The sequence below is a fragment of the Salmo salar genome, chromosome 09 (assembly GCF_965601325.2).
Source record: "Salmo salar chromosome 09, fSalSal1, whole genome shotgun sequence".
In the NCBI taxonomy this organism is placed as follows: Eukaryota; Metazoa; Chordata; class Actinopteri; order Salmoniformes; family Salmonidae; genus Salmo; species Salmo salar.
Genome location: NC_138299.1, coordinates 50814490 through 50958668, shown reverse-complemented (window position 1 = coordinate 50958668; position 144179 = coordinate 50814490). Strand labels below are relative to the sequence as shown.

The 144179-nt window shown below is 44.2% G+C and overlaps 2 protein-coding genes across 2 annotated transcripts; one reads left to right on the top strand and one right to left on the bottom strand.

Moving 5' to 3' along the window:
- Nucleotides 1-91380: 91380 nt before the first annotated feature.
- On the bottom strand, nt 91381-103746 carry LOC106611428 (enhancer of rudimentary homolog). The gene is made up of 4 exons (XM_014211624.3): nt 103662-103746; nt 92579-92666; nt 92275-92395; nt 91381-91882 (listed from the first exon to the last, which is right to left on the bottom strand). The coding sequence occupies exons 1-4, from the start codon at nt 103662-103664 to the stop codon at nt 91780-91782; spliced, it is 315 nt and encodes a 104-aa protein (XP_014067099.1). The 5' UTR covers nt 103665-103746; the 3' UTR covers nt 91381-91779.
- An 11649-nt stretch (nt 103747-115395) lies between these two features.
- Nucleotides 115396-143203, top strand: psen1 (presenilin 1). Its single transcript, XM_082955501.1, has 12 exons — nt 115396-115431; nt 115516-115549; nt 120067-120304; nt 123932-124073; nt 127822-127889; nt 128298-128518; nt 136689-136787; nt 137055-137090; nt 137226-137247; nt 138907-139109; nt 141032-141150; nt 142174-143203. The coding sequence occupies exons 1-12, from the start codon at nt 115396-115398 to the stop codon at nt 142318-142320; spliced, it is 1365 nt and encodes a 454-aa protein (XP_082811627.1). The 3' UTR covers nt 142321-143203.
- The last annotated feature ends 976 nt before the right edge of the window (nt 143204-144179 follow it).

Genomic DNA, 144179 nt, shown 5'->3' with positions numbered 1-144179 from the left:
AATAAAAGTATCAGCATCAAATAGCCACTGACTGACAGGCCTTCCCCCATAATAAACAGATATGCATCAAATAGCCACTGACTAACAGGCCTTCCCCCATAATAAACCTATCAGCATCAAATAGCCACTGACTGACAGGCCTTCCCCCATAATAAACCTATCAGCATCAAATAGCCGCTGACTGACAGGCCTTTCCCCATAATAAACCTAGCAGCATCAAATAGACACTGACTGACAGGCCTTCCCACATAATAAAAAAATCAGCATCCAATAGCCACTGACTGACAGGCCTTCCCCCATAATAAACAGATACGCATCAAATAGCCACTGACTGACAGGCCTTCCCCCATAATAAACAGATACGCAGCAAATAGCCACTGACTGACAGGCCTTCCCCCATAATAAACAGGTACGCATCAAATAGCCACTGACTAACAGGCCTTCCCCCATAATAAACCTATCAGCATCAAATAGCCACTGACTGACATGCCTTCCCCATAATAAACCTATCGGCATCAAATAGCCACTGACTGACAGTCCTTTCCCCATAACAAACCTAGCAGCCTCAAGTAGCCACTGACTGACAGGCCTTCCCCCATAATAAAAAATCAGCCTCCAATAGCCACTGACTGACAGGCCTTCCCCCATAATAAACAGATACGCATCAAATAGCCACTGACTGACAGGCCTTCGCCCAAAATAAACCTATCAGCATCAAATAGCCACTGACTGACAGGCCTTCACCCATAACAAACCTATCAGCATCAAATAGCCACTGACTGACAGACCTTCCCCCATAATAAACATAACAGCATCAAATAGCCACTGACTGACAGGCCTTCCCCCATAATAAACAGATACGCATCAAATAACCACTGACTGACAGGCCTTCCCCCATAATAAACCTATCAGCATCAAAAAGCCACTGACTGACTTGCCTTCCCCCATAATAAACCTATCAGCATCAAATAGCCACTGACTGACAGGCCTTCCCCCATAATAAACAGGTACGCATCAAATAGCCACTTACTAACAGGCCTTCCCACATAATAAACAGATACGCATCAAATAGCCACTGACTGACAGGACTTCCCCCATAATAAACCTCAGCATCAAATAGCCACTGACTGACAGGCCTTCACCCATAACAAACCTATCAGCATCAAATAGCCACTGACTGACAGACCTTCCCCCATAATAAACATATCAGCATCAAATAGAAACTGACTGACAGGCCTTCCCCCATAATAAACCTAGCAGCATCAAATAGCTACTGACTGACAGGCCTTCCCCCATAATAAACCTAGCAGCATCAAATAGCCACTGACTGACAGGCCATCCCCCATAATAAACCTATCAGCATCAAATAGCCACTGACTGAAAGGACTTCCACCATAATACACCTATCAGCATCAAATAGCCACTGACTGACAGGCCTTCCCCCATAATAAACCTATCAGCATCAAATAGCCACTGACTGACAGGCCTTCCCCCATAATAAACAGGTACGCATCAAATAGCCACTGACTGACAGGCCTTCCCCCATAATAAACAGAAACGCATCAAATAGCCACTGACTGACAGGCCTTCCCCCATAATAAACAGATACACATCAAATAGCCACTGACTGACAGGCCTTCCCCCATAATAAACCTATCAGCATCAAATAGCCACTGACTGACAGTCCTTCCTCCATAATAAATAGATACGCATCAAATAACCACTGACTGACAGGCCTTCCCCCATAATAAACCTATAAGCATCAAATAGCCACTGACTGACTTAACTTCCCCCATAATAAACCTATCAGCATCAAATAGCCACTGACTGACAGGCCTTTCCCCATAATAAACCTAGCAGCATCAAATAGCCACTGACTGACAGGCCTTCCCCCATAATAAAAAAATCAGCATCCAATAGCCACTGACTGACAGGCCTTCCCCCATAATAAACCTATCAGCATCAAATAGCCACTGACTGACAGGCCTTCCCCCATAATAAACAGATACGCATCAAATAGCCACTGACTGACAGGCCTTCCCCCATAATAAACAGATACGCATAAAATAGCCACTGACTGACAGGCCTTCCCCCATAATAAAAAATCAACAACCAATAGCCACTGACTGACAGGCCTTCCCCATAATAAAGTTTCACCATCAAAAAACCACTGACTGACAGGCCTTCCCCCATAATAAACCTATCAGCATCAAATAGCCACTGACTGACAGGCCTTCCCCCATAATAAACCTATCAGCATCAAATAGCCACTGACTGAAAGGACTTCCCCCATAATACACCTATCAGCATCAAATAGCCACTGACTGACAGGCCTTCCCCCATAATAAACAGGTACGCATCAAATAGCCACTGACTAACAGGCCTTCCCCCATAATAAACCTATCAGCATCAAATAGCCACTGACTGACATGCCTTCCCAATAATAAACCTATCAGCATCAAATAGCCACTGACTGACAGGCCTTCCCCCATAATAAACAGATACGCAGCAAATAGCCACTGACTGACAGGCCTTCCCCCATAATAAACAGATACGCATCAAAAAGCCACTGACTGACAGGCCTTCCCCCAAAATAAACCTATCAGCATCAAATAGCCACTGACTGACAGGCATTCCCCCATAATAAACCTATCAGCATCAAATAGCCACTCACTGACAGGCCTTCCCCCATAATAAACAGATACGCATCAAATAGCCACTGACTGACAGGCCTTCCCCCAAATAAACCTATCAGCATCAAATAGCCACTGACTGACAGGCCTTCCCCCATAATAAACCTAACAGCATCAAATAGCCACTCACTGACAGGCCTTCCCCCATAATAAACAGGTACGCATCAAATAGCCACTGACTAACAGGCCTTCCCCCATAATAAACCTATCAGCATCAAATAGCCACTGACTGACAGGCCTTCCCCCATAATAAACAGATACGCATAAAATAGCCACTGACTGACAGGCCTTCCCCATAATAAAAAATCAGCAACCAATAGCCACTGACTGACAGGCCTTCCCCATAATAAACCTATCACCATCAAAAAACCACTGACTGACAGGCCTTCCCCCATAATAAACCTATCAGCATCAAATAGCCACTGACTGACAGGCCTTCCCCCATAATAAACCTATCAGCATCAAATAGCCACTGACTGACAGGCCTTCCCCCATAATAAACCTATCAGCATCAAATAGCCACTGACTGAAAGGACTTCCCCCATAATACACCTATCAGCATCAAATAGCCACTGACTGACAGGCCTTCCCCCATAATAAACAGGTACGCATCAAATAGCCACTGACTAACAGGCCTTCCCCCATAATAAACCTATCAGCATCAAATAGCCACTGACTGACATGCCTTCCCAATAATAAACCTATCAGCATCAAATAGCCACTGACTGACAGGCCTTCCCCCATAATAAACAGATACGCAGCAAATAGCCACTGACTGACAGGCCTTCCCCCATAATAAACAGGTACGCATCAAATAGACACTGACTAACAGGCCTTCCCCCATAATAAACCTATCAGCATCAAATAGCCACTGACTGACATGCCTTCCCCATAATAAACCTATCGGCATCAAATAGCCACTGACTGACAGTCCTTTCCCCATAACAAACCTAGCACCCTCAAATAGCCACTGACTGACAGGCCTTCCCCCATAATAAAAAATCAGCCTCCAATAGCCACTGACTGACAGGCCTTCCCCCATAATAAACAGAAACGCATAAAATAGCCACTGACTGACAGGCCTTCCCCCATAATAATCAGATACACATCAAATAGCCACTGACTGACAGGCCTTCCCCCATAATAAACCTATCAGCATCAAATAGCCACTGACTGACAGTCCTTCCTCCATAATAAACAGATACGCATCAAATAACCACTGACTGACAGGCCTTCCCCCATAGTAAACCTATCAGCATCAAATAGCCACTGACTGACTTGCCTTCCCCCATAATAAACCTATCAGCATCAAATAGCCACTGACTGACAGGCGTTTCCCCATAATAAACCTAGCAGCATCAAATAGCCACTGACTGACAGGCCTTCCCCCATAATAAAAAAATCAGCATCCAATAGCCACTGACTGACAGGCCTTCCCCCATAATAAAAGTATCAGCATCAAATAGCCACTGACTGACAGGCCTTCCCCCATAATAAACAGATACGCATCAAATAGCCACTGACTAACAGGCCTTCCCCCATAATAAACCTATCAGCATCAAATAGCCACTGACTGACAGGCCTTCCCCCATAATAAACCTATCAGCATCAAATAGCCGCTGACTGACAGGCCTTTCCCCATAATAAACCTAGCAGCATCAAATAGACACTGACTGACAGGCCTTCCCACATAATAAAGAAATCAGCATCCAATAGCCACTGACTGACAGGCCTTCCCCCATAATAAACAGATACGCATCAAATAGCCACTGACTGACAGGCCTTCCCCCATAATAAACAGATACGCAGCAAATAGCCACTGACTGACAGGCCTTCCCCCATAATAAACAGGTACGCATCAAATAGCCACTGACTAACAGGCCTTCCCCCATAATAAACCTATCAGCATCAAATAGCCACTGACTGACATGCCTTCCCCATAATAAACCTATCGGCATCAAATAGCCACTGACTGACAGTCCTTTCCCCATAACAAACCTAGCAGCCTCAAATAGCCACTGACTGACAGGCCTTCCCCCATAATAAAAAAATCAGCATCCAATAGCCACTGACTGACAGGCCTTCCCCCATAATAAAAGTATCAGCATCAAATAGCCACTGACTGACAGGCCTTCCCCCATAATAAACAGATATGCATCAAATAGCCACTGACTAACAGGCCTTCCCCCATAATAAACCTATCAGCATCAAATAGCCACTGACTGACAGGCCTTCCCCCATAATAAACCTATCAGCATCAAATAGCCGCTGACTGACAGGCCTTTCCCCATAATAAACCTAGCAGCATCAAATAGACACTGACTGACAGGCCTTCCCACATAATAAAAAAATCAGCATCCAATAGCCACTGACTGACAGGCCTTCCCCCATAATAAACAGATACGCATCAAATAGCCACTGACTGACAGGCCTTCCCCCATAATAAACAGATACGCAGCAAATAGCCACTGACTGACAGGCCTTCCCCCATAATAAACAGGTACGCATCAAATAGCCACTGACTAACAGGCCTTCCCCCATAATAAACCTATCAGCATCAAATAGCCACTGACTGACATGCCTTCCCCATAATAAACCTATCGGCATCAAATAGCCACTGACTGACAGTCCTTTCCCCATAACAAACCTAGCAGCCTCAAGTAGCCACTGACTGACAGGCCTTCCCCCATAATAAAAAATCAGCCTCCAATAGCCACTGACTGACAGGCCTTCCCCCATAATAAACAGATACGCATCAAATAGCCACTGACTGACAGGCCTTCGCCCAAAATAAACCTATCAGCATCAAATAGCCACTGACTGACAGGCCTTCACCCATAACAAACCTATCAGCATCAAATAGCCACTGACTGACAGGCCTTCCCCCATAATAAACAGATACGCATCAAATAGCCACTGACTGACAGGCCTTCCCCCATAATAAACCTATCAGCATCAAAAAGCCACTGACTGACTTGCCTTCCCCCATAATAAACCTATCAGCATCAAATAGCCACTGACTGACAGGCCTTCCCCCATAATAAACAGGTACGCATCAAATAGCCACTTACTAACAGGCCTTCCCACATAATAAACAGATACGCATCAAATAGCCACTGACTGACAGGACTTCCCCCATAATAAACCTCAGCATCAAATAGCCACTGACTGACAGGCCTTCACCCATAACAAACCTATCAGCATCAAATAGCCACTGACTGACAGACCTTCCCCCATAATAAACATATCAGCATCAAATAGAAACTGACTGACAGGCCTTCCCCCATAATAAACCTATCAGCATCAAATAGCTACTGACTGACAGGCCTTCCCCCATAATAAACCTAGCAGCATCAAATAGCCACTGACTGACAGGCCATCCCCCATAATAAACCTATCAGCATCAAATAGCCACTGACTGAAAGGACTTCCACCATAATACACCTATCAGCATCAAATAGCCACTGACTGACAGGCCTTCCCCCATAATAAACCTATCAGCATCAAATAGCCACTGACTGACAGGCCTTCCCCCATAATAAACAGGTACGCATCAAATAGCCACTGACTGACAGGCCTTCCCCCATAATAAACAGAAACGCATCAAATAGCCACTGACTGACAGGCCTTCCCCCATAATAAACAGATACACATCAAATAGCCACTGACTGACAGGCCTTCCCCCATAATAAACCTATCAGCATCAAATAGCCACTGACTGACAGTCCTTCCTCCATAATAAATAGATACGCATCAAATAACCACTGACTGACAGGCCTTCCCCCATAATAAACCTATAAGCATCAAATAGCCACTGACTGACTTAACTTCCCCCATAATAAACCTATCAGCATCAAATAGCCACTGACTGACAGGCCTTTCCCCATAATAAACCTAGCAGCATCAAATAGCCACTGACTGACAGGCCTTCCCCCATAATAAAAAAATCAGCATCCAATAGCCACTGACTGACAGGCCTTCCCCCATAATAAACCTATCAGCATCAAATAGCCACTGACTGACAGGCCTTCCCCCATAATAAACAGATACGCATCAAATAGCCACTGACTGACAGGCCTTCCCCCATAATAAACAGATACGCATAAAATAGCCACTGACTGACAGGCCTTCCCCCATAATAAAAAATCAACAACCAATAGCCACTGACTGACAGGCCTTCCCCATAATAAAGTTTCACCATCAAAAAACCACTGACTGACAGGCCTTCCCCCATAATAAACCTATCAGCATCAAATAGCCACTGACTGACAGGCCTTCCCCCATAATAAACCTATCAGCATCAAATAGCCACTGACTGAAAGGACTTCCCCCATAATACACCTATCAGCATCAAATAGCCACTGACTGACAGGCCTTCCCCCATAATAAACAGGTACGCATCAAATAGCCACTGACTAACAGGCCTTCCCCCATAATAAACCTATCAGCATCAAATAGCCACTGACTGACATGCCTTCCCAATAATAAACCTATCAGCATCAAATAGCCACTGACTGACAGGCCTTCCCCCATAATAAACAGATACGCAGCAAATAGCCACTGACTGACAGGCCTTCCCCCATAATAAACAGATACGCATCAAATAGCCACTGACTGACAGGCCTTCCCCCAAAATAAACCTATCAGCATCAAATAGCCACTGACTGACAGGCATTCCCCCATAATAAACCTATCAGCATCAAATAGCCACTCACTGACAGGCCTTCCCCCATAATAAACAGATACGCATCAAATAGCCACTGACTGACAGGCCTTCCCCCAAATAAACCTATCAGCATCAAATAGCCACTGACTGACAGGCCTTCCCCCATAATAAACCTATCAGCATCAAATAGCCACTCACTGACAGGCCTTCCCCCATAATAAACAGGTACGCATCAAATAGCCACTGACTAACAGGCCTTCCCCCATAATAAACCTATCAGCATCAAATAGCCACTGACTGAAAGGCCTTCCCCCATAATAAACAGATACGCATAAAATAGCCACTGACTGACAGGCCTTCCCCATAATAAAAAATCAGCAACCAATAGCCACTGACTGACAGGCCTTCCTTATAATAAACCTATCACCATCAAAAAACCACTGACTGACAGGCCTTCCCCCATAATAAACCTATCAGCATCAAATAGCCACTGACTGACAGGCCTTCCCCCATAATAAACCTATCAGCATCAAATAGCCACTGACTGAAAGGACTTCCCCCATAATACACCTATCAGCATCAAATAGCCACTGACTGACAGGCCTTCCCCCATAATAAACAGGTACGCATCAAATAGCCACTGACTAACAGGCCTTCCCCCATAATAAACCTATCAGCATCAAATAGCCACTGACTGACATGCCTTCCCAATAATAAACCTATCAGCATCAAATAGCCACTGACTGACAGGCCTTCCCCCATAATAAACAGATACGCAGCAAATAGCCACTGACTGACAGGCCTTCCCCCATAATAAACAGGTACGCATCAAATAGACACTGACTAACAGGCCTTCCCCCATAATAAACCTATCAGCATCAAATAGCCACTGACTGACATGCCTTCCCCATAATAAACCTATCGGCATCAAATAGCCACTGACTGACAGTCCTTTCCCCATAACAAACCTAGCAGCCTCAAATAGCCACTGACTGACAGGCCTTCCCCCATAATAAAAAATCAGCCTCCAATAGCCACTGACTGACAGGCCTTCCCCCATAATAAACAGAAACGCATAAAATAGCCACTGACTGACAGGCCTTCCCCCATAATAATCAGATACACATCAAATAGCCACTGACTGACAGGCCTTCCCCCATAATAAACCTATCAGCATCAAATAGCCACTGACTGACAGTCCTTCCTCCATAATAAACAGATACGCATCAAATAACCACTGACTGACAGGCCTTCCCCCATAGTAAACCTATCAGCATCAAATAGCCACTGACTGACTTGCCTTCCCCCATAATAAACCTATCAGCATCAAATAGCCGCTGACTGACAGGCCTTCCACATTATAAAAAAATCAGCATCCAATAGCCACTGACTGACAGGCCTTCCCCCATAATAAAAAATCAGCCTCCAATAGCCACTGACTGACAGGTCTTCCCCCATAATAATCAGAAACTCATCAAATAGCCACTGACTGACAGGCCTTCCCCCATAATAAACAGATACACATCAAATAGCCACTGACTGACAGGCCTTCCCCCATAATAAACAGATACGCATCAAACAGCCACTGACTGACAGGCCTTCCCCCAAAATAAACCTATCAGCATCAAATAGCCACTGACTGACAGGCCTTCCCCCATAATAAACCTATCAGCATCAAATAGCCACTCACTGACAGGCCTTCCCCCATAATAAACAGGTACGCACCAAATAGCCACTGACTAACAGGCCTTCCCCCATAATAAACCTATCAGCATCAAATAGCCACTGACTGACAGGCCTTCCTCCATAATAAACAGATACGCATCAAATAGCCACTGACTGACAGGACTTCCCCCATAATAAACCTATCAGCATCAAATAGCCACTGACTGACAGGCCTTCACCCATAACAAACCTATCAGCATCAAATAGCCACTGACTGACAGACCTTCCCCCATAATAAACATAACAGCATCAAATAGCCACTGACTGACAGGCCTTCCCTCATAATAAACCTATCAGCATCAAATAGCTACTGACTGACAGGCCTTCCCCCATAATAAACAGATACGCATCAAATAGCCACTGACTGACAGGCCTTCCCCCATAATAAACCTATCAGCATCAAATAGCCACTGACTGAAAGTACTTCCACCATAATACACCTATTAGCATCAAATAGCCACTGACTGACAGGCCTTCCCCCATAATAAACCTATCAGCATCAAATAGCCACTGACTGACAGGCCTTCCCCCATAATAAAAAATCAGCATCCAATAGCCACTGACTGACAGGCCTTCCCCATAATAAACCTATCACCATCAAAAACAACTGACTGACAGGCCTTCCCCCATAATAAACCTATCAGCATCAAATAGCCACTGACTGACAGGCCTTCCCCCATAATAAACCTATCAGCATCAAATAGCCACTGACTGAAAGGACTTCCCCCATAATACACCTATCAGCATCAAATAGCCACTGATTGACAGGCCTTCCCCCATAATAAACCTATCAGCATCAAATAGCCACTGACTGACAGGCCTTCCCCCATAATAAAAAATCAGCATCCAATAGCCACTGACTGACAGGCCTTCCCCCATAATAAACAGAAACGCATCAAATAGCCACTGACTGACAGGCCTTCCCCCATAATAAACAGATACGCATCAAATAGCCACTGACTGACAGGCCTTCCCCCATAATAAACCTATCAGCATCAAATAGCCACTGACTGACAGTCCTTCCCCCATAATAAACCTATCAGCATCAAATAGCCACTGACTGACAGGCCTTCCCCCATAATAAACCTATCAGCATCAAATAGCCACTGACTGACAGGCCTTCCCCCATAATAAACAGATACGCATCAAATAGCCACTGACTGACAGGCCTTCCTCCATAATAAACATATCAGCATCAAATAGCCACTGACTGACAGACCTTCCCCCAAAATAAACAGATACGCATCAAATAGCCACTGACTAACAGGCCTTCCCCCATAATAAAAAATCAGCCTCCAATAGCCACTGGCTGACAGGTCTTCCCCCATAATAAACAGAAACTCATCAAATAGCCACTGACTGACAGGCCTTCCCCCATAATAAACAGATACACATCAAATAGCCACTGACTGACAGGCCTTCCCCCATAATAAACCTATCAGCATCAAATAGCCACTGACTGACAGTCCTTCCTCCATAATAAACAGATACGCATAAAATAACCACTGACTGACAGGCCTTCCCCCATAATAAACCTATCAGCATCAAATAGCCACTGACTGACTTGCCTTCCCCCATAATAAACCTATCAGCATCAAATAGCCACTGACTGACAGGCCTTTCCCCATAATAAACCTAGCAGCATCAAATAGCCACTGACTGACAGGCCTTCCCCCATAATTTAAAAAATCAGCATCCAATAGTCACTGACTGACAGGCCTTCCCCCATAATAAACAGATACGCATGAAATAGCCACTGACTGACAGGCCTTCCCCCATAATAAACCTATCAGCATCAAATAGCCACTGACTGACAGGCCTTCCCCCATAATAAACAGATACGCATCAAATAGCCACTGACTAACAGGCCTTCCCCCATAATAAAAAATCAGCCTCCAATAGCCACTGACTGACAGGTCTTCCCCCATAATAAACAGATACGCATCAAACAGCCACTGACTGACAGGCCTTCCCCCATAATAAACAGATACGCATCAAATAGCCACTGACTAACAGGCCTTCCCCCATAATAAACCTATCAGCATCAAATAGCCGCTGACTGACAGGCCTTTCCCCATAATAAACCTAGCAGCATCAAATAGACACTGACTGACAGGCCTTCCCACATAATAAAAAAATCAGCATCCAATAGCCACTGACTGACAGGCCTTCCCCCATAATAAACAGATACGCATCAAATAGCCACTGACTGACAGGCCTTCCCCCATAATAAACAGATACGCAGCAAATAGCCACTGACTGACAGGCCTTCCCCCATAATAAACAGGTACGCATCAAATAGCCACTGACTAACAGGCCTTCCCCCATAATAAACCTATCAGCATCAAATAGCCACTGACTGACATGCCTTCCCCATAATAAACCTATCGGCATCAAATAGCCACTGACTGACAGTCCTTTCCCCATAACAAACCTAGCAGCCTCAAATAGCCACTGACTGACAGTCCTTTCCCCATAACAAACCTAGCAGCCTCAAATAGCCACTGACTGACAGGCCTTCCCCCATAATAAACCTATCAGCATCAAATAGCCACTGACTGACAGTCCTTCCCCCATAATAAACCTATCAGCATCAAATAGCCACTGACTGACAGGCCTTCCCCCATAATAAACCTATCAGCATCAAATAGCCACTGACTGACAGGCCTTCCCCCATAATAAACAGATACGCATCAAATAGCCACTGACTGACAGGCCTTCCTCCATAATAAACATATCAGCATCAAATAGCCACTGACTGACAGACCTTCCCCCATAATAAACAGATACGCATCAAATAGCCACTGACTAACAGGCCTTCCCCCATAATAAAAAATCAGCCTCCAATAGCCACTGACTGACAGGTCTTCCCCCATAATAAACAGAAACTCATCAAATAGCCACTGACTGACAGGCCTTCCCCCATAATAAACAGATACACATCAAATAGCCACTGACTGACAGGCCTTCCCCCATAATAAACCTATCAGCATCAAATAGCCACTGACTGACAATCCTTCCTCCATAATAAACAGATACGCATCAAATAACCACTGACTGACAGGCCTTCCCCCATAATAAACCTATCAGCATCAAATAGCCACTGACTGACTTGCCTTCCCCCATAATAAACCTATCAGCATCAAATAGCCACTGACTGACAGGCCTTTCCCCATAATAAACCTAGCAGCATCAAATAGCCACTGACTGACAGGCCTTCCCCCATAATTGAAAAAATCAGCATCCAATAGCCACTGACTGACAGGCCTTCCCCCATAATAAACAGATACGCATGAAATAGCCACTGACTGACAGGCCTTCCCCCATAATAAACCTATCAGCATCAAATAGCCACTGACTGACAGGCCTTCCCCCATAATAAACAGATACGCATCAAATAGCCACTGACTAACAGGCCTTCCCCCATAATAAAAAATCAGCCTCCAATAGCCACTGACTGACAGGTCTTCCCCCATAATAAACAGATACGCATCAAACAGCCACTGACTGACAGGCCTTCCCCCATAATAAACAGATACGCATCAAATAGCCACTGACTAACAGGCCTTCCCCCATAATAAACCTATCAGCATCAAATAGCCCCTGACTGACAGGCCTTCCCCCATAATAAACCTATCAGCATCAAATAGCCGCTGACTGACAGGCCTTTCCCCATAATAAACCTAGCAGCATCAAATAGACACTGACTGAAAGGCCTTCCCACATAATAAAAAAATCAGCATCCAATAGCCACTGACTGACAGGCCTTCCCCCATAATAAACCTATCAGCATCAAATAGCCACTGACTGACAGTCCTTCCCCCATAATAAACCTATCAGCATCAAATAGCCACTGACTGACAGGCCTTCCCCCATAATAAACCTATCAGCATCAAATAGCCACTGACTGACAGGCCTTCCCCCATAATAAACAGATACGCATCAAATAGCCACTGACTGACAGGCCTTCCTCCATAATAAACATATCAGCATCAAATAGCCACTGACTGACAGACCTTCCCCCATAATAAACAGATACGCATCAAATAGCCACTGACTAACAGGCCTTCCCCCATAATAAAAAATCAGCCTCCAATAGCCACTGACTGACAGGTCTTCCCCCATAATAAACAGAAACTCATCAAATAGCCACTGACTGACAGGCCTTCCCCCATAATAAACAGATACACATCAAATAGCCACTGACTGACAGGCCTTCCCCCATAATAAACAGAAAGGCATCAAATAGCCACTGACTGACAGGCCTTCCCCCATAATAAACCTATCAGCATCAAATAGCCGCTGACTGACAGTCCTTCCCCCATAATAAACCTATCAGCATCAAATAGCCACTGACTGACAGGCCTTCCCCCATAATAAACCTATCAGCATCAAATAGCCACTGACTGACAGGCCTTCCCCCATAATAAACAGATACGCATCAAATAGCCACTGACTGACAGGCCTTCCTCCATAATAAATATATCAGCATCAAATAGCCACTGACTGACAGACCTTCCCCCATAATAAACAGATACGCATCAAATAGCCACTGACTAACAGGCCTTCCCCCATAATAAAAAATCAGCCTCCAATAGCCACTGACTGACAGGTCTTCCCCCATAATAAACAGAAACTCATCAAATAGCCACTGACTGACAGGCCTTCCCCCATAATAAACAGATACACATCAAATAGCCACTGACTGACAGGCCTTCCCCCATAATAAACCTATCAGCATCAAATAGCCACTGACTGACAGTCCTTCCTCCATAATAAACAGATACGCATCAAATAACCACTGACTGACAGGCCTTCCCCCATAATAAACCTATCAGCATCAAATAGCCACTGACTGACTTGCCTTCCCCCATAATAAACCTATCAGCATCAAATAGCCACTGACTGACAGGCCTATCCCCATAATAAACCTAGCAGCATCAAATAGCCACTGACTGACAGGCCTTCCCCCATAATTGAAAAAATCAGCATCCAATAGCCACTAACTGACAGGCCTTCCCCCATAATAAACAGATACGCATGAAATAGCCACTGACTGACAGGCCTTCCCCCATAATAAACAGATACGCATCAAATAGCCACTGACTAACAGGCCTTCCCCCATAATAAACCTATCAGCATCAAATAGCCACTGACTGACAGGCCTTCCCCCATAATAAACCTATCAGCATCAAATAGCCGCTGACTGACAGGCCTTTCCCCATAATAAACCTAGCAGCATCAAATAGACACTGACTGACAGGCCTTCCCACATAATAAAAAAATCAGCATCCAATAGCCACTGACTGACAGGCCTTCCCCCATAATAAACAGATACGCATCAAATAGCCACTGACTGACAGGCCTTCCCCCATAATAAACAGATACGCAGCAAATAGCCACTGACTGACAGGCCTTCCCCCATAATAAACAGGTACGCATCAAATAGCCACTGACTAACAGGCCTTCCCCCATAATAAACCTATCAGCATCAAATAGCCACTGACTGACATGCCTTCCCCATAATAAACCTATCGGCATCAAATAGCCACTGACTGACAGTCCTTTCCCCATAACAAACCTAGCAGCCTCAAATAGCCACTGACTGACAGTCCTTTCCCCATAACAAACCTAGCAGCCTCAAATAGCCACTGACTGACAGGCCTTCCCCCATAATAAACCTATCAGCATCAAATAGCCACTGACTGACAGTCCTTCCCCCATAATAAACCTATCAGCATCAAATAGCCACTGACTGACAGGCCTTCCCCCATAATAAACCTATCAGCATCAAATAGCCACTGACTGACAGGCCTTCCCCCATAATAAACAGATACGCATCAAATAGCCACTGACTGACAGGCCTTCCTCCATAATAAACATATCAGCATCAAATAGCCACTGACTGACAGACCTTCCCCCATAATAAACAGATACGCATCAAATAGCCACTGACTAACAGGCCTTCCCCCATAATAAAAAATCAGCCTCCAATAGCCACTGACTGACAGGTCTTCCCCCATAATAAACAGAAACTCATCAAATAGCCACTGACTGACAGGCCTTCCCCCATAATAAACAGATACACATCAATTAGCCACTGACTGACAGGCCTTCCCCCATAATAAACCTATCAGCATCAAATAGCCACTGACTGACAGTCCTTCCTCCATAATAAACAGATACGCATCAAATAACCACTGACTGACAGGCCTTCCCCCATAATAAACCTATCAGCATCAAATAGCCACTGACTGACTTGCCTTCCCCCATAATAAACCTATCAGCATCAAATAGCCACTGACTGACAGGCCTTGCCCCATAATAAACCTAGCAGCATCAAATAGCCACTGACTGACAGGCCTTCCCCCATAATTGAAAAAATCAGCATCCAATAGCCACTGACTGACAGGCCTTCCCCCATAATAAACAGATACGCATGAAATAGCCACTGACTGACAGGCCTTCCCCCATAATAAACCTATCAGCATCAAATAGCCACTGACTGACAGGCCTTCCCCCATAATAAACAGACACGCATCAAACAGCCACTGACTAACAGGCCTTCCCCCATAATAAAAAATCAGCCTCCAATAGCCACTGACTGACAGGTCTTCCCCCATAATAAACAGATACGCATCAAACAGCCACTGACTGACAGGCCTTCCCCCATAATAAACAGATACGCATCAAATAGCCACTGACTAACAGGCCTTCCCCCATAATAAACCTATCAGCATCAAATAGCCCCTGACTGACAGGCCTTCCCCCATAATAAACCTATCAGCATCAAATAGCCGCTGACTGACAGGCCTTTCCCCATAATAAACCTAGCAGCATCAAATAGACACTGACTGACAGGCCTTCCCACATAATAAAAAAATCAGCATCCAATAGCCACTGACTGACAGGCCTTCCCCCATAATAAACCTATCAGCATCAAATAGCCACTGACTGACAGTCCTTCCCCCATAATAAACCTATCAGCATCAAATAGCCACTGACTGACAGGCCTTCCCCCATAATAAACCTATCAGCATCAAATAGCCACTGACTGACAGGCCTTCCCCCATAATAAACAGATACGCATCAAATAGCCACTGACTGACAGGCCTTCCTCCATAATAAACATATCAGCATCAAATAGCCACTGACTGACAGACCTTCCCCCATAATAAACAGATACGCATCAAATAGCCACTGACTAACAGGCCTTCCCCCATAATAAAAAATCAGCCTCCAATAGCCACTGACTGACAGCTCTTCCCCCATAATAAACAGAAACTCATCAAATAGCCACTGACTGACAGGCCTTCCCCCATAATAAACAGATACACATCAAATAGCCACTGACTGACAGGCCTTCCCCCATAATAAACAGAAACGCATCAAATAGCCACTGACTGACAGGCCTTCCCCCATAATAAATCTATCAGCATCAAATAGCCCCTGACTGACAGGCCTTCCCCCATAATAAACCTATCAGCATCAAATAGCCGCTGACTGACAGGCCTTCCCCCATAATAAACCTATCAGCATCAAATAGCCACTGACTGACAGGCCTTCCCCCATAATAAACAGATACGCATCAAATAGCCACTGACTGACAGGCCTTCCTCCATAATAAACATATCAGCATCAAATAGCCACTGACTGACAGACCTTCCCCCATAATAAACAGATACGCATCAAATAGCCACTGACTAACAGGCCTTCCCCCATAATAAAAAATCAGCCTCCAATAGCCACTGACTGACAGGTCTTCCCCCATAATAAACAGAAACTCATCAAATAGCCACTGACTGACAGGCCTTCCCCCATAATAAACAGATACACATCAAATAGCCACTGACTGACAGGCCTTCCCCCATAATAAACAGATACGCATCAAATAGCCACTGACTGACAGGCCTTCCTCCATAATAAACATATCAGCATCAAATAGCCACTGACTGACAGACCTTCCCCCATAATAAACAGATACGCATCAAATAGCCACTGACTAACAGGCCTTCCCCCATAATAAAAAATCAGCCTCCAATAGCCACTGACTGACAGGTCTTCCCCCATAATAAACAGAAACTCATCAAATAGCCACTGACTGACAGGCCTTCCCCCATAATAAACAGATACACATCAAATAGCCACTGACTGACAGGCCTTCCCCCATAATAAACCTATCAGCATCAAATAGCCACTGACTGACAGTCCTTCCTCCATAATAAACAGATACGCATCAAATAACCACTGACTGACAGGCCTTTCCCCATAATAAACCTAGCAGCATCAAATAGACACTGACTGACAGGCCTTCCCACATAATAAAAAAATCAGCATCCAATAGCCACTGACTGACAGGCCTTCCCCCATAATAAACCTATCAGCATCAAATAGCCACTGACTGACAGTCCTTCCCCCATAATAAACCTATCAGCATCAAATAGCCACTGACTGACAGGCCTTCCCCCATAATAAACCTATCAGCATCAAATAGCCACTGACTGACAGGCCTTCCCCCATAATAAACAGATACGCATCAAATAGCCACTGACTGACAGGCCTTCCTCCATAATAAACATATCAGCATCAAATAGCCACTGACTGACAGACCTTCCCCCATAATAAACAGATACGCATCAAATAGCCACTGACTAACAGGCCTTCCCCCATAATAAAAAATCAGCCTCCAATAGCCACTGACTGACAGGTCTTCCCCCATAATAAACAGAAACTCATCAAATAGCCACTGACTGACAGGCCTTCCCCCATAATAAACCTATCAGCATCAAATAGCCACTGACTGACAGACCTTCCCCCATAATAAACAGAAACGCATCAAATAGCCACTGACTGACAGGCCTTCCCCCATAATAAACCTATCAGCATCAAATAGCCACTGACTGACAGTCCTTCCCCCATAATAAACCTATCAGCATCAAATAGCCACTGACTGACAGGCCTTCCCCCATAATAAACCTATCAGCATCAAATAGCCACTGACTGACAGGCCTTCCCCCATAATAAACAGATACGCATCAAATAGCCACTGACTGACAGGCCTTCCTCCATAATAAACATATCAGCATCAAATAGCCACTGACTGACAGACCTTCCCCCATAATAAACAGATACGCATCAAATAGCCACTGACTAACAGGCCTTCCCCCATAATAAAAAATCAGCCTCCAATAGCCACTGACTGACAGGTCTTCCCCCATAATAAACAGAAACTCATCAAATAGCCACTGACTGACAGGCCTTCCCCCATAATAAACCTATCAGCATCAAATAGCCACTGACTGACAGTCCTTCCTCCATAATAAACAGATACGCATCAAATAACCACTGACTGACAGGCCTTCCCCCATAATAAACCTATCAGCATCAAATAGCCACTGACTGACTTGCCTTCCCCCATAATAAACCTATCAGCATCAAATAGCCACTGACTGACAGGCCTTTCCCCATAATAAACCTAGCAGCATCAAATAGCCACTGACTGACAGGCCTTCCCCCATAATTGAAAAAATCAGCATCCAATAGCCACTGACTGACAGGCCTTCCCCCATAATAAACAGATACGCATGAAATAGCCACTGACTGACAGGCCTTCCCCCATAATAAACCTATCAGCATCAAATAGCCACTGACTGACAGGCCTTCCCCCATAATAAACAGATACGCATCAAATAGCCACTGACTAACAGGCCTTCCCCCATAATAAAAAATCAGCCTCCAATAGCCACTGACTGACAGGTCTTCCCCCATAATAAACAGATACGCATCAAACAGCCACTGACTGACAGGCCTTCCCCCATAATAAACAGATACGCATCAAATAGCCACTGACTAACAGGCCTTCCCCCATAATAAACCTATCAGCATCAAATAGCCACTGACCGACAGGCCTTCCCCCATAATAAACCTATCAGCATCAAATAGCCACTGACTGACAGGCCTTCCCCCATAATAAACCTATCAGCATCAAATAGCCACTGACTGACAGGCCTTCCCCCATAATAAACAGATACGCATCAAATAGCCACTGACTGACAGGCCTTCCTCCATAATAAACATATCAGCATCAAATAGCCACTGACTGACAGACCTTCCCCCATAATAAACAGATACGCATCAAATAGCCACTGACTAACAGGCCTTCCCCCATAATAAAAAATCTGCCTCCAATAGCCACTGACTGACAGGTCTTCCCCCATAATAAACAGAAACTCATCAAATAGCCACTGACTGACAGGCCTTCCCCCATAATAAACCTATCAGCATCAAATAGCCACTGACTGACAGACCTTCCCCCATAATAAACAGAAACGCATCAAATAGCCACTGACTGACAGGCCTTCCCCCATAATAAACCTATCAGCATCAAATAGCCACTGACTGACAGTCCTTCCCCCATAATAAACCTATCAGCATCAAATAGCCACTGACTGACAGGCCTTCCCCCATAATAAACCTATCAGCATCAAATAGCCACTGACTGACAGGCCTTCCCCCATAATAAACAGATACGCATCAAATAGCCACTGACTGACAGGCCTTCCTCCATAATAAACATATCAGCATCAAATAGCCACTGACTGACAGACCTTCCCCCATAATAAACAGATACGCATCAAATAGCCACTGACTAACAGGCCTTCCCCCATAATAAAAAATCAGCCTCCAATAGCCACTGACTGACAGGTCTTCCCCCATAATAAACAGAAACTCATCAAATAGCCACTGACTGACAGGCCTTCCCCCATAATAAACAGATACACATCAAATAGCCACTGACTGACAGGCCTTCCCCCATAATAAACAGATACGCATCAAATAGCCACTGACTAACAGGCCTTCCCCCATAATAAACCTATCAGCATCAAATAGCCACTGACCGACAGGCCTTCCCCCATAATAAACCTATCAGCATCAAATAGCCGCTGACTGACAGGCCTTTCCCCATAATAAACCTAGCAGCATCAAATAGACACTGACTGACAGGCCTTCCCACATAATAAAAAAATCAGCATCCAATAGCCACTGACTGACAGGCCTTCCCCCATAATAAACAGATACGCATCAAATAGCCACTGACTGACAGGCCTTCCCCCATAATAAACAGATACGCAGCAAATAGCCACTGACTGACAGGCCTTCCCCCATAATAAACAGGTACGCATCAAATAGCCACTGACTAACAGGCCTTCCCCCATAATAAACCTATCAGCATCAAATAGCCACTGACTGACATGCCTTCCCCATAATAAACCTATCGGCATCAAATAGCCACTGACTGACAGTCCTTTCCCCATAACAAACCTAGCAGCCTCAAATAGCCACTGACTGACAGGCCTTCCCCCATAATAAACCTATCAGCATCAAATAGCCACTGACTGACTTGCCTTCCCCCATAATAAACCTATCAGCATCAAATAGCCACTGACTGACAGGCCTTTCCCCATAATAAACCTAGCAGCATCAAATAGCCACTGACTGACAGGCCTTCCCCCATAATTGAAAAAATCAGCATCCAATAGCCACTGACTGACAGGCCTTCCCCCATAATAAACAGATACGCATGAAATAGCCACTGACTGACAGGCCTTCCCCCATAATAAACCTATCAGCATCAAATAGCCACTGACTGACAGGCCTTCCCCCATAATAAACAGATACGCATCAAATAGCCACTGACTAACAGGCCTTCCCCCATAATAAAAAATCAGCCTCCAATAGCCACTGACTGACAGGTCTTCCCCCATAATAAACAGATACGCATCAAACAGCCACTGACTGACAGGCCTTCCCCCATAATAAACAGATACGCATCAAATAGCCACTGACTAACAGGCCTTCCCCCATAATAAACCTATCAGCATCAAATAGCCACTGACTGACAGGCCTTCCCCCATAATAAACCTATCAGCATCAAATAGCCGCTGACTGACAGGCCTTTCACCATAATAAACCTAGCAGCATCAAATAGACACTGACTGACAGGCCTTCCCACATAATAAAAAAATCAGCATCCAATAGCGAATGACTGACAGGCCTTCCCCCATAATAAACAGATACGCATCAAATAGCCACTGACTGACAGGCCTTCCCAAATAATAAACAGATACGCAGCAAATAGCCACTGACTGACAGGCCTTCCCCCATAATAAACAGGTACGCATCAAATAGCCACTGACTAACAGGCCTTCCCCCATAATAAACCTATCAGCATCAAATAGCCACTGACTGACATGCCTTCCCCATAATAAACCTATCGGCATCAAATAGCCACTGACTGACAGTCCTTTCCCCATAACAAACCTAGCAGCCTCAAATAGCCACTGACTGACAGGCCTTCCCCCATAATAAACCTATCAGCATCAAATAGCCACTGACTGACAGTCCTTCCCCCATAATAAACCTATCAGCATCAAATAGCCACTGACTGACAGGCCTTCCCCCATAATAAACCTATCAGCATCAAATAGCCACTGACTGACAGGCCTTCCCCCATAATAAACAGATACGCATCAAATAGCCACTGACTGACAGGCCTTCCTCCATAATAAACATATCAGCATCAAATAGCCACTGACTGACAGACCTTCCCCCATAATAAACAGATACGCATCAAATAGCCACTGACTAACAGGCCTTCCCCCATAATAAAAAATCAGCCTCCAATAGCCACTGACTGACAGGTCTTCCCCCATAATAAACAGAAACTCATCAAATAGCCACTGACTGACAGGCCTTCCCCCATAATAAACAGATACACATCAAATAGCCACTGACTGACAGGCCTTCCCCCATAATAAACCTATCAGCATCAAATAGCCACTGACTGACAGTCCTTCCTCCATAATAAACAGATACGCATCAAATAACCACTGACTGACAGGCCTTCCCCCATAATAAACCTATCAGCATCAAATAGCCACTGACTGACTTGCCTTCCCCCATAATAAACCTATCAGCATCAAATAGCCACTGACTGACAGGCCTTTCCCCATAATAAACCTAGCAGCATCAAATAGCCACTGACTGACAGGCCTTCCCCCATAATTGAAAAAATCAGCATCCAATAGCCACTGACTGACAGGCCTTCCCCCATAATAAACAGATACGCATGAAATAGCCACTGACTGACAGGCCTTCCCCCATAATAAACCTATCAGCATCAAATAGCCACTGACTGACAGGCCTTCCCCCATAATAAACAGATACGCATCAAATAGCCACTGACTAACAGGCCTTCCCCCATAATAAAAAATCAGCCTCCAATAGCCACTGACTGACAGGTCTTCCCCCATAATAAACAGATACGCATCAAACAGCCACTGACTGACAGGCCTTCCCCCATAATAAACAGATACGCATCAAATAGCCACTGACTAACAGGCCTTCCCCCATAATAAACCTATCAGCATCAAATAGCCACTGACTGACAGGCCTTCCCCCATAATAAACCTATCAGCATCAAATAGCCGCTGACTGACAGGCCTTTCCCCATAATAAACCTAGCAGCATCAAATAGACACTGACTGACAGGCCTTCCCACATAATAAAAAAATCAGCATCCAATAGCCACTGACTGACAGACCTTCCCCCATAATAAACAGATACACATCAAATAGCCACTGACTGACAGGCCTTCCCCCATAATAAACAGATACGCAGCAAATAGCCACTGACTGACAGGCCTTCCCCCATAATAAACAGGTACGCATCAAATAGCCACTGACTAACAGGCCTTCCCCCATAATAAACCTATCAGCATCAAATAGCCACTGACTGACATGCCTTCCCCATAATAAACCTATCGGCATCAAATAGCCACTGACTGACAGTCCTTTCCCCATAACAAACCTAGCAGCCTCAAATAGCCACTGACTGACAGGCCTTCCCCCATAATAAAAAATCAGCCTCCAATAGCCACTGACTGACAGGCCTTCCCCCATAATAAACAGATACGCATCAAATAGCCACTGACTGACAGGCCTTCGCCCAAAATAAACCTATCAGCATCAAATAGCCACTGACTGACAGGCCTTCAACCATAACAAACCTATCAGCATCAAATAGCCACTGACTGACAGACCTTCCCCCATAATAAACATAACAGCATCAAATAGCCACTGACTGACAGGCCTTCCCTCATAATAAACCTATCAGCATCAAATAGCTACTGACTGACAGGCCTTCCCCCATAATAAACAGATACGCATCAAATAACCACTGACTGACAGGCCTTCCCCCATAATAAACCTATCAGCATCAAAAAGCCACTGACTGACTTGCCATCCCCCATAATAAACCTATCAGCATCAAATAGCCACTGACTGACAGGCCTTCCCCCATAATAAACAGGTACGCATCAAATAGCCACTTACTAACAGGCCTTCCCACATAATAAACAGATACGCATCAAATAGCCACTGACTGACAGGACTTCCCCCATAATAAACCTCAGCATCAAATAGCCACTGACTGACAGGCCTTCACCCATAACAAACCTATCAGCATCAAATAGCCACTGACTGACAGACCTTCCCCCATAATAAACATATCAGCATCAAATAGAAACTGACTGACAGGCCTTCCCCCATAATAAACCTATCAGCATCAAATAGCTACTGACTGACAGGCCTTCCCCCATAATAAACCTAGCAGCATCAAATAGCCACTGACTGACAGGCCATCCCCCATAATAAACCTATCAGCATCAAATAGCCACTGACTGAAAGGACTTCCACCATAATACACCTATCAGCATCAAATAGCCACTGACTGACAGGCCTTCCCCCATAATAAACCTATCAGCATCAAATAGCCACTGACTGACAGGCCTTCCCCGATAATAAACAGGTACGCATCAAATAGCCACTGACTGACAGGCCTTCCCCCATAATAAACAGAAACGCATCAAATAGCCACTGACTGTCAGGCCTTCCCCCATAATAAACAGATACACATCAAATAGCCACTGACTGACAGGCCTTCCCCCATAATAAACCTATCAGCATCAAATAGCCACTGACTGACAGTCCTTCCTCCATAATAAACAGATACGCATCAAATAACCACTGACTGACAGGCCTTCCCCCATAATAAACCTATAAGCATCAAATAGCCACTGACTGACTTAACTTCCCCCATAATAAACCTATCAGCATCAAATAGCCACTGACTGACAGGCCTTTCCCCATAATAAACCTAGCAGCATCAAATAGCCACTGACTGACAGGCCTTCCCCCATAATAAAAAAATCAGCATCCAATAGCCACTGACTGACAGGCCTTCCCCCATAATAAACCTATCAGCATCAAATAGCCACTGACTGACAGGCCTTCCCCCATAATAAACAGATACGCATCAAATAGCCACTGACTAACAGGCCTTCCCCCATAATAAACCTATCAGCATCAAATAGCCACTGACTGACAGGCCTTCCCCCATAATAAACAGATACGCATAAAATAGCCACTGACTGACAGGCCTTCCCCCATAATAAAAAATCAGCAACCAATAGCCACTGACTGACAGGCCTTCCCCATAATAAACCTATCACCATCAAAAAACCACTGACTGACAGGCCTTCCCCCATAATAAACCTATCAGCATCAAATAGCCACTGACTGACAGGCCTTCCCCCATAATAAACCTATCAGCATCAAATAGCCACTGACTGACATGCCTTCCCAATAATAAACCTATCAGCATCAAATAGCCACTGACTGACAGGCCTTCCCCCATAATAAACAGATACGCAGCAAATAGCCACTGACTGACAGGCCTTCCCCCATAATAAACAGGTACGCATCAAATAGCCACTGACTAACAGGCCTTCCCCCATAATAAACCTATCAGCATCAAATAGCCACTGACTGACATGCCTTCCCCATAATAAACCTATCGGCATCAAATAGCCACTGACTGACAGTCCTTTCCCCATAACAAACCTAGCAGCCTCAAATAGCCACTGACTGACAGGCCTTCCCCCATAATAAAAAATCAGCCTCCAATAGCCACTGACTGACAGGCCTTCCCCCATAATAAACAGAAACGCATCAAATAGCCACTGACTGACAGGCCTTCCCCCATAATAATCAGATACACATCAAATAGCCACTGACTGACAGGCCTTCCCCCATAATAAACCTATCAGCATCAAATAGCCACTGACTGACAGTCCTTCCTCCATAATAAACAGATACGCATCAAATAACCACTGACTGACAGGCCTTCCCCCATAATAAACCTATCAGCATCAAATAGCCACTGACTGACTTGCCTTCCCCCATAATAAACCTATCAGCATCAAATAGCCGCTGACTGACAGGCCTTTCCCCATAATAAACCTAGCAGCATCAAATAGACACTGACTGACAGGCCTTCCCACATAATAAAAAAATCAGCATCCAATAGCCACTGACTGACAGGCCTTCCCCCATAATAAACAGATACGCATCAAATAGCCACTGACTGACAGGCCTTCCCCCATAATAAACAGATACGCTGCAAATAGCCACTGACTGACAGGCCTTCCCCCATAATAAACAGGTACGCATCAAATAGCCACTGACTAACAGGCCTTCCCCCATAATAAACCTATCAGCATCAAATAGCCACTGACTGACATGCCTTCCCCATAATAAACCTATCGGCATCAAATAGCCACTGACTGACAGTCCTTTCCCCATAACAAACCTAGCAGCCTCAAATAGCCACTGACTGACAGGCCTTCCCCCATAATAAACCTATCAGCATCAAATAGCCACTGACTGACAGTCCTTCCCCCATAATAAACCTATCAGCATCAAATAGCCACTGACTGACAGGCCTTCCCCCATAATAAACCTATCAGCATCAAATAGCCACTGACTGACAGGCCTTCCCCCATAATAAACAGATACGCATCAAATAGCCACTGACTGACAGGCCTTCCTCCATAATAAACATATCAGCATCAAATAGCCACTGACTGACAGACCTTCCCCCATAATAAACAGATACGCATCAAATAGCCACTGACTAACAGCCCTTCCCCCATAATAAAAAATCAGCCTATAATAGCCACTGACTGACAGGTCTTCCCCCATAATAAACAGAAACTCATCAAATAGCCACTGACTGACAGGCCTTCCCCCATAATAAACAGATACACATCAAATAGCCACTGACTGACAGGCCTTCCCCCATAATAAACCTATCAGCATCAAACAGCCACTGACTGACAGTCCTTCCTCCATAATAAACAGATACGCATCAAATAACCACTGACTGACAGGCCTTCCCCCATAAAAAACCTATCAGCATCAAATAGCCACTGACTGACTTGCCTTCCCCCATAATAAACCTATCAGCATCAAATAGCCACTGACTGACAGGCCTTCCCCCATAATAAACAGATACGCATCAAATAGCCACTGACTGACAGGCCTTCCCCCATAATAAACAGATACGCTGCAAATAGCCACTGACTGACAGGCCTTCCCCCATAACAAACCTAGCAGCCTCAAATAGCCACTGACTGACAGGCCTTCCCCCATAATAAAAAATCAGCCTCCAATAGCCACTGACTGACAGGCCTTCCCCCATAATAAACCTATCAGCATCAAATAGCCACTGACTGACAGTCCTTCCTCCATAATAAACAGATACGCATCAAATAACCACTGACTGACAGGCCTTCCCCCATAATAAACCTATCAGCATCAAATAGCCACTGACTGACTTGCCTTCCCCCATAATAAACCTATCAGCATCAAATAGCCGCTGACTGACAGGCCTTTCCCCATAATAAACCTAGCAGCATCAAATAGACACTGACTGACAGGCCTTCCCACATAATAAAAAAATCAGCATCCAATAGCCACTGACTGACAGGCCTTCCCCCATAATAAACAGATACGCATCAAATAGCCACTGACTGACAGGCCTTCCCCCATAATAAACAGATACGCTGCAAATAGCCACTGACTGACAGGCCTTCCCCCATAATAAACAGGTACGCATCAAATAGCCACTGACTAACAGGCCTTCCCCCATAATAAACCTATCAGCATCAAATAGCCACTGACTGACATGCCTTCCCCATAATAAACCTATCGGCATCAAATAGCCACTGACTGACAGTCCTTTCCCCATAACAAACCTAGCAGCCTCAAATAGCCACTGACTGACAGGCCTTCCCCCATAATAAACCTATCAGCATCAAATAGCCACTGACTGACAGTCCTTCCCCCATAATAAACCTATCAGCATCAAATAGCCACTGACTGACAGGCCTTCCCCCATAATAAACCTATCAGCATCAAATAGCCACTGACTGACAGGCCTTCCCCCATAATAAACAGATACGCATCAAATAGCCACTGACTGACAGGCCTTCCTCCATAATAAACATATCAGCATCAAATAGCCACTGACTGACAGACCTTCCCCCATAATAAACAGATACGCATCAAATAGCCACTGACTAACAGGCCTTCCGCCATAATAAAAAATCAGCCTATAATAGCCACTGACTGACAGGTCTTCCCCCATAATAAACAGAAACTCATCAAATAGCCACTGACTGACAGGCCTTCCCCCATAATAAACAGATACACATCAAATAGCCACTGACTGACAGGCCTTCCCCCATAATAAACCTATCAGCATCAAACAGCCACTGACTGACAGTCCTTCCTCCATAATAAACAGATACGCATCAAATAACCACTGACTGACAGGCCTTCCCCCATAAAAAACCTATCAGCATCAAATAGCCACTGACTGACTTGCCTTCCCCCATAATAAACCTATCAGCATCAAATAGCCACTGACTGACAGGCCTTTCCCCATAATAAACCTAGCAGCATCAAATAGCCACTGACTGACAGGCCTTCCCCCATAATTGAAAAAATCAGCATCCAATAGCCACTGACTGACAGGCCTTCCCCCATAATAAACAGATACACATGAAATAGCCACTGACTGACAGGCCTTCCCCCATAATAAACCTATCAGCATCAAATAGCCACTGACTGACAGGCCTTCCCCCATAATAAACAGATACGCATCAAATAGCCACTGACTAACAGGCCTTCCCCCATAATAAAAAATCAGCCTCCAATAGCCACTGACTGACAGGTCTTCCCCCATAATAAACAGATACGCATCAAACAGCCACTGACTGACAGGCCTTCCCCCATAATAAACAGATACGCATCAAATAGCCACTGACTAACAGGCCTTCCCCCATAATAAACCTATCAGCATCAAATAGCCACTGACTGACAGGCCTTCCCCCATAATAAACCTATCAGCATCAAATAGCCGCTGACTGACAGGCCTTTCCCCATAATAAACCTAGCAGCATCAAATAGACACTGACTGACAGGCCTTCCCACATAATAAAAAAATCAGCATCCAATAGCCACTGACTGACAGGCCTTCCCCCATAATAAACAGATACGCATCAAATAGCCACTGACTGACAGGCCTTCCCCCATAATAAACAGATACGCATCAAATAGCCACTGACTAACAGGCCTTCCCCCATAATAAACCTATCAGCATCAAATAGCCACTGACTGACAGGCCTTCCCCCATAATAAACAGATACGCATCAAATAGCCACTGACTGACAGGCCTTCCCCCAAAATAAACCTATCAGCATCAAATAGCCACTGACTGACAGGCCTTCCCCCATAATAAACCTATCAGCATCAAATAGCCACTCACTGACAGGCCTTCCCCCATAATAAACAGGTACGCATCAAATAGCCACTGACTAACAGGCCTTCCCCCATAATAAACCTATCAGCATCAAATAGCCACTGACTGACAGGCCTTCCCCCATAATAAACAGATACGCATAAAATAGCCACTGACTGACAGGCCTTCCCCTATAATAAAAAATCAGCAACCAATAGCCACTGACTGAAAGGCCTTCCCCATAATAAACCTATCACCATCAAAAAACCACTGACTGACAGGCCTTCCCCCATAATAAACCTATCAGCATCAAATAGCCACTGACTGACAGGCCTTCCCCCATAATAAACCTATCAGCATCAAATAGCCACTGACTGACAGGCCTTCCCCCATAATAAACAGGTACGCATCAAATAGCCACTGACTAACAGGCCTTCCCCCATAATAAACCTATCAGCATCAAATAGCCACTGACTGACATGCCTTCCCAATAATAAACCTATCAGCATCAAATAGCCACTGACTGACAGGCCTTCCCCCATAATAAACAGAAACGCATCAAATAGCCACTGACTGTCAGGCCTTCCCCCATAATAAACAGATACACATCAAATAGCCACTGACTGACAGGCCTTCCCCCATAATAAACCTATCAGCATCAAATAGCCACTGACTGACAGTCCTTCCTCCATAATAAACAGATACGCATCAAATAACCACTGACTGACAGGCCTTCCCCCATAATAAACCTATAAGCATCAAATAGCCACTGACTGACTTAACTTCCCCCATAATAAACCTATCAGCATCAAATAGCCACTGACTGACAGGCCTTTCCCCATAATAAACCTAGCAGCATCAAATAGCCACTGACTGACAGGCCTTCCCCCATAATAAAAAAATCAGCATCCAATAGCCACTGACTGACAGGCCTTCCCCCATAATAAACCTATCAGCATCAAATAGCCACTGACTGACAGGCCTTCCCCCATAATAAACAGATACGCATCAAATAGCCACTGACTAACAGGCCTTCCCCCATAATAAACCTATCAGCATCAAATAGCCACTGACTGACAGGCCTTCCCCCATAATAAACAGATACGCATAAAATAGCCACTGACTGACAGGCCTTCCCCCATAATAAAAAATCAGCAACCAATAGCCACTGACTGACAGGCCTTCCCCATAATAAACCTATCACCATCAAAAAACCACTGACTGACAGGCCTTCCCCCATAATAAACCTATCAGCATCAAATAGCCACTGACTGACAGGCCTTCCCCCATAATAAACCTATCAGCATCAAATAGCCACTGACTGACATGCCTTCCCAATAATAAACCTATCAGCATCAAATAGCCACTGACTGACAGGCCTTCCCCCATAATAAACAGATACGCAGCAAATAGCCACTGACTGACAGGCCTTCCCCCATAATAAACAGGTACGCATCAAATAGCCACTGACTAACAGGCCTTCCCCCATAATAAACCTATCAGCATCAAATAGCCACTGACTGACATGCCTTCCCCATAATAAACCTATCGGCATCAAATAGCCACTGACTGACAGTCCTTTCCCCATAACAAACCTAGCAGCCTCAAATAGCCACTGACTGACAGGCCTTCCCCCATAATAAAAAATCAGCCTCCAATAGCCACTGACTGACAGGCCTTCCCCCATAATAAACAGAAACGCATCAAATAGCCACTGACTGACAGGCCTTCCCCCATAATAATCAGATACACATCAAATAGCCACTGACTGACAGGCCTTCCCCCATAATAAACCTATCAGCATCAAATAGCCACTGACTGACAGTCCTTCCTCCATAATAAACAGATACGCATCAAATAACCACTGACTGACAGGCCTTCCCCCATAATAAACCTATCAGCATCAAATAGCCACTGACTGACTTGCCTTCCCCCATAATAAACCTATCAGCATCAAATAGCCGCTGACTGACAGGCCTTTCCCCATAATAAACCTAGCAGCATCAAATAGACACTGACTGACAGGCCTTCCCACATAATAAAAAAATCAGCATCCAATAGCCACTGACTGACAGGCCTTCCCCCATAATAAACAGATACGCATCAAATAGCCACTGACTGACAGCCCTTCCCCCATAATAAACAGATACGCATCAAATAGCCACTGACTGACAGGCCTTCCCCCATAATAAACAGATACGCTGCAAATAGCCACTGACTGACAGGCCTTCCCCCATAATAAACAGGTACGCATCAAATAGCCACTGACTAACAGGCCTTCCCCCATAATAAACCTATCAGCATCAAATAGCCACTGACTGACATGCCTTCCCCATAATAAACCTATCGGCATCAAATAGCCACTGACTGACAGTCCTTTCCCCATAACAAACCTAGCAGCCTCAAATAGCCACTGACTGACAGGCCTTCCCCCATAATAAACCTATCAGCATCAAATAGCCACTGACTGACAGTCCTTCCCCCATAATAAACCTATCAGCATCAAATAGCCACTGACTGACAGGCCTTCCCCCATAATAAACCTATCAGCATCAAATAGCCACTGACTGACAGGCCTTCCCCCATAATAAACAGATACGCATCAAATAGCCACTGACTGACAGGCCTTCCTCCATAATAAACATATCAGCATCAAATAGCCACTGACTGACAGACCTTCCCCCATAATAAACAGATACGCATCAAATAGCCACTGACTAACAGGCCTTCCCCCATAATAAAAAATCAGCCTATAATAGCCACTGACTGACAGGTCTTCCCCCATAATAAACAGAAACTCATCAAATAGCCACTGACTGACAGGCCTTCCCCCATAATAAACAGATACACATCAAATAGCCACTGACTGACAGGCCTTCCCCCATAATAAACCTATCAGCATCAAACAGCCACTGACTGACAGTCCTTCCTCCATAATAAACAGATACGCATCAAATAACCACTGACTGACAGGCCTTCCCCCATAATAAACCTATCAGCATCAAATAGCCACTGACTGACTTGCCTTCCCCCATAATAAACCTATCAGCATCAAATAGCCACTGACTGACAGGCCTTTCCCCATAATAAACCTAGCAGCATCAAATAGCCACTGACTGACAGGCCTTCCCCCATAATTGAAAAAATCAGCATCCAATAGCCACTGACTGACAGGCCTTCCCCCATAATAAACAGATACGCATGAAATAGCCACTGACTGACAGGCCTTCCCCCATAATAAACCTATCAGCATCAAATAGCCACTGACTGACAGGCCTTCCCCCATAATAAACAGATACGCATCAAATAGCCACTGACTAACAGGCCTTCCCCCATAATAAAAAATCAGCCTCCAATAGCCACTGACTGACAGGTCTTCCCCCATAATAAACAGATACGCATCAAACAGCCACTGACTGACAGGCCTTCCCCCATAATAAACAGATACGCATCAAATAGCCACTGACTAACAGGCCTTCCCCCATAATAAACCTATCAGCATCAAATAGCCACTGACTGACTTGCCTTCCCCCATAATAAACCTATCAGCATCAAATAGCCGCTGACTGACAGGCCTTTCCCCATAATAAACCTAGCAGCATCAAATAGACACTGACTGACAGGCCTTCCCACATAATAAAAAAATCAGCATCCAATAGCCACTGACTGACAGGCCTTCCCCCATAATAAACAGATACGCATCAAATAGCCACTGACTGACAGGCCTTCCCCCATAATAAACAGATACGCATCAAATAGCCACTGACTAACAGGCCTTCCCCCATAATAAACCTATCAGCATCAAATAGCCACTGACTGACAGGCCTTCCCCCATAATAAACAGATACGCATCAAATAGCCACTGACTGACAGGCCTTCCCCCAAAATAAACCTATCAGCATCAAATAGCCACTGACTGACAGGCCTTCCCCCATAATAAACCTATCAGCATCAAATAGCCACTCACTGACAGGCCTTCCCCCATAATAAACAGGTACGCATCAAATAGCCACTGACTAACAGGCCTTCCCCCATAATAAACCTATCAGCATCAAATAGCCACTGACTGACAGGCCTTCCCCCATAATAAACAGATACGCATAAAATAGCCACTGACTGACAGGCCTTCCCCTATAATAAAAAATCAGCAACCAATAGCCACTGACTGAAAGGCCTTCCCCATAATAAACCTATCACCATCAAAAAACCACTGACTGACAGGCCTTCCCCCATAATAAACCTATCAGCATCAAATAGCCACTGACTGACAGGCCTTCCCCCATAATAAACCTATCAGCATCAAATAGCCACTGACTGAAAGGACTTCCCCCATAATACACCTATCACCATCAAATAGCCACTGACTGACAGGCCTTCCCCCATAATAAACAGGTACGCATCAAATAGCCACTGACTAACAGGCCTTCCCCCATAATAAACCTATCAGCATCAAATAGCCACTGACTGACATGCCTTCCCAATAATAAACCTATCAGCATCAAATAGCCACTGACTGACAGGCCTTCCCCCATAATAAACAGATACGCAGCAAATAGCCACTGACTGACAGGCCTTCCCCCATAATAAACAGGTACGCATCAAATAGCCACTGACTAACAGGCCTTCCCCCATAATAAACCTATCAGCATCAAATAGCCACTGACTGACAGGCCTTCCCCCATAATAAACAGATACGCATAAAATAGCCACTGACTGACAGGCCTTCCCCCATAATAAAAAATCAGCAACCAATAGCCACTGACTGACAGGCCTTCCCCATAATAAACCTATCACCATCAAAAAACCACTGACTGACAGGCCTTCCCCCATAATAAACCTATCAGCATCAAATAGCCACTGACTGACAGGCCTTCCCCCATAATAAACCTATCAGCATCAAATAGCCACTGACTGAAAGGACTTCCCCCATAATACACCTATCAGCATCAAATAGCCACTGACTGACAGGCCTTCCCCCATAATAAACAGGTACGCATCAAATAGCCACTGACTAACAGGCCTTCCCCCATAATAAACCTATCAGCATCAAATAGCCACTGACTGACATGCCTTCCCCATAATAAACCTATCGGCATCGAATAGCCACTGACTGACAGTCCTTTCCCCATAACAAACCTAGCAGCCTCAAATAGCCACTGACTGACAGGCCTTCCCCCATAATAAAAAATCAGCCTCCAATAGCCACTGACTGACAGGCCTTCCCCCATAATAAACAGAAACGCATCAAATAGCCACTGACTGACAGGCCTTCCCCCATAATAATCAGATACACATCAAATAGCCACTGACTGACAGGCCTTCCCCCATAATAAACCTATCAGCATCAAATAGCCACTGACTGACAGTCTTTCCTCAAAAATAAACAGATACGCATCAAATAACCACTGACTGACAGGCCTTCCCCCATAGTAAACCTATCAGCATCAAATAGCCACTGACTGACTTGCCTTCCCCCATAATAAACCTATCAGCATCAAATAGCCGCTGACTGACAGGCCTTTCCCCATAATAAACCTAGCAGCATCAAATAGACACTGACTGACAGGCCTTCCCACATAATAAAAAAATCAGCATCCAATAGCCACTGACTGACAGGCCTTCCCCCATAATAAACAGATACGCATCAAATAGCCACTGACTGACAGGCCTTACCCCATAATAAACAGATACGCATCAAATAGCCACTGACTAACAGGCCTTCCCCCATAATAAACCTATCAGCATCAAATAGCCACTGACTGACAGGCCTTCCCCCATAATAAACAGATAAGCATCAAATAGCCACTGACTGACAGGCCTTCCCCCAAAATAAACCTATCAGCATCAAATAGCCACTGACTGACAGGCCTTCCCCCATAATAAACCTATCAGCATCAAATAGCCACTCACTGACAGGCCTTCCCCCATAATAAACAGGTACGCATCAAATAGCCACTGACTAACTGAACTTCCCCCATAATAAACCTATCAGCATCAAATAGCCACTGACTGACAGGCCTTCCTCCATAATAAACAGATACGCATCAAATAGCCACTGACTGACAGGACTTCCCCCATAATAAACCTATCAGCATCAAATAGCCACTGACTGACAGGCCTTCACCCATAACAAACCTATCAGCATCAAATAGCCACTGACTGACAGACCTTCCTCCATAATAAACATAACAGCATCAAATAGCCACTGACTGACAGGCCTTCCCTCATAATAAACCTATCAGCATCAAATAGCTACTGACTGACAGGTCTTCCCCCATAATGAACAGATACGCATCAAATAGCCACTGACTGACAGGCCTTCCCCCATAATAAACCTATCAGCATCAAATAGCTACTGACTGAAAGGACTTCCACCATAATACACCTATTAGCATCAAATAGCCACTGACTGACAGGCCTTCCCCCATAATAAACCTATCAGCATCAAATAGCCACTGACTGACAGGCCTTCCCCCATAATAAAAAATCAGCAACCAATAGCCACTGACTGACAGGCCTTCCCCATAATAAACCTATCACCATCAAAAAACCACTGACTGACAGGTCTTCCCCCATAATAAACCTATCAGCATCAAATAGCCACTGACTGAAAGGACTTCCCCCATAATACACCTATCAGCATCAAATAGCCACTGATTGACAGGCCTTCCCCCATAATAAACCTATCAGCATCAAATAGCCACTGGCTGACAGGCCTTCCCCCATAATAAAAAATCAGCATCCAATAGCCACTGACTGACAGGCCTTCCCCCATAATAAACAGAAACGCATCAAATAGCCACTGACTGACAGGCCTTCCCCCATAATAAACAGATACGCATCAAATAGCCACTGACTGACAGGCCTTCCCCCATAATAAACCTATCAGCATCAAATAGCCACTCACTGACAGGCCTTCCCCCATAATAAACAGGTACGCATCAAATAGCCACTGACTAACAGGCCTTCCCCCATAATAAACCTATCAGCATCAAATAGCCACTGACTGACAGGCCTTCCCCCATAATAAACAGATACGCATAAAATAGCCACTGACTGACAGGCCTTCCCCTATAATAAAAAATCAGCAACCAATAGCCACTGACTGAAAGGCCTTCCCCATAATAAACCTATCACCATCAAAAAACCACTGACTGACAGGCCTTCCCCCATAATAAACCTATCAGCATCAAATAGCCACTGACTGACAGGCCTTCCCCCATAATAAACCTATCAGCATCAAATAGCCACTGACTGAAAGGACTTCCCCCATAATACACCTATCACCATCAAATAGCCACTGACTGACAGGCCTTCCCCCATAATAAACAGGTACGCATCAAATAGCCACTGACTAACAGGCCTTCCCCCATAATAAACCTATCAGCATCAAATAGCCACTGACTGACATGCCTTCCCAATAATAAACCTATCAGCATCAAATAGCCACTGACTGACAGGCCTTCCCCCATAATAAACAGATACGCAGCAAATAGCCACTGACTGACAGGCCTTCCCCCATAATAAACAGGTACGCATCAAATAGCCACTGACTAACAGGCCTTCCCCCATAATAAACCTATCAGCATCAAATAGCCACTGACTGACAGGCCTTCCCCCATAATAAACAGATACGCATAAAATAGCCACTGACTGACAGGCCTTCCCCCATAATAAAAAATCAGCAACCAATAGCCACTGACTGACAGGCCTTCCCCATAATAAACCTATCACCATCAAAAAACCACTGACTGACAGGCCTTCCCCCATAATAAACCTATCAGCATCAAATAGCCACTGACTGACAGGCCTTCCCCCATAATAAACCTATCAGCATCAAATAGCCACTGACTGAAAGGACTTCCCCCATAATACACCTATCAGCATCAAATAGCCACTGACTGACAGGCCTTCCCCCATAATAAACAGGTACGCATCAAATAGCCACTGACTAACAGGCCTTCCCCCATAATAAACCTATCAGCATCAAATAGCCACTGACTGACATGCCTTCCCCATAATAAACCTATCGGCATCGAATAGCCACTGACTGACAGTCCTTTCCCCATAACAAACCTAGCAGCCTCAAATAGCCACTGACTGACAGGCCTTCCCCCATAATAAAAAATCAGCCTCCAATAGCCACTGACTGACAGGCCTTCCCCCATAATAAACAGAAACGCATCAAATAGCCACTGACTGACAGGCCTTCCCCCATAATAATCAGATACACATCAAATAGCCACTGACTGACAGGCCTTCCCCCATAATAAACCTATCAGCATCAAATAGCCACTGACTGACAGTCTTTCCTCAAAAATAAACAGATACGCATCAAATAACCACTGACTGACAGGCCTTCCCCCATAGTAAACCTATCAGCATCAAATAGCCACTGACTGACTTGCCTTCCCCCATAATAAACCTATCAGCATCAAATAGCCGCTGACTGACAGGCCTTTCCCCATAATAAACCTAGCAGCATCAAATAGACACTGACTGACAGGCCTTCCCACATAATAAAAAAATCAGCATCCAATAGCCACTGACTGACAGGCCTTCCCCCATAATAAACAGATACGCATCAAATAGCCACTGACTGACAGGCCTTACCCCATAATAAACAGATACGCATCAAATAGCCACTGACTAACAGGCCTTCCCCCATAATAAACCTATCAGCATCAAATAGCCACTGACTGACAGGCCTTCCCCCATAATAAACAGATAAGCATCAAATAGCCACTGACTGACAGGCCTTCCCCCAAAATAAACCTATCAGCATCAAATAGCCACTGACTGACAGGCCTTCCCCCATAATAAACCTATCAGCATCAAATAGCCACTCACTGACAGGCCTTCCCCCATAATAAACAGGTACGCATCAAATAGCCACTGACTAACTGAACTTCCCCCATAATAAACCTATCAGCATCAAATAGCCACTGACTGACAGGCCTTCCTCCATAATAAACAGATACGCATCAAATAGCCACTGACTGACAGGACTTCCCCCATAATAAACCTATCAGCATCAAATAGCCACTGACTGACAGGCCTTCACCCATAACAAACCTATCAGCATCAAATAGCCACTGACTGACAGACCTTCCTCCATAATAAACATAACAGCATCAAATAGCCACTGACTGACAGGCCTTCCCTCATAATAAACCTATCAGCATCAAATAGCTACTGACTGACAGGTCTTCCCCCATAATGAACAGATACGCATCAAATAGCCACTGACTGACAGGCCTTCCCCCATAATAAACCTATCAGCATCAAATAGCTACTGACTGAAAGGACTTCCACCATAATACACCTATTAGCATCAAATAGCCACTGACTGACAGGCCTTCCCCCATAATAAACCTATCAGCATCAAATAGCCACTGACTGACAGGCCTTCCCCCATAATAAAAAATCAGCAACCAATAGCCACTGACTGACAGGCCTTCCCCATAATAAACCTATCACCATCAAAAAACCACTGACTGACAGGCCTTCCCCCATAATAAACCTATCAGCATCAAATAGCCACTGACTGACAGGCCTTCCCCCATAATAAACCTATCAGCATCAAATAGCCACTGACTGAAAGGACTTCCCCCATAATACACCTATCAGCATCAAATAGCCACTGACTGACAGGCCTTCCCCCATAATAAACAGGTACGCATCAAATAGCCACTGACTAACAGGCCTTCCCCCATAATAAACCTATCAGCATCAAATAGCCACTGACTGACATGCCTTCCCCATAATAAACCTATCGGCATCGAATAGCCACTGACTGACAGTCCTTTCCCCATAACAAACCTAGCAGCCTCAAATAGCCACTGACTGACAGGCCTTCCCCCATAATAAAAAATCAGCCTCCAATAGCCACTGACTGACAGGCCTTCCCCCATAATAAACAGAAACGCATCAAATAGCCACTGACTGACAGGCCTTCCCCCATAATAATCAGATACACATCAAATAGCCACTGACTGACAGGCCTTCCCCCATAATAAACCTATCAGCATCAAATAGCCACTGACTGACAGTCTTTCCTCAAAAATAAACAGATACGCATCAAATAACCACTGACTGACAGGCCTTCCCCCATAGTAAACCTATCAGCATCAAATAGCCACTGACTGACTTGCCTTCCCCCATAATAAACCTATCAGCATCAAATAGCCGCTGACTGACAGGCCTTTCCCCATAATAAACCTAGCAGCATCAAATAGACACTGACTGACAGGCCTTCCCACATAATAAAAAAATCAGCATCCAATAGCCACTGACTGACAGGCCTTCCCCCATAATAAACAGATACGCATCAAATAGCCACTGACTGACAGGCCTTACCCCATAATAAACAGATACGCATCAAATAGCCACTGACTAACAGGCCTTCCCCCATAATAAACCTATCAGCATCAAATAGCCACTGACTGACAGGCCTTCCCCCATAATAAACAGATAAGCATCAAATAGCCACTGACTGACAGGCCTTCCCCCAAAATAAACCTATCAGCATCAAATAGCCACTGACTGACAGGCCTTCCCCCATAATAAACCTATCAGCATCAAATAGCCACTCACTGACAGGCCTTCCCCCATAATAAACAGGTACGCATCAAATAGCCACTGACTAACTGAACTTCCCCCATAATAAACCTATCAGCATCAAATAGCCACTGACTGACAGGCCTTCCTCCATAATAAACAGATACGCATCAAATAGCCACTGACTGACAGGACTTCCCCCATAATAAACCTATCAGCATCAAATAGCCACTGACTGACAGGCCTTCACCCATAACAAACCTATCAGCATCAAATAGCCACTGACTGACAGACCTTCCTCCATAATAAACATAACAGCATCAAATAGCCACTGACTGACAGGCCTTCCCTCATAATAAACCTATCAGCATCAAATAGCTACTGACTGACAGGTCTTCCCCCATAATGAACAGATACGCATCAAATAGCCACTGACTGACAGGCCTTCCCCCATAATAAACCTATCAGCATCAAATAGCTACTGACTGAAAGGACTTCCACCATAATACACCTATTAGCATCAAATAGCCACTGACTGACAGGCCTTCCCCCATAATAAACCTATCAGCATCAAATAGCCACTGACTGACAGGCCTTCCCCCATAATAAAAAATCAGCAACCAATAGCCACTGACTGACAGGCCTTCCCCATAATAAACCTATCACCATCAAAAAACCACTGACTGACAGGTCTTCCCCCATAATAAACCTATCAGCATCAAATAGCCACTGACTGAAAGGACTTCCCCCATAATACACCTATCAGCATCAAATAGCCACTGATTGACAGGCCTTCCCCCATAATAAACCTATCAGCATCAAATAGCCACTGGCTGACAGGCCTTCCCCCATAATAAAAAATCAGCATCCAATAGCCACTGACTGACAGGCCTTCCCCCATAATAAACAGAAACGCATCAAATAGCCACTGACTGACAGGCCTTCCCCCATAATAAACAGATACGCATCAAATAGCCACTGACTGACAGGCCTTCCCCCATAATAAACCTATCAGCATCAAATAGCCACTCACTGACAGGCCTTCCCCCATAATAAACAGGTACGCATCAAATAGCCACTGACTAACAGGCCTTCCCCCATAATAAACCTATCAGCATCAAATAGCCACTGACTGACAGGCCTTCCCCCATAATAAACAGATACGCATAAAATAGCCACTGACTGACAGGCCTTCCCCTATAATAAAAAATCAGCAACCAATAGCCACTGACTGAAAGGCCTTCCCCATAATAAACCTATCACCATCAAAAAACCACTGACTGACAGGCCTTCCCCCATAATAAACCTATCAGCATCAAATAGCCACTGACTGACAGGCCTTCCCCCATAATAAACCTATCAGCATCAAATAGCCACTGACTGAAAGGACTTCCCCCATAATACACCTATCACCATCAAATAGCCACTGACTGACAGGCCTTCCCCCATAATAAACAGGTACGCATCAAATAGCCACTGACTAACAGGCCTTCCCCCATAATAAACCTATCAGCATCAAATAGCCACTGACTGACATGCCTTCCCAATAATAAACCTATCAGCATCAAATAGCCACTGACTGACAGGCCTTCCCCCATAATAAACAGATACGCAGCAAATAGCCACTGACTGACAGGCCTTCCCCCATAATAAACAGGTACGCATCAAATAGCCACTGACTAACAGGCCTTCCCCCATAATAAACCTATCAGCATCAAATAGCCACTGACTGACAGGCCTTCCCCCATAATAAACAGATACGCATAAAATAGCCACTGACTGACAGGCCTTCCCCCATAATAAAAAATCAGCAACCAATAGCCACTGACTGACAGGCCTTCCCCATAATAAACCTATCACCATCAAAAAACCACTGACTGACAGGCCTTCCCCCATAATAAACCTATCAGCATCAAATAGCCACTGACTGACAGGCCTTCCCCCATAATAAACCTATCAGCATCAAATAGCCACTGACTGAAAGGACTTCCCCCATAATACACCTATCAGCATCAAATAGCCACTGACTGACAGGCCTTCCCCCATAATAAACAGGTACGCATCAAATAGCCACTGACTAACAGGCCTTCCCCCATAATAAACCTATCAGCATCAAATAGCCACTGACTGACATGCCTTCCCCATAATAAACCTATCGGCATCGAATAGCCACTGACTGACAGTCCTTTCCCCATAACAAACCTAGCAGCCTCAAATAGCCACTGACTGACAGGCCTTCCCCCATAATAAAAAATCAGCCTCCAATAGCCACTGACTGACAGGCCTTCCCCCATAATAAACAGAAACGCATCAAATAGCCACTGACTGACAGGCCTTCCCCCATAATAATCAGATACACATCAAATAGCCACTGACTGACAGGCCTTCCCCCATAATAAACCTATCAGCATCAAATAGCCACTGACTGACAGTCTTTCCTCAAAAATAAACAGATACGCATCAAATAACCACTGACTGACAGGCCTTCCCCCATAGTAAACCTATCAGCATCAAATAGCCACTGACTGACTTGCCTTCCCCCATAATAAACCTATCAGCATCAAATAGCCGCTGACTGACAGGCCTTTCCCCATAATAAACCTAGCAGCATCAAATAGACACTGACTGACAGGCCTTCCCACATAATAAAAAAATCAGCATCCAATAGCCACTGACTGACAGGCCTTCCCCCATAATAAACAGATACGCATCAAATAGCCACTGACTGACAGGCCTTACCCCATAATAAACAGATACGCATCAAATAGCCACTGACTAACAGGCCTTCCCCCATAATAAACCTATCAGCATCAAATAGCCACTGACTGACAGGCCTTCCCCCATAATAAACAGATAAGCATCAAATAGCCACTGACTGACAGGCCTTCCCCCAAAATAAACCTATCAGCATCAAATAGCCACTGACTGACAGGCCTTCCCCCATAATAAACCTATCAGCATCAAATAGCCACTCACTGACAGGCCTTCCCCCATAATAAACAGGTACGCATCAAATAGCCACTGACTAACTGAACTTCCCCCATAATAAACCTATCAGCATCAAATAGCCACTGACTGACAGGCCTTCCTCCATAATAAACAGATACGCATCAAATAGCCACTGACTGACAGGACTTCCCCCATAATAAACCTATCAGCATCAAATAGCCACTGACTGACAGGCCTTCACCCATAACAAACCTATCAGCATCAAATAGCCACTGACTGACAGACCTTCCTCCATAATAAACATAACAGCATCAAATAGCCACTGACTGACAGGCCTTCCCTCATAATAAACCTATCAGCATCAAATAGCTACTGACTGACAGGTCTTCCCCCATAATGAACAGATACGCATCAAATAGCCACTGACTGACAGGCCTTCCCCCATAATAAACCTATCAGCATCAAATAGCTACTGACTGAAAGGACTTCCACCATAATACACCTATTAGCATCAAATAGCCACTGACTGACAGGCCTTCCCCCATAATAAACCTATCAGCATCAAATAGCCACTGACTGACAGGCCTTCCCCCATAATAAAAAATCAGCAACCAATAGCCACTGACTGACAGGCCTTCCCCATAATAAACCTATCACCATCAAAAAACCACTGACTGACAGGTCTTCCCCCATAATAAACCTATCAGCATCAAATAGCCACTGACTGAAAGGACTTCCCCCATAATACACCTATCAGCATCAAATAGCCACTGATTGACAGGCCTTCCCCCATAATAAACCTATCAGCATCAAATAGCCACTGGCTGACAGGCCTTCCCCCATAATAAAAAATCAGCATCCAATAGCCACTGACTGACAGGCCTTCCCCCATAATAAACAGAAACGCATCAAATAGCCACTGACTGACAGGCCTTCCCCCATAATAAACAGATACGCATCAAATAGCCACTGACTGACAGGCCTTCCCCCATAATAAACCTATCAGCATCAAATAGCCACTGACTGACAGTCCTTCCCCCATAATAAACCTATCAGCATCAAATAGCCACTGACTGACTTGCCTTCCCCCATAATAAACCTATCAGCATCAAATAGCCACTGACTGACAGGCCTTCCCCCATAATAAACAGATAAGCATCAAATAGCCACTGACTGACAGGCCTTCCTCCATAATAAACATATCAGCATCAAATAGCCACTGACTGACAGACCTTCCCCCATAATAAACAGATACGCATCAAATAGCCACTGACTAACAGGCCTTCCCCCATAATAAAAAATCAGCCTCCAATAGCCACTGACTGACAGGTCTTCCCCCATAATAAACAGAAACTCATCAAATAGCCACTGACTGACAGGCCTTCCCCCATAATAAACAGATGCACATCAAATAGCCACTGACTGACAGGCCTTCCCCCATAATAAACAGATACGCATCAAACAGCCACTGACTGACAGGCCTTCCCCCAAAATAAACCTATCAGCATCAAATAGCCACTGACTGACAGGCCTTCCCCCATAATAAACCTATCAGCATCAAATAGCCACTCACTGACAGGCCTTCCCCCATAATAAACAGGTACGCACCAAATAGCCACTGACTAACAGGCCTTCCCCCATAATAAACCTATCAGCATCAAATAGCCACTGACTGACAGGCCTTCCTCCATAATAAACAGATACGCATCAAATAGCCACTGACTCACAGGACTTCCCCCATAATAAACCTATCAGCATCAAATAGCCACTGACTGACAGGCCTTCACCCATAACAAACCTATCAGCATCAAATAGCCACTGACTGACAGACCTTCCCCCATAATAAACATAACAGCATCAAATAGCCACTGACTGACAGGCCTTCCCTCATAATAAACCTATCAGCATCAAATAGCCACTGACTGACAGGCCTTCCCCCATAATAAACCTATCAGCATCAAATAGCCACTGACTGAAAGGACTTCCACCATAATACACCTATTAGCATCAAATAGCCACTGACTGACAGGCCTTCCCCCATATTAAACCTATCAGCATCAAATAGCCACTGACTGAAAGGCCTTCCCCCATAATAAAAAATCAGCAACCAATAGCCACTGACTGACAGGCCTTCCCCATAATAAACCTATCACCATCAAAAAACCACTGACTGACAGGCCTTCCCCCATAATAAACCTATCAGCATCAAATAGCCACTGACTGACTGGCCTTCCCCCATAATAAACCTATCAGCATCAAATAGCCACTGACTGAAAGGACTTCCCCCATAATACACCTATCAGCATCAAATAGCCACTGATTGACAGGCCTTCCCCCATAATAAACCTATCAGCATCAAATAGCCACTGACTGACAGGCCTTCCCCCATAATAAAAAATCAGCATCCAATAGCCACTGACTGACAGGCCTTCCCCCATAATAAACAGAAACGCATCAAATAGCCACTGACTGACAGGCCTTCCCCCATAATAAACAGATACGCATCAAATAGCCACTGACTGACAGGCCTTCCCCCATAATAAACATATCAGCATCAAATAGCCACTGACTGACAGTCCTTCCCCCATAATAAACCTATCAGCATCAAATAGCCACTGACTGACAGGCCTTCCCCCATAATAAACCTATCAGCATCAAATAGCCACTGACTGACAGGCCTTCCCCCATAATAAACAGATACGCATCAAAAATCCACTGACTGACAGGCCTTCCTCCATAATAAACATATCAGCATCAAATAGCCACTGACTGACAGACCTTCCCCCATAATAAACAGATACGCATCAAATAGCCACTGACTAACAGGCCTTCCCCCATAATAAAAAATCAGCCTCCAATAGCCACTGACTGACAGGTCTTCCCCCATAATAAACAGAAACTCATCAAATAGCCACTGACTGACAGGCCTTCCCCCATAATAAACAGATACACATCAAATAGCCACTGACTGACAGGCCTTCCCCCATAATAAACCTATCAGCATCAAATAGCCACTGACTGACAGTCCTTCCTCCATAATAAACAGATACGCATCAAATAACCACTGACTGACCGGCCTTCCCCCATAATAAACCTATCAGCATCAAATAGCCACTGACTGACTTGCCTTCCCCCATAATAAACCTATCAGCATCAAATAGCCACTGACTGACAGGCCTTTCCCCATAATAAACCTAGCAGCATCAAATAGCCACTGACTGACAGGCCTTCCCCCATAATAAACAGATACGCATGAAATAGCCACTGACTGACAGGCCTTCCCCCATAATAAACCTATCAGCATCAAATAGCCACTGACTGACAGGCCTTCCCCCATAATAAACAGATACGCATCAAATAGCCACTGACTAACAGGCCTTCCCCCATAATAAAAAATCAGCCTCCAATAGCCACTGACTGACAGGTCTTCCCCCATAATAAACAGATACGCATCAAACAGCCACTGACTGACAGGCCTTCCCCCAAAATAAACCTATCAGCATCAAATAGCCACTGACTGACAGGCCTTCCCCCATAATAAACCTATCAGCATCAAATAGCCACTCACTGACAGGCCTTCCCCCATAATAAACAGGTACGCATCAAATAGCCACTGACTAACAGGCCTTCCCCCATAATAAACCTATCAGCATCAAATAGCCACTGACTGACAGGCCTTCCTCCATAATAAACAGATACGCATCAAATAGCCACTGACTGACAGGACTTCCCCCATAATAAACCTATCAGCATCAAATAGCCACTGACTGACAGGCCTTCACCCATAACAAACCTATCAGCATCAAATAGCCACTGACTGACAGACCTTCCCCCATAATAAACATAACAGCATCAAATAGCCACTGACTGACAGGCCTTCCCTCATAATAAACCTATCAGCATCAAATAGCTACTGACTGACAGGCCTTCCCCCATAATAAACAGATACGCATCAAATAGCCACTGACTGACAGGCCTTCCCCCATAATAAACCTATCAGCATCAAATAGCCACTGACTGAAAGGACTTCCACCATAATACACCTATTAGCATCAAATAGCCACTCACTGACAGGCCTTCCCCCATAATAAACAGGTACGCATCAAATAGCCACTGACTAACAGGCCTTCCCCCATAATAAACCTATCAGCATCAAATAGCCACTGACTGACAGGCCTTCCTCCATAATAAACAGATACGCATCAAATAGCCACTGACTGACAGGCCTTCCCCCATAATAAACCTATCAGCATCAAATAGCCACTGACTGACAGGCCTTCCCCCATAATAAAAAATCAGCAACCAATAGCCACTGACTGACAGGCCTTCCCCATAATAAACCTATCACCATCAAAAAACCACTGACTGACAGGCCTTCCCCCATAATAAACCTATGAGCATCAAATAGCCACTGACTGACAGGCCTTCCCCCATAATAAACCTATCAGCATCAAATAGCCACTGACTGAAAGGACTTCCCCCATAATACACCTATCAGCATCAAATAGCCACTGATTGGCAGGCCTTCCCCCATAATAAACCTATCAGCATCAAATAGCCACTGACTGACAGGCCTTCCCCCATAATAAACAGGTACGCATCAAATAGCCACTGACTGACAGGCCTTCCCCCATAATAAACAGAAACGCATCAAATAGCCACTGACTGACAGGCCTTCCCCCATAATAAACAGATACACATCAAATAGCCACTGACTGACAGGCCTTCCCCCATAATAAACCTATCAGCATCAAATAGCCACTGACTGACAGTCCTTCCTCCATAATAAACAGATACGCATCAAATAACCACTGACTGACAGGCCTGCCCCCATAATAAACCTATAAGCATCAAATAGCCACTGACTGACTTGCCTTCCCCCATAATAAACCTATCAGCATCAAATAGCCACTGACTGACAGGCCTTTCCCCATAATAAACCTAGCAGCATCAAATAGCCACTGACTGACAGGCCTTCCCCCATAATAAAAAAATCAGCATCCAATAGCCACTGACTGACAGGCCTTCCCCCATAATAAACAGATACGCATAAAATAGCCACTGACTGACAGGCCTTCCCCCATAATAAACCTATCAGCATGAAATAGCCACTGACTGACAGGCCTTCCCCATAATAAACAGATACCCATCAAACAGCCACTGACTGACAGGCCTTCCCCCAAAATAAACCTATCAGCATCAAATAGCCACTGACTGACAGGCCTTCCCCCATAATAAACCTATCAGCATCAAATAGCCACTCACTGACAGGCCTTCCCCCATAATAAACAGGTACGCATCAAATAGCCACTGACTAACAGGCCTTCCCCCATAATAAACCTATCAGCATCAAATAGCCACTGACTGACAGGCCTTCCTCCATAATAAACAGATACGCATCAAATAGCCACTGACTGACAGGACTTCCCCCATAATAAACCTATCAGCATCAAATAGCCACTGACTGACAGGCCTTCACCCATAACAAACCTATCAGCATCAAATAGCCACTGACTGACAGACCTTCCCCCATAATAAACATAACAGCATCAAATAGCCACTGACTGACAGGCCTTCCCCCATAATAAACCTATCAGCATCAAATAGCCACTGACTGAAAGGACTTCCACCATAATACACCTATTAGCATCAAATAGCCACTGACTGACAGGCCTTCCCCCATAATAAACCTATCAGCATCAAATAGCCACTGACTGACAGGCCTTCCCCCATAATAAAACATCAGCAACCAATAGCCACTGACTGACAGGCCTTCCCCATAATAAACCTATCACCATCAAAAAACCACTGACTGACAGGCCTTCCCCCATAATAAACCTATCAGCATCAAATAGCCACTGACTGACAGGCCTTCCCCCATAATAAACCTATCAGCATCAAATAGCTACTGACTGACAGGCCTTCCCCCATAATAAACAGATACGCATCAAATAGCAACTGACTGACAGGGCATCCCCCATAATAAACCTATCAGCATCAAATAGCCACTGATTGAAAGGACTTCCACCATAATACACCTATCAGCATCAAATAGCCACTGACTGACAGGCCTTCCCCCATAATAAACCTATCAGCATCAAATAGCCACTGACTGACAGGCCTTCCCCCATAATAAAAAATCAGCAACCAATAGCCACTGACTGACAGGCCTTCCCCATAATAAACCTATCACCATCAAAAAACCACTGACTGACAGGTCTTCCCCCATAATAAACCTATGAGCATCAAATAGCCACTGACTGACAGGCCTTCCCCCATAATAAACCTATCAGCATCAAATAGCCACTGACTGAAAGGACTTCCCCCATAATACACCTATCAGCATCAAATAGCCACTGATTGACAGGCCTTCCCCCATAATAAACCTATCAGCATCAAATAGCCACTGACTGACAGGCCTTCCCCCATAATAAACAGGTACGCATCAAATAGCCACTGACTGACAGGCCTTCCCCCATAATAAACAGAAACGCATCAAATAGCCACTGACTGACAGTTCTTCCCCAATAATAAACAGATACACATCAAATAGCCACTGACTGACAGGCCTTCCCCCATAATAAACCTATCAGCATCAAATAGCCACTGACTGACAGTCCTTCCTCCATAATAAACAGATACGCATCAAATAACCACTGACTGACAGGCCTGCCCCCATAATAAACCTATAAGCATCAAATAGCCACTGACTGACTTGCCTTCCCCCATAATAAACCTATCAGCATCAAATAGCCACTGACTGACAGGCCTTTCCCCATAATAAACCTAGCAGCATCAAATAGCCACTGACTGACAGGCCTTCCCCCATAATTGAAAAAATCAGCATCCAATAGCCACTGACTGACAGGCCTTCCCCCATAATAAACAGATACGCATGAAATAGCCACTGACTGACAGGCCTTCCCCCATAATAAACCTATCAGCATGAAATAGCCACTGACTGACAGGCCTTCCCCATAATAAACAGATACGCATCAAACAGCCACTGACTGACAGGCCTTCCCCCAAAATAAACCTATCAGCATCAAATAGCCACTGACTGACAGGCCTTCCCCCATAATAAACCTATCAGCATCAAATAGCCACTCACTGACAGGCCTTCCCCCATAATAAAAAATCAGCAACCAATAGCCACTGACTGACAGGCCTTCCCCATAATAAACCTATCACCATCAAAAAACCACTGACTGACAGGCCTTCCCCCATAATAAACCTATGAGCATCAAATAGCCACTGACTGACAGGCCTTCCCCCATAATAAACCTATCAGCATCAAATAGCCACTGACTGAAAGGACTTCCCCCATAATACACCTATCAGCATCAAATAGCCACTGATTGACAGGCCTTCCCCCATAATAAACCTATCAGCATCAAATAGCCACTGACAGGCCTTCCCCCATAATAAACAGATACGCATCAAATAGCAACTGACTGACAGGCCATCCCCCATAATAAACCTATCAGCATCAAATAGCCACTGATTGAAAGGACTTCCACCATAATACACCTATCAGCATCAAATAGCCACTGACTGACAGGCCTTCCCCCATAATAAACCTATCAGCATCAAATAGCCACTGACTGACAGGCCTTCCCCCATAATAAAAAATCAGCAACCAATAGCCACTGACTGACAGGCCTTCCCCATAATAAACCTATCACCATCAAAAAACCACTGACTGACAGGCCTTCCCCCATAATAAACCTATGAGCATCAAATAGCCACTGACTGACAGGCCTTCCCCCATAATAAACCTATCAGCATCAAATAGCCACTGACTGAAAGGACTTCCCCCATAATACACCTATCAGCATCAAATAGCCACTGATTGACAGGCCTTCCCCCATAATAAACCTATCAGCATCAAATAGCCACTGACTGACAGGCCTTCCCCCATAATAAACAGGTACGCATCAAATAGCCACTGACTGACAGGCCTTCCCCCATAATAAACAGAAACGCATCAAATAGCCACTGACTGACAGGCCTTCCCCCATAATAAACAGATACACATCAAATAGCCACTGACTGACAGGCCTTCCCCCATAATAAACCTATCAGCATCAAATAGCCACTGACTGACAGTCCTTCCTCCATAATAAACAGATACGCATCAAATAACCACTGACTGACAGGCCTGCCCCCATAATAAACCTATAAGCATCAAATAGCCACTGACTGACTTGCCTTCCCCCATAATAAACCTATCAGCATCAAATAGCCACTGACTGACAGGCCTTTCCCCATAATAAACCTAGCAGCATCAAATAGCCACTGACTGACAGGCCTTCCCCCATAATAAAAAAATCAGCATCCAATAGCCACTGACTGACAGGCCTTCCCCCATAATAAACAGATACGCATAAAATAGCCACTGACTGACAGGCCTTCCCCCATAATAAACCTATCAGCATGAAATAGCCACTGACTGACAGGCCTTCCCCATAATAAACAGATACGCATCAAACAGCCACTGACTGACAGGCCTTCCCCCAAAATAAACCTATCAGCATCAAATAGCCACTGACTGACAGGCCTTCCCCCATAATAAACCTATCAGCATCAAATAGCCACTCACTGACAGGCCTTCCCCCATAATAAACAGGTACGCATCAAATAGCCACTGACTAACAGGCCTTCCCCCATAATAAACCTATCAGCATCAAATAGCCACTGACTGACAGGCCTTCCTCCATAATAAACAGATACGCATCAAATAGCCACTGACTGACAGGACTTCCCCCATAATAAACCTATCAGCATCAAATAGCCACTGACTGACAGGCCTTCACCCATAACAAACCTATCAGCATCAAATAGCCACTGACTGACAGACCTTCCCCCATAATAAACATAACAGCATCAAATAGCCACTGACTGACAGGCCTTCCCCCATAATAAACCTATCAGCATCAAATAGCCACTGACTGAAAGGACTTCCACCATAATACACCTATTAGCATCAAATAGCCACTGACTGACAGGCCTTCCCCCATAATAAACCTATCAGCATCAAACAGCCACTGACTGACAGGCCTTCCCCCATAATAAAAAATCAGCAACCAATAGCCACTGACTGACAGGCCTTCCCCATAATAAACCTATCACCATCAAAAAACCACTGACTGACAGGCCTTCCCCCATAATAAACCTATCAGCATCAAATAGCCACTGACTGACAGGCCTTCCCCCATAATAAACCTATCAGCATCAAATAGCCACTGACTGAAAGGACTTCCCCCATAATACACCTATCAGCATCAAATAGCCACTGATTGACAGGCCTTCCCCCATAATAAACCTATCAGCATCAAATAGCCACTGACTGACAGGCCTTCCCCCATAATAAAAAATCAGCATCCAATAGCCACTGACTGACAGGCCTTCCCCCATAATAAACAGAAACGCATCAAATAGCCACTGACTGACAGGCCTTCCCCCATAATAAACAGATACGCATCAAATAGCCACTGACTGACAGGCCTTACCCCATAATAAACCTATCAGCATCAAATAGCCACTGACTGACAGTCCTTCCCCCATAATAAACCTATCAGCATCAAATAGCCACTGACTGACTTGCCTTCCCCCATAACAAACCTATCAGCATCAAATAGCCACTGACTGACAGGCCTTCCCCCATAATAAACAGATACGCATCAAATAGCCACTGACTGACAGGCCTTCCTCCATAATAAACATATCAGCATCAAATAGCCACTGACTGACAGACCTTCCCCCATAATAAAAAATCAGCCTCCAATAGCCACTGACTGACAGGTCTTCCCCCATAATAAACAGAAACTCATCAAATAGCCACTGACTGACAGGCCTTCCCCCATAATATACAGATACACATCAAATAGCCACTGACTGACAGGCCTTCCCCCATAATAAACCTGTCAGCATCAAATAGCCACTGACTGACAGTCCTTCCTCCATAATAAACAGATACGCATCAAATAGCCACTGACTGACAGGCCTTCCCCCATAATAAACCTATCAGCATCAAATAGCTACTGACTGACAGGCCTTCCCCCATAATAAACAGATACGCATCAAATAGCAACTGACTGACAGGCCATCCCCCATAATAAACCTATCAGCATCAAATAGCCACTGATTGAAAGGACTTCCACCATAATACACCTATCAGCATCAAATAGCCACTGACTGACAGGCCTTCCCCTATAATAAACCTATCAGCATCAAATAGCCACTGACTGACAGGCCTTCCCCCATAATAAAAAATCAGCAACCAATAGCCACTGACTGACAGGCCTTCCCCATAATAAACCTATCACCATCAAAAAACCACTGACTGACAGGTCTTCCCCCATAATAAACCTATGAGCATCAAATAGCCACTGACTGACAGGCCTTCCCCCATAATAAACCTATCAGCATCAAATAGCCACTGACTGAAAGGACTTCCCCCATAATACACCTATCAGCATCAAATAGCCACTGATTGACAGGCCTTCCCCCATAATAAACCTATCAGCATCAAATAGCCACTGACTGACAGGCCTTCCCCCATAATAAACAGGTACGCATCAAATAGCCACTGACTGACAGGCCTTCCCCCATAATAAACAGAAACGCATCAAATAGCCACTGACTGACAGGCCTTCCCCCATAATAAACAGATACACATCAAATAGCCACTGACTGACAGGCCTTCCCCCATAATAAACCTATCAGCATCAAATAGCCACTGACTGACAGTCCTTCCTCCATAATAAACAGATACGCATCAAATAACCACTGACTGACAGGCCTGCCCCCATAATAAACCTATAAGCATCAAATAGCCACTGACTGACTTGCCTTCCCCCATAATAAACCTATCAGCATCAAATAGCCACTGACTGACAGGCCTTTCCCCATAATAAACCTAGCAGCATCAAATAGCCACTGACTGACAGGCCTTCCCCCATAATAAACAAATCAGCATCCAATAGCCACTGACTGACAGGCCTTCCCCCATAATAAACAGATACGCATAAAATAGCCACTGACTGACAGGCCTTTCCCCATAATAAACCTATCAGCATGAAATAGCCACTGACTGACAGGCCTTCCCCATAATAAACAGATACGCATCAAACAGCCACTGACTGACAGGCCTTCCCCCAAAATAAACCTATCAGCATCAAATAGCCACTGACTGACAGGCGTTCCCCCATAATAAACCTATCAGCATCAAATAGCCACTCACTGACAGGCCTTCCCCCATAATAAACAGGTACGCATCAAATAGCCACTGACTAACAGGCCTTCCCCCATAATAAACCTATCAGCATCAAATAGCCACTGACTGACAGGCCTTCCTCCATAATAAACAGATACGCATCAAATAGCCACTGACTGACAGGACTTCCCCCATAATAAACCTATCAGCATCAAATAGCCACTGACTGACAGGCCATCACCCATAACAAACCTATCAGCATCAAATAGCCACTGACTGACAGACCTTCCCCCATAATAAACAGAAACGCATCAAATAGCCACTGACTGACAGGCCTTCCCCCATAATAAACCTATCAGCATCAAATAGCCACTGACTGACAGACCTTCCCCCATAATAAACATATCAGCATCAAATAGCCACTGACTGACAGGCCTTCCCCCATAATAAACCTATCAGCATCAAATAGCTACTGACTGACAGGCCTTCCCCCATAATAAACAGATACGCATCAAATAGCAACTGACTGACAGGCCATCCCCCATAATAAACCTATCAGCATCAAATAGCCACTGATTGAAAGGACTTCCACCATAATACACCTATCAGCATCAAATAGCCACTGACTGACAGGCCTTCCCCCATAATAAACCTATCAGCATCAAATAGCCACTGACTGACAGGCCTTCCCCCATAATAAAAAATCAGCAACCAATAGCCACTGACTGACAGGCCTTCCCCATAATAAACCTATCACCATCAAAAAACCACTGACTGACAGGCCTTCCCCCATAATAAACCTATGAGCATCAAATAGCCACTGACTGACAGGCCTTCCCCCATAATAAACCTATCAGCATCAAATAGCCACTGACTGAAAGGACTTCCCCCATAATACACCTATCAGCATCAAATAGCCACTGATTGACAGGCCTTCCCCCATAATAAACCTATCAGCATCAAATAGCCACTGACTGACAGGCCTTCCCCCATAATAAACAGGTACGCATCAAATAGCCACTGACTGACAGGCCTTCCCCCATAATAAACAGAAACGCATCAAATAGCCACTGACTGACAGGCCTTCCCCCATAATAAACAGATACACATCAAATAGCCACTGACTGACAGGCCTTCCCCCATAATAAACCTATCAGCATCAAATAGCCACTGACTGACAGTCCTTCCTCCATAATAAACAGATACGCATCAAATAACCACTGACTGACAGGCCTGCCCCCATAATAAACCTATAAGCATCAAATAGCCACTGACTGACTTGCCTTCCCCCATAATAAACCTATCAGCATCAAATAGCCACTGACTGACAGGCCTTTCCCCATAATAAACCTAGCAGCATCAAATAGCCACTGACTGACAGGCCTTCCCCCATAATAAAAAAATCAGCATCCAATAGCCACTGACTGACAGGCCTTCCCCCATAATAAACAGATACGCATAAAATAGCCACTGACTGACAGGCCTTCCCCCATAATAAACCTATCAGCATGAAATAGCCACTGACTGACAGGCCTTCCCCATAATAAACAGATACGCATCAAACAGCCACTGACTGACAGGCCTTCCCCCAAAATAAACCTATCAGCATCAAATAGCCACTGACTGACAGGCCTTCCCCCATAATAAACCTATCAGCATCAAATAGCCACTCACTGACAGGCCTTCCCCCATAATAAACAGGTACGCATCAAATAGCCACTGACTAACAGGCCTTCCCCCATAATAAACCTATCAGCATCAAATAGCCACTGACTGACAGGCCTTCCTCCATAATAAACAGATACGCATCAAATAGCCACTGACTGACAGGACTTCCCCCATAATAAACCTATCAGCATCAAATAGCCACTGACTGACAGGCCTTCACCCATAACAAACCTATCAGCATCAAATAGCCACTGACTGACAGACCTTCCCCCATAATAAACATAACAGCATCAAATAGCCACTGACTGACAGGCCTTCCCCCATAATAAACCTATCAGCATCAAATAGCCACTGACTGAAAGGACTTCCACCATAATACACCTATTAGCATCAAATAGCCACTGACTGACAGGCCTTCCCCCATAATAAACCTATCAGCATCAAACAGCCACTGACTGACAGGCCTTCCCCCATAATAAAAAATCAGCAACCAATAGCCACTGACTGACAGGCCTTCCCCATAATAAACCTATCACCATCAAAAAACCACTGACTGACAGGCCTTCCCCCATAATAAACCTATCAGCATCAAATAGCCACTGACTGACAGGCCTTCCCCCATAATAAACCTATCAGCATCAAATAGCCACTGACTGAAAGGACTTCCCCCATAATACACCTATCAGCATCAAATAGCCACTGATTGACAGGCCTTCCCCCATAATAAACCTATCAGCATCAAATAGCCACTGACTGACAGGCCTTCCCCCATAATAAAAAATCAGCATCCAATAGCCACTGACTGACAGGCCTTCCCCCATAATAAACAGAAACGCATCAAATAGCCACTGACTGACAGGCCTTCCCCCATAATAAACAGATACGCATCAAATAGCCACTGACTGACAGGCCTTACCCCATAATAAACCTATCAGCATCAAATAGCCACTGACTGACAGTCCTTCCCCCATAATAAACCTATCAGCATCAAATAGCCACTGACTGACTTGCCTTCCCCCATAACAAACCTATCAGCATCAAATAGCCACTGACTGACAGGCCTTCCCCCATAATAAACAGATACGCATCAAATAGCCACTGACTGACAGGCCTTCCTCCATAATAAACATATCAGCATCAAATAGCCACTGACTGACAGACCTTCCCCCATAATAAAAAATCAGCCTCCAATAGCCACTGACTGACAGGTCTTCCCCCATAATAAACAGAAACTCATCAAATAGCCACTGACTGACAGGCCTTCCCCCATAATATACAGATACACATCAAATAGCCACTGACTGACAGGCCTTCCCCCATAATAAACCTGTCAGCATCAAATAGCCACTGACTGACAGTCCTTCCTCCATAATAAACAGATACGCATCAAATAGCCACTGACTGACAGGCCTTCCCCCATAATAAACCTATCAGCATCAAATAGCTACTGACTGACAGGCCTTCCCCCATAATAAACAGATACGCATCAAATAGCAACTGACTGACAGGCCATCCCCCATAATAAACCTATCAGCATCAAATAGCCACTGATTGAAAGGACTTCCACCATAATACACCTATCAGCATCAAATAGCCACTGACTGACAGGCCTTCCCCTATAATAAACCTATCAGCATCAAATAGCCACTGACTGACAGGCCTTCCCCCATAATAAAAAATCAGCAACCAATAGCCACTGACTGACAGGCCTTCCCCATAATAAACCTATCACCATCAAAAAACCACTGACTGACAGGTCTTCCCCCATAATAAACCTATGAGCATCAAATAGCCACTGACTGACAGGCCTTCCCCCATAATAAACCTATCAGCATCAAATAGCCACTGACTGAAAGGACTTCCCCCATAATACACCTATCAGCATCAAATAGCCACTGATTGACAGGCCTTCCCCCATAATAAACCTATCAGCATCAAATAGCCACTGACTGACAGGCCTTCCCCCATAATAAACAGGTACGCATCAAATAGCCACTGACTGACAGGCCTTCCCCCATAATAAACAGAAACGCATCAAATAGCCACTGACTGACAGGCCTTCCCCCATAATAAACAGATACACATCAAATAGCCACTGACTGACAGGCCTTCCCCCATAATAAACCTATCAGCATCAAATAGCCACTGACTGTCAGTCCTTCCTCCATAATAAACAGATACGCATCAAATAACCACTGACTGACAGGCCTGCCCCCATAATAAACCTATAAGCATCAAATAGCCACTGACTGACTTGCCTTCCCCCATAATAAACCTATCAGCATCAAATAGCCACTGACTGACAGGCCTTTCCCCATAATAAACCTAGCAGCATCAAATAGCCACTGACTGACAGGCCTTCCCCCATAATAAACAAATCAGCATCCAATAGCCACTGACTGACAGGCCTTCCCCCATAATAAACAGATACGCATAAAATAGCCACTGACTGACAGGCCTTTCCCAATAATAAACCTATCAGCATGAAATAGCCACTGACTGACAGGCCTTCCCCATAATAAACAGATACGCATCAAACAGCCACTGACTGACAGGCCTTCCCCCAAAATAAACCTATCAGCATCAAATAGCCACTGACTGACAGGCGTTCCCCCATAATAAACCTATCAGCATCAAATAGCCACTCACTGACAGGCCTTCCCCCATAATAAACAGGTACGCATCAAATAGCCACTGACTAACAGGCCTTCCCCCATAATAAACCTATCAGCATCAAATAGCCACTGACTGACAGGCCTTCCTCCATAATAAACAGATACGCATCAAATAGCCACTGACTGACAGGACTTCCCCCATAATAAACCTATCAGCATCAAATAGCCACTGACTGACAGGCCATCACCCATAACAAACCTATCAGCATCAAATAGCCACTGACTGACAGACCTTCCCCCATAATAAACATAACAGCATCAAATAGCCACTGACTGACAGGCCTTCCCCCATAATAAACCTATCAGCATCAAATAGCCACTGACTGAAAGGACTTCCACCATAATACACCTATTAGCATCAAATAGCCACTGACTGACAGGCCTTCCCCCATAATAAACCTATCAGCATCAAATAGCCACTGACTGACAGGCCTTCCCCCATAATAAAAAATCAGCAACCAATAGCCACTGACTGACAGGCCTTCCCCATAATAAACCTATCACCATCAAAACACCACTGACTGACAGGCCTTCCCCCATAATAAACCTATCAGCATCAAATAGCCACTGACTGACAGGCCTTCCCCCATAATAAACCTATCAGCATCAAATAGCCACTGACTGAAAGGACATCCCCCATAATACACCTATCAGCATCAAATAGCCACTGATTGACAGGCCTTCCCCCATAATAAACCTATCAGCATCAAATAGCCACTGACTGACAGGCCTTCCCCCATAATAAAAAATCAGCATCCAATAGCCACTGACTGACAGGCCTTCCCCCATAATAAACAGAAACGCATCAAATAGCCACTGACTGACAGGCCTTCCCCCATAATAAACAGATACGCATCAAATAGCCACTGACTGACAGGCCTTACCCCATAATAAACCTATCAGCATCAAATAGCCACTGACTGACAGTCCTTCCCCCATAATAAACCTATCAGCATCAAATAGCCACTGACTGACTTGCCTTCCCCCATAATAAACCTATCAGCATCAAATAGCCACTGACTGACAGGCCTTCCCCCATAATAAACAGATACGCATCAAATAGCCACTGACTGACAGGCCTTCCTCCATAATAAACATATCAGCATCAAATAGCCACTGACTGACAGACCTTCCCCCATAATAAACAGATACGCATCAAATAGCCACTGACTAACAGGCCTTCCCCCATAATAAAAAATCAGCCTCCAATAGCCACTGACTGACAGGTCTTCCCCCATAATAAACAGAAACTCATCAAATAGCCACTGACTGACAGGCCTGCCCCCATAATATACAGATACACGTCAAATAGCCACTGACTGACAGGCCTTCCCCCATAATAAACCTATCAGCATCAAATAGCCACTGACTGACAGTCCTTCCTCCATAATAAACAGATACGCATCAAATAACCACTGACTGACAGGCCTTCCCCCATAATAAACCTATCAGCATTAAATAGCCACTGACTGACTTGCCTTCCCCCATAATAAACCTATCAGCATCAAATAGCCACTGACTGACAGGCCTTTCCCCATAATAAACCTAGCAGCATCAAATAGCCACTGACTGACAGGCCTTCCCCCATAATTGAAAAAATCAGCATCCAATAGCCACTGACTGACAGGCCTTCCCCCATAATAAACAGATACGCATGAAATAGCCACTGACTGACAGGCCTTCCCCCATAATAAACCTATCAGCATCAAATAGCCACTGACTGACAGGCCTTCCCCCATAATAAACAGGTACGCATCAAATAGCCACTTACTAACAGGCCTTCCCCCATAATAAACAGATAAGCATCAAATAGCCACTGACTGACAGGACTTCCCCAATAATAAACGTATCAGCATCAAATAGCCACTGACTGACAGGCCTTCACCCATAACAAACCTATCAGCATCAAATAGCCACTGACTGACAGACCTTCCCCCATAATAAACATATCAGCATCAAATAGCCACTGACTGACAGGCCTTCCCCCATAATAAACCTATCAGCATCAAATAGCTACTGACTGACAGGCCTTCCACCATAATAAACAGATACGCATCAAATAGCAACTGACTGACAGGCCATCCCCCATAATAAACCTATCAGCATCAAATAGCCACTGATTGAAAGGACTTCCACCATAATACACCTATCAGCATCAAATAGCCACTGACTGACAGGCCTTCCCCCATAATAAACCTATCAGCATCAAATAGCCACTGACTGACAGGCCTTCCCCCATAATAAAAAATCAGCAACCAATAGCCACTGACTGACAGGCCTTCCCCATAATAAACCTATCACCATCAAAAAACCACTGACTGACAGGCCTTCCCCCATAATAAACCTATGAGCATCAAATAGCCACTGACTGACAGGCCTTCCCCCATAATAAACCTATCAGCATCAAATAGCCACTGACTGAAAGGACTTCCCCCATAATACACCTATCAGCATCAAATAGCCACTGATTGACAGGCCTTCCCCCATAATAAACCTATCAGCATCAAATAGCCACTGACTGACAGGCCTTCCCCCATAATAAACAGGTACGCATCAAATAGCCACTGACTGACAGGCCTTCCCCCATAATAAACAGAAACGCATCAAATAGCCACTGACTGACAGGCCTTCCCCCATAATAAACAGATACACATCAAATAGCCACTGACTGACAGGCCTTCCCCCATAATAAACCTATCAGCATCAAATAGCCACTGACTGACAGTCCTTCCTCCATAATAAACAGATACGCATCAAATAACCACTGACTGACAGGCCTGCCCCCATAATAAACCTATAAGCATCAAATAGCCACTGACTGACTTGCCTTCCCCCATAATAAACCTATCAGCATCAAATAGCCACTGACTGACAGGCCTTTCCCCATAATAAACCTAGCAGCATCAAATAGCCACTGACTGACAGGCCTTCCCCCATAATAAAAAAATCAGCATCCAATAGCCACTGACTGACAGGCCTTCCCCCATAATAAACAGATACGCATAAAATAGCCACTGACTGACAGGCCTTCCCCCATAATAAACCAATCAGCATCAAATAGCCACTGACTGACTTGCCTTCCCCCATAATAAACCTATCAGCATCAAATAGCCACTGACTGACAGGCCTTTCCCCATAATAAACCTAGCAGCATCAAATAGCCACTGACTGACAGGCCTTCCCCCATAATAAACAGATACGCATGAAATAGCCACTGACTGACAGGCCTTCCCCCATAATAAACCTATCAGCATCAAATAGCCACTGACTGACAGGCCTTCCCCCATAATAAACAGAAACTCATCAAATAGCCACTGACTGACAGGCCTTCCCCCATAATAAACAGATACACATCAAATAGCCACTGACTGACAGGCCTTCCCCCATAATAAACAGATACGCATCAAACAGCCACTGACTGACAGGCCTTCCCCCAAAATAAACCTATCAGCATCAAATAGCCACTGACTGACAGGCCTTCCCCCATAATAAACCTATCAGCATCAAATAGCCACTCACTGACAGGCCTTCCCCCATAATAAACAGGTACGCATCAAATAGCCACTGACTAACAGGCCTTCCCCCATAATAAACCTATCAGCATCAAATAGCCACTGACTGACAGGCCTTCCTCCATAATAAACAGATACGCATCAAATAGCCACTGACTGACAGGACTTCCCCCATAATAAACCTATCAGCATCAAATAGCCACTGACTGACAGGCCTTCACCCATAACAAACCTATCAGCATCAAATAGCCACTGACTGGCAGACCTTCCCCCATAATAAACAGATACGCATCAAATAGCCACTGACTGACAGGCCTTCCCCCATAATAAACCTATCAGCATCAAATAGCCACTGACTGAAAGGACTTCCACCATAATACACCTATTAGCATTAAATAGCCACTGACTGACAGGCCTTCCCCCATAATAAACCTATCAGCATCAAATAGCCACTGACTGACAGGCCTTCCCCCATAATAAAAAATCAGCAACCAATAGCCACTGACTGACAGGCCTTCCCCATAATAAACCTATCACCATCAAAAAACCACTGACTGACAGGCCTTCCCCCATAATAAACCTATCAGCATCAAATAGCCACTGACTGACAGGCCTTCCCCCATAATAAACCTATCAGCATCAAATAGCCACTGACTGAAAGGACTTCCCCCATAATACACCTATCAGCATCAAATAGCCACTGATTGACAGGCCTTCCCCCATAATAAACCTATCAGCATCAAATAGCCACTGACTGACAGGCCTTCCCCCATAATAAACCTATCAGCATCAAATAGCCACTGACTGACAGGCCTTCCCCCATAATAAAAAATCAGCAACCAATAGCCACTGACTGACAGGCCTTCCCCATAATAAACCTATCACCATCAAAAAACCACTGACTGACAGGCCTTCCCCCATAATAAACCTATCAGCATCAAATAGCCACTGACTGACAGGCCTTCCCCCATAATAAACCTATCAGCATCAAATAGCCACTGACTGAAAGGACTTCCCCCATAATACACCTATCAGCATCAAATAGCCACTGATTGACAGGCCTTCCCCCATAATAAACCTATCAGCATCAAATAGCCACTGACTGACAGGCCTTCCCCCATAATAAAAAATCAGCATCCAATAGCCACTGACTGACAGGCCTTCCCCCATAATAAACAGAAACGCATCAAATAGCCACTGACTGACAGGCCTTCCCCCATAATAAACAGATACGCATCAAATAGCCAGTGACTGACAGGCCTTCCACCATAATAAACCTATCAGCATCAAATAGCCACTGACTGACAGTCCTTCCCCCATAATAAACCTATCAGCATCAAATAGCCACTGACTGACTTGCCTTCCCCCATAATAAACCTATCAGCATCAAATAGCCACTGACTGACAGGCCTTCCCCCATAATAAACAGATACGCATCAAATAGCCACTGACTGACAGGCCTTCCTCCATAATAAACATATCAGCATCAAATAGCCACTGACTGACAGACCTTCCCCCATAATAAACAGATACGCATCAAATAGCCACTGACTAACAGGCCTTCCCCCATAATAAAAAATCAGCCTCCAATAGCCACTGACTGACAGGTCTTCCCCCATAATAAACAGAAACTCATCAAATAGCCACTGACTGACAGGCCTTCCCCCATAATAAACAGATACACATCAAATAGCCACTGACTGACAGGCCTTCCCCCATAATAAACCTATCAGCATCAAATAGCCACTGACTGACAGTCCTTCCTCCATAATAAAGAGATACGCATCAAATAACAACTGACTGACAGGCCTTCCCCCATAATAAACCTATCAGCATCAAATAGCCACTGACTGACGTGCCTTCCCCCATAATAAACCTATCAGCATCAAATAGCCACTGACTGACAGGCCTTTCCCCATAATAAACCAAGCAGCATCAAATAGCCACTGACTGACAGGCCTTCCCCCATAATTGAAAAAATCAGCATCCAATAGCCACTGACTGACAGGCCTTCCCCCATAATAAACAGATATGCATGAAATAGCCACTGACTGACAGGCCTTCCCACATAATAAACCTATCAGCATCAAATAGCCACTGACTGACAGGCCTTCCCCCATAATAAACAGATACGCATCAAATAGCCACTGACTGACAGGCCTTCCCCCATAATAAACCTATCAGCATCAAATAGCCACTGACTGACAGGCCTTCCCCCATAATAAACAGGTACGCATCAAATAGCAACTGACTGACAGGCCATCCCCCATAATAAACCTATCAGCATCAAATAGCCACTGATTGAAAGGACTTCCACCATAATACACCTATCAGCATCAAATAGCCACTGACTGACAGGCCTTCCCCCATAATAAAAAATCAGCAACCAATAGCCACTGACTGACAGGCCTTCCCCATAATAAACCTATCACCATCAAAAAACCACTGACTGACAGGTCTTCCCCCATAATAAACCTATGAGCATCAAATAGCCACTGACTGACAGGCCTTCCCCCATAATAAACCTATCAGCATCAAATAGCCACTGACTGAAAGGACTTCCCCCATAATACACCTATCAGCATCAAATAGCCACTGATTGACAGGCCTTCCCCCATAATAAACCTATCAGCATCAAATAGCCACTGACTGACAGGCCTTCCCCCATAATAAACAGGTACGCATCAAATAGCCACTGACTGACAGGCCTTCCCCCATAATAAACAGAAACGCATCAAATAGCCACTGACTGACAGGCCTTCCCCCATAATAAACAGATACACATCAAATAGCCACTGACTGACAGGCCTTCCCCCATAATAAACCTATCAGCATCAAATAGCCACTGACTGACAGTCCTTCCTCCATAATAAACAGATACGCATCAAATAACCACTGACTGACAGGCCTGCCCCCATAATAAACCTATAAGCATCAAATAGCCACTGACTGACTTGCCTTCCCCCATAATAAACCTATCAGCATCAAATAGCCACTGACTGACAGGCCTTTCCCCATAATAAACCTAGCAGCATCAAATAGCCACTGACTGACAGGCCTTCCCCCAATAATAAACAAATCAGCATCCAATAGCCACTGACTGACAGGCCTTCCCCCATAATAAACAGATACGCATAAAATAGCCACTGACTGACAGGCCTTCCCCCATAATAAACCTATCAGCATGAAATAGCCACTGACTGACAGGCCTTCCCCATAATAAACAGATACGCATCAAACAGCCACTGACTGACAGGCCTTCCCCCAAAATAAACCTATCAGCATCAAATAGCCACTGACTGACAGGCGTTCCCCCATAATAAACCTATCAGCATCAAATAGCCACTCACTGACAGGCCTTCCCCCATAATAAACAGGTACGCATCAAATAGCCACTGACTAACAGGCCTTCCCCCATAATAAACCTATCAGCATCAAATAGCCACTGACTGACAGGCCTTCCTCCATAATAAACAGATACGCATCAAATAGCCACTGACTGACAGGACTTCCCCCATAATAAACCTATCAGCATCAAATAGCCACTGACTGACAGGCCATCACCCATAACAAACCTATCAGCATCAAATAGCCACTGACTGACAGACCTTCCCCCATAATAAACATAACAGCATCAAATAGCCACTGACTGACAGGCCTTCCCCCATAATAAACCTATCAGCATCAAATAGCCACTGACTGAAAGGACTTCCACCATAATACACCTATTAGCATCAAATAGCCACTGACTGACAGGCCTTCCCCCATAATAAACCTATCAGCATCAAATAGCCACTGACTGACAGGCCTTCCCCCATAATAAAAAATCAGCAACCAATAGCCACTGACTGACAGGCCTTCCCCATAATAAACCTATCAGCATCAAATAGCCACTGACTGAAAGGACATCCCCCATAATACACCTATCAGCATCAAATAGCCACTGATTGACAGGCCTTCCCCCATAATAAACCTATCAGCATCAAATAGCCACTGACTGACAGGCCTTCCCCCATAATAAAAAATCAGCATCCAATAGCCACTGACTGACAGGCCTTCCCCCATAATAAACAGAAACGCATCAAATAGCCACTGACTGACAGGCCTTCCCCCATAATAAACAGATACGCATCAAATAGCCACTGACTGACAGGCCTTACCCCATAATAAACCTATCAGCATCAAATAGCCACTGACTGACAGTCCTTCCCCCATAATAAACCTATCAGCATCAAATAGCCATTGACTGACTTGCCTTCCCCCATAATAAACCTATCAGCATCAAATAGCCACTGACTGACAGGCCTTCCCCCATAATAAACAGATACGCATCAAATAGCCACTGACTGACAGGCCTTCCTCCATAATAAACATATCAGCATCAAATAGCCACTGACTGACAGACCTTCCCCCATAATAAACAGATACGCATCAAATAGCCACTGACTAACAGGCCTTCCCCCATAATAAAAAATCAGCCTCCAATAGCCACTGACTGACAGGTCTTCCCCCATAATAAACAGAAACTCATCAAATAGCCACTGACTGACAGGCCTTCCCCCATAATATACAGATACACATCAAATAGCCACTGACTGACAGGCCTTCCCCCATAATAAACCTATCAGCATCAAATAGCCACTGACTGACAGTCCTTCCTCCATAATAAACAGATACGCATCAAATAACCACTGACTGACAGGCCTTCCCCCATAATAAACCTATCAGCATTAAATAGCCACTGACTGACTTGCCTTCCCCCATAATAAACCTATCAGCATCAAATAGCCACTGACTGACAGGCCTTTCCCCATAATAAACCTAGCAGCATCAAATAGCCACTGACTGACAGGCCTTCCCCCATAATTGAAAAAATCAGCATCCAATAGCCACTGACTGACAGGCCTTCCCCCATAATAAACAGATACGCATGAAATAGCCACTGACTGACAGGCCTTCCCCCATAATAAACCTATCAGCATCAAATAGCCACTGACTGACAGGCCTTCCCCCATAATAAACAGGTACGCATCAAATAGCCACTTACTAACAGGCCTTCCCCCATAATAAACAGATAAGCATCAAATAGCCACTGACTGACAGGACTTCCCCAATAATAAACGTATCAGCATCAAATAGCCACTGACTGACAGGCCTTCACCCATAACAAACCTATCAGCATCAAATAGCCACTGACTGACAGACCTTCCCCCATAATAAACATATCAGCATCAAATAGCCACTGACTGACAGGCCTTCCCCCATAATAAACCTATCAGCATCAAATAGCTACTGACTGACAGGCCTTCCACCATAATAAACAGATACGCATCAAATAGCAACTGACTGACAGGCCATCCCCCATAATAAACCTATCAGCATCAAATAGCCACTGATTGAAAGGACTTCCACCATAATACACCTATCAGCATCAAATAGCCACTGACTGACAGGCCTTCCCCCATAATAAACCTATCAGCATCAAATAGCCACTGACTGACAGGCCTTCCCCCATAATAAAAAATCAGCAACCAATAGCCACTGACTGACAGGCCTTCCCCATAATAAACCTATCACCATCAAAAAACCACTGACTGACAGGCCTTCCCCCATAATAAACCTATGAGCATCAAATAGCCACTGACTGACAGGCCTTCCCCCATAATAAACCTATCAGCATCAAATAGCCACTGACTGAAAGGACTTCCCCCATAATACACCTATCAGCATCAAATAGCCACTGATTGACAGGCCTTCCCCCATAATAAACCTATCAGCATCAAATAGCCACTGACTGACAGGCCTTCCCCCATAATAAACAGGTACGCATCAAATAGCCACTGACTGACAGGCCTTCCCCCATAATAAACAGAAACGCATCAAATAGCCACTGACTGACAGGCCTTCCCCCATAATAAACAGATACACATCAAATAGCCACTGACTGACAGACCTTCCCCCATAATAAACCTATCAGCATCAAATAGCCACTGACTGACAGTCCTTCCTCCATAATAAACAGATACGCATCAAATAACCACTGACTGACAGGCCTGCCCCCATAATAAACCTATAAGCATCAAATAGCCACTGACTGACTTGCCTTCCCCCATAATAAACCTATCAGCATCAAATAGCCACTGACTGACAGGCCTTTCCCCATAATAAACCTAGCAGCATCAAATAGCCACTGACTGACAGGCCTTCCCCCATAATAAAAAAATCAGCATCCAATAGCCACTGACTGACAGGCCTTCCCCCATAATAAACAGATACGCATAAAATAGCCACTGACTGACAGGCCTTCCCCCATAATAAACCAATCAGCATCAAATAGCCACTGACTGACTTGCCTTCCCCCATAATAAACCTATCAGCATCAAATAGCCACTGACTGACAGGCCTTTCCCCATAATAAACCTAGCAGCATCAAATAGCCACTGACTGACAGGCCTTCCCCCATAATAAACAGGTACGCATCAAATAGCCACTGACTGACAGGCCTTCCCCCATAATAAACAGAAACGCATCAAATAGCCACTGACTGACAGGCCTTCCCCCATAATAAACAGATACACATCAAATAGCCACTGACTGACAGACCTTCCCCCATAATAAACCTATCAGCATCAAATAGCCACTGACTGACAGTCCTTCCTCCATAATAAACAGATACGCATCAAATAACCACTGACTGACAGGCCTGCCCCCATAATAAACCTATAAGCATCAAATAGCCACTGACTGACTTGCCTTCCCCCATAATAAACCTATCAGCATCAAATAGCCACTGACTGACAGGCCTTTCCCCATAATAAACCTAGCAGCATCAAATAGCCACTGACTGACAGGCCTTCCCCCATAATAAAAAAATCAGCATCCAATAGCCACTGACTGACAGGCCTTCCCCCATAATAAACAGATACGCATAAAATAGCCACTGACTGACAGGCCTTCCCCCATAATAAACCAATCAGCATCAAATAGCCACTGACTGACTTGCCTTCCCCCATAATAAACCTATCAGCATCAAATAGCCACTGACTGACAGGCCTTTCCCCATAATAAACCTAGCAGCATCAAATAGCCACTGACTGACAGGCCTTCCCCCATAATTGAAAAAATCAGCATCCAATAGCCACTGACTGACAGGCCTTCCCCCATAATAAACAGATACGCATGAAATAGCCACTGACTGACAGGCCTTCCCCCATAATAAACCTATCAGCATCAAATAGACACTGACTGACAGGCCTTCCCCCATAATAAACAGAAACTCATCAAATAGCCACTGACTGACAGGCCTTCCCCCATAATAAACAGATACACATCAAATAGCCACTGACTGACAGGCCTTCCCCCATAATAAACAGATACGCATCAAACAGCCACTGACTGACAGGCCTTCCCCCAAAATAAACCTATCAGCATCAAATAGCCACTGACTGACAGGCCTTCCCCCATAATAAACCTATCAGCATCAAATAGCCACTCACTGACAGGCCTTCCCCCATAATAAACAGGTACACATCAAATAGCCACTGACTAACAGGCCTTCCCCCATAATAAACCTATCAGCATCAAATAGCCACTGACTGACAGGCCTTCCTCCATAATAAACAGATACGCATCAAATAGCCACTGACTGACAGGACTTCCCCCATAATAAACCTATCAGCATCAAATAGCCACTGACTGACAGGCCTTCACCCATAACAAACCTATCAGCATCAAATAGCCACTGACTGACAGACCTTCCCCCATAATAAACATAACAGCATCAAATAGCCACTGACTGACAGGCCTTCCCTCATAATAAACCTATCAGCATCAAATAGCTACTGACTGACAGGCCTTCCCCCATAATAAACAGATACGCATCAAATAGCCACTGACTGACAGGCCTTCCCCCATAATAAACCTATCAGCATCAAATAGCCACTGACTGAAAGGACTTCCACCATAATACACCTATTAGCATTAAATAGCCACTGACTGACAGGCCTTCCCCCATAATAAACCTATCAGCATCAAATAGCCACTGACTGACAGGCCTTCCCCCATAATAAAAAATCAGCAACCAACAGCCACTGACTGACAGGCCTTCCCCATAATAAACCTATCACCATCAAAAAACCACTGACTGACAGGCCTTCCCCCATAATAAACCTATCAGCATCAAATAGCCACTGACTGACAGGCCTTCCCCCATAATAAACCTATCAGCATCAAATAGCCACTGACTGAAAGGACTTCCCCCATAATACACCTATCAGCATCAAATAGCCACTGATTGACAGGCCTTCCCCCATAATAAACCTATCAGCATCAAATAGCCACTGACTGACAGGCCTTCCCCCATAACAAACCTATCAGCATCAAATAGCCACTGACTGACAGGCCTTCCCCCATAATAAAAAATCAGCAACCAATAGCCACTGACTGACAGGCCTTCCTCATAATAAACCTATCACCATCAAAAAACCACTGACTGACAGGCCTTCCCCCATAATAAACAGAAACGCATCAAATAGCCACTGACTGACAGGCCTTCCCCCATAATAAACAGAAACGCATCAAATAGCCACTGACTGACAGGCCTTCCCCCATAATAAACAGATACGCATCAAATAGCCACTGACTGACAGGCCTTCCCCCATAATAAACCTATCAGCATCAAATAGCCACTGACTGACAGTCCTTCCCCCATAATAAACCTATCAGCATCAAATAGCCACTGACTGACTTGCCTTCCCCCATAATAAACCTATCAGCATCAAATAGCCACTGACTGACAGGCCTTCCCCCATAATAAACAGATACGCATCAAATAGCCACTGACTGACAGGCCTTCCTCCATAATAAACATATCAGCATCAAATAGCCACTGACTGACAGACCTTCCCCCATAATAAACAGATACGCATCAAATAGCCACTGACTAACAGGCCTTCCCCCATAATAAACCTATCAGCATCAAATAGCCACTGACTGACTTGCCTTCCCCCATAATAAACCTATCAGCATCAAATAGCCACTGACTGACAGGCCTTCCCCCATAATAAACCTATCAGCATCAAATAGCCACTGACTAACAGGCCTTCCCCCATAATAAACCTATCAGCATCAAATAGCCACTGACTGACAGGCCTTCCCCCATAATAAACAGATACGCATCAAATAGCCACTGACTGACAGGCCTTCCTCCATAATAAACATATCAGCATCAAATAGCCACTGACTGACAGACCTTCCCCCATAATAAACAGATACGCATCAAATAGCCACTGACTAACAGGCCTTCCCCCATAATAAAAAATCAGCCTCCAATAGCCACTGACTGACAGGTCTTCCCCCATAATAAACAGAAACTCATCAAATAGCCACTGACTGACAGGCCTTCCCCCATAATAAACAGATACACATCAAATAGCCACTGACTGACAGGCCTTCCCCCATAATAAACCTATCAGCATCAAATAGCCACTGACTGACAGTCCTTCCTCCATAATAAAGAGATACGCATCAAATAACAACTGACTGACAGGCCTTCCCCCATAATAAACCTATCAGCATCAAATAGCCACTGACTGACGTGCCTTCCCCCATAATAAACCTATCAGCATCAAATAGCCACTGACTGACAGGCCTTTCCCCATAATAAACCAAGCAGCATCAAATAGCCACTGACTGACAGGCCTTCCCCCATAATTGAAAAAATCAGCATCCAATAGCCACTGACTGACAGGCCTTCCCCCATAATAAACAGATATGCATGAAATAGCCACTGACTGACAGGCCTTCCCACATAATAAACCTATCAGCATCAAATAGCCACTGACTGACAGGCCTTCCCCCATAATAAACAGATACGCATCAAATAGCCACTGACTGAAAGGCCTTCCCCCATAATAAACCTATCAGCATCAAATAGCCACTGACTGACAGGCCTTCCCCCATAATAAACAGGTACGCATCAAATAGCCACTTACTAACAGGCCTTCCCCCATAATAAACAGATACGCATCAAATAGCCACTGACTGACAGGACTTCCCCAATAATAAACGTATCAGCATCAAATAGCCACTGACTGACAGGCTATCAACAAAAAGAAACAAACCTATCAGCATCAAATAGCCACTGACTGACAGACCTTCCCCCATAATAAACATATCAGCATCAAATAGCCACTGACTGACAGGCCTTCCCCCATAATAAACCTATCAGCATCAAATAGCTACTGACTGACAGGCCTTCCCCCATAATAATCAGATATGCATCAAATAGCAACTGACTGACAGGCCATCCCCAATAATAAACCTATCAGCATCAAATAGCCAATGATTGTAAGGACTTCCACCATAATACACCTATCAGCATCAAATAGCCACTGACTGACAGGCTTTCCCCCATAATAAACCTATCAGCATCAAATAGCCACTGACTGACAGGCCTTCCCCCATAATAAAAAATCAGCAACCAATAGCCACTGACTGACAGGCCTTCCCCATAATAAACCTATCACCATCAAAAAACCACTGACTGACAGGCCTTCCCCCATAATAAACCTATGAGCATCAAATAGCCACTGACTGACAGGCCTTCCCCCATAATAAACCTAGCAGCATCAAATAGCCACTGACTGAAAGGACTTCCCCCATAATACACCTATCAGCATCAAATAGCCACTGATTGACAGGCCTTCCCCCATAATAAACCTATCAGCATCAAATAGCCACTGACTGACAGGCCTTCCCCCATAATAAACAGGTACGCATCAAATAGCCACTGACTGACAGGCCTTCCCCCATAATAAACAGAAACGCATCAAATAGCCACTGACTGACAGGCCTTCCCCCATAATAAACAGATACACATCAAATAGCCACTGACTGACAGGCCTTCCCCCATAATAAACCTATCAGCATCAAATAGCCACTGACTGACAGGCCTTCCTCCATAATAAACAGATACGCATCAAATAGCCACTGACTGACAGGACTTCCCCCATAATAAACCTATCAGCATCAAATAGCCACTGACTGACAGGCCTTCACCCATAACAAACCTATCAGCATCAAATAGCCACTGACTGACAGACCTTCCCCCATAATAAACATAACAGCATCAAATAGCCACTGACTGACAGGCCTTCCCTCATAATAAACCTATCAGCATCAAATAGCTACTGACTGACAGGCCTTCCCCCATAATAAACAGATACGCATCAAATAGCCACTGACTGACAGGCCTTCCCCCATAATAAACCTATCAGCATCAAATAGCCACTGACTGAAAGGACTTCCACCATAATACACCTATTAGCATCAAATAGCCACTGACTGACAGGCCTTCCCCCATAATAAACCTATCAGCATCAAATAGCCACTGACTGACAGGCCTTCCCCCATAATAAAAAATCAGCAACCAATAGCCACTGACTGACAGGCCTTCCCCATAATAAACCTATCACCATCAAAAAACCACTGACTGACAGGCCTTCCCCCATAATAAACCTATCAGCATCAAATAGCCACTGATTGACAGGCCTTCCCCCATAATAAACCTATCAGCATCAAATAGCCACTGACTGACAGGCCTTCCCCCATAATAAAAAATCAGCATCCAATAGCCACTGACTGACAGGCCTTCCCCCATAATAAACAGAAACGCATCAAATAGCCACTGACTGACAGGCCTTCCCCCATAATAAACAGATACGCATCAAATAGCCACTGACTGACAGGCCTTCCCCCATAATAAACCTATCAGCATCAAATAGCCACTGACTGACAGTCCTTCCCCCATAATAAACCTATCAGCATCAAATAGCCACTGACTGACTTGCCTTCCCCCATAATAAACCTATCAGCATCAAATAGCCACTGACTGACAGGCCTTCCCCCATAATAAACAGATACGCATCAAATAGCCACTGACTGACAGGCCTTCCTCCATAATAAACATATCAGCATCAAATAGCCACTGACTGACAGACCTTCCCCCATAATAAACATATACGCATCAAATAGCCACTGACTAACAGGCCTTCCCCCATAATAAAAAATCAGCCTCCAATAGCCACTGACTGACAGGTCTTCCCCCATAATAAACAGAAACTCATCAAATAGCCACTGACTGACAGGCCTTCCCCCATAATAAACAGATACACATCAAATAGCCACTGACTGACAGGCCTTCCCCCATAATAAACCTATCAGCATCAAATAGCCACTGACTGACAGTCCTTCCTCCATAATAAACAGATACGCATCAAATAACCACTGACTGACAGGCCTTCCCCCATAATAAACCTATCAGCATCAAATAGCCACTGACTGACTTGCCTTCCCCCATAATAAACCTATCAACATCAAATAGCCACTGACTGACAGGCCTTTCCCCATAATAAACCTAGCAGCATCAAATAGCCACTGACTGACAGGCCTTCCCCCATAATTGAAAAAATCAGCATCCAATAGCCACTGACTGACAGGCCTTCCACCATAATAAACAGATACGCATGAAATAGCCACTGACTGACAGGTCTTTCCCCATAATAAACAGAAACTCATCAAATAGCCACTGACTGACAGGCCTTCCCCCATAATAAACAGATACACATCAAATAGCCACTGACTGACAGGCCTTCCCCCATAATAAACCTATCAGCATCAAATAGCCACTGATTGACAGGCCTTCCCCCAAAATAAACCTATCAGCATCAAATAGCCACTGACTGACAGGCCTTCCCCCATAATAAACCTATCAGCATCAAATAGCCACTCACTGACAGGCCTTCCCCCATAATAAACAGGTACGCATCAAATAGCCACAGACTAACAGGCCTTCCCCCATAATAAACCTATCAGCATCAAATAGCCACTGACTGACAGGCCTTCCTCCATAATAAACAGATACGCATCAAATAGCCACTGACTGACAGGACTTCCCCCATAATAAACCTATCAGCATCAAATAGCCACTGACTGACAGACCTTCCCCCATAATAAACATAACAGCATCAAATAGCCACTGACTGACAGGCCTTCCCTCATAATAAACCAATCAGCATCAAATAGCTACTGACTGACAGGCCTTCCCCCATAATAAACAGATACGCATCAAATAGCCACTGACTGACAGGCCTTCCCCCATAATAAACCTATCAGCATCAAATAGCCACTGACTGAAAGGACTTCCACCATAATACACCTATTAGCATCAAATAGCCACTGACTGACAGGCCTTCCCCCATAATAAACCTATCAGCATCAAATAGCCACTGACTGACAGGCCTTCCCCCATAATAAAAAATCAGCAACCAATAGTCACTGACTGACAGGCCTTCCCCATAATAAACCTATCACCATCAAAAAACCACTGACTGACAGGCCTTCCCCCATAATAAACCTATCAGCATCAAATAGCCACTGACTGACAGGCCTTCCCCCATAATAAACCTATCAGCATCAAATAGCCACTGACTGAAAGGACTTCCCCCATAATACACCTATCAGCATCAAATAGCCACTGATTGACAGGCCTTCCCCCATAATAAACCTATCAGCATCAAATAGCCACTGACTGACAGGCCTTCCCCCATAATAAACAGGTACGCATCAAATAGCCACTGACTGACAGGCCTTCCCCCATAATAAACAGAAACGCATCAAATAGCCACTGACTGACAGGCCTTCAACCATAATAAACAGATACGCATCAAATAGCCACTGACTGACAGGCCTTCCCCCATAATAAACCTATCAGCATCAAATAGCCACTGACTGACAGTCCTTCCCCCATAATAAACCTATCAGCATCAAATAGCCACTGACTGACTTGCCTTCCCCCATAATAAACCTATCAGCATCAAATAGCCACTGACTGACAGGCCTTCCCCCATAATAAACAGATACGCATCAAATAGCCACTGACTGACAGGCCTTCCTCCATAATAAACATATCAGCATCAAATAGCCACTGACTGACAGACCTTCCCCCATAATAAACAGATACGCATCAAATAGCCACTGACTAACAGGCCTTCCCCCATAATAAACAGAAACTCATCAAATAGCCACTGACTGACAGGCCTTCCTCCATAATAAACAGATACACATCAAATAGCCACTGACTGACAGGCCTTCCCCCATAATAAACCTATCAGCATCAAATAGCCACTGACTGACAGTCCTTCCTCCATAATAAACAGATACGCATCAAATAACCACTGACTGACAGGCCTTCCCCCATAATAAACCTATCAGCATCAAATAGCCACTGACTGACTTGCCTTCCCCCATAATAAACCTATCAGCATCAAATAGCCACTGACTGACAGGCCTTTCCCCATAATAAACCTAGCAGCATCAAATAGCCACTGACTGACAGGCCTTCCCCCATAATTGAAAAAATCAGCATCCAATAGCCACTGACTGACAGGCCTTCCACCATAATAAACAGATACGCATAAAATAGCCACTGACTGACAGGCCTTCCCCCATAATAAACCTATCAGCATGAAATAGCCACTGACTGACAGGCCTTCCCCATAATAAACAGATACGCATCAAACAGCCACTGACTGACAGGCCTTCCCCCAAAATAAACCTATCAGCATCAAATAGCCACTGACTGACAGGCCTTCCCCCATAATAAACCTATCAGCATCAAATAGCCACTCACTGACAGGCCTTCCCCCATAATAAACAGGTACGCATCAAATAGCCACTGACTAACAGGCCTTCCCCCATAATAAACCTATCAGCATCAAATAGCCACTGACTGACAGGCCTTCCTCCATAATAAACAGATACGCATCAAATAGCCACTGACTGACAGGACTTCCCCCATAATAAACCTATCAGCATCAAATAGCCACTGACTGACAGACCTTCCCCCATAATAAACATAACAGCATCAAATAGCCACTGACTGACAGGCCTTCCCTCATAATAAACCTATCAGCATCAAATAGCTACTGACTGACAGGCCTTCCCCCATAATAAACAGATACGCATCAAATAGCCACTGACTGACAGGCCTTCCCCCATAATAAACCTATCAGCATCAAATAGCCACTGACTGAAAGGACTTCCACCATAATACACCTATTAGCATCAAATAGCCACTGACTGACAGGCCTTCCCCCATAATAAACCTATCAGCATCAAATAGCCACTGACTGACAGGCCTTCCCCCATAATAAACCTATCAGCATCAAATAGCCACTGACTGAAAGGACTTCCCCCATAATACACCTATCAGCATCAAATAGCCACTGATTGACAGGCCTTCCCCCATAATAAACCTATCAGCATCAAATAGCCACTGACTGACAGGCCTTCCCCCATAATAAAAAATCAGCATCCAATAGCCACTGACTGACAGGCCTTCCCCCATAATAAACAGAAACGCATCAAATAGCCACTGACTGACAGGCCTTCCCCCATAATAAACAGATACGCATCAAATAGCCACTGACTGACAGGCCTTCCCCCATAATAAACCTATCAGCATCAAATAGCCACTGACTGACAGTCCTTCCCCCATAATAAACCTATCAGCATCAAATAGCCACTGACTGACTTGCCTTCCCCCATAATAAACCTATCAGCATCAAATAGCCACTGACTGACAGGCCTTCCCCCATAATAAACAGATACGCATCAAATAGCCACTGACTGACAGGCCTTCCTCCATAATAAACATATCAGCATCAAATAGCCACTGACTGACAGACCTTCCCCCATAATAAACAGATACGCATCAAATAGCCACTGACTAACAGGCCTTCCCCCATAATAAAAAATCAGCCTCCAATAGCCACTGACTGACAGGTCTTCCCCCATAATAAACAGAAACTCATCAAATAGCCACTGACTGACAGGCCTTCCCCCATAATAAACAGATACACATCAAATAGCCACTGACTGACAGGCCTTCCCCCATAATAAACCTATCAGCATCAAATAGCCACTGACTGACAGTCTTCCTCCATAATAAACAGATACGCATCAAATAACCACTGACTGACAGGCCTTCCCCCATAATAAACCTATCAGCATCAAATAGCCACTGACTGACTTGCCTTCCCCCATAATAAACCTATCAGCATCAAATAGCCACTGACTGACAGGCCTTTCCCCATAATAAACCTAGCAGCATCAAATAGCCACTGACTGACAGGCCTTCCCCCATAATTGAAAAAATCAGCATCCAATAGCCACTGACTGACAGGCCTTCCACCATAATAAACAGATACGCATGAAATAGCCACTGACTGACAGGCCTTCCCCCATAATAAACCTATCAGCATCAAATAGCCACTGACTGACAGGCCTTCCCCCATAATAAACAGATACGCATCAAATAGCCACTGACTGACAGGCCTTCCCCCATAATAAACCTATCAGCATCAAATAGCCACTGACTGACTGGCCTTCCCCCATAATAAACAGGTACGCATCAAATAGCCACTTACTAACAGGCCTTCCCCCATAATAAACAGATACGCATCAAATAGCCACTGACTGACAGGACTTCCCCAATAATAAACGTATCAGCATCAAATAGCCACTGACTGACAGGCCTTCACCCATAACAAACCTATCAGCATCAAATAGCCACTGACTGACAGACCTTCCCCCATAATAAACATATCAACATCAAATAGCCACTGACTGACAGACCTTCCCCCATAATAAACAGATACGCATCAAATAGCCACTGACTAACAGGCCTTCCCCCATAATAAAAAATCAGCCTCCAATAGCCACTGACTGACAGGTCTTCCCCCATAATAAACAGAAACTCATCAAATAGCCACTGACTGACAGGCCTTCCCCCATAATAAACAGATACACATCAAATAGCCACTGACTGACAGGCCTTCCCCCATAATAAACCTATCAGCATCAAATAGCCACTGACTGACAGTCCTTCCTCCATAATAAACAGATACGCATCAAATAACCACTGACTGACAGGCCTTCCCCCATAATAAACCTATCAGCATCAAATAGCCACTGACTGACTTGCCTTCCCCCATAATAAACCTATCAGCATCAAATAGCCACTGACTGACAGGCCTTTCCCCATAATAAACCTAGCAGCATCAAATAGCCACTGACTGACAGGCCTTCCCCCATAATTGAAAAAATCAGCATCCAATAGCCACTGACTGACAGGCCTTCCACCATAATAAACAGATACGCATGAAATAGCCACTGACTGACAGGCCTTCCCCCATAATAAACCTATCAGCATCAAATAGCCACTGACTGACAGGCCTTTCCCCATAATAAACCTAGCAGCATCAAATAGCCACTGACTGACTTGCCTTCCCCCATAATAAACCTATCAGCATCAAATAGCCACTGACTGACAGGCCTTTCCCCATAATAAACCTAGCAGCATCAAATAGCCACTGACTGACAGGCCTTCCCCCATAATTGAAAAAATCAGCATCCAATAGCCACTGACTGACAGGCCTTCCACCATAATAAACAGATACGCATGAAATAGCCACTGACTGACAGGCCTTCCCCCATAATAAACCTATCAGCATCAAATAGCCACTGACTGACAGGCCTTCCCCCATAATAAACAGATACGCATCAAATAGCCACTGACTGACAGGCCTTCCCCCATAATAAACCTATCAGCATCAAATAGCCACTGACTGACTGGCCTTCCCCCATAATAAACAGGTACGCATCAAATAGCCACTTACTAACAGGCCTTCCCCCATAATAAACAGATACGCATCAAATAGCCACTGACTGACAGGACTTCCCCAATAATAAACGTATCAGCATCAAATAGCCACTGACTGACAGGCCTTCACCCATAACAAACCTATCAGCATCAAATAGCCACTGACTGACAGACCTTCCCCCATAATAAACATATCAACATCAAATAGCCACTGACTGACAGACCTTCCCCCATAATAAACAGATACGCATCAAATAGCCACTGACTAACAGGCCTTCCCCCATAATAAAAAATCAGCCTCCAATAGCCACTGACTGACAGGTCTTCCCCCATAATAAACAGAAACTCATCAAATAGCCACTGACTGACAGGCCTTCCCCCATAATAAACAGATACACATCAAATAGCCACTGACTGACAGGCCTTCCCCCATAATAAACCTATCAGCATCAAATAGCCACTGACTGACAGTCCTTCCTCCATAATAAACAGATACGCATCAAATAACCACTGACTGACAGGCCTTCCCCCATAATAAACCTATCAGCATCAAATAGCCACTGACTGACTTGCCTTCCCCCATAATAAACCTATCAGCATCAAATAGCCACTGACTGACAGGCCTTTCCCCATAATAAACCTAGCAGCATCAAATAGCCACTGACTGACAGGCCTTCCCCCATAATTGAAAAAATCAGCATCCAATAGCCACTGACTGACAGGCCTTCCACCATAATAAACAGATACGCATGAAATAGCCACTGACTGACAGGCCTTCCCCCATAATAAACCTATCAGCATCAAATAGCCACTGACTGACAGGCCTTCCCCCATAATAAACAGATACGCATCAAATAGCCACTGACTGACAGGCCTTCCCCCATAATAAACCTATCAGCATCAAATAGCCACTGACTGACTGGCCTTCCCCCATAATAAACAGGTACGCATCAAATAGCCACTTACTAACAGGCCTTCCCCCATAATAAACAGATACGCATCAAATAGCCACTGACTGACAGGACTTCCCCAATAATAAACGTATCAGCATCAAATAGCCACTGACTGACAGGCCTTCACCCATAACAAACCTATCAGCATCAAATAGCCACTGACTGACAGACCTTCCCCCATAATAAACATATCAGCATCAAATAGCCACTGACTGACAGGCCTTCCCCCATAATAAACCTATCAGCATCAAATAGCCACTGACTGACAGGCCTTCCCCCATAATAAAAAATCAGCATCCAATAGCCACTGACTGACAGGCCTTCCCCCATAATAAACAGAAACGCATCAAATAGCCACTGACTGACAGGCCTTCCCCCATAATAAACAGATACGCATCAAATAGCCACTGACTGACAGGCCTTCCCCCATAATAAACCTATCAGCATCAAATAGCCACTGACTGACAGTCCTTCCCCCATAATAAACCTATCAGCATCAAATAGCCACTGACTGACTTGCCTTCCCCCATAATAAACCTATCAGCATCAAATAGCCACTGACTGACAGGCCTTCCCCCATAATAAACAGATACGCATCAAATAGCCACTGACTGACAGGCCTTCCTCCATAATAAACATATCAGCATCAAATAGCCACTGACTGACAGACCTTCCCCCATAATAAACAGATACGCATCAAATAGCCACTGACTAACAGGCCTTCCCCCATAATAAAAAATCAGCCTCCAATAGCCACTGACTGACAGGTCTTCCCCCATAATAAACAGAAACTCATCAAATAGCCACTGACTGACAGGCCTTCCCCCATAATAAACAGATACACATCAAATAGCCACTGACTGACAGGCCTTCCCCCATAATAAACCTATCAGCATCAAATAGCCACTGACTGACAGTCCTTCCTCCATAATAAACAGATACGCATCAAATAACCACTGACTGACAGGCCTTCCCCCATAATAAACCTATCAGCATCAAATAGCCACTGACTGACTTGCCTTCCCCCATAATAAACCTATCAGCATCAAATAGCCACTGACTGACAGGCCTTTCCCCATAATAAACCTAGCAGCATCAAATAGCCACTGACTGACAGGCCTTCCCCCATAATTGAAAAAATCAGCATCCAATAGCCACTGACTGACAGGCCTTCCACCATAATAAACAGATACGCATGAAATAGCCACTGACTGACAGGCCTTCCCCCATAATAAACCTATCAGCATCAAATAGCCACTGACTGACAGGCCTTCCCCCATAATAAACAGATACGCATCAAATAGCCACTGACTGACAGGCCTTCCCCCATAATAAACCTATCAGCATCAAATAGCCACTGACTGACTGGCCTTCCCCCATAATAAACAGGTACGCATCAAATAGCCACTTACTAACAGGCCTTCCCCCATAATAAACAGATACGCATCAAATAGCCACTGACTGAAAGGACTTCCCCAATAATAAACGTATCAGCATCAAATAGCCACTGACTGACAGGCCTTCACCCATAACAAACCTATCAGCATCAAATAGCCACTGACTGACAGACCTTCCCCCATAATAAACATATCAGCATCAAATAGCCACTGACTGACAGGCCTTCCCCATAATAAACCTATCAGCATCAAATAGCTACTGACTGACAGGCCTTCCCCCATAATAAACAGATACGCATCAAATAGCAACTGACTGACAGGCCATCCCCCATAATAAACCTATCAGCATCAAATAGCCACTGATTGAAAGGACTTCCACCATAATACACCTATCAGCATCAAATAGCCACTGACTGACAGGCCTTCCCCCATAATAAACCTATCAGCATCAAATAGCCACTGACTGACATTCCTTCCCCCATAATAAAAAATCAGCAACCAATAGCCACTGACTGACAGGCCTTCCCCATAATAAACCTATCACCATCAAAAAACCACTGACTGACAGGCCTTCCCCCATAATAAACCTATGAGCATCAAATAGCCACTGACTGACAGGCCTTCCCCCATAATAAACCTATCAGCATCAAATAGCCACTGACTGAAAGGACTTCCCCCATAATACACCTATCAGCATCAAATAGCCACTGATTGACAGGCCTTCCCCCATAATAAACCTATCAGCATCAAATAGCCACTGACTGACAGGCCTTACCCCATAATAAACAGGTACGCATCAAATAGCCACTGACTGACAGGCCTTCCCCCATAATAAACAGAAACGCATCAAATAGCCACTGACTGACAGGCCTTCCCCCATAATAAACAGATACACATCAAATAGCCACTGACTGACAGGCCTTCCCCCATAATAAACCTATCAGCATCAAATAGCCACTGACTGACAGTCCTTCCTCCATAATAAACAGATACGCATCAAATAACCACTGACTGACAGGCCTGCCCCCATAATAAACCTATAAGCATCGAATAGCCACTGACTGACTTGCCTTCCCCCATAATAAACCTATCAGCATCAAATAGCCACTGACTGACAGGCCTTTCCCCATAATAAACCTAGCAGCATCAAATAGCCACTGACTGACAGGCCTTCCCCCATAATAAAAAAATCAGCATCCAATAGCCACTGACTGACAGGCCTTCCCCCATAATAAACAGATACGCATAAAATAGCCACTGACTGACAGGCCTTCCCCCATAATAAACCTATCAGCATGAAATAGCCACTGACTGACAGGCCTTCCCCATAATAAACAGATACGCATCAAATAGCCACTGACTAACAGCCCTTCCCCCATAATATACCTATCAGCATCAAATAGCCACTGACTGACAGGCCTTCCCCCATAATAAACAGATACGCATCAAATAGCCACTGACTGACAGGCCTTCGCCCAAAATAAACCTATCAGCATCAAATAGCCACTGACTGACAGGCCTTCCCCCATAATAAACCTATCAGCATCAAATAGCCACTCACTGACAGGCCTTCCCCCATAATAAACAGGTATGCATCAAATAGCCACTTACTAACAGGCCTTCCCCCATAATAAACAGATACGCATCAAATAGCCACTGACTGACAGGACTTCCCCCATAATAAACCTATCAGCATCAAATAGCCACTGACTGACAGGCCTTCACCCATAACAAACCTATCAGCATCAAATAGCCACTGACTGACAGACCTTCCCCCATAATAAACATATCAGCATCAAATAGCCACTGACTGACAGGCCTTCCCCCATAATAAACCTATCAGCATCAAATAGCTACTGACTGACAGGCCTTCCCCAATAATAAACAGATACGCATCAAATAGCCACTGACTGAAAGGACTTCCACCATAATACACCTATCGGCATCAAATAGCCACTGACTGACAGGCCTTCCCCCATAATAAACCTATCAGCATCAAATAGCCACTGACTGACAGGCCTTCCCCCATAATAAAAAATCAGCAACCAATAGCCACTGACTGACAGGCCTTCCCCATAATAAACCTATCACCATCAAAAAATCCACTGACTGACAGTCCTTCCCCCATAATAAACCTATCAGCATCAAATAGCCACTGACTGACAGGCCTTCCCCCATAATAAACAGGTACGCATCAAATAGCCACTGACTAACAGGCCTTCCCCCATAATAAACCTATCTGCATCAAATAGCCACTGACTGACAAGCCTTCCCCCAAAATAAAAAAATCAGCATCCAAAAGCCACTGACTGACAGGCCGTCCCCCATAATAGACCTATCAGCATCAAATAGCCACTGACTGACATGCCTTCCCAATAATAAACCTATCAGCATCAAATAGCCACTGACTGACAGGCCTTTCCCCATAATAAACCTAGCAGCCTCAAATAGCCACTGACTGACAGGCCTTCCCCCATGATAAAAAATCAGCATCCAATAGCCACTGACTGACAGGCCATCCCCCATAATAAACAGAAACGCATCAAATAGCCACTGACTGACAGGCCTTCCCCCATAATAAACCTTTCAGCATCAAATAGCCACTGACTGACAGGCCTTCCCCCATAATAAACCTATCAGCATCAAATAGCCACTGACTGACAGGCCTTCCACCATAATAAATCTATCAGCATCAAATAGCCACTGACTGACAGGCCTTCCCCCATAATAAACAGATACGCATCAAATAGCCACTGACTGACAGGCCTTCCTCCATAATAAACATATCAGCATCAAATAGCCACTGACTGACAGACCTTCCCCCATAATAAACAGATACGCATCAAATAGCCACTGACTAACAGGCCTTCCCCCATAATAAAAAATCAGCCTCCAATAGCCACTGACTGACAGGTCTTCCCCCATAATAAACAGAAACTCATCAAATAGCCACTGACTGACAGGCCTTCCCCCATAATAAACAGATACACATCAAATAGCCACTGACTGACAGGCCTTCCCCCATAATAAACCTATCAGCATCAAATAGCCACTGACTGACAGTCCTTCCTCCATAATAAACAGATACGCATCAAATAACCACTGACTGACAGGCCTTCCCCCATAATAAACCTATCAGCATCAAATAGCCACTGACTGACTTGCCTTCCCCCATAATAAACCTATCAGCATCAAATAGCCACTGACTGACAGGCCTTTCCCCATAATAAACCTAGCAGCATCAAATAGCCACTGACTGACAGGCCTTCCCCCATAATTGAAAAAATCAGCATCCAATAGCCACTGACTGACAGGCCTTCCACCATAATAAACAGATACGCATGAAATAGCCACTGACTGACAGGCCTTCCCCCATAATAAACCTATCAGCATCAAATAGCCACTGACTGACAGGCCTTCCCCCATAATAAACAGATACGCATCAAATAGCCACTGACTGACAGGCCTTCCCCCATAATAAACCTATCAGCATCAAATAGCCACTGACTGACTGGCCTTCCCCCATAATAAACAGGTACGCATCAAATAGCCACTTACTAACAGGCCTTCCCCCATAATAAACAGATACGCATCAAATAGCCACTGACTGAAAGGACTTCCCCAATAATAAACGTATCAGCATCAAATAGCCACTGACTGACAGGCCTTCACCCATAACAAACCTATCAGCATCAAATAGCCACTGACTGACAGACCTTCCCCCATAATAAACATATCAGCATCAAATAGCCACTGACTGACAGGCCTTCCCCATAATAAACCTATCAGCATCAAATAGCTACTGACTGACAGGCCTTCCCCCATAATAAACAGATACGCATCAAATAGCAACTGACTGACAGGCCATCCCCCATAATAAACCTATCAGCATCAAATAGCCACTGATTGAAAGGACTTCCACCATAATACACCTATCAGCATCAAATAGCCACTGACTGACAGGCCTTCCCCCATAATAAACCTATCAGCATCAAATAGCCACTGACTGACATTCCTTCCCCCATAATAAAAAATCAGCAACCAATAGCCACTGACTGACAGGCCTTCCCCATAATAAACCTATCACCATCAAAAAACCACTGACTGACAGGCCTTCCCCCATAATAAACCTATGAGCATCAAATAGCCACTGACTGACAGGCCTTCCCCCATAATAAACCTATCAGCATCAAATAGCCACTGACTGAAAGGACTTCCCCCATAATACACCTATCAGCATCAAATAGCCACTGATTGACAGGCCTTCCCCCATAATAAACCTATCAGCATCAAATAGCCACTGACTGACAGGCCTTCCCCCATAATAAACAGGTACGCATCAAATAGCCACTGACTGACAGGCCTTCCCCCATAATAAACAGAAACGCATCAAATAGCCACTGACTGACAGGCCTTCCCCCATAATAAACAGATACACATCAAATAGCCACTGACTGACAGGCCTTCCCCCATAATAAACCTATCAGCATCAAATAGCCACTGACTGACAGTCCTTCCTCCATAATAAACAGATACGCATCAAATAACCACTGACTGACAGGCCTGCCCCCATAATAAACCTATAAGCATCGAATAGCCACTGACTGACTTGCCTTCCCCCATAATAAACCTATCAGCATCAAATAGCCACTGACTGACAGGCCTTTCCCCATAATAAACCTAGCAGCATCAAATAGCCACTGACTGACAGGCCTTCCCCCATAATAAAAAAATCAGCATCCAATAGCCACTGACTGACAGGCCTTCCCCCATAATAAACAGATACGCATAAAATAGCCACTGACTGACAGGCCTTCCCCCATAATAAACCTATCAGCATGAAATAGCCACTGACTGACAGGCCTTCCCCATAATAAACAGATACGCATCAAATAGCCACTGACTAACAGCCCTTCCCCCATAATATACCTATCAGCATCAAATAGCCACTGACTGACAGGCCTTCCCCCATAATAAACAGATACGCATCAAATAGCCACTGACTGACAGGCCTTCGCCCAAAATAAACCTATCAGCATCAAATAGCCACTGACTGACAGGCCTTCCCCCATAATAAACCTATCAGCATCAAATAGCCACTCACTGACAGGCCTTCCCCCATAATAAACAGGTATGCATCAAATAGCCACTTACTAACAGGCCTTCCCCCATAATAAACAGATACGCATCAAATAGCCACTGACTGACAGGACTTCCCCCATAATAAACCTATCAGCATCAAATAGCCACTGACTGACAGGCCTTCACCCATAACAAACCTATCAGCATCAAATAGCCACTGACTGACAGACCTTCCCCCATAATAAACATATCAGCATCAAATAGCCACTGACTGACAGGCCTTCCCCCATAATAAACCTATCAGCATCAAATAGCTACTGACTGACAGGCCTTCCCCAATAATAAACAGATACGCATCAAATAGCCACTGACTGAAAGGACTTCCACCATAATACACCTATCGGCATCAAATAGCCACTGACTGACAGGCCTTCCCCCATAATAAACCTATCAGCATCAAATAGCCACTGACTGACAGGCCTTCCCCCATAATAAAAAATCAGCAACCAATAGCCACTGACTGACAGGCCTTCCCCATAATAAACCTATCACCATCAAAAAATCCACTGACTGACAGTCCTTCCCCCATAATAAACCTATCAGCATCAAATAGCCACTGACTGACAGGCCTTCCCCCATAATAAACAGGTACGCATCAAATAGCCACTGACTAACAGGCCTTCCCCCATAATAAACCTATCTGCATCAAATAGCCACTGACTGACAAGCCTTCCCCCAAAATAAAAAAATCAGCATCCAAAAGCCACTGACTGACAGGCCGTCCCCCATAATAGACCTATCAGCATCAAATAGCCACTGACTGACATGCCTTCCCAATAATAAACCTATCAGCATCAAATAGCCACTGACTGACAGGCCTTTCCCCATAATAAACCTAGCAGCCTCAAATAGCCACTGACTGACAGGCCTTCCCCCATGATAAAAAATCAGCATCCAATAGCCACTGACTGACAGGCCATCCCCCATAATAAACAGAAACGCATCAAATAGCCACTGACTGACAGGCCTTCCCCCATAATAAACCTTTCAGCATCAAATAGCCACTGACTGACAGGCCTTCCCCCATAATAAACCTATCAGCATCAAATAGCCACTGACTGACAGGCCTTCCACCATAATAAATCTATCAGCATCAAATAGCCACTGACTGACAGGCCTTCCCCCATAATAAACAGATACGCATCAAATAGCCACTGACTGACAGGACTTCCCCCATAATAAACCTATCAGCATCAAATAGCCACTGACTGACAGGCCTTCCCCCATAATAAACCTATCAGCATCAAATAGCCACTGACTGACAGGCCTTTCCCCATAATAAACCTAGCAGCATCAAATAGCCACTGACTGACAGGCCTTCCCCCATAATAAAAAGATCAGCATCCAATAGCCACTGACTGACAGGCCTTCCCCCATAATAAACAGATACGCATCAAATAGCCGCTGACTGACAGGCCTTCCCGCATAATAAACAGATACTCATCAAATAGCCACTGACTGACAGGCCTTCCCCCATAATAAACCTATCAGCATCAAATTGCCACTGACTGACAGGCCTTCCCCCATAATAAACAGATACGCATCAAATAGCCACTGACTAACAGGCCTTCCCCCATAATAAACCTATCAGCATCAAATAACCACTGACTGACTGGCCTTCCCCCAAAATAAACCTATCAGCATCAAATAGCCACTGACTGACAGGCCTTCCCCCATAATAAACCTATCAGCATCAAATAGCCACTGACTGACAGGCCTTCCCCCATAATAAACAGGTACACATCAAATAGCCACTGACTAACAGGCCTTCCCCCATAATAAACCTATCAGCATCAAATAGCCACTGACTGACAGGCCTTCCCCCATAATTAACAGATACGCATCAAATAGCCACTGACTGACTGGCCTTCCCCCATAATAAACCTATCAGCATCAAAAAGCCACTGACTGACAGGCCTTCCCCCATAATAAACCTATCAGCGTCAAATAGCCACTGACTGACAGGCCTTCCCCCATAATAAACCTATCAGCGTCAAATAGCCACTGACTGACAGGCCTTCCCCCATAATAAACCAATCAGCGTCAAATAGCCACTGACTGACAGGCCTTCCCCCATAATAAACCAATCAGCATCAAATAGCCACTGACTGACAGGCCTTCCCCCATAATAAACCAATCAGCATCAAATAACCACTGACTGACAGGCCTTCCCCCCATAATAAACCAATCAGCATCAAATAGCCACTGACTGACAGGCCTTCCCCCATAATAAACCTATCAGCATCAAATAACCACTGACTGACAGGCCTTCCCCCATAATACACCTTTCAGCATCAAATAGCCACTGACTGACAGGCCTTCCCCCATAATAAACCTATGAGCATCAAATACCCACTGACTGACAGGCCTTCCACCATAATAAATCTATCAGCATTAAATAGCCACTGACTGACAGGCCTTCCCCCATAATAAACAGATACGCATCAAATAGCCACTGACTGACAGGCCTTCCCGCATAATAAACAGATACTCATCAAATAGCCACTGACTGACAGGCCTTCCCCCATAATAAACCTATCAGCATCAAATTGCCACTGACTGACAGGCCTTCCCCCATAATAAACAGATACGCATCAAATAGCCACTGACTGACAGGCCTTCCCCCATAATAAACCTATCAGCATCAAATAGCCACTGACTGACAGGCCTTCCCCCATAATAAACAGATAAGCATCAAATAGCCACTGACTGACAGGCCTTCCCCCATAATAAACAGATAAGCATCAAATAGCCACTGACTGACAGGACTTCCCCCATAATAAACCTATCAGCATCAAATAGCCACTGACTGACAGGCCTTCACCCATAACAAACCTATCAGCATCAAATAGCCACTGACTAACAGGCCTTCCCCCATAATAAACCTATCAGCATCAAATAGCCACTGACTGACAGGCCTTCCCCCATAATAAACAGATACGCATCAAATAGCCACTGACTGACAGGCCTTCCACCATAATAAACCTATCAGCATCAAATAGCCACTGACTGACATGCCTTCCCCCATAATAAACCTATCAGCATCAAATAGCCACTGACTGACAGGCCTTCCCTCATAATACACCTATCAGCATTGAATAGCCACTGACTGACAGGCCTTCCCCCATAATAAACAGATACGCATCAAATAGCCACTGACTGACTGGCCTTCCCCCATAATAAACCTATCAGCATCAAAAAGCCACTGACTGACAGGCCTTCCCCGATAATAACCCTAGCAGCATCAAATTGCCACTGACTGACAGGCCTTCCCCCATAATAAACCAATCAGCGTCAAATAGCCACTGACTGACAGGCCTTCCCCCATAATAAACCAATCAGCATCAAATAACCACTGACTGACAGGCCTTCCCCCCATAATAAACCAATCAGCATCAAATAGCCACTGACTGACAGGCCTTCCCCCATAATAAACCTATCAGCATCAAATAGCCACTGACTGACAGGCCTTCCCCCATAACAAACCTATCAGCATCAAATAACCACTGACTGACAGGCCTTCCCCCCATAATAAACCAATCAGCATCAAATAGCCACTGACTGACAGGCCTTCCCCCATAATAAACCAATCAGCATCAAATAACCACTGACTGACAGGCCTTCCCCCATAATAAACCTATCAGCATCAAATAACCACTGACTGACAGGCCTTCCCCCATAATACACCTTTCAGCATCAAATAGCCACTGACTGACAGGCCTTCCCCCATAATAAACCTATCAGCATCAAATAGCCACTGACTGACAGGCCTTCCACCATAATAAATCTATCAGCATCAAATAGCCACTGACTGACAGGCCTTCCCCCATAATAAACAGATACGCATCAAATAGCCACTGACTGACAGGCCTTCCCCCATAATAAACCTATCAGCATCAAATAGCCACTGACTGACAGGCCTTCCCCCATAACAAACAGATACGCATCAAATAGCCACTGACTAACAGGCCTTCCCCCGTAATAAACCTATCAGCATCAAATTTTGCCAGTCCTGTCTGGTCCAGCGACGGTGGGTTTGTGCCCATAGGCAACGTTGTTGCCGGTGATGTCTGGTGAGGACCAGCCTTACAACAGGCCTACAAGCCCTCAGTCCAGCCTCTCTCAGCCTATTGTGGACATTCTGAACACTGATGGAGGGATTGCGCATTCCTGGTGTAACTCGGGCAGTTGTTGTTGCCATCCTGTACCTGTCCCGCAGGTGTGATGTTCGGATGTACCGATCCTGTGCAGGTGTTGTTAAACTGAGAGGACGATCAGCTGTCCGTCCTGTCTCCCTGTAGTGCTGTCTTAGGCGTCTCACAGTACGGACATTGCAATTTATTGCCCTGACCTAATCTGCAGTCCTCATGCCTCCTTGCAGCATGCCTAAGGCACGTTCACGTAGATGAGCAGGGATCCTGGGCATCTTTCTTTTGGTGTTTTTCCAGAGTCAGCAGAAAGGCCTCTTTAGTGTCCAAAGTTTTCATAACTGTGACCTTAATTGCCTACCGTCTGTAAGCTGTTAGTGTCTTAACAACCGTTCCACAGGTGCATATTCATTAATTGTTTATGGTTCATTGAACAAGCATGGGAAACAGTGTTTAAACCCTTTACAATGAAGATCTGTGAAGTTATTTTAATTTTACAAATTATCTTTGAAAGACAGGGTCCTGAAAAAGGGACATTTCTTTTTCTTGCTGAGTTTAGTAGGAATTCAAAGCAGGCCTCAGTGGACAAGTCATCTCCTTATGAGTACAGAACACAAACATTTAACAGTAACACAAAAACCCAGAGTATTTCTTGCTTTTTGAATTTTTTATTTATTTAAGTAAAGACATCTTCATAAAGGAGAAACAATTTTAAATACAAACATTTCAAAATAAAATTAAAAAAAAACACTTCACCCCATCCTAATAGAAAAGTTCTCACTGAGACAACTTATAAGATAGCATAATATTCAGGACTCATAATAACATAATTCAACCCTTCTCTGTTCCTATCAAACGCCCCACCCCCACCCACCCTGACCTCTTCCGTCATAGATTGGTCGCGTTCCAGGCAGACTACATTGCAGACGTTGCACTGCATCAACCAATGTCATTGACTACGCAGTTGTCATCAGATTGCTGTATTGTATGATGTGGTTAGCTGACAGTCTGCAGTGCAGTGCAGCCTGGAACTAAAGGACTGTAGTCTCATTTTCCAGCCTGTTGGGCCTGGCGTCGCAGCAGCACGTAAATCTTCTCCTTGATCCAGTCCTTGTTGTACGGCTGGTACGTCTGTGTGTCCGCACGGTACCTAGCGGAGAAAGAGAGACGGAGTGTCCCCATCAAAATTGAGCCTCACGAGGCGATAGAAATCCTCAAACCTAGGATGTTTCTTAACAGAAGAAGTGAAGTGCACACTTCGGTGACACTTCACTTGATGCCTGCAGATCTAACACTGGTGTTATAGTGAACTATAAGACATTATAGGGCATGCATAATACCCTTACAACAACTCTAACGCAAATTAAAACAACCGGGTTATTAGTAAATACATTCCACCCTCCCCCCAAAACAAATATATGGCATTTGATATCGTTCAGAAAGATTCATTTCAGACGAAAGAACAATAACTAGGACTGGGAGACGTTCCAGGTTGCCTACACAGACAAGTTGCAACGCTTCCTGGAACGTCACCAGACTTACACCAAGCAGCTGAGGTCAGCCAGGTCATCAATGAAGTCAAACAGTTGACTGATGTCATAGGTGATGGATGGACTGTTTGGATTCATTCTCTTTAGGTGTTCCTCGTACATCTTACACACACCTGTCAAAGAGATGTATAGATTAGTGATAGTTTAAACTGGTTGACCATCTAAAAAAAAAAAAAAGCCATTTAAAAATGTTTCATCACGTTGTTTTTTCCCCCCCTCTGCGGGGTCAGTACTGTCTCACAGACGATGTGGGTTCTATATCCTTCTCTGTCACTTTAGGTGGCTGTCAAATGTACCTTCCATGCACTCGTTGACTGATTCATAATCAGCATACGTCCGTCCCTCTGGCCTCTTGGTGGGCTGGACCAACAGGATCGTGTGAGACTGCAACAACACATTATCTCATGTTATTGGTCACATACTTCCTAAACAAACAGGTGTAGACTAACAGTGAAATGCTTCCTAAACAAACAGGTGTAGACGAACAGTGAAATGCTTCCTAAACAAACAGGTGTAGACGAACAGTGAAATGCTTCCTAAACAACAGTGAAATGCTTCCAAAACAACAGGTGTAGACGAACAGTGAAATGCTTCCTAAACAACAGTGAAATGCTTCCTAAACAACAAGTGTAGACTAACAGTGAAATGCTTCCTAAACAACAGTGAAATGCTTCCTAAACAACAAGTGTAGACTAACAGTGAAATGCTTCCTAAACAACAGGTGTAGACTAACAGTGAAATGCTTCCTAAACAACAGTGAAATGCTTCCTAAACAACAAGTGTAGACTAACAGTGAAATGCTTCCTAAACAACAGTGAAATGCTTCCTAAACAACAGTGAAATGCTTCCTAAACAACAAGTGTAGACTAACAGTGAAATGCTTCCTAAACAACAGGTGTAGACTAACAGTGAAATGCTTCCTAAACAACAGTGAAATGCTTCCTAAACAACAAGTGTAGACTAACAGTGAAATGCTTCCTAAACAACAGGTGTAGACTAACAGTGAAATGCTTCCTAAACAACAGTGAAATGCTTCCTAAACAACAAGTGTAGACTAACAGTGAAATGCTTCCTAAACAACAAGTGTAGACTAACAGTGAAATGCTTCCTAAACAACAGGTGTAGACTAACAGTGAAATGCTTCCTAAACAACAGTGAAATGCTTCCTAAACAACAGTGAAATGCTTCCTAAACAACAGGTGTAGACTAACAGTGAAATGCTTCCTAAACAACAGTGAAATGCTTCCTAAACAACAAGTGTAGACTAACAGTGAAATGCTGACTTATGGGCCCTTTCCAACAATGCAGAGAGAGAAAAAAGAAAAATAATTTTTAATAAAGAACGAGGAACAAATACACAATGAGTAATGATAACTAGGCTATATATGCGGGGTACCAGTACCGAGTCGGCGGGTAGGAGTACGAGGGAATTGAGCTAGATCCATGTATGTACATATTAGGTATGGGTAAAGTGACTAGGCAACAGGATAGATAACAGCGTACGTGATGAGTCAAAAGAGTTGGTGCAAAAAGGGTCAATGCAGATAGTTAACCAATAGCTACCTACACTAACTATTTGGGGGTAGAAGCTGTTCAGTATTCAAAACAACATTTCAGTTTTAATAAAGCATAAAAAAACAGAGAATCTCACTGCCAATAGACTGCTGATTGGTACTTATTAACACAGCGTGAGGCCGTTCCTTCTTTTGCTAGAACAAAAGCGGTACCTGCTGCGTGCCGACCCGGTAGCGAATCGCAATGCTCGTTAGTGGACAAAAACTTGACTTTGAGCCAATCAGAGAGCACGAACCCCTAAGTGGGGGAGCCCCCCCCCCAAAAAAATACAGTACCAGTCAGAAGTTTGGACAGCTGCTCATTCAAGGGTTTTTCTTTATTTTTACTATTTTCTACATTATAGAATAATAGTGAAGACATCAAAAACTATGAAATAACACATATGGAATCATGTAGTAACCAAAAAAAAAAAAAGTGTTAAACAAATCAAAGTATATTTTATATTTGAGATTCTTCAAAATATCCACCCTTTGCCTTGACAGCTTTGCACACACTTCGAATTCTCTCAACCAACTTTCTCTGGAATACTTTCCAACAGTTTTGAATGAGTTCCCACATATGCTGAGCACTTGTTGGCTGCTTTTCCTTCACTCTGCGGTCCAACTCATCCCAAACCATTTCAAATTGGGTTGTCGGGTGATTGTGGAGGCCAAGTCATCTGATGCAGCACTCAATCCCTCTCCTTCTTGGTCAAATAGCCCTTACACAGCCTGGAGGTGGTTTTGGGTCATTGTTCTGTTGAAAAACAAATGATATTGGGACTAAGCCCAAACCAGATGGGATGGCGTATCGCTGCAGAATGCTGTGGTAGCCATGCTGGTAAAGTGTGCCTTGAATTCTAAATAAATCACTGATAGTCTAATCTCATTGCAACTCCCCTCCAAGTCTCCGACCACTACCTTGTATCCTTTTCCCTCTCGCTCTCATCCAACACTTCTCACTCTGCCCCTACTCGGATGGTATTGCGCCGTCCCAACCTTCGCTCTCTCTCTCCCGCTACTCTCTCCTCTTCCATCCTATCATCTCTTCCCTCTGCTCAAACCTTCTCCAACCTATCTCCTGATTCTGCCTCCTCAACCCTCCTCTCCTCCCTCTCTGCATCCTTTGATTTCCTCTGTCCCCTATCCTCCAGGCCGGCTCGGTCCTCCCCTCCTGCTCCGTGGCTCGACGACTCACAGAACAGGGCTCCGGGCAGCCGAGCGGAAATGGAGGAAAACTCGCCTCCCTGCGGACCTGGCATCCTTTCACTCCCTCCTCTCTACATTTTCCTCTTCTGTCTCTGCTGCTAAAGCCACTTTCCACCACTCTAAACTCCAAGCATCTGCCTCTAACCCTAGGAAGCTCTTTGCTACCTTCTCCTCCCTCCTGAATCCTCCTCCCCCTCCTCCCTCTCTGCGGATGACTTCGTCAACCATTTTGAAAAGAAGGTTGACGACATCCGATCCTCGTTTGCTAAGTCAAACGACACTGCTGGTCCTGCTCACACTGCCCTACCCTGTGCTTTGACCTTTTTCTCCCCTCTCTCTCCAGATGAAATCTCGCGTCTTGTGACGGCCGGCCGCCCAACAACCTGCCCACTTGACCCTATCCCCTCCTCTCTTCTCCAGACCATTTCCGGAGACCTTCTCCCCTACCTCACCTCGCTCATCAACTCATCCTTGACCGCTGGCTACGTCCCTTCCGTCTTCAAGAGAGCGAGAGTTGCACCCCTTCTGAAAAAACCTACACTCGATCCCTCCGATGTCAACAACTACAGACCAGTATCCCTTCTTTCCTTTCTCTCCAAAACTCTTGAACGTGCCGTCCTTGGCCAGCTCTCTTGCTATCTCTCTCAGAATGACCTTCTTGATTCTAATCAGTCAGGTTTCAAGACTGGGCATTCAACTGAGTCTGCTCTTCTCTGTGTCACGGAGGCTCTCCGCACTGCTAAAGCTAACTCTCTCTCTCCTCTGCTCTCATCCTTCTAGACCTATCTGCTGCCTTTGATACCGTGAACCATCAGATCCTCCTCTCCACCCTCTCCGAGCTGGGCATCTCCGGCGCCGCCCACGCTTGGATTGCGTCCTACCTGACAGGTCGCTCCTACCAGGTGGCGTGGCGAGAATCTGTCTCCGCACCACGTGCTCTCACCACTGGTGTCCCCCAGGGCTCTGTTCTTGGCCCACTCCTATTCTCGCTATACACCAAGTCACTTGGCTCTGTCATATCCTCACATGGTCTCTCATATCATTGCTATGCAGATGACACACAATTAATCTTCTCCTTTCCCCCTTCTGACAACCAGGTGGCGAATCGCATCTCTGCATGTCTGGCAGACATATCAGTGTGGATGACGGATCACCACCTCAAGCTGAACCTCAGCAAGACGGAGCTGCTCTTCCTCCCGGGGAAGGACTGCCCGTTCCATGATCTCGCCATCACGGTTGACAACTCCCTTGTGTCCTCCTCCCAGAGTGCTAAGAGCCTTGGCGTGACCCTGGACAACACCCTGTCGTTCTCCACCAACATCAAGGCGGTGACCCGATCCTGTAGGTTCATGCTCTACAACATTCGCAGAGTACGACCCTGCCTCACACAGGAAGCGGCGCAGGTCCTAATCCAGGCACTTGTCATCTCCCGTCTGGATTATTGCAACTCGCTGTTGGCTGGGCTCCCTGCCTGTGCCATTAAACCCCTACAACTCATCCAGAACGCCGCAGCCCGTCTGGTGTTCAACCTTCCCAAGTTCTCTCACGTCACCCCGCTCCTCCGCTCTCTCCACTGGCTTCCAGTCGAAGCTCGCATCCGCTACAAGACCATGGTGCTTGCCTACGGAGCTGTGAGGGGAACGGCACCCCCGTACCTTCAGGCTCTGATCAGGCCCTACACCCAAACAAGGGCACTCCGTTCATCCACCTCTGGCCTGCTCGCCTCCCTACCTCTGAGGAAGCACAGTTCCCGCTCAGCCCAGTCAAAACTGTTCGCTGCTCTGGCACCCCAATGGTGGAACAAGCTCCCTCACGACGCCAGGACAGCGGAGTCAATCACCACCTTCCGGAGACACCTGAAACCCCACCTCTTCAAGGAATACCTGGGATAGGATAAAGTAATCCTTCTAACCCCCCCCCCTTAAAAGATTTAGATGCACTTTTGTAAAGTGGTTGTTCCACTGGATATCATAAGGTGAATGCACCATTTTGTAAGTCGCTCTGGATAAGAGCGTCTGCTAAATGACTTAAATGTAAATGTAAATGTAAACATCAGCAAACCGCTTGCCCACACAACGCCATACACGTGGTCTGCTGTAGTAAGGCAGGTTGGACGAATTTGGAGGCTGCTTACGGTAGAGAAAATAACATTAAATTCTCTGGTTGTCATTCCTGCAGTGAGCATGCGAATTGCACTCTCCCTCAAAACTTTACACAGCTGTGGCATTGTGTTGTGACAAACCTGCACATTTTAGTGGCCTTTTATTGTCTCCAGCATAAGGTGCACCTGTGTAATGATCCTGCTGTTTAATCAGCTTCTTGATATGTCACACCTGTCAGGTGGATGGTTTCTCTTGACCAAAAGAGAAATGCTCACTAAAAGGGATGTAAACAAATCTGTGGACAAAATTTGAGAGAAATAAGCTTTTTGTGGGAATGGAACATTTCTGGGATCTTTTATTTCAGCTCATGAAACATGAGACCAACACTTTAGATGTTGCGTTGATGGTTTTTATTCTGTATATTAGCTTTGGTCGAACAGGATCTTCTCCATGCTACAAACTGTTCTGCAGCCTTGCGAAGGACATGTGCATCAAGTGTGGAAAATGCAGGCTAGACATCCGGCAAAAACAACATATGGCAAAACACATGCGCATCTGGTGGATATATGGCCTAAAAGGCACTGCATGATCAATCTGACGTCTACATTGGCGGTTGAGCATTTACAATCATACAGCCTCTGTACATTTACATTTTAGTCATTTAGCAGACGCTCTTATCCAGAGCGACTTACAGTAGTGAGTGCATACATGTCATACATTTTTTTTCTCCGTACTGGTCCCCCGTGGGAATCAAACCCACAACCCTGGCATTGCAAACACCATGCTCTCTACCAACTGAGCCACACGGGACTAGAAGTCAGGCCATTCATACTTCTGGTTCTTCACGAAGCAGCACAGAGCCGTTGTCAAGGAAGTGAGTTTGTGTTTATACAGGACCTCCCGCCCCCCACCAACCATCAAGTCTTACAGGTTGACTACACCGCTATTTCTGACACAGATCGTGCTGCAAGTCCTGCCTCTCCCATCTCATTGGTTTATAGAAGCAGGTACCATCTCCTTCATTGGTTATACCCACGTGGGTGACTGAAAGACGAACGAGGTCAGTGGTGGTAATGCACCTAATTTATGAAAGTTGCCAATCGCAATATAAAGTCCAGAGAAGAAAAAGCCTGGAAGGAAGAGAGATGACTAGAAACGATTCGGTTGACCGTTTAATGTGTGGATTAATTGTCGGAGTAGAGGACCTTGTGCATTTCAGGTAAAATAACAACTCAATGTTTATATCCCAGGACAAATTAGCTAGCAACAGAAAGCTAGCTAAATAGGACAAATTAGCTAGCAAGTGCAAGCTAGCTAGCTAAATTGCCATAAATGTTTAATGCTTTTCAACCTGTCCCCAAATGAATGTCATTGATTCAGAATTTCTTTTGATATTTTAACCTGCGTGTTGTGATCGCAGTTGTGTAGGGGGACAAAATACATTTATGCACAATGGCACGCAGCCGGTTTGGGTTCCGTGTTAGGCCTCACTCCCCCCTATCTGAGATATCTACTGCAGCCCTCATCCTCCAGATACAACACCCGTTCTGCCAGTCACATTCTGTTAAAGGTCCCCAAAGCACACACACCTGGGTCGCTCCTCTTTTCAGTTCGCTGCAGCTAGCGACTGGAACGAGCTGCAACAAAACACTCAAACTGGACAGTTTTGTCTCTTCATTCAAAGACTCAATTATGGACACTCTTACTGACAGTTGTGGCTACTTTGTGTGATGTATTGTTGTCTCTACCTTCTTGCCCTTTGTGCTGTTGTCGGTGCCCAATAATGTTTGCACCATGTTTTGTGCTGCTGCCATGTTGTTGTCATGTTGTGTTGCTACCATGCTGTGTTGTCATGTGTTGCTGCCTTGCTATGTTGTCGTCTTAGGTCTCTTTATGTAGTGTTGTAGTGTCTCTCGTCATGATGTGTGTTTTGTCCTATAATTTTTATTCCCCCGTCCCCGCAGGAGGCCGTCATTGTAAATAAGAATTTGTTCTTAACTGACTTCCCTAGTTAAATAAAAAAAATAACTACAAAAATGGCAATGTGTTGCGATACGGAACCGCGACCACATTTTTTGGAGCATAAAATGGCCTCTTTTTTTTGGGGCCGCAGAATGCCGACATTGGGCGGAATGAGACGCAGCCCATGCAACAACAAAAAAAGATCTCTAGTTTAAATTGACGGACGATGTGGATTTAATTTTTTTGTTGTTGTTGTTAGAGTGACATCAATAGATTTAAAGGATTAAATCAACACCTCTGCAGCCTGAACGGAAAATGTTTTATGAACGAAGCGGTCCAGGGGGATAGGAGTGTATAGCCGATGTGGCGATCAATTGGTATGCGACGATACGAGCTCTTATTTCAAAGGAGCGATCCGTAACCCGGAAATAGACATGTTGCCGTTTTAATATGGTGAAAAGCCTCTCGTTTTTACTATGGGTCCATCGTCGTTCTGTGTAGCCTAGTTATGCTAATATATTTGAGACCAATATATTGAAGTTAATTTTGTCTTTGACTTAAGTAAAATATATTTTAGTAGTAAAACAACGTGTCCCAGACAGTTCTCAAAGGAACATACTAGAAGCTTCATTTACTACATAAATGATTGGGATCATCTGGTTATCGTCAGTGTTTGGAATATACGGAGCTCGTCGACAAAAAACAGACCGTGGGACGCCTCTTCACACAGAGTTATTTGTCAAAAAGGTCCGCGGTGGGTCTGTGTCGGCTATGCAATTTAATACGGAGAGAAGTTTATAGTATATTTATTTATTGTTAAAAACTCTGGGTGGTTCAAGCCCTGAATCCTGATTGGCTGACAGCTGTGGTATATCAGACGGTATACCACAGGTATGACCAAGCATTTATTTTTACTACTCTAATTACGTTGGTAACCAGTTTATAATAGCAATAAGGCACCTCTGGGGTTTGTGGTATATGGCCAATATACCACGGCTAAGGGCTGTATCCAGGCACTCCGTAACTAAGAACAGCCCTTAACCGTGGTATATTGGCCATATACCACACCTCCTTGGGACGTATTGCTTAATTATAGTATTTCTAGTAGCAGCCATATAACAGCCAGAGAAACTAATTGTTCTCACTTCCTGATAGAACATTCAGATTGTTCTGCCTAACTGGACTCGTTAACTGATTTGTTAGGATTTCCTTGTGATCAGAACAAAAACTTATTTTCCTCAACTAGAGATTGAAATAAATGGTGTTTCTTTGAAAAGATGGTCCTGGCTGACATGAACAATACAGTAAGACGACAGAGGCACATTGGACGGCAGTGTAGCCTAGTGGTTAGAGCATTGGGCTAGTAACCAAAAGGTTGCAAGTTCAAATCCCCGAGCTGACGAGATACAAATCTGTCCTTCTGCCCCTGAACAAGGCAGTCAACCCACTGTTCCTAGGCTGTCATTCAAAAGAAGAATTTGTTCTTAACTGACTTGCCTAGTTAAATAAAATAAAAATCTCTTTATTTACATTGCTGGTTGCCATGGTTAACACAAAACGCAGGACATTGACTGCTACCTGAATTGACTCAGTAAAGTTATATAAGTAGTACTAAAGTATCACAGCCAGGTCAAACGTGTGTGTGTGTGTTTCTGAGTCAGATATCCACTATCCACAACAACACTATTGATTATTCTCTAGCGCCAGTACAGAGAGGGGAGAGGGGGGGGGTGCTGAAGCACTAGGACTGAGGACACCCTGGCCTGGCACCTGGACATGCCTGCCCCCCCTCTACCTGCCTCCATTGTTTATTTCTCCCCCTCAAGGTCACTGAGTTGCCACACACCCAGAAACATGAAGACCATTACATTTATATGAAAATCCACCTGACCAGTGTTAGTACTGTCTATAAAGTCAATATGGATATTGTCTGAGCCTGCTGGACATTATTACTGCTTTTGATCTTTTCCTTATAAAAAAAAAAAAGGTGAATGAAGGAAGAATATGCTTTCATTTTAAATTAAAAGACAATGTTAGAGAATTCATGTATGCTTTTACACGGGTCTGTAACTCTGTTATTACAGCAAGTCAAATAAAGATTTGTGTAAACTGGGAGTGTTACTTTCCTCCCCCCCAAAATGATTTCCTAAAGCAGAGGTGTTTACTCCGTTATTCCATATCAAGGCTAGATGAGGCTGAATGGCAACAACACAATGGCAACTAATTCCTCTCATTGGTCTGAATTCCTCTCATTTTCAGTCTGAATATTCCATCAATGAATAGATGTATTCACAGTTTTATTAAAACGACAAAAAAAAACGTTATCAAATAGTCATTGACAGTTAAATAAAAAAAAATTTAAAAATGTACTTATCGTCGCAGCCTCTCCCCCTTTGTTTGCTTAACTGGAGGGGAATGGGATGGAGAAATGGTTTCCTATAAGCTGGTTGGGGCTCAACAGGCAGAACGCGTTCCAAAGGGCAACCCTATTCCCTAAAACTTTTCCCTGTATACTACTTTTGACCAGAGCCTTAAGGGCCTTCCTTGGTCAGCATTAGTGCACTATGTATAGGGAATAAGGTTGCTCTTTGGGACACAGTCCGTCTGTTGATGAAGCCACCTGAAATCAATGGCTGCATACCAATTGTCCATCCTTCTCCTCATGGATATCCAAGCATTGGCTTGAGCTACTTTACACCATTGTTAAATTCCTGAGATGTGAAGAAATGTGGCGCAGCGGTCTAAGGCACTGCATCTCAGTGCTAGAGGCGTCACCAGACACCCTGGTTCAAATCTAGGCTGTATCACAACCGGACGTGATTGGGAGTCCCATAGGGCGCCGTCCGGGTTTGGCCGGTGTAGGCCGTCATTGTAAATAAGAATCTGTTCTTAACTGACTTGCCTAGTTAAAAAAAAAAAATTAAATTGTGCAAGTCCACACTTTGGGAGAAGGACAATAGATGGTCCTGTGTGGCTCAGTTGGTAGAGCATGGTGTTTGCAACGCCAGGGTTGTGGGTTCAATTCCCACGGGGGACCAGTACAGGAAAAAAAAATAATAAATGTATGAAATGTATGCATTCACTACTGTAAATCGCTCTGGATAAGAGCATCTGCTAAATGACTAAAATGTAGATATGCAGCCAATGTTAATGGTCACACACCTTTGAGTCATTAGTTAAAAATATATATATATATATATATATATCAATAAAAATAAAGTTTTCTATAAAAGGGCAAATAAAGTTGTTGCTGTAGTAGGTAAGACAATGGAGAGTATGGGTTCATTATGGACTTGGAGAAAATTGTGGTAAACAGCGCCACACTCTGGCAGAAAACAGAATGTACTATTCTCAGCCAGGCTCATGTTTTCAAAGAAAACACCATTTTAATTATCTCTATTTTGAATGTATTCCAGATGAACCAGATCCCCTTACAAAAAAAAGATTGCAGCCAGAGTGCAGTATAACTGCAAATACTGCATCCCAATTATTTTTTTTAACTGCAATCATTTTGTAGTGTAACTGCAGTTACAGTATAATTGCAGTTCAACTGCAGTTATTCTGTAATTACTGTGTCCAAAATACAACTCGACTGCAGTTACAGCACTTTCAAAACTGCCCTTGCTTTGTAAGGGTCCGAATAATTTAGGTAGTAAAGGACACTGGTATATTCTATCGTGAACTGTCTGGGACTGGTTGTTTCCCTGTTTAGGTCTACTACTCAGAGATACTTGACTTAAGTCAAAGACGAAATTAACTGCAATACGATGGTCTCAAATATATTAGCATAACTTGAATACACAGAACCACGGCGGACCCCATTGTAAAACGAGAGGCTTTCACAATATTAAAACGTGTCCCAGTGCAACATGCTTAGCTCTACGGAGCATTTTTTTTGCCATAGTTCAACCGATCAAGTTCTCTCACCACACCGGCTGCAAACATTCCCTTCGGACGGTTATATGACACGACTCACCATCGCCATCTACCGGCCTTTGAACTAACATCACTTATGAGTAACAAAATGAGTACAACTGTACAATGAGTACAACTTTGAATCTCATCAAATAAAATGCTTTACATTAAGGTAAAATAATATTTCTAGACGACCTCAGTTAAAAAGTTATGAGCTGGATCATCCTGCAACACAGGACCAAAAGCCAGGCATCTGTTTTCGCTACCCCCCCCCCATTGATACAATTACTGTCGTCGCTAACTAAAACGTTAGTACTGGAACTAGTTTAACTCGGAATTTAACACAGACATATCAATGGACACGCAGACTACAACATCTAACTGAAGATTAATACAAAACCATGTAATAATGATGTCAGACAGGTTTATAACCAACACGTTTAAAAAACAAAAAAAAAAAAAAAATCACTTCACTAACATTAGCTAACGCGTTAGCTAGCATCCGTTGATTGACATGCACGCAACATTTAAAAAATAAAAAGCTAGCAAGCAATCGAATATTTATTTTTGTTTTACTCTGGAAAACCACTTAAAACAGAAATGTAGACATGCTATTTTAAAAGAAACAAAAAACTAACCATGTTTTGGATAATTCCTTCACCGCGTCGAGTAATGGATCTTGTTCTACTCGATATCAGCGTCTCGTCATTAGTTACCACACCCACAAAGTCATAAACCCCGCCCATTTCTAAGAAATTATGTTCTTAAAATTGTATTTAAAACCTAACTTTAACCACACGGCTAACCTTATGTCTAACTATAGCCTTAAATTAAGACCAAAAAGTGAATTATTTTTGTTTTCGTACATTTTTAAGATATAGACAATTTTGACTTTGTGGCTGTGCTATCTACGAAACCGTCTCGGCTAAAAAAAATACTTCCGGGTCATGGAATTTCGGTCATTTCAAAATAAAATTCGCCCACGTAAAAGAAAAGTGTAATTAACCTGTATTTATTCATGATATACCGTACGAAAAATAATTGTCTAAACATTAACAATAATTCATATTTGTTCATATTTAAGTGACATTTGCATTAAATTTGTCTTTTAAAACAAATCAATGCTCCCAATGCAACCCTTACAAAAAAAAAAGATTGCAGTTTTGAAACTGCAGTAAAAGTAGTGGTGTAAAGTACTTAAGTAAAAATACTTGTGTTTTTTTTGGGGTATCCGTACTTTACTATTTATATTTTTGACAACCTTTACTCCACTACATTCCTAAAGAAAATGATGTACTTTTCATTCCATACATTTTCCCTGACACCCAAAAGTACTGGTTACATTTTGAATGCTTAACAGGACAGGAAACACAGTTGAACTGCGGTTATACTGCACTCTGACTGCAATATTTTTTTCATAAAGGAATACACTGTATTTGAAATACATATTGGCTTATAAAGTTTTTTTTTTGTACTGGCCCCCGATGGGAATCGAACCCACAACCCTGGGTTCAATTCGATGCTGTCGTTGCAAACACCATGCTCTACCAACTGAGCCACAGGGCCGGCTCTAGTATCACCCCAGTTATTCCTATCAACAGTTAACAATACTTTTCTTCAACCCACTCTGGTCTCAAATTAATCAAAAGGTGTCAAATCAAAGTGCATCTTGGATTTTTTATTTTTTTTTAGACTGAAAGTAGCAGGGATGTGTTGTTTTTTTTTGTGACATATTATTGCCTCATAAAATAGCAATGTGCTAGCCTTGAAAAGGTAGATTCCAGCGAATAGACTGGACCGTGGTTTTACAGATACGCAATCAATCGTTTTTCCTGTACAAGTACTACATTTTTACCGTATAGTATCCAGGCATCCCATTATAAACTCTCTGACCACAGAAAAAGTCCAGAAATCCTTGCTATGACCTAGCTTTTATGTTCAAACTCACAATTTCTTGTATTCTAAGGGACTCTAGTGAGTATAATGAGCCCTGATTTTATGGACACACTATCAATTTTTCCTGTACAGTGCAATTTGTTTGCGCAGCACAACACATCCCTTTAAAAAAAAAAAGATTGCCGTCAGAGTGCAGTATAACTGCAGTATGCTACAAATACCGCAGTAATTTAGCAGTGTAACTGCAGTTCAACTGCAGTACCTTGCAGTTAATGTGCAATAACTGCTTCCAAAAAAAAAACACAGTCGACAGCAGTTATTGCACTTTTAAAACTGCAATCTTTTTTAGTAAGACTAAGACTTTTCTTAAAAATTACATATCACAATTGCATCCAAATCAAATGTTATTAGTCGCATAGACATATTTAGCAGATGTCACTGCGGGTGTAGCGAAATGCTTGCGTTCCTAGCTCCAACAGTGCAGTAATATCTAATAATACAGAACAATACACACAAATCTAAAAGTAAAAGAATGGAATTAAGAAAAATATAAATATTAGGACCAGCAATGTCGGAGTCCAGAGTATAAATATATATACAGTACCAGTCAAAAGTTTGGAAACACCTGCTCATACCAGGGTTTTTCTTTATGTTTACTATTTTCTACATTGTTGGTGGCGGAGGGGAGGGCTGCTGTCTAATCGCCTCTTAAGCAACCATGATATTTAGTTAGTTTTTTTCACGTTGTTCGTAACTTGTTTTGTACATAATGTCGCTGCTACCGTCTCTTATGACCGAAAACAGCTTCTGGATATCAGAACAGCGATTACTCACCTCGAACTGGAAGAAGAGTTATTCTTCAATGAGTCGGACGGGAGGGATATACTACTACAGAAACCAGACCAGGCCCAGATCCCTGTGATTCGCTGAAGAAGGAAACTGAGATTTTGTGGAAAAAGATCAGGGTGCCTTGTGAGGACCAGGCGAGGATTGGCTAATCTGCCCTTGCCTTCCGTCCTGCTAGCTAATGTTCAATCACCAGAAAATAAATGGGACGAGCTGAGAGCACGTATATCCTACTAACGGGACATTAAAAACGGTAATATCTTCTGTTTCACAGAGTCGTGGCTGAACGAGGACATTAAGAACATACAGCTAGTGGGTTATACACTGTATCGTCAGGATAGAACAGCAGCCTCTGGTAAGACACGGGGAAGGAGCCTATGCATATATGTGAACAACAGCTGGTGCACGATATATAAGGAAGTCTCAAGGTTTTGCTCACCTGAGGTAGAGTATCTCATGATAAGCTGTAGACCACACTATCTACCTAGAGAGTTTCCGTATTTTTCGTAGCTGTCTACATACCACCACAGACCGATGCTGGCACTAAAACTGCACTCAATGAGCTGTATACCTCCATAAGCTGTATACCTCATCCAGAGGCGGCGCTCCTAGTGGCCGGGGACTTTAATGCAGGGAAACTTAAATCAGTTTTACCTCATTTCTATCAGCATGTTAAATGTGCAACCAGAGGGGAAAAAAACTCTAGACCACCTTTACTCCACACACAGAGACACGTACAAAGCTCTACCTCGCCCTCCATTTGGCAAATCTGTCCATAATTATGTCCTCCTGATTCCTGCTTACAAGCAAAAACTAAAGCAGGAAGTACCAGTGACTCGGTCAATACGGAAGTGGTCAGATGAATCAGATGCTAAACTACAGGACTGTTTTGCTAGCACAGACTGGAATATGTTCCGGGATTCTTCCGATGGCATTGAGGAGTACACCACATCAGTCACTGGCTTCATCAATAAGTGCATCGAGGATGCCGTCCCCACAGTGACCGTAGGTATATACCCCAACCAGAAGCCATAGATTACAGGCAACATTCACACTGAGCTAAAGGGTAGAGCCACCGCTTTTAAGGAGCGGGACTCTAACCGGGAATATTATAAGAAATCCCACTATGCCCTCCGACGAACCATCAAACAGGCAAAGCATCAATACAGGACTAAGATCGAATCGTACTACACTGGCTTTGATGCACGTTGGATGTGACAGGGCTTGCAAACTATTACAGACTACAAAGGGAAGCACAGCCGAGAGCTGGCCAGTGACGCAAGCTACCAGACAAGCTAAATAACTTATGCTCGCTTCTCTCAACCAGCTTCACCTGGAATGCTTTTCCAACAGTCTTGAAGGAGTTCCCACATATGCTGAGCACTTGTTGGCTGCTTTTCCTTCACTCTGCGGTCCAACTCATCTCAATTGGGTTGAGGTTGGGTGATCACTCTCCTTCCTGGTCAAATAGCCCTTACACAGCCTGGAGGTGTGTTGGGTCATTGTCCTGTTGAAAAAGAAATGATAGTCTCACTAAGCCCAAACCAGATGGGATGGCGTATCGCTGCAGAATGCTGTGGTAGCCATGCTGGTTGTGTGCCTTGAATTCTAAATAAATCACAGACAGTGTCACCAGCAAAGCATCCCCACACCATCACATCTCTTCCTCCATGCTTCACGGTGGGAAAAACACATGCAAAGATCATCCGTTCACCTACTCTGTGTCTCACAAAGACACGGTGGTTGGAACCAAAAATCTAAAAAATCCCAAAGTGTAACGGCTGTCGTCGGGAATAGAGGACCAAAACGCAGCAGGAATGTGGATGCTCATCTTGTTAATTTATTTTAAATCAAGAGAACACCAAAATAACAAAATGAAGAACTCACAAACAACAAAACAGTCTTGTCATGCTCACACAGGCAAAACAAGAAACAATCTTCCACAAACACTTAACCAAACACATACCCATATATAGGACTCTCAATCAGAGGCAACTAGAAAACACCTGCCTCCAATTGAGAGTCCAACCCCAATAAACTAGACATAGAAATACAAAAGACTAGAGACCACATAGAAAATACAAACCTAGAACATAAACCCGGAAATAATAAATCTAAAACCCTACTACATAAAACACCACCCCGAACCACATAAACAAAATACCCTCTGCCACGTCCTGACCAAACTACAATAACAAATAACCCTTATACTGGTCAGGATGTGACACAAAGGACCGATTTCCACCGGTCTAATGTCCATTACTCGTGTTTCTTGGCCCAAGCAAGTCTCTTCTTATTGGTGTCCTTTAGTAGTGGTTTCTTTGAAGCAGTTCGACCATTAAGGCCTGATTCACGCAGTTTCCTCTGAACAGTTGATGTTGAGATGTGTCTGTTACTTGAACTCTGAAGCATTTATTTGGGCTGCATCTTATGAGGCTGGTAATTCAAATCAAATATCAAATCAAATGTATTTATATAACCCTTCTTACATCAGCTGATATCACAAAGTGCTGTACAGAAACCCAGCCTAAAACCCCAAACAGCAAGCAATGCAGGTGTAGAAGTACGATGGCTAGGAAAAACTCCCTAGAAAGGCCAAAACCTAGGAAGAAACCTAGAGAGGAACCAGGCTATGAGGGGTGGCCAGTCCTCTTCTGGCTGTGCCGGGTGGAGATTATAACAGCACATGGCCTAGATGTTCAAATGTTCATAAATGACCAGTATTGTCAAATAATAATAATCATAGTACATTTAACATTTACATTTAAGTCATTTAGCAGACGCTCTTATCCAGAGCGACTTACAAATTGGTGCATTCACCTTATAATATCCAGTGGAACAACCACTTTACAATAGTGCATCTAAATCTTTTAAGGGGGGGTTAGAAGGATTACTTTATCCTATCCCAGGTATTCCTTGAAGAGGTGGGGTTTCAGGTGTCTCCGGAAGGTGGTGATTGACTCCGCTGTCCTGGCGTCGTGAGGGAGCTTGTTCCACCATTGGGGTGCCAGAGCAGCGAACAGTTTTGACTGGGCTGAGCGGGAACTGTGCTTCCTCAGAGGTAGGGAGGCGAGCAGGCCAGAGGTGGATGAACGGAGTGCCCTTGTTTGGGTGTAGGGCCTGATCAGAGCCTGTAGTTGTAGTTGTCGAGGGTGCAACAAGTCAGTAACACAAGAGTAAGTGTCAGTTGGCTTTTTCATAGCCGATCTTTGAGAGTATCTCTACCGCTCCTGCTGTCTCTAGAGAGTTGAAAACAGCAGGTCTGGGACAGGTAGCACGTCCGGTGAATAGGTCAGGGTTCCAGCAGGTCTGGGACAACAGGTCTGGGACAGGTAGCACGTCCGGTGAACAGGTCAGGGTTCCATAGCTGCAGGCAGAACAGTTGGAACTGGAGCAGCAGCACGGCCAGGTGAACTGGGGACAGCAAGGAGTCATCAAGCCAGGTAGTCCTGAGGCATGGTCCTAGGGCTCAGGTCCTCCGAGAGAGAGAAAGAAAGAGAAAGAGAGAATTAGAGAGAGCATATTTAAATTCACACAGGACACTGGAAAAGACAAGAGAAATATTCCAGATGTGACAGACTGACCCTAGCCCCCCGACACATAAACTACTGCAGCATAAATACTGGAGGCTGAGACAGGAGGGGTCAGGAGACACTGTGGCCCCATCCGATGAAACCCCCGGACAGGGCCAAACAGGTAGGATATAACCCCACCCACTTTGCCAAAGCACAGCCTCCACACCACTGGAGGGATATCTCCAACCACCAACATACCATCCCGGGACAAGGCCGAGTATAGCCCACAAAGATCTCCGCTAAAGATCTCCGCCACATATATTTATTTTTACCAGTAGGCTACTATGTTCTTTACATTAATTTACTTATGCTCTAACCATTGCTTAATGTGCTCCACTTTACAATATTCTTTATCTTATATAAAGTAGTAATTGTCTTTAGTTTAGATTCCCCCATGTAGTTATACACGTATGTTTTAAAAATTAACATGATGCACTATGCAAAGTTGCAAAAAAATATTGATTTTTTATCTTACAAATAGCGTTTTACCGCAGAATTATATTTTGAAGGCAAAACCCGAAAACCAGTAGTGTTAATGTTGCTGCCACTGAGGTATAATAACGCTCGCTATTCAATGTGGCAAAGCAATTATTAACAAACGTTTTAATTATACCTCAGTGGCAGCAACATTAACACTACCGGTTTACGGATTTTGCCTTCAAAATAAAACTCAGCAGAATAGTACTGAATAGTATGCTATTTCAATGTAAAAACCCTGTATGTGTTTCTGTTTATGATGTTTTGTGTTAATTGTTTTAAGAAGGACGTATAGATTTTTGTATCATAAAAAGTTTGCTGCCTTGACACTAATGTTGCTGCAATGATGCAAACACTCGATTTACTAGGAAAACGAGAAAGCGGAAATTAATTTTTTATTTAAATTAAATCGGTAAATACTGTAGCAATTTTTTACAGAAAATTGTATAGCTCTACGTACTGTCAAGAATCCACAGATATGTTTTTTTGACTCACTGAATAATGTTCACTCTATCAGTGATATAGAATCTAAACAGTGTGATGAACCCATCAAAGTTGAAGCGATTAGACTCTAACAAACATCTAAAGAACAATAAATCACCAGGTGTGGATGGAATTACATCAGAATTTTACAAATTATTTTTGAACAAGTAGCTCCCTTCCTATTTGAAGTCTTTTTAGAGAGTATTAAAAACTATGTTCTCCCTCTTACAATGACTCAGAGGTTATATAACACTGATACCTAAGCCTAAAAAATAAGTGCTGCTCATCGATAACTGGCGTCCAATTTGTCTTCTTAATAATGATTATAAGATATTAGCCTTTCTACTTGCAAAAATAATTAATGAAGTCCTGGATGCAATCATTGATGAAACACAGTCTGGATTCATGTGGAACAGACATATTTCTAACAATGTCAGACTAGTATTAGTAATACTTGACTACTCAGACCTAATAACCGAGGATAGCTTCATATTATTTTTAGATTTTTATAAAGCATTTGACACAGTAGAGCATCAGTTCCTCTTCCACTCCCTTGAGAGACTTGGCTTTGGGGATTTTTTCTGAAAGGCTATTAAGACTCTCTATACAAATGGTAACAGCTCTATCAAATTGAAATATGGCACCTCACCTAGATTTGAGTTAAAGAGAGGAATTAGGCAAGGTTGTCCTATCTCTCCGGTACCTGTTTTTATTAATCATCCAACTTCTTGCAAATTCTTTAAATAATAGTCCTGTACAAGGTATTTCCATAGCTGGTAAAGAAATTATTATAAGCCAGCTGGCTGATGATACTACACTTTTTCTGAAAGATGCTAACCAAATTCCCATATCGATCAATGTGATACAATCCTTTTCCAAAGCGTTTGGTCTATATCTTAACATTAATAAATGTGATCTCATGGTTGTCAAAGATTGTGTGACACCTTCATATTATGGCATTCCAGTAAAAGAAGAACTTACATATTTATGCATAACCATCACAAAGGATCAGAAGTCTAGAGGCTTAGTAAATTTTAACCGTCTTATTAAAAAAGAAACAGAAGAAGCTAAATCAATGGCTACAGAGGGACTTATCTTTAAAAGGAAGAGTCCTAATAACCAAGGCTGAAGGTATCTCTAGACTAACATATGGTGCTCTATCTTTATATCTTGACAGTAAAATAAGCAAGGAGATAGACCAGATGCTTTTCAACTTTCTGTGGAGAAACCGTACCCATTACATTAGGAAAACTGTTATAATGAACACTTATGAGAATGGTGGGCTGAATTTTCTGGGCTTTACTACATTAAATAATACTTTTAAGATCAATTGGATAAAACAATTCCTAAGAAGACCCACTTCTATCTGGAATTTAATTCCTCATCATGTCTTCTCTACTTTTGGTGGCCTTAACTTCATATTGTTTTGCAATTATAATATTGACAAAGTTCCAGTGAAAATTTCTGCTTTTCATCAGCAGGTTCTCATCATGGTCCTTAATTTATAAACATAATTTTTCTCCACACAGATATTATATATGGAATAATCAGGATATATTGTATAAAAATACTTCTTTGTTTTTAGAATATTGGTTCTGAAATAATATCCTATCGGTGAGCCAACTGGTAAATGCAGAGGGTATTTTACTCACTTATAAAGAATTCTTATCACTTTACAAGGTCCCTGTAACACCTAAAGATGTTGCAATTGTTTTAGATGCCATTCCCTTAGGCGTTGCTTTATTATTCAGGAACGTGTCAAGACTTGATCCTCATAGCCTACCTTCCATTAACCCTGTTGACTCATCAGTAGGTATGATTTGTTTCTCTTTTGGTCCATTCAACAACAGAGCGATACGAACCTTGTTTCAACAGGATGTTGTATCTATACCTTATGTCATGCCTTATTGGAACGGATTTATTGATAATATCTGTTGGTAAAAAGTTTGTATGTTGCCACACACATACCTACTTGTTAACAAAATTAAGGAAGTTTCCTTTAAAATTATTCATAAATATTATCCTGCCAACCACCATATGAAGAAGTTTTTATTTCATCTTTATTTAACCAGGTAGGCAAGTTGAGAACAAGTTCTCATTTACAATTGCGACCTGGCCAAGATAAAGCAAAGCAGTTCGACACATACAACAACAGAGTTACACATGGAGTAAAACAAACATACAGTCAATAATACGGTAGAAAAATAAGTCTATATACAATGTGAGCAAATGAGGTGAGATAAGGGAGGTAAAGGCAAAAAAGGCCATGGTGGCAAAGTAAATCCAATATAGCAAGTAAAACAAAGGAATGGTAAATTTGCAGTGGAAGAAAGTGCAAAGTAGAAATATAAATAATGGGGTGCAAAGGAGCAAAATAAATAAATAAATAAATACAGTAGGGGAAGAGGTAGTTGTTTGGGCTAAATTATAGATGGGCTATGTACAGGTGCAGTGATCTGTGAGCTGCTCTGACAACTGGTGCTTAAAGCTAGTGAGGGAGATAAGTGTTTCCAGTTTCAGAGATTTTTGTAGTTCGTTCCAGTCATTGGCAGCAGAGAACTGGAAGGAGAGGCGGCCGAAGGAGGAATTGGCTTTAGGGGTGACCAGAGAGATATACCTGCTGGAGCGCGTGCTACAGGTGGGTGTTGCTATGGTGAAGTTTAAGGAAAACATAAACTCAAATTGCTCCTTTTGTAATGACCACACAGAAACAGTGTTACATCTTTTTTGGGCATTGTATTCATGTAAGAAAACAGTGGCAAGACATCAGTAGATTTATAATTGAACACATTTATGACGATTGTACGCTATTATGGAGATATGTACTGCTTGGATTCTTTACCTACGATAGAAATAAGTTGAAACATTTTAATGGAATTAACTTCATTGTTCTTTTGGTCAAATTTCATATTCACAAATGTAAATTTACAAACAAAAACAACAACATTTTCTTACACTACAAAAAGAAATTGAACTGTATTTTAAGACAATTAAATACTCTACTAACAAAAAAGCTGTTAGAATTATAAGTGTATGCATGTCCCTTCAGGTCCTTGTGTAATGTGATATTTTACCCCCTAGCTCAATTGTCCATTGTATATTATCCATATATACTTGTGTTCCCTAGTGTACTTCCTGTATTGATTTGTTGGTAATAAAATAAAAAATAAATAAAAGAGAAAGCGGAAATTACTTCTTGAAACCGGAATTATAACTAACAACGTGAGAAGGGGGCGTGTATGGCTGTGTCGGTGTGGTTTTATCAGGTATTTCGTTACAAAAGATATATTTAGTGAAAACGTGTAGGGTGATGACAACTTGCTACAAACAATGCTACCGAGAAATTGCAGTACAACAAAACGTTTCGATTCTAAATGCACACCAAGTGCTGTGATAGTGGACCTTTTGGCCGTCCCTACCCCCCATTGCTGTTTACATTTATAATGGTTCAGGCAGGGTTGAGTGTGTGGATGTCCCAATGAACCCGTTTAAACACTTACCCTGTGGACGGGAGAGGAAGTACAGTAGCCGGATGGCCTCTTGAAAATCATAGAGAATAGATAGAGGCTCTAATGGACCAAAGGCCGAATTAGTATGGGCAGCTGCATTGAGGGCTTTCACCATTTTAATATAGTCAACTTGGTGGGACTTCATTGGCTGAACCCTCCTGGTGACTCTGTTGGAGTCATGCCAGGGCAGGATCAGCCAATCGTGAAGAAGAACATTTACTACTTCAAAATGGAGATGGCCTCAATGGCGCTGCCCGTGCGCTCACAGACGCCATAATAGGAACTATATAGGAATATTTTCTCTATGCTTGAAACTAGAAAGGAACAACAAGGAAGAGTGCCAATTGCCGGGTTTTAATTAAGCCAGACTTTCAAACTTTCCTGTAATGTTGTTATCATAGTCAGAAGCATCGCCTGGTGATAGTAGGTAAGTATCGGACAACTACCATCTCTCAACCATACACATTGGTTATCTAGCTAGTAAACTAACCAAACCAGCCAACCTGAATTAGTAAATTAACGTTAGCTTCTTGCTTTGGTTATTAGTTCTCGCGTCTTTTGTGTGCCATATCTAGGCTCTGTGGTCAATATAGCCATTGTATATTGTAGCAATAATTTATGAATTATTATTAATTCGCTAACTAGCTTAACGTAGTTCTTGAAAAAAAAAATCCTTCTTTGTTTACTACAATTCCGACACAGTGTTTTTAACATTTTTTAGAAACGTCAATCATAGCCTGCTAAACGCTTATCGAAACATGTGCAGATATGCCCCCTTTCATATCAGCGAGAAAGATATCTTTCACAGGAAAAACAAAAAAATACACTTACTGTAGAAGTTTTGCACAGGTCCGTTATGCTGTTGGGAACATGCTAGATAACTAGTTGGTACAGGTGGCCGCCTATGTCTTGCACCTGTCTTCACTAAACAAGCGCTGTAAAAAGTACGTGTAAGAACACTAACTATATAAAAAGGTGTGTAGTAGTTTAACCCTTTTTGTTTTTTTGGATAATGATTTATTACTGATATGAAAGATGTTTCTTATGTTCACAAAACCGCACCACAAGTCATGCATATACCCCATACAGAGGGGCCTCTTCTCCCCAAACCCCAGGGACCCCCACAATTCCCCTCTCTGGCAATGACATTCCCCAGGCACTCCTCACAATACTAAAGTCAATAGGTGCTGAAGCAGTTAGCGTCTATGAATAGGGTAGCAAACACCCAGGCCAGACTAGTTAACTACCTAGTTTAGTGACAGGAGGAACTGTCTGCTGGATTAACTCAAAAGTTAATGATTGGAATCAAGTAATCATAACCACAAATGTCAACACTAAACAGTTATGTTTACATTTACGTCATTTAGCAGACGCTCTTATCCAGAGCGACTAACAAATTGGTGCATTCACCTTATGATATCCATGTTGAAGTGTGCCTCCTGGCTGTTGATTTTCATATGCTGTCAAATGATTTGTATGCTTTATACCACCGATATATGCCGTGTATTAAAACAGTGATTCTATTATTCAAGGCAGGACAGGACAACTTGATTTGTAGGTGAGGGCAGGAGTCTGCTCTTACAACCATGGCCAACAATGTGGAGGATGTCGAGAACAATATGGTGAGTTATTTACTGTGATTTATTTATTTTTATTTTTTTAATTATGAGAAATAATTCTCGTCTATTATGTGTTCTCTCTTGTAGCTTGTGGCCAACTTTGGTGGTGTTGTCATCTCGGGTTAACCCAGAACTAAAGTCTCACTTTAGTGGGTCAGCTGAAAGAGGCAAATGCGTTGCTTTTCCGCTTGTGTGGAACAGGGGCGGAAATCCCGGGGGGGACGGGGGGAACACGACCCCCCCCCCCATCCTGGGAAAAATATGATTGTCTCCCCCAATATATCACTGAAACATAACTATGTAATTTAAATAATATTAATAATACGCAATGAAAGCAATTGTGCTGATTATAGACACTTAATAGCGCGTTTTTAAGTTTCAAAAGATTGCGACCCCCCCCCCCCCCACCCTTTGCCTCACAATGGTTTGATCCACTGCCAGTTCCTTAGCTTGCTAGGTAACGTAGAGGTCATATCTACTGTCTGAAAGGCACTCAATGCATGTAACTGACGTGAGGTTAATCCAGTCAATCGCGCACACACACTAGCTGAATATGCAGAGCTAGCGCGCAAATATTAACTATTAAGCTAGCTAGTACCTATTCCATTTATGTGGCGTCGTCAAAGATGGAATCTTTGCTATCGTCAATTTATTCCAAGATCAGCATGCATGTAAGTTAGTGCTTCAAAGTCCCTGTGATAAGGTTAGCGATAAACTGAACAGAACTACACTCTCTTCTACCATTGTTTTAAATATATTTAATGGTCTCGTTGCAAAAGCTAAATTGTCGCAAGGGAACTTTTATTTATATATTTTATTTCACCTTTATTTAACCCGGGTAGCAAAGATTATAGCAAACACCACTGAATTGGTGCTCGCTAGCTTTGCAAATTCAGCTATTGTTAGAAGCCAGCCAATATGAAACAAACTATTAAAATTACAAAAGGTTGCAGCATATGTTGTGTAAATGGTGAACTCATACAGCTGTCAACTCTTGTCACTGCAATCCGTTTCACATTTGATAGCTACTTTTTAGATCGAAGCCCATATAGAATGATAGAAGATAAGATGATAGAAGCCCATCTCCTACTGTAAATAACCTACATACTGTGTGTGTGTAGCCAACCAGGTAGAAAAATGGCAGAAAAAAGATGGACATCAGAGTATTTTTCAGTACACCAAAACATAAAGTAAGAACCCTAGTAGCCTAATATCTCAGACTAGTTGATAAAATGTTCATAAGAAAGAAATGAAATTCTAATGGAAATGTTTCACAATGATGTCATTAGGCAGAGCAGGCAACAGATGGCAAACAGACAGCAGAGTTGGGGACAGATATGCAGGGACAGACTGGCAGAGACAGGGAGTCTCAGGTAAGTTTGTTGAGTCTTCGTTTGGCAACATTATGAAAGGTTCTCCATTTTTTTAACTTGTAAAATAGGAACATAATTGGAAAATGCCATGGATACCCCCACTCTCAACTTAAACTGGTGACTGAACTAAGATTTGTTAAAGGCAATGATATTGCTGTTGTGATTAGTTGTGTAGTTTTGGGTACCGGTACTTAGGAGTACGGCAAACACCTTATTTCTTTGGTTCCTCAATATACATTTACCATATTAAACGTAGGCTATGTGTTACAGCACTACTTTTGGTGTCCCCCTCAGGAATTTCTCTTTAGAAAATTTAATGTAATTGTCCCCTCCAAAGTTGATATCAGATTTTCGCCCCTGGTGTGGAAAGCAAGTTAGGGGGATATCTAATCAAAGGAAGATGGAATTAAAATGACAGAATTTAAAAGAATTTTAAAAGAATTTAAAATGAGAGAGGCTACAGCGACCTAAAGGCTGCTATTCAGACTAGAATATTAATGTTGTTATGTGTAACTAACTGTAGGACGGTGAGAAGCGCAGTAACGTTATGGCTAGCCTCAATTAGCCTAGTTAGCTAGCTTGCTTCTCTCATTTTGATGCAGTCAAGACGGGTACTATGTAATCAGATGGGATGATGAAATACTTAGCAAGAAGTTAGTCTAGCGTAAGAGAAGTGGTTGCGGTCTCCTTCCGTGCCTGCTCCATTGCTCTGAGCCTCCCGTGTCTTAAATCACACATTCACGCACACCGCACGGCCTCGTCTGCCTGTCTGTCCTCTGTGCCTGTCTGTCCTCTGTGCCTGTCTGTCCTCTGTGCCTGTCTGTCCTCTGTGCCCGTCTGTCCTCTGTACCTGTCTGTCCTCTGTACCTGTCTGTCCTCTGTGCCTGTCTGTGTGAGATGGCTACGGTTTAATAAAGTAGCAAAACAATTGGATTTTCTGCTACTTCCCTCACTTGAATCGGACCGATTTGTCTTTTCGGAATTGGTTACATTTTTTTTTTTATTCATGATTATTGGGTTCTGGGCTTTCCTGTGTCCTTTTCTGAATGGGAGGTATAACTCCCATCACCAAAGGTCCTCATCATTCAGATTTTTCAAATTAAATCATGAAGTGATTAGAGGGACAATAGAGCGCTGAGTTCCAGGCCATACGACGTGGCTCTGGATACACAAACGTGGTTGGCCTGAGAATCAGTCAATCCTTATCCCAGTCTGCTATCCCCACATGCTTCAAGAGGGCCACCATTGTTCCTGTTCCCAAGAAAGCTAAGGTAACTGAGCTAAATGACTACCGCCCTGTAGCACTCACTTCCGTCATCATGAAGTGCTTTGAGAGACTAGTCAAGGACCATATCACCTCCACCCTACCTGACACCCTAGACCCACTCCAATTTGCTTACCGACCCAATAGGTCCACAGACGATGCAATCGCCATCGCACTGCACACTGCCCTAACCCATCTGGACAAGAGGAATACCTATGTAAGAATGCTGTTCATCGACTACAGCTCAGCATTTAACACCATAGTACCCTCCAAACTCGTCATTAAGCTTGAGACCCGCCCTGTGCAGCTGGGTCCTGGACTTTCTGACAGGCCGCCCCCAGGTGGTGAGGGTAGGTAACAACATCTCCACCCCGCTGATCCTCAACACTGGGGCCCCACAAGTGTGCGTTCTCAGCCCTCTCCTGTACTCCCTGTTCACCCACGACTGCGTGGCCATGCACGCCTCCAACTCAATCATCAAGTTTGCAGACGACACAACAGTAGTAGGCTTGATTACCAACAACGACGAGACGGCCTACAGGGAGGAGGTGAGGGCCCTCGGAGTGTGGTGTCAGGAAAACAACCTCTCACTCAACGTCATCAAAACAAAGGAGATTATCGTGGACTTCAGGAAACAGCAGAGGGAGCAGCCCCCTATCTACATTGACGGGACAGTAGTGGAGAGGGTGGAGAGTTTTAAGTTCCTCGGCATACACCTCAAGGACAAACTGAAATGATCCACCCACACAGACAGCGTGGTGAAGAAGGTGCAGCAGCGCCTCTTCAACCTCAGGAGGCTGAAGATATTCTGCTTGTCCCCAAAAACACTCAAACTTTTACAGATGCACAAGAGCATCCTGTTGGGCTGTATCACCGTCTGGTACGGCAACTGCTCCGCCCATAACCGTAAGCCTCTCCAGAGGGTAGTGAGGTCTGCACAACGCATCACCGGGGGCAAACTACCTGCCCTCCAGGACACCTACACCACCCGATGTCACTGCCTGTTCACTCTGCTACCATCCAGAAGGCGAGGTCAGTACAGGTGCATCAAAGTGGGGACCGAGAGACTGATAAACAGCTTCTATCTCAAGGCCATCAGACTGTTAAACAGCCATCACTAACACAGAGAGGCTGCTGCCAACATACTGACTCAACTCAAGCCACTTTAATAATGGAAAAATTGATGTAAACAATTTATCACTAGCCACTTTATATTATATAATTTTTACATAACCTACATTATTTATCTCATATGTATATACTGTACTCTATACCATCTACTGCATCTTGCATCTTGCCATCTTGATGTAATTAAATGTATCTCTAGCCACTTTAAACAATGCCACTTTATATAATGTTTTCATAACCTACATTACTCATCTCATATGTATATACTGTACTCTATACCATCTACTGCATCTTGCCTATGCCGCACGGCCATCACTCATTCATATATTTTTATGTACATATTCGTATTCATTCCTTTACACTTGTGTGTGTGTGTATAAGGTAGTTGTTGTGAAATTGTTAGGTTAGATTACTTGTTAGATATTACTGCATGGTCGGAACTAGAAGCATCAAGCATTTCGCTACACTCGCATTAACACCTGCTAACCATGTGTATGTGACAAATACATTTGATTTGATTTGAAGTGTGACACAGTAATGTTGTTGTTATTACTGGAGTTACTGTCACCTCTGGTGACATCCTACCTCATAAATGGGAGGGTTTTGGTTGACTCAGTGAATGATGTGTAGCCTGGTCCCCTATGGTTTTCATTTTAGTTGGCAAGACGGCACAAACAGATCTGGGACCAGGCTAAATGATATCAGCCATGTGATGCTGTATGCTGACTGTCCCCACGGTTGTGAACAGAAACATTTACAGAAATATTGATCAATGTGCATTTCCCCTGTCCCCTGCCAAATATGTCACCCTCTGTTTTTCCTCCAGGCGACTGATGCTCCAGTGCCAACCCAGAACCAGCCCACCGAGCTGAGGGTACGGGCCAGAGGTGTGGGCAGGGCGGAGCAGAACGGACAGCCCCCCCGTCACAGCCCCCCCGCAACGCTCCCCCCAGGTGGTAGAGAGCGAGGAGGACGAGGATGAAGAGTTGACACTGAAGTACGGGGCCAAACACGTCATCATGCTGTTCGTCCCCGTCACTCTCTGCATGGTGGTCATTGTGGCAACCATCAAGTCCGTCAGCTTCTACACCCAGAACGACGGACAGAGGCTGTGAGTGCTGGCGACGTTATGACAACGTACTGGTGATGTTCTGGGTTAAGGAGATGGAGGAGAGGGAGGGAGAGGGAGAGGGAGGGAGAGGGAGAGAGGGAGAGAGAGAGAGAGGGAGAGAGAGGGAGAGATGTTGTAACCACGGCTACAGATTGAACGGGAGAGAGAGAGGGTTGTTGTAACCACGGCTACAGATTGAACGAGAGAGAGAGGGTTGTTGTAACCACGGCTACAGATTGAACGGGAGAGAGAGAGAGGGTTGTTGGAACCACGGCTACAGATTGAACGGGGGAGAGAGAGAGGGTTGTTGGAACCACGGCTACAGATTGAACGGGAGAGAGGGTTGTTGTAACCACGGCTACAGATGGTCTCAGGATTGCAGAATATAAAACAAGGAGTGACTTGTTTTTTGACTTTGGGTGAAGTTGATCAGCGAGAACCACTAGATGGTGATAAGATAACACATAATATGTTGATGGGTCATCATTACAGATCTAACTGGGCCACTGGCAGAACTATGTGGTTGACCTAATAACAAAAGGCCCATTTTGTTCAGTGTGTTTACCTGTAGGCTGTAGGTCAAACAGCAGAAACACAGACTAGATAATAATGCAAAGTAAAGGGACGGTTTGTATGGATTCAGAATAGGATACTCTGAGTATTTCTGATAGTTGTCTGATGTTGTAATAATGTTATCTATTGTGTTGTCTGGGATCATGATACAGTGCCTTCAGAAACTATTAATGCCCCTTTACTTATTCCACATTTAGTTTTTACATTTACGTCATTTAGCAGACGCTCTTATCCAGAGCGACTTACAAATTGGTGCATTCACCTTATGATATCCAGTGGAACAACCACTTTACAATGGTACATCTATATCTTTTTTGGGGGGGTTAGAAGGATTACTATATCCTATCCCAGGTATTCCTTAAAGAGGTGGGTTTTCAGGCAAATTTAGTTTTTACAGCTTGAATTCAAAATGTATTAAATACGAAAAAGAAAAAAAAAACTCACCCATCTAATAACCTATAATGACAAAGTGAAAAAACATGTTTTTCTCTTTTTTTTCTCTCTCTTCACATTTATTGAAAAAGAAATACAGAAATATATATTTCCTGTGCTTAGCTCCATTTAGTTTCTTTTTAAGTATTCCCACCCCTGAGTCAATACATGTTGGATTCACCATTGGCAGCGCCAGCGATTACAGTTGAGTCTTTCTGGGTAAGTCTCTAAGAGCTTTCCACACCTGGATTGTACAATATTTGCCCATTTTATTTATTATTTTCAACATTCTTCAAGCTCTGTCAAATTGGTTGTTGAACATTGCTAGACAGCCATTTTCAAGTTTTGCCATAGATTTTAAGTCAATGTGTTATGTTTGGGGCAAATCAAATCCAACTCTTTGTATTCAGGACAAAAAGTGAATTGCTTTGCCACATTTTTGGCAGTATTACTTTAATGCCTCGTTGCAAACAGGATGCATGTTTTGTGATATTTTTATTCTGTACAGACTTCTTTTCACTCTGTCATTTAGGTTAGAATTGTGGAGTAACTACAATGTTGTTAGTCCATCCTCAGTTTTCTCCTATCACAGACATTAAACTCTATAACTGTTTTAAAGTCACCATTGGCCTCATGGTGAAATCCCTGAGCGGTTTCCTTCCTCTCTGGCAACTGAGTTAGGAAGGACACCTGTATCTTTGTAGTGACTTGATGTTTTGATACACCATCCAAAGTGTAATTAATAACTTCACCATGCTCAAAGGGATATTCGATGTCTTTTTTTTAATTTTTTTTACCCTATCTACCAATAGGTGCCCTTCTTTGCAAGGCATTGGAAAACCTCCCTGGTCTTAGTGGTTGAATCTGTGTTTGAAATTCACTGCTCGACTGAGGGACCTTACAATTATCTGTATGTGTGGGGTACAGAGATGAGGTAGTCATTGAAACATGTTAAACACTAGGGATGCACCGGTATGTCATTTCTGGCCGATATCCAATATTTTCCTTGCCCCCAAAAACGATGTTGATGTTTGTTTGAAATTTTAGTGGCCGTTTTAAGCATTCTAGTACAGTTAAATAGTTAAAACACACACAAACACACACCCACATGGACGCAGCGGTCTAAGGCACTGCATCTCGATTCAGGCTGTATAACATCGGGCCATGATTAGGAGTCCCATACGGCGGTGCACAATTGGCCCAGCGTCGTCCGGGGTAGGCCCTCATTGTAAAAAAATATATATATATTTGTTCTTAACTGACTTGCCAAGTTAAATACAGGTTACACACCACACTGACCAAAAAGTTATTTTGTTGGTATTTACGTATGTCCCAGTAAAACATCATCAAAACCTATTTATTTCACTTACTTGCTGTGCTGTTTCGTTGTTCAGTCGTTTCATTCTCAACCAGGATTTCATCATACATGTCAAGCAGTGAAGTTTCAGCTCTGTCTGTCCGTGGCGCCTCTTCCTCGGTGCGCACTGTCACTGTTTCCATCCTGTGTCTGTAACATTTCACGTAAACCCTGTATCTTGTCAGCGTCGAAGTAGCGGTCCTTGTACCTAGCATCGAGCATGGTGGCGACACAGTAAAGAGGCTCAGAGAGAATACCACCGGCTCGCTTGTTCACAGCCTCTAGTAGAGTACTTTGGTAAGTTTTAACCCCACGGTCGGTGTGGGCAGTTTTGTCGAGTAGGCGTTTCAATGCCATGACAGAGGATATCACGTCCGTGGTTGATTAGCTTATTTCTCGAGTCAGTAGTTCGACTGGCGCTAGGAGTGTGTTCATGTTCTCAAATGCCATTTGAAATGGCAGCAGCGATATAAGAACCAGCACATTCTTGAGCAGGGAATACGGCTTTCCTCAGTATGAAATCCTCGTCGACCCACTGTGCTGTCAGACTCGGCATGCTCATGGGGCTGACATCGCCGGTCCAAATGTCAGTCGGGAAGCGAATAGCTATAGCAAGTAGCTCATGGATGTGTTTCAACAATACTATGTAACTCTGGTAGGGCAACGTGAAAAATAGCGCCTTGCTTGGTAGTGTGTACCGGGGCTCGAGGTGCTCGGCCAGTCGGCGAAAGCCAACATCATCCACGACAGAGAACGGTTGATTGTCAAAGGCAATGAATTCAATTATCTTGCTGTTTAATGGACTTCGCCTTTTGCGTTGTCTCGCTTACATTTTCTTACCTATTCAAATGACTGCTGGACTTGAACTTGTTTAGTTGTTGGAAGTATGTACCTCGTCTACCTACGTTATATAGCAACCTACGGTATATAGGTGTGGACCTCGTCTACCTACGTCATATAGGTGCGCGCCTCGTCTGCCTACGCCGTAGAGGTGCGCGCCTCGTCTGCCTACGCCGTAGAGGTGCGCGCCTCGTCTGCCTACGCCGTAGAGGTGCGCGCCTCGTCTGCCTACGCCGTAGAGGTGCGCGCCTCGTCTGCCTACGCCGTAGAGGTGCGCGCCTCGTCTGCCTAGGTATAAATTCAGGTTGTAACAAAACAAACATTTTGGGTTTGAATACTTTCTGAAGGCACTGTAGTTGTCTGACATATATTACGAATTGTCCAGGATCGTGATAGTTACCTGTATTGTCTAATGTCTCGTCTAGGATCTACACCCCGTTCCCAGAGGACACAGACACAATAGGGCAGCGAGCACTCAACTCAGTCCTCAACGCCGCCATCATGATCAGTGTCATCATAGTCATGACCATGGTGCTGGTGCTGCTATACAAGTACCGCTGCTACAGGGTAAGAGATGCTATTATACAAGTACCACTACTATACAAGTACCACTGCTACAGGGTAAGAGATGCCGCTATACAAGTACCGCTGCTACAGGGTAAGAGATGCTGCTATACAAGTACCGCTGCTACAGGGTAGGAGATCATACTATACAAGTACCCGCTGCTACAGGGTAAGAGAAGCTATTATACAAGTACCGCTGCTACAGGGTAAGAGATGCTATTATACAAGTACCGCTGCTACAGGGTAAGAGATGCTATTATACAAGTACCGCTGCTACAGGGTAAGAGATGCTATTATACAAGTACTGCTGCTACAGGGTAAGAGAAGCTATTATACAAGTACTGCTGCTATAGGGTAAGAGATGCTATTATACAAGTACCGCTGCTACAGGGTAAGAGATGCTGCTATACAAGTACCGCTGCTACAGGGTAAGAGATGCTGCTATACAAGTACCGCTGCTACAGGGTAAGAGATGCTGCTATACAAGTACCGCTGCTACAGGGTAAGAGATGCTGCTATACAAGTACCGCTGCTACAGGGTAATAGATGCTGCTATACAAGTACCGCTGCTACAGGGTAAGAGATGCCGCTAATGCCGTTACATTTTGAATGCTTAGCAGGACCGGAAAATGGTCTAATTCACGCACTTGTCAAGAGAACATCCCTGGTCATCGACTGCCTCTGATCTGGGGGACTCGCTAAACAGAGAACATCCCTGGTCATCCCTACTGCCTCTGGTCTGGAGGACTCACTAAACAGAGAACATCCCTGGTCGTCCCTACTGCCTCTGATCTGGAGAACTCACTAAACAGAGAACATCCCTGGTCATCTACTGCCTCTAAACTCACTAAACACAAATGCTTCGTTTGTAAATGATGTCTGAGTGTTGTACTGTGCCCCTTGCTATCCGTAAATTGAAAAAGCAAGAAAGTTGTGCCATCTGGTTTGCTTTAATATAAGGAATTTGAAATTATTCATACTTTCACTTTTACTTGAGTAATTTTCTATTAATATATCTTTACTTTTACTCAAGTATGAAAATTGGGTACTTTTTCCACCACTGCAATTGAGTGCAGGAAATGCAGAAATTATAAAAGTGCAGAAATTTGTTTTGGTTAATACTGTTCAATTCAATTTCAACTAATCAGAATGGAGAAAGACTCATTGAAATCACTTAGAATGTTTGTGTTGCCACCCTAGGATCACTCACTCCCCATAAAGCACCCTGGGATCACTCACTACTCATAAAGCACCCTGGGATCACTCACTACTCATAAAGCACCCTGGGATCACTCACTACTCATAAAGCACCCTGGGATCACTCACTACTCATAAAGCACCCTGGGATCACTCACTACTCATAAAGCAAATGTATAACTTTTTTATTATTCAAAAACTAAAAATACCGTCATACTGTCCAATTGTTTTTTAAATACAGTGATATAATATTTTGGCCGTATTGCCCAGCTCTAATACAAGTACCGCTGCTACAGGGTAAGATATATATATATATATATATATATATATTAGTGCTCTGACAATGCTATCTGGGTAATATTCAATGGGGCACAATATGTAAAACATTTTGCTACAGAAAACGAACATTTCACTTCTTGGATTCAGTCCGTTTTCTTCCGCTTTGTGCCTGTTGAACACAACACTGGTATCACTCATCTCAGTATGTTTCATCCCTCTCCATGTGTGTACAGATACAGTGACATGCTGAACATGTATGCAGCCAGTTTGACGTTATCTAAACATGACAATGTACCTCCTGTCTCTTATACAATACATGCATGTTTTGTTCAATCAAGTTCATATTTATATCAAAAACCAGCTTTTTACATTAGCATGTGACGTTCAGAACTAGCATTCCCACCGAACACTTCCGGTGAATTTACTAAATTACTCACGATAAACGTTCACAAAAAACATAATTATTTTAAGAATTATAGATACAGAACTCCTTTATGCAATCGCGGTGTCCGATTTTAAAATAGCTTTTCGGTGAAAGCACATTTTGCAATATTCTGAGTAGATCGCTCGCCATCACGGGCTAGCTATTTTGACACCCACCAAGTTTGGTACTCACCAAACTCAGATTTACTATAAGAAAAATTGGATTACCTTTGCTGTTCTTCGTCAGAATGCACTCCCAGGACTTCTACTTCAATAACAAATGTTGGTTTGGTTCCAAATAATCCATAGTTATATCCAAATAGCGGCGTTTTGTTGTGCGTTCAAGACACTATCCGAAGGGTGACGCGCCCGGCACGTTTCGTGACAAAAAAATTCAAAATATTCCATTACCGTACTTCGAAGCATGTCAAACGCTGTTTAAAATACATTTTTATGCGATTTTTCTCGTAAAAAAGCGATAAAATTCCGACCCGGAGTCGTTGTTTTCGTTCAAAGACTGAAAATGAAAACATGGAGTCATCTCGTGCACGCGCGCACCAGTCTCATTGTTCTCAGATCGACCACTTACCAAATGCGCTACTGTTTTTCAGCCATGGCCTGCAAAGTCATCATTCAACGTTCTGGCGCCTTCTGAGAGCCTATGGGAGCGTTAGAAAATGTCACGTTACAGCAGAGATCCCCTGTTTTGGATAGAGATGATCAAGAAGGGCAAGAAATGGTCAGAGGGCGCTTCCTGTTTGGAATCTTCTCAGGTTTTGGCCTGCCAAATGAGTTCTGTTATACTCACAGACACCATTCAAACAGTTTTAGAAACTTTGGAGTGTTTTCTATCCAAAGCTAATAATTATATGCATATTCTAGTTTCTGGGCAGGAGTAATAATCAGATTAAATCGGGTACGTTTTTTTATCCGGCCGTGAAAATACTGCCACCTATCCATAACAAGTTAAGTTCTATACCTCAGCTGAATCTGGTAATGAATGGTGTGGCTGTTGAACAAGTTGAGGAGACTAAATTACTTGGCATTACCTTAGATTGTAAACTGTCATGGTCAAAACCATATAGATTCAATGGTTGCAAAGATGGGGAGAGGTCTGTCCGTAATAATGAGATGCTCTGCTTTTTTGACACCACACTCCAAAAAGTAAGTTCTGCAGGCTCTATTTTTGTCTAATCTTGATTATTTCCCAGTTGTGTGGTCGAGTGCTCTAAGGAAAGACCAAGTTAAACTGCAACTGGCCCAGAACAGAGCGGCATATCTTGCTCTTCATTGTAATCAGAGGGCTGGTATAAATACTATGCATGCCAGTCTCTCTTGGCTAAGAGTTGAGGAGAGACTGACTGCATCACTTCTTTTTATAAGAAAAGTGTTAAATCCCAAATAGTTTGCATAGTCAATTTACACACAGCTCTAACACACACACTTATCCCATCAGACATGCCACCAGGGGTCTTTTCATAGTCCCCACATCCAGAACAAATTAAAGAAAACGCACAGTAGTATATAGAGCCCTTATTGCATGGAACTTCCTACCATCTCATCTCAAATAAACAGCAAACCTAGGTTTCAAAAAACAGATAAAGCAACACCTCGCAGCACAACACCTCTCCCCTATTTGACCTAGATAGTTTGTGTGTCTGCATTGATATGTAGGCTACATGTGCCTTTAAAAAAAATATATGTAGTTCTGTCCTTGAGCTGTTCTTGTCTAATAATGTTCTGGATTATGTTTCATGTTTTGTGTGGACCCCAGGAAGAGTAGCTGCTGCTTTTGCAACAGCTTATTGGCATCCTAATAAATGACCAAATATTGATCTCTGTGTCCCTACAGGTGATTCAAGGCTGGCTGTTCTTCTCCTTTCTCCTCCTCTTGTTCTTCTTCTCTTTCATCTACCTCAAGTGAGTCCAGTCTTTTTTATTTTCTCTCCTCAATCAAAGGTCTAGATCACGGTAATCAGTCGTAGAACACGGTATTCCGTCGTAGATCACGGTATTCCGTCGTAGATCACGGTATTCCGTCGTAGATCACGGTATTCCGTCGTAGATCACGGTATTCCGTCGTAGATCACGGTAATCCGTCGTAGATCACGGTATTCCGTCGTAGAACACGGTATTCCGTCGTCGATCACGGTATTCCGTCGTCGATCACGGTAATCCGTCGTCGATCACGGAAATCAGTTGATAAACTGTGTGAGTCTAGTACATATCCTGTTGTGTTGTACATTAACCATACCTGGTAACTTGTCACAAATGTTTGTCTAATAAACCCTAATTGACAAATCCCCCCCCCCCGGTCTGTCCTCCCAGAGAAGTGTTCAAGACGTACAACGTGGCGATGGACTGGATCACTCTGTCTGTGATCGTGTGGAACTTCGGGGATATAGGGATGATCTGTATCCACTGGAAGGGTCCTCTACGTCTGCAGCAGGCCTATCTCATCATGATCTCTGCTCTCATGGCTCTGGTCTTCATCAAGTACCTTCCCGAGTGGACCGCCTGGCTCATCCTGGCTGTTATATCTGTCTATGGTGAGTACCTTCCTGAGTGGACATCCTGGCTGTTATATCTGTCTATGGTGAGTACCTTCCTGAGTGGACATCCTGGCTGTTATATCTGTCTATGGTGAGTACCTTTCCTGAGTAGACCGCCTGGCTCATCCTGGCTGTTATATCTGTCTATGGTGAGTACCTTTCCTGAGTAGACCACCTGGCTCATCCTGGCTGTTATCTGTCTATGGTGAGTACCTTCCTGAGTGGAACGCCTGGCTCATCCTGGCTGCTATATCTGACTATGGTGAGTACCTTCCTGGGTGGACCGCCTGGCTCAACCTGGCTTTTAGATCTGTCTATGGTGAGTACCTTCCTGAGTGCACCGCCTGGCTCATCCTGTCTGTTATATCTGTCTATGGTGAGTACCTTTCCTGAGTGGACCGCCTGGCTGTTATATCTGTCTATGGTGAATACCTTTCCTGAGTGGACTGCCTGGCTCATCCTGGCTGCTATATCTGTCTATGGTCACATCCTTCCGGAGTGGACCGCCTAGCTCATCCTGGCTGCTATACCTGTCTATGGTGACATCCTTCCTGAGTGGACCGCCTGGCTCATCCTGGCTGTTATATCTGTCTATGGTGAGTACCTTCCTGAGTGGACATCCTGGCTGTTATATCTGTCTATGGTGAGTACCTTCCTGAGTGGACCGCCTGGCTCATCCTGGCCGTTATATCTGTCTATGGTGAGTAGCTTTCCTGAGTGGACCGCCTGGCTCATCCTGGCTGTTATATCTGTCTATGGTGAGTACCAGCCTGAGTGGACATCCTGGCCAACCTGGTCTGAGCATTTCCTATTATTCTGTATGTAAATCCGAGACACTACATTTGGTATGATATGTTACATTTCGTATGGTATTAATTTGTGGATGTCCATTACCAATGTTATGAATTACAGTTCGTATTATATGTTACGAATTTGCAAAACGTATGAAAGAGTTAGCTAGCATACTAATGTGTTAGGTCAGCGCCTAGCCACAGAAAACCATACAGCCATTTTCCAAAGAAGGAGAGGTGTCACAAAAGTCAGAAATAGTGTTAAAATTAATCACTAACCTTTGATCTTCACCGGATGACACTCCCAGGACTCCATGTTAGACAATAAATGTGTGTTTTGTTCGATAAAGTTAATCTTTATGTCCAAAAACCTCATTTGAAATTGGCACGTTATGTTAAAAAATGCATTGTCTCAAACAAACATCCGGTGAAATTGCAGAGAGCCGCATCAAATTACAGAAATACTCATCATAAACATTGATGAAAGATACAAGTGTTATACATAGGATTAAAGGATCTTGTTAATCCAGCCGCTGTGTCCGATTTCAAAAAGGCTTTACGGTGAAAGCACACCACCCAGGTGTCCATGTTAGACAATAAATGTTCGATAAAGTTCATCTTTGTCCAAATACCTCCTTTTTGTTTGCGCGTTTAGTCCAGTAATCCAAAAATGCACAAAGCGCGGGCACAAAGTCCAGATGAAAAGTCAAAAAAGTTCCATTAAAGTTAGTAGAAACATGTCAAACGATGTATATAATCAATCTTTAGGATGTTTTTAATCATAAACCAATAATATTCCAACCGGACAATTCCGTTGTCATTAGAAAGGAAAGAGAACGAGCGTCGCGCTCACGGCCACGCGCCAGACTAATGTCTTTCAGCTTGACCACTTGTTGAAAAAGCTCTTATTCGATCCCCTTTCACAATACAAGCCTGAAACAACTTCTAAAGACTGTTGACATCTACTGGAAGCCTTAGGAAGTGCAATCTGACCCCACAGACACAGGATATTGGATAGGCAATCACTTAAAAAAACAACTAACCTCAGATTTCCCACTTCCTGGTTGGAATTGTCTCGGGGTTTTGCCTGCCGTATGAGTTCTGTTATACTCGCAGACATAATTTTAACAGTTTTGGAAACTTTAGAGTGTTTTCTATCCATATCTACCGATTTATATGCATATCCTAGCTTCTGGGCCTGAGTAGCAGGCAGTTTAGTTTGGGCACGCTTTTCATCCAAAATTCAGAATGCTGCCTCCTATCCTAGTGAAGTTAATCAGCTTCTTGATATGCCACACCTGTCAGGTGGCTGGATTATCTTGGCAAACGGAGAAATGCTCACTAACAGGGATGTAAACAAATTTGTGTGCAACATTTGAGAGAAATAAGTGTTTTGTGCGTATGGAACATTTTCTGAGATATTTTATTTCAGCTCATGAAACATGGGACCAACACTTTACATGTTGCGTTTTAATTTTTTTGTTCAGTATTGATCAATCTCAACCATTTTATATTTTCCAGTGATGAAGACATGGATGTCTCATGGTATGGTGGGGGGTCAAAAGGAGTCAACTTTGAGCAGTTTTATCTCTCGAATGTCCAAAAAAGTCACTTTCTGAACCCTTCTACGATGGTCAAATATATATGGAAGGTTTCGTTCAAATCAAAAGGGGTGCTATCAAAAATCAATTTGAATTCAAATGGATGCAATCAAGGTTTGAAATCATTCTGTTTAGGTCAAATACTGTATCTGTTTGGGATTCTTGTGGTCAATCTGGTGTGTACAAATTATTAATCACTATGTTTTGGTCCCCCGACCATCCGCTCAAAGAAAGATCGGCCCACGGCTGAATGTAATTAGTGACCCCTGGTGAGGCCACAAAGGGTTTAAACTCAGAGGCCCTACAATGGAGAATTCTATTGGAAGAGAGGTAGTTTCTGGACTTCTTTGTTATCATCTAGTCACTTTGGTGAGGCTGCTCTCTGGCCATGAGGCTTTACCTAGGGAGACTATGTTTTGTCTCTGAAGACCTAGCTTGCTCCAGTGAGGACTTCGTCTCGTATTAGCTACTCTGTATTTGTGTAATTCTCAGACGGTTAAATGGAGACTTTGGGGATTTTGGCAATGAGGCCCTTTCTCTACTTCCCCAGAGTCCGATGAACTCGTGGATAACGTTTTTATGTCTGTGTGCAGTTTGATGGAAGCTGCTAACTAGCACTAGCGCAATTGCTAACTAGCTTTAGTATAATGACTGGAAGTCTATGGTATCTGCTAGCATGTTAGTAGATGCCATAGACTTCCAGTCATTGCGCAAAAGCTAAGTAGCATTGGCTTGCTAAACTACCTCTAACTTCCTTCATACTGGATGTAAAGACATAAAAATGCTATCCACAAGTATATCTGACTCTGGGGAAGTATCCCGTTAAAAGTTATAATGGTCTGTATGATATTGACAGGCTCAGAGATTAAATTAAGACATTTTTGTGGGAAGACAAGTGTTCCTGTGAGGGAGTGGTGGGTCTGAAAATGAAAAGATATGTAAAAACTCTGGGTAGGACAATGGGATTGGGGTGGTGGGTCTGACAAGTGACCCCCCCCAGCAACCCATCTGACTGGCCAACAAACAGGAAACACCCATGAGGTACAGGAAGTGGAGGTGAGAGCTAAGGTCAAGACAACCTTAGATAAAGACCACATTTTCTTCAGCAAGCTGTTCCCTTCCTGACAGACAGTGTATGTGAGTCCCAAATGGCACCCTATTCCCTATATAGTGCACTACTTTGGACTTGGGCTCTGGTCAAAAAGTAGTGCACTATGTAGGGAATAGGGTTAAATTCCGACGCAGACACTGTCTGAGAATAATGTCCAGGAGTGGTCAACTTGGCACAACAGTGTAGTTAGTGGTCATTGTAGTAGGTTTATTTAACCTGAGGAGTGGTCAGCATGTCGGCCAGCAGACCGAAGTACAGTAGTGGTCAGTTTCGGTTTATTGACTGTAACAGTGCCAGTGGTCAGCTTGCGGTAGCAGACCACAGATATTGTGAGATCTAAGAGCTAGTAACAAGAGGACCCCAGGGATAGTTGGTGTAGAGTTTAGAGTTTTCACCCCAGCTAGTCAGTCATTCTTTAACTCTGATTCCATTTTTTTACTAGGATTTTTACTTGGGTCTGTCTGTCAAAGAGCCCTGTGTTTTGGGTCCAACATAATTTCCCCTGAACAATGTTTGTCCTGATTTTAAAGCTCTGTTTTTATCCTTGCAATTGGTGTTGGTATATCGTTTTTCTCTCAGCCATTCTTTACCTCAGATTATAAACAGGGTGGTTCCAGCCGTGAATGCTGATTGGCTGACAACTGTGGTATATCAGACCGTTATACCATGGGAATGACAAAACATTTATTTATACTGCTCTAAATACGTTGGTAACCAGTTTATAATAGCAATAAGGCACCTCGGGGGTTTGTGATATATGGCCAATATACCACGGCTAAGGGCTGTATCCAGGCACACCGCGTTGTGTGTAAGAACAGCCCTAACACAGAACCCAAACCGGCTGCGCGCGTACATTTTTGTCCCCCAAACGCGATCATGACACGCAGGTTAAAATATCAAAACAAACTCTGAACCAATTACATGAATTTGGGGACAGGTCGAAAAGCATTAAATCAAATCAATTCAAATGAAATGTATTTATATAGCCCTTCTTACATCAGCTGATATCTCAAAGTGCTGTACAGAAACCCAGCCTAAAACCCCAAACAGCAAGCAATGCAGGTGTAGAAGCACGGTGGCTAGGAAAAACTCCCTAGAAAGGCCAGAACCTAGGAAGAAACCTAGAGAGGAACCAGGCTATGAGGGGTGGTCAGTCCTCTTCTGGCTGTGCCGGGTGGAGATTATAACAGAACATGGCCTAGATTTTCAAATGTTCATAGGTGACCAACAGAGTCAAATAATAATAATCACAGTGGTTGTTCGAGGGTGCAACAGGTCAGCACCTCAAGAGTAAATGTCAGTTGGCTTTTCATAGCCGATCATTGAGAGTATCTCTACCGCTCCTGCTGTCTCTAGAGAGTTGAAAACAGCAGGTCTGGGACAGGTAGCACGTCCGGTGAACAGGTCAGTGTTCCATAGCCGCAGGCAGAACAGTTGAAACTGGAGCAGCAGCACGGCCAGGTGGACTGGGGACAGCAAGGAGTCATCATGTCAGGTAGTCCTGAGGCATGGTCCTAGGGCTCAGGTCCTCCGAGAGAGAGAAAGAGAGAGTTAGAGAGAGCATACTTAAATTCACACAGGACACTGGATAAGACAGGAGAAATACTCCAGATATAACAGACTGACCCTAGCCCCCCGACACAAACTACTGCAGCATAAATACTGGAGGCTGAGACAGGAGTGGTCAGGAGACACTGTGGCCCCATCCGACGATACCCCCGGACAGGGCCAAACAGGAAGGATATAACCCCACCCACTTTGCCAAAGCACAGCCTCCACACCACTAGAGGGATATCTTCAACCACCAACTTACCATCCTGAGACAAGGCCGAGTATAGCCCACAAAGATCTCCGCCACGGCACAACCCAAGGGGGGGCGCAAACTCAGACAGGAAGACCACGTCAGTGACTCAACCCACTCAAGTGACGCACCCCTCCTAGGGACGGCATGGAAGAACACCAGTAAGCCAGTGACTCAGCCCCTGTAATAGGGTTAGAGGCAGAGAATCCCAGTGGAGAGAGGGGAACCGGCCAGGCAGAGACAGCAAGGGCGGTTCGTTGCTCCAGAGGCTTTCCGTTCACCTTCACGCTCCTGGGCCAGACTACACTCAATCATAGGACCCACTGAAGAGATGAGTCTTCAGTAAAGACTTAAAGGTTGAGACCGAGTCTGCATCTCTCACATGGGTAGGCAGACCATTCCATAGAAATGGAGCTCTATAGGAGAAGGCCCTGCCTCCAGCTGTTTGCGTAGAAATTCTAGGGACAATTAGGAGGCCTGCGTCTTGTGACCGTAGCGTACGTGTAGGTATGTACGGCAGGACCAAATCGAAAGGATAGGTAGGAGCAAGCCCATGTAATGCTTTGTAGGTTAGCAGTAAAACCTTGAAATCAGCCCTTGCCTTAACAGGAAGCCAGTGTAGAGAGGCTAGCACTGGAGTAATATGATCACATTTTTTGGTTCTAGTCAGGATTCTAGCAGCCGTATTTAGCACTAACTGAAGTTTATTTAGTGCTTTATCCGGGTAGCCGGAAAGCAGAGGATTGCAGTAGTCCAACCTAGAAATAACAAAAGCATGGATACATTTTTCTGCATCATTTGTGGACAGAAAGTTTCTGATTTTTGCAGTGTTACGTAGATGGAAGAAAGCTGCCCTTGAAACAGTCTTGATATGTTCTTCAAAAGAGAGATCAGGGTCCAGAGTAACGCCGAGGTCGAGGTTAAACATTTATGGATAGTTAGCTTGCGCTTGCTAGCTAATTTGTCCTATTTAGCTAGCTTGTTGTTGCTAGCTTATTTGTCCTGGGATATAAACATTGAGTTGTTATTTTACCTGAAATGCACAAGGTCCTCTACTCCGACAATTAATCCACACATAAAACGGTCAACCGAATTGTTTCTAGTCATCTCTCCTCCTTCCAGGCTTTTTCATCTTTGAACTTATATGGTGATTGGCATCTACACTTTCATAGTATTACCACAACAACCGGCGAAACAGTTCGTCTTTCAATCACCCACATGGGTATAACCAATGAGATGGCACGTGGGTACCAGCTTCTATAAACCAATACGCAGACGAGCAGTGTGGGTGCAATAATTGAATAACATAAATTTCAAAATGTATTTTGCAACGCTCGCGCACGGTCAGCCTGTTAGCCGTGGTATATTGGCGATATACCACACCCCCTCGTGCCTTATTGCTTAATTATACCATGGCATTGTAGATACTCTTTTCTGATAGGCTTGAAGGGCGTTCTAGAGCATGGATTATTTTCTCTATAGCGCACGGTATATTTGCATGGTAGAATTAAATGGCTGTTGTTCATTTTTACATGTTTTGTTGGAGCTGCTTTTGAAAGCAAAAGTCAAATTGAAAACAGTGTTGGTATTGTTGAATTCGATTCTTATAATAGCAAACTAGGACCGATGGTTTGGTTATCTAAGCTAGCAAGTCTGTTTGGTTACCACGGCAACTACTGTAGCTATCTAATAAACTCGCTAGCTACTTCGGTGGATGTTGAACACATTTCTACCGGCATATTAACACATTAAACTATAGCCACGGTATAAAAGGGAGAATCAACTCGGGGCTTTATGTGTTCTCTGGAAAATAATGCAACTCCGTGGAAGGTCAGTTCCACTCCGCTAGCGCTTCAAAACACACCTTCCACGTTGTTCATTATTCTCCGCTAGCGCGTCAAGGGAACACACCTTCCACGTCGTTCATTAATTTCAATAGAACGCTTAGCCCCTCGTTGATTATCCATTACTTACATCGTTCTACTTGTTCTCTCAAAGAGCCCTCTGTTCTGGCTCCAACACTATTCTATCCTGACTCAAAGTTCTGGGTCATATTCATTAGGCACCAAATGGAAGAAAACGCACTGAAAACAGGGAGTGGCTACCTGAGCTTGTCCAATAAACGCTTGTTCTTATTTTCTGTTGCAAATCGTTTTTCTACGATGTGCTCTAATGAATACGACCCCTGTTTCTCCCTCCATAGATCTGCTCTGATGAATACGACCCCTGTTTCTCCCTCCATAGATCTACTAGCGGTGCTGTGATGAATACGACCCCTGTTTCTCCCTCCATAGATCTGCTCTGATGAATACGAACCTGTTTCTCCCTCCATAGATCTGCTCTGATGAATACGAACCTATTTCTCCCTCCATAGATCTGCTCTGATGAATACGAACCTATTTCTCCCTCCATAGATCTGCTCTGATGAATACGAACCTATTTCTCCCTCCATAGATCTGCTCTGATGAATACGAACCTGTTTCTCCCTCCATAGATCTGCTCTGATGAATACGAACCTGTTTCTCCCTCCATAGATCTGCTCTGATGAATACGAACCTGTTTCTCCCTCCATAGATCTGCTCTGATGAATACGAACCTGTTTCTCCCTCCATAGATCTGCTCTGATGAATACGAACCTATTTCTCCCTCCATAGATCTGCTCTGATGAATACGAACCTGTTTCTCCCTCCATAGATCTGCTCTGATGAATACGAACCTGTTTCTCCCTCCATAGATCTGCTCTGATGAATACGAACCTGTTTCTCCCTCCATAGATCTGTTTGCAGTGCTCTGATGAATACGACCCTGTTTCTCCCTCCCAGCGGTGCTGTGATGAATACGACCCCTGTTTCTCCCTCCATAGATCTGCTAGCAGTGCTCTGCCCGAAAGGTCCTCTACGTATCTTAGTGGAGACAGCTCAGGAGAGGAACGAACCCATCTTCCCAGCTCTCATCTACTCCTGTAAGACACACGTCACATCACACCTTTATTTAATGGTACTTTGCATGCTATTGATGACCCTCTTGCTTTGCTTTACAGTTGTCTATCACTGCTGTTTCTACTTTATACTATACGAGACAAGGCAGTGAATCTGGTGTACAGATGATATCTTGAGGATGTATGACAGTTTGCCTTTATCAGCGTCTGCCACAGTCTTCCAGCTCAACTTCTACCACCTCAAATCCCCATAGCTGCCTAGCTAATGCATCTACCTCTCTCTCTCCCCAGCGACCATGGTGTGGCTGGTCAACATGGCAGACACTGGCCTCGGACACAGACCACTGACCAGGAAGAACTCAACAGAAGCACCCGTCGCTCGGCCTGATAGTTAAGGTGACTCTTCTTCACCTGTGGGAGACTCTCGTCCTGATAGTCAAGGTGACTCTTCTTCACCTGTAGGAGAGTCTCGGCCTGATAGTCAGTCAGTGTGACTCTTCTTCACCTGTAGGAGAGTCTCGTCCTGATAGTCAGTCAGTGTGACACTTCTTCACCTGTAGGAGAGTCTCGTCCTGATAGTCAGTCAGGGTGACTCTTCTTCACCTGGGGGGGGGGGGGGTCTCGGCCTGATAGTCAGTCAGGGTGACTCTAATTCACCTGTAGGAGAGTCTCGGCCTGATAGTCAGTCAGGGTGACTCTTCTTCACCTGTAGGAGAGTCTCGTCCTGAATAGTCAGTCAGGGTGACTCTTCTTCACCTGTAGGAGAGTCTCGTCCTGATAGTCAGTCAGGGTGACTCTTCTTCACCTGTAGGAGAGTCTCGGCCTGATAGTCAGTCAGGGTGACTCTTCTTCACCTGTGGGAGAGTCTCGGCCTGATAGTCAGTCAGGGTGACTTTTCTTCACCTGTAGGAGAGTCTCGGCCTGATAGTCAGTCAGGGTGACTCTAATTCACCTGTAGGAGAGTCTCGGCCTGATAGTCAGTCAGGGTGACTCTTCTTCACCTGTAGGAGAGTCTCGGCCTGATAGTCAGTCAGGGTGACTTTTCTTCACCTGTAGGAGAGTCTCGGCCTGATAGTCAGTCAGGGTGACTCTTCTTCACCTGTAGGAGAGTCTCGGCCTGATAGTCAGTCAGGGTGACTCTTCTTCACCTGTAGGAGAGTCTCGGCCTGATAGTCAGTCAGGGTGACTCTTCTTCACCTGTAGGAGAGTCTCGGCCTGATAGTCAGTCAGGGTGACTCTTCTTCACCTGTAGGAGAGTCTCGGCCTGATAGTCAGTCAGGGTGACTCTTCTTCACCTGTAGGAGAGTCTCGGCCTGATAGTCAGTCAGGGTGACTCTTCTTCACCTGTAGGAGAGTCTCGGCCTGATAGTCAGTCAGGGTGACTCTTCTTCACCTGTAGGAGAGTCTCGGCCTGATAGTCAGTCAGGGTGACTCTTCTTCACCTGTGGGAGAGTCTCGGCCTGATAGTCAGTCAGGGTGACTCTTCTTCACCTGTAGGAGAGTCTCGTCCTGATAGTCAGTCAGGGTGACTTTTCTTCACCTGTAGGAGAGTCTCGGCCTGATAGTCAGTCAGGGTGACTCTTCTTCACCTGTGGGAGAGTCTCGGCCTGATAGTCAGTCAGGGTGACTCTTCTTCACCTGTGGGAGAGTCTCGTCCTGATAGTCAGTCAGGATGACTCTTCTTCACCTGGGGGGGGGGGTCTCGGCCTGATAGTCGGTCAGGATGACTCTTCTTCACCTGGGGGGGGGGGGTCTCGGCCTGATAGTCAAGGTGACTCTTCTTCACCTGTCCACTAAAACTTTCTCTTTTAAATAGTATGTTGATTTAGCTTTAGAAAGTGGGCTCTGAACTGTCAACTTTCAAAATCTCAATGAGTTGTGCTCATGAGCAAGATACTTAAAAACCTTCCTTTGTCTTCTCCACGGTTTTATTTAAATGCCTCTCCATCACCCCATGGCCCGGGGCCCAGACTCCCTCAGCCACTTCCAGTGTATTATAGTTGATTCATCTCTACCCCCTTGTCCCTGCAGCCCCGTTAGCCCTGGCCCAATGGCACCCCAAAAACATGACTATTTTTATGGCTTTTTATCTCCAGTGTTTAAAACAATAATAATATCTGACTTCTTCTCTCCACTGCAGCAGCCCCCCCGTCTCTGGCCCTGGGCCCAGACCCCCCGTCTCTGGCCCTGGGCCCAGCCCCCCTGAGGATGACGGAGAATTCACCCCTAACTGGATGGGGAATCAGGAGCAGCTGGGGCCCCTCCAGTCCACGGACGAGACCCGACGGCAGATCCAACAGCGCCCCTCTGACAGACCACCCATAATGGACGATGATGACGAGGAGAGTGAGTACGGAACGGTGACATTACGGAACGGTGACATTACGGAACGGTGACATTACGGAACGGTGACAGGACAGTAATATTACAGAACGGTAAACGGTAACAGAACGGTAAACAGTAACAGAACGGTAAACAGTAACAGAACAGAAACGTTACATTACAGGACATTAGCAGTACAGAACAGTACGTTACAGAAGCAGTACATAACAGTTACAGTAGCGGAACGGAAGTAGTTCAGAACGGTAACGTTACCTAGCAGAACAGAACAGTTACGTTACAGAACAGTAATGTTGCAGAACTGTAATATAACATTACAGAACAGAACAGAAGCCGTACAGAACAGTTACAGAACAGAAGCGGAACAGAACAGTAACGTTGCAGAGCAGGAGCAGAACAGGAGCAGAACAGGAGCGTTACGGAGCAGAACAGGAGCGTTACGGAGCAGAACAGGAGCGTTACGGAGCAGAACAGGAGCGTTACGGAGCAGAACAGGAGCGTTACGGAGCAGAACAGGAGCGTTACGGAGCAGAACAGGAGCGTTACGGAGCAGAACAGGAGCGTTACGGAGCAGAACAGGAGCGGTACGGAGCAGAACAGGATCAGAACAGGAACGTTACGGAGCAGAACAGGATCAGAACAGGAACGTTACGGAGCAGAACAGGAGCAGAACAGGAACGTTACGGAGCAGAACAGGAGCAGAACCGGAATGTTACGGAGCAGAACCGGAATGTTACGGAGCAGAACCGGAATGTTACGGAGCAGAACCGGAATGTTACGGAGCAGAACCGGAATGTTACGGAGCAGAACCGGAACGTTACGGAGCAGAACCGGAACGTTACGGAGCAGAACAGAAACACTTTCTTTGGGGCATAGTAGTGTAGAATGTTTTATTAGAATAGGCATTGAAGCTTGCTAAATGTAAACATACCGCTCTATACCGCAGACACCACTCTATACCGCAGACACCGCTCTATACCTGCAAAAAATGTGGCAAAGCAAGTAACTTTTTGTCCTGAATACAAAGTGTTGTATTTGGGGCAAATTCAATACAACACATTACTGAGTACCACTCCATATTTTCAAGCATACTGGTGACTGCATCATGTTATGGGTATGTTTGTAATCGTTAAGGACTGGGGAGTTTTTCAGGATAAAAGAGAAATGGCATGGAACTAAGCAAAGGCAAAATCCTAGAGGAAAACCTGGTTCAAGAAGACCGTGAATATTCCTGTATGGCCGAGTTATAGCTTTGACTTAAATCGGCTTGAATATCAATGGCAAGACTTAAATGGTTGTCTAGCAATGATCAACAACCAATTTGACAGAGTTTGAAGAAATTTGTAAAGCATAATGGGCAAATGTTGCACAATCCAGGTGTGAAAAGCTCTTAAAGAGACTTACCCAGAAACACTCACAGCTGTAATCGCTGCCAAAGGTGATTCTAACATGTATTGACTGGTGTGAATACTTATGTAAATTTGAGGTTTTCTGTATTTCATTTTCAAAAATGTCTTAACATGTTTTCACTGTCATTATGTGGGTATTGTGTGTTGATGGGGTGAGAGGAAAAATATATTTTTAATCTATTTTGAATTCAGGTTGTAACACATCAAAATGTGGAATATGTAGTCAATGAGTATGAATACTTTCTGAAAGCTCTGCATGTCCGTGGTGTTGTCCTGTGACTATGTTACAATGTTGTAGTATCACACAAACAGCCAGAGGTTCTGCCTGCAGAAAATTTGAATCTGTCAACATGACGGATAGAATTGGGAGGGAAAAAATGTAATCTTTTTTTTTTTTTGTATGGTGAAACTGGGTCTAGGAGACTTCATCTTCTACAGAGTATGTTGTTGAGGATAGAGTTGGGGTTACAGGGTTACAGGGTTAGGGTCAGTGTGTTATAACATGGTTCTGATTCCCAGGGGGAGTGAAGCTGGGTCTAGGAGACTTCATCTTCTACAGCATGCTGGTGGGGAAGGCCTCGGCTGCAGCTAGTGGAGACTGGAACACTACTCTGGCTTGCTTCGTAGCCATACTCATTGTGAGTATACAACTACTCATTACCACAGTAACACACCTCTCTTTCTCTCTCTTTCTTTCTCTAAAAACAGTTTTTAACTCACTACTTTGTTGAAGCACCTTTTGGCAGCGACTGCAGCCTCGAGTCTTCTTGGGTATGACGCTACAAGCTTGGCACACCTGTATTTGGGGAGTTTCTCCCATTCTTCTCTGCAGATCATCTCAAGCTCTGTCAGGTTGGATGGGGAGCGTCGCTGCACAGCTATTTTCAGGTCTCTCCAGAGATGTTAGATCAGGTTCAAGTCTGGGCTCTGGCTGGGCCACTCAAGGACATTCAGAGACTTGTCCCAAAGCCACTCATGCGTTTTCTTGGCTGTGTGCTTAGGGTCGTTGTCCTGATGGAAGGTGAACCTTCGCCCCAGTCTGAGGTCCTGAGCGCTCTGGAGCAGGTTTTCTTCAAGGATCTCTCTGTACTTTGCTCAGTTCATCTTTCCCTCGATCCTGACTAGTCTCCCAGTCCCTGCCGCTGAAAAACATCCCCACAGCATGATGCTGCCACCACCATGCTTCACCGTAGGGATGGTGCCAGGTTTCCTCCAGACGTGACGCTTGGCATTCAGGCCAAAAAGTTCAATCTTGGTTTCATCAGACCCAGAAAATCTTGTTTCTCATGGTCTGAGAGTCCTTTAGGTGCCTTTTGGCAAACTCCAAGCGGGCTGTCATGTGCCTTTTACTGAGTGGCTTTCGTCTGGCCACTCTACCATAAAGGCCTGATTGGTGGAGTGCTGCAGAGAGGAAATCCAGAGCTCTGTCAGAGTGACCATCGGGTCCTTGGTCACCTCCCTGACCAAGACTCTTCTCCCCTGATTGTTCAGTTTGGCCGGGCATCCGTCATACAAACAAATAGCTGTATGGAAGCTCCTCATAGCTATGTATTATTTATCTGTCTCAAGCTCACTAGTCATTCACTATAGTCTGTTTTTCTCTCTGCCTTTTTACTTTTGTCTGACTAATCTGTTCTTCTCTCTCTCTCCTCTCTCCACAGGGCCTGTGTTTGACTCTTCTTCTCCTGGCTGTATTTAAGAAGGCCCTCCCTATCTCAATATTCTTTGGCTTGGTGTTCTACTTCGCATCAGACCACTGTGTCAGACCCTTTATGGACCAGCTGGCTCTGCACCAGTTCTACATTTAGCAGGACCCCCCCCCCCCCCCCCCCACAGAAGAGTGGGTTTGGAGGAAGGGGAGGGGGGGGTCCCCCAGTCCCCACGGCAACTCTTGTTGTGGTTCAAGCGCTTAACAATGATGGCTTTAGATTGGTTCATACTGTCCTCGTTTTAAAAAGTGATGGATATGCCTCCCTCTTCCGAAAGCTGCTTGTTTTCACCACAGACAGTCCTCTAAAGTTATAGGGAGGTCACGGTGTACAGGTGTGCGTACCACCACCACAGAGCTGTACTAAAATATAAACGCAACAATTTCAACGATTTTACTGAGTTACAGTTCATATGAGGACAATCAGTCAACTGAAATGAATCCACTAGACCCTAATCTATGGATTTCACATTTGGGCAAGGGCGCAGCCGACCCACATGACAGCCAGGCCCACCCACTGGGGCGCAGCCGACCCACTTGACAGCCAGGCCCAGCCAATCAGAATGAGTTTTTTCCCCCCACAAAAGAGCAGTAGGTCCTGTGGAGGTCCTGGGTTGATGTGGTCTGCGGTCGTGAGACCGGTTGGACATACTGCCAAATTTTCTAATGGCGGAGAGATGAATATTAAATTCTCTGACAACAGCTCTGATGAACACTCCTGCAGTCAGCATGCCAATTGCACGCTTTCTCAAAACTTGAGATGTCTGTGGGATTGTGTTGTGTGGCACATTTTAGAGTGGCCTTTTATTGTCCCCAGCACAAGGTGCACCTGTGTAATGATCATGCTGTTTAATCAGTTCTTGATATGCCACACCTGTCAGGTGGATGGATTATCTTGGCCAAAGGAGAAATGCTCACTAACAGGGATGTAAAACAAATGTGTGCACAACATTGGAGAGAAATAAACTATTTTGTTCATATGGTACATTTCTGGGATCTTTTATTTCAGCTCATGAAACATGGGACCAACACTTTACAATGTTACGTTGATGGTTTTTTGTTCAGTGTAGAATGATGACTATTTCTATGGTTACTATTGTCATTGTTCTAATGTCGTCTTGGAGACCCACACAAACCCCCAAAACAGAGGTGGAGAAGAACCCTGGCACTCTCCCCCCTGAAAAGGGGTCGGACTTCAGAGGGGACTTTGTTAAACTGACGGTTTAGGCCTTGACCTACTCTAACAGACTGTCACGTGACATAGTGATGTAACTGATGGTAATTAGAATAACTGGTAAACTTTTTTTTCTCGTCATTCCCGGGGGCGGCAGCGTAGCCTAGTGGTTGGAGTGTAGGGGCGGCAGGGTAGCCTAGTGGTTAGAGTGGAGGGGCGGCAGGGTAGCCTAGTGGTTAGAGCGTTGGACTAGTAACCGAAAGGTTGCTAGATCGAATCCTCCAGCTGACAAGGTATAATATCTGTCGTTCTGCCCCTGAACAAGGCAGTTAACCCACTGTTCCTACACTGTCATTGTAAATAAGAATTTGTTCTTAACTGACTTGCCTAGTTAGATAAAATAATAAACAATTTTTTCCCAGATCAATAACATAGAATTTTGCTTTGTTCATCCATCAGAACTCCAGAGCCATGCCCTAAACGGCACCCTATTCCCTTTATAGTGCACTACTTTAGACCAGAGTCCACCCTATTCCCTATATAGTGCACTACTTGGTGTTGTAGTTGTCCTGGAGGGCAGGCAGTGAGCACCCAATGGTGCGTTCACCCTCTGAAGAGCCTTGTGGGCCGAGGCGGTGGAGTTGCCGTACCAGGCTGTGATGGAGTCCGACAGTATGCTCTCGATGGTGCTCCTATAGAACACTGTGAGGGCCCCCATGTTGAGAATCCATGTCGAGGAGGTAATGTTGCTTAACCCGTCAGGAAGTCCAGGACATGGTTGCATA

Bases quoted from the DNA above. Each gene is read 5' to 3' on its own strand.
- LOC106611428 (XM_014211624.3), bottom strand. The intron at 92,396-92,578 runs GTACATTTGACA...TCTCTTTGACAG, and splicing joins AGTCAACGAGTGCATGGAAG to GTGTGTGTAAGATGTACGAG. The intron at 91,883-92,274 runs GTAAGTCTGGTG...TTTCTCCGCTAG, and splicing joins GCTGACCTCAGCTGCTTGGT to GTACCGTGCGGACACACAGA.
- psen1 (XM_082955501.1), top strand. From the start codon at position 115,396: ATGGCCAACAATGTGGAGGATGTCGAGAACAATATG. The intron at 115,550-120,066 runs GTTAACCCAGAA...CACCGAGCTGAG, and splicing joins TGGTGGTGTTGTCATCTCGG to GGTACGGGCCAGAGGTGTGG. The intron at 139,110-141,031 runs GTGAGTACGGAA...TCTGATTCCCAG, and splicing joins GGACGATGATGACGAGGAGA to GGGGAGTGAAGCTGGGTCTA.